Below are 144179 nucleotides of genomic sequence, written 5' to 3'. Positions count from 1 at the left end.
GTTACCCGAAATGGAGCTGCCGGCCGGCGTGCTGCAGCTTGTCGTTGAGTCTGCTGCTGCTGCTCGTTGCGCTGCGCTCCTCTGCCCGACTCGCCAAACACATCGTCGGGATGTGAATGCTCCAATGCTCCAACACCAAGATGAGAATTGTAAGGCTGGAGAAGGTTATAGAGCCTGGGAGGCAAAAAAGTCATGAAGGGAATTTAACAGTAGGATGAGAATTGTAGGGTTGGAGCAGGTTACAGATATAGGAAGGGGGCAAGAGCCATGGAGGGATTTGGGGACTAGGATGAGAATTTTTAAAAATCGAGGCATTGCTGGACCAGAAGCCAGCATAGGTCAGCGAGCTCAAGGGGTGAGGGGTGAATTGGACTTGGTGCGAGAGGTGTGGAACAGCCAGTTGCGTTATTACAAGAGTAATGAAAGCTACCGGCTCACCTGATGCCATCCATAGATGCTTTATGTACACTGTAGGTTTTCTGAAATGGGAAATGCATGTGTTGTGGGATCATGGATAGCTAAATGCAGGGGATGGTTTGATTATGGAGAGTCAGAAAATTTTGCTCACCCAGAACTATGATACTTCAAGCAAGTTATAGTATCATCAGGGGGGACTGTAAGATTCGCAAAATTGAATATTGTATTATTAGGGTCGAATGGCAGAAGAGGCCATGATTTTAAAGACTGTTTTAAAAGAAGCCCAGAAAAAGGGGCATTCAAAATGGCCACCAGACCCCGTGACCAACTTATTGGGACATTTTAAAATTGTTCCTGCAGTCCTCAGACAGCTTTGTGGATTCAACCCACAGTAAGTTCTGGAAGCCGTTTCTGAGAAAACGAAACCAGACATGAACACATATACATATAGATTGGATGCAGATCCAACCAGATCGGCCTGTAGATAAAGGCCATCTAAATGTTTACCCAGACAAAGGAAAATAGCTACACATACATGAGAAGAGCATCAAGGACCTGTTAAGGACATCAACAGGACATTAAAAACAATGAAGGTCATTCCAGACCAGAGATGGCCCTTTACCGGCCATCCCGAATGTACTTTAAATATAATAACTACCCCGTTGTGCAACCAGCCCGCCAAAATTAAAACAAAAGACTAACCTGATTTAGCGGGAGATAAGGTCTCGATTGAGAAGTATAACTGGGAGACACCCGGGGTAGAGAAGAAAAGAAAAGGGAAAAAGAAGACACGTAGCTTCTTGAACTTGACAGAGAGGTGCTGCTTTGAAGAGATCAGCGTGGCTCCATCATCGGAGAGGAAGAAGAAGAAAACAAGGCAGCCATCAAGAAGGTAGTCTGGATCCTGGCCCGGGGTAATCGTCGGGAGGTCATCGACCAACCCCGGACCGTTGAAGAGACAATAAAAACCTACAGAAGAAACCTTTTGAAATGGGGGCCAGCCCGAGGCTCCTCTAACCGGGGTCGAGCAGACGATCCCCGACCCCGCCGACATCCAGGCCAGCCGGCGTCCAGCCGTCTCCGACCTCCACCTCAGGAGAGAGGTGTGGCGCAGCTGGCTGGGGCTCCACGAACCACATGGAGACAGGACGCCTGAAAGGATCAAAACGCAAGACTTCAAAACTCTATACGTTTCCAATTGGGCTGGTGAGCATGTTTCTGGCCCTTCACAATCAGATCTAGATAGGATTAAGGGGGTGGGCATTTTTGGTATAATTAACATGAGTTGTTGTCCCTCGATGTTCCGTGTGTTTCCCTATTTCTTGATGACTCTTGTAAAGTATAATATGCCTGTATCCATTGTAGCTAGTACTGTATCGTTATGATTTGTTTTTCCCTCCCATGTACCCTCTTATTTGCTTGCATTTCATTTGTTTTTCCTTATGCAATAAAATTTCATTTCATTTTCATTAAACCTGGTCTATAAGAGTATTCTCTACATTGTAGTTCCTGCACCTAAGACCAGTGTCTAGAATCTAAGGGGTGCGTGGGTCGAACCACTCAGGGTTTTACTGTGCAAAAGTGAGAGAGAGAGAGAGAGAGAGGCCTCTGAGAGAGAGAAAAACCTCTGCGATCTGCGAATCTCTAGAGAGAAAAAACCCCGTACAAGTTGTGTTACAGATATGTTTGGAAAGTCTTTGTTCGGGGCAGATTTCTTATGGACTGACCATTATTGTCAAGGCCCAGACACAAATAATAGCCATTTGGGTGTGAAGTATTAGAGCTGTACCTGAAAAGGGTGGGGAATGGGAAAGGGAAGCGAGGATAAAGGGATGGAGAAGGGAGTAAAAAACATTATCAACACTTGAGCCTTTCCCTTGGCTGATATTGAAGTAGATTCCATTTTTCCCTTTCACGTAACGGGCTAGATTGTCGCCTGAACTCCTGGACGTTAAGTATCACCTGGGCTGAGGGACAGAAAGGAAATCTGGTCGGAGGTGGTGGGGGGAGGTGGATTTCAATAGAAGGAAATGGCTCAGGTTCTGTTACTGATGTGTGATCCTCCGCTCCAGGTTTTGCTCATCTGTGCTCCTCCCAGTTGATGCTGAACACTCAGGTGGTGGAGGTGAAAATCTGCCCCAATATTACTGGACCACAAACACGTTTGAACCTTACAGATATTGTGCTCTGGTCGATGTGTTCTACCTCCTCCCTCACACCTCCATCCATTGTCCTTGCCAAACCCCTTTGGCCCCTCCAGCTCCACAGAACTGACTTTAAGGTTTATTTCTTCACCTTGAAAGCCCTCCCTGGCCTCCACCCTTCCCACCTCTGCAATCTCCTCCCGTCTCATGTCCCTACATGCCGCTTCCAATCCTCCCACTCCAGCCTACATTTCCCCCTCCGCTGCCTCTGTACCACCACTGGTAGCCACTCCTTCAGTCTCTCATGTCCCAGCCCTCCGTAGCACTCTCCCTCAGCATGTCCACCTTCTCCCGTCCCTCCCTCCAGAAGGCTCCTGTAGCTCCTTCTGTCTGACTGTGTTATTTGCTCCACTTAAACTCTCTTCCAGCTCTCCCTCCTGCTCACTGCTCTGAGGCTTCTCTCTGTACATGGGGAGTGCTGTAGTAATGTACGCTGCTGTACACAGTCAAAGCATCTCATAGGAACAGGAGGAGGAGGCCATTCAGCCCCTTGGGCCTGTTCCACCATTAAATTAGACCATGGCTGGCCTTTATCTTAACTCCATCTACCCGTCTTCGTTCCATAACTCTTCATACCCTTGCCTAACAAAAATCTACCAATCTCAGTTTTTAAATATTCAGTTGACCCCTTGGCCTCAACAATGTTTTTGGGGAGAGGTTTCCAGATTTCCACAACCCTTTGTGTGAAGAAGTGCTTCCTGACAGCACCCCGGAACAGCCTGGCTCTAAATTCATGATTATGTCCCATTGTTCTGGACTCCCCCCACCAGAGGAAAGTTTCTCTCTATCTACCCTCTCAACTATCTGAATGACAGCACCCCTTAATTACTATACCTGAGGGAATACAAACCTCGTCTAAGCAACCTGTCCCTCATATTTTAACTCGTTCAGCCCCGGTATCAAACTACTTCACATAGTGAATGATGCTTCCTACATTACGCCAGTGACTACTCTTCAAAAGTACTTCATTGGCTGTGAAGCTTTGGGGCGTCCTGAGGTTGTGAAAGGCGCTGTATAATGTAAATCCTTTCCGAACCTTCTTGTGCTACTTCAGCAGAGTGACACGGAACTGGAAGCAGATTTGAGCTCTGCCCTCCGGACACTCCTTCACCTCACAGAAACACCATGGACTTTGGCACTGTCCAATGTGCTGCTCGGACCCAAGAATGACTTTTATTTCTGAGCAAACACTGCCCGTTTATTATAGTCTCTGAGTAAGTCAAGGCCGAAGTGAACTCTGTGTGTCCAATTATGGGGGAGAATTAGCTGCGACTCTTCAATACTTCAACTGGTGCCAGAGTCAAAAATACTGACTGTGTTGTTGATGTGACTGAATTAGCACCAAGCTGTGATGGGAGAATCACGGGTGAGGAATTTTCCAATGTGGGCTGCTGGTGTCCGCTCTGAGTGGAGGCAGAAAATCCTGGCCTCTGTAGTGTCCGTCAGTAATAAGACACAAAACTGCAGGAGAACGGTACAACAGGTTTTTACTCAACATGGCTCACTCTGGAACTGAACTGTACAGATTACTACTCAGTGCTATATACAGGTGTGGTCACTGCCGGTACTGCAGTATACATGAGCTGTAAAAAGTAGTTCCCCCCTTAAAGGTATATGCATTCTATATATACATTACAATTCCTCCCCTTTTAGATTAACAGTACCATAACACTCATTTAACAATTAAATTTCAAACTAATTAAAATTAACACTTTTAGCATACAACGTTATCTGAAAATAGTCCATTTATATATTCAGTCTTTGGGGAGGCTTCCTGATCCTTTCTGGATAACGCCTTTCCCGAGTGTCTCGCTCTTGGTGCGGAGGCTCATCAGCTTCCAATGCTACTGTTTCTGGGGTAGATGCTACCTGTATATCAGGTTCATCACCAGGTACGCGAGACCTGGGGTTGACTCGTTCCTGTGACTCTAGGATCTGGTCGACATGGTGTCTCACAATGTTCTCCCCAACATCCACTGTGTACATTAGTGGCCCCTGCCGTGTGCATATTGTTCCTGGTTGCCATTTCTCTGTTCGGTAGTCGCGGGCCAAGACTGGTTGCCCTACATTGAAGCTCCTTGTCGGCTTCTCATGGATGTGCTGGAATTGCTTACTCTCAACATCTCTTCGTACGTTTGGTCTGAGCAAATCCAGGCGAGATCTTAACCTTCGGTTAAAGAACATCATGGCCGGGACCTGATTGGTGACTGCATGTGTCGCATTCCGGTAGGCGAACAGGAAATTGTCCACCTAATGCTGCAGCGGAATGTTGTCATTGTACATAGCCTTCATTGCCTTCTTAAAGGTTTCTATGAACCTCTCAGCCAATCCATTTGTGGCTGGATGATACGGGGCGGATGTGTAATGCCTTACCCTATTTTTCTTCATAAACCTCTGGAATTCTTCGGACACAAACTGTGGTCCGTTATCGGAGCAAATCTGTTCTGGCAAGCCGTTCCTGGCAAAAATGGTCCGTAGGACTACCATAGTTTTCTCCGTGGTGGTGGAGGACATTTTGATGACCTCAGGCCATTTCGAGTGCGCATCCACGGCTATTAAAAACATTGAGTCCATGAATGGACCAGCAAAATCAATATGCACCCATTGCCATGGAGATGAGGGCCACTCCCATGGGTGTAGAGGGGCATGTGGTGGTGCATTTTGGACTTCCTGGCATCCTGAGCAGCTCTTGGTCAGGTCCTCGATTTGTTTATCGATTCCCGGCCACCACACATAAGCCCTGGCAAGGCTTTTCATTTTTACCCCTCCCAGATGACCCTCATGAAGATCATTGAGCACTCTATCCCTTAACTTGGGTGGAATTACCACTCAGGATCCACACATCAAGGTCCCCCGGCACACTGACAGCTGTTCTCTTCTTGACGAGAATGCTGGCAACAGTGAGTCGCCATGTGCTGGCCATCCCTTCACCGTCAAATCATGTACCCGAGACAGTGTCGGGTCATTTTGGGTCTCCTTTTCTATACGAGCGTTAGTTACCGGTAGGTATTCAACTATAGTCGAATGAAATATTTCGACAGGATATACTGCTGGTGCTTCCTCCGCAGTAGGCAGTGGCAGGCGTGATAGCCCATCAGCATTTCCATGCTGTTTCGTGCCCTTATATTCAATCTCATAGTGGTGCGCCCCTAGAAAGAGTGACCATCTTTGTAGTCGTTGCGCAGTCATCACCGGAACGCCCTTCTTCGGATTAAAAATGGAGACAAGGGGCTGGTGGTCAGTCAGCAAGGTGAACTTCTGCCCGTGCAGATAGCGATTGAACTTTTTCACTCCCCACACTAGGCTGAGGGCCTCCCTGTCAATCTGGGCGTAGTTACGCTCGGCTGAGGTTAGTGATCGTGACGCAAAGGCTATTGGCCTCTCTGAGCCGTCCGAGAATTTGTGCGACAGCACCGCTCCAATGCTGTAGGGTGACGCATCACACGCCAACCAAATTGGTAGTACCGGGTTGAAATGGGCCAATACCTCTTTCGATGTGATTAGTGTAAAATCTGTGTGTTATATTGCAAATTAGTACACAGACTACAAGAGTAAACTTTAACAGGACTTTACTATTCGAAGGTCAGGGCGAATCTGCCCAATCACTCATTACACAGCACTTATATACCGGTGTGGTCACCACCGGTATTACAGTATACCGCAGCCAAGATAAAGTAGTGCAACACCTAACATAGTTCTCTTAAAGGTGGACGGTTACATACAATAGTTCTCTTAAAGGTAGAACGGTTACATACACTACAATCCTCCCTTTTTAGCTTACAACATACTTATTCCCCATTAAACATAACATCATAACATATATCCAACTTCATGTAAAAACAGTTCACAGATGTAGTCTCTGCGGAAAACAGTTCACAGATTCAGTCTCTGCGGAAAACAGTTCACAGATTCAGTCTCTGTGGAAAACAGTTCACAGATTCAGTCTCTGTGGAGGCGCCTCCTGTGCTTCTTGACTCGGTCTGGACAACGCCTCGGTGGTGTAGCAGTTCCCTGTGGTGTAGTCGGTTCACTTTGCTGGGGTGACTCATCCAATAGTCCTTCACTGGACTTAACAGCTTGAACTTCCGTCACTTCTGAACCAGCATTGCTGACTTCTAAAAGCTTGAGTACCTTGGGAAGTTTTTCTACTTCCAAACTGAATTGGTTCCGTTCGGAGGGACCACGTGCGTGATCTGGTAGGGGTGATAATGGTTCAGATGGGTCATCTTCTTCTGTTTCGTCTTTTCCTTTCCTGCTTCTTGGAGACTCTCTGTGCTCCGCTGCCAGCCGCATGCACAGTTCCTCCTCCTCTTTCTCCTGTTGCCTTAGCAGCGCCACCATCTCCCGGTGTTTCTTAGACTTTTTGTGATTCTTCAGGGTTTTTGCACTTCGGAAGATTTCCCCACAAGCTGGGCAGAACAGGTCATCGTTATATTCGGTGTCGTTCAACAGGACATGGTAATAATCAGTGTCGTCCTGAGCTAGGCCAGCGAGAGGGTCTTTTATTCCCTCCATGCCCAGCTGGACGTTAGTCAGCTTTTGTTCCAATTCCAGACATCTCTCCTGAAGAGACTTCTTCATGTGTTCAGCTTCCTCCAGCTTTTTCTGGGCTTCCTGCAAGTCTTTTACTAATGACCTCATTCGTGATTTCAATACTTCAACTTCATTCGGAGATTGATTGATCGTATTATTCAATCCCTCTACTGGAGCAGTTGTTTCAGCATTCTGTTGTTCAACATTGACGTGAGTCAGCGTACTTTTGGCATCCAAGGGTTGCTCTGCTGTCATCTTCTCAGTCTGTGTTGCAACCTCAGCTATTTCAATAACTTTTGAGAGCTCCAAACCCCTCTCCTTTGAAGATTTAAGCTCATGTTCAAATTGTTCCCATTTCAGAGTCTTGTCCCTCAGCATATGAAGGAGTTGGCTGACCGTTAACTCTTCTGACATCATCCATTTCCCAGTAGCTGCAGGGATGTTTATAACCTTGCCCTGGGGCTCCTTTGCTGTTTCTACTTCGCCATCATCTGCAGCCTCCACCATTCGAATTTCCACAAATGAATCGTCCGGTGATGCTGCACCCAACTTCAGTAGGAGCTCGGAATTCATGGCGACCAAATTAGCCTTTTCTGCCTGCAACCTGCTAACAAGCGCCTTCAGTTGCTGAACATCTTGCTCCACCAGATTAGAGCACGCACCTTCAGAAACCGAATCAGCTTTGATTCGTTTGGCCTCCTCGCGCAGACGGTTTGTGTGCTCCTGCTCCCTTTTCTCCATCAGCTGCTTCTGTTGTCTTTCCAGATTCTCCCACTCTGTGTCAAAGAACTTTTTCATTGCTTTCATCTCTTGCTCAAGACGGCAACTCAATTGTTCTAATTGCTGTTGTAATTTGAAATGGAGTTGAGTTCGAGCCCGGTGTTCCTCAGAATTGTGCATGTCTGTAAACTGGGCAGACTCAGAATTCTCTGTCAAACTATGTTGTTGTTGTTCAGTGGAATTCTGTTCTGAAACTTTGTTCTCCTCTGAAGCATAAGCATTTATGCACTCCTTCGTTTTTCCAACCTTAGTCAGCAAGTCCATTTTAGACTTGTCTTTCGCACCTGGGCTGGACTTATCGTCATCAGTTTTAGAGTCTGAGCTGATTGTCTTCACCGAGTTCTCACTTGTTATTGCTTTTAGGTAGTGCCATTCCATGTTTATTTCCCTGATCCACTCCCGTCCCAGAAGTGGTGGACCTCCCACAGGTAGTACATATAAGTCCATTCCTTGGTGTTCTTTGCCCTTGTCTCTCACCTTGACTTTTATCTTTCCGATGGGGTATACTTTATGCCCCGTGTATGTCTGCAATACGATCTTGGTATCTCTCAAGGGTATATGTGAGAATAGCCGGTTGTAATCCCTTCGATTTATGACTGATAGGGCTGATCCTGTGTCCAATTCCATTTTTACTTGGACTCCGGCTATTTTTAGCATGACCCAGATAGTTTGTAGGTCAGCTTCCTTACTCACATTGTGAATTCTCAGACTACCCAGTTCCTGGCCGTTTGGGTCTGAATCCGAATTCTTCTCAGCCACCTTGTGTACCTTGCTGTACTTTTCCTGCGGTGACTTTTTTTTGTTGCTGGTCTTCTTTCCTGACCGGCATACTTTAGCTATGTGACCAAGCTTGCCACATTTTCTACATTCCTGGTTTTTAAACCAGCATTGGTTCTGGTCGTGTGTTGTCTTCCCACAACGATAACATTTCGTTGTACCCGAAGTCATTTGATCCACGCTGAATACCGCTGCCTTCAGCTGCATTTCTGCAGTGCCTCTCGCTGCGGCTTCGTGCGATGCTGCAATAAGGACAGCCTTATCAAGTGTAAGATCGTTCTCTTCTAGCAGTCGCTTTTGTGTTCCTTCCTTCGACAACCCGCACACGAACTTGTCTCTCAATGCCTCTGTCAGATTTTCCCCAAACTGACAGTATTTCGCTAATCTACGCAGTTCAACCAAGTATTCCGCGTTGCTTTCCTCTTTCCGTTGCGTCCTCGCATAAAATTTGAATCGTTCCGCCAACATCAGCGGTGTGGGGTTCAAATGATCCTTCAGGACAGCAACAATATTAGCGAAAGTCTGATCCGCCGGTTTAGCTGGTGATAGAAGATGCTTCAATAGCCCGTATGTCTTCGCCCCCATTGAGTTTAGTAAGGTTAGAACTTTATCATCATCTGCTATTTTATTGGCCTCACAATATATCTCGATGCGTTCTACATACGTGGCCCAATCTTCCACCTCGGAATTGAAGTTGTTGATGTTACCATGCTTAGGCATCTTCACTATCTTTCTGAGAAACAACAACGAATTTGTTCGTTACTTTTTTTTTCCAAAAATGGCGGTTTCCCGCGCTTGTCTTCTTCCCCGCCCACTTTCAAAATGGCGGTTTCCCGCTCCTGTCTTCTTCCCCGCCTACTGGCGGCTTCCCGCGTTTCTTCCCCTGGCAGGAGGGGTAAGCTTTGCTCTCGGGCGACGACCGCTGGCTTTCGGGGTTCGCAGCCTGCGCGCCGGCTTCAGTGCGTTCCTTGTTCCCTTTTCTCGGCAGGGCAACCGGCGCTGGGGACAACCCGTTGGCGGCGAACAGTTCCAGCCGCTGGGCGGAATCTCGCTCGGTCTCCCTCGCTCAGTCCCATTCCCCCTCGCTCGGGCTCTGTCTCTCCCGCTCACTCGGGCTCTGTCTCTCCCTCAGCGGCTTCCAATCGCACCTCCCAGCCCTCTCGCAGTCCGGTCCTTTCCTCCCCCGGCTGCGGCTGAGTTCTCCGCGGTTTTATTTATTTATTATTTTTATATTTCTTCCCGCGCCTTACGATCCCGGTCGCAGCGCCTCGCGGCCTCGGTAGCTGCCCGGCCTTTTTCGCCGGTCGCGGTCGAGCTGTCTCACAACGTTGTTGCGTCTCCCAGCCCGCTTGTAGCCCGGTCTCTCACACTGGCTGCGTTCCCGCTTGTAGCCCGGTCTCTCACACCGGCTGTGTTCCCGCTTGTACCGTTGCTTCCGTGCCCTACACTGCCCCAGTCTCAGCGTCTCTGGCCCCGACTTCTGTCCGGCTCCTTTCCCCCGACCGTGGTCGAGTTCACCGCCCTTATCCTCCGTTTCTTTTTATTTCCCCCCTACTCACAGTCAACGTGGCCGACTTGCTTCTCGTGGCTGATCGGCTCACTCACCACCGTGACAGAAGGGACGATCACTGCCTGTTGCTGATGGAAGGCTTCGTGTCTGAATTCTTCCTTCTTCCTTGCTCTGCAGGCTCGAGTCTTCTCTCAGCAGAACGACGAGGGCGGATGCCTCTTCTCGACACTCGTTAACTGCTTCGGATGTATCGCTGCCGCAGGGTAAGATCGAACTCGTCGCCACTGTAAAATCTGTGTGTTATATTGCAAATTAGTACACAGACTACAAGAGTAAACTTTAACAGGACTTTACTATTCGAAGGTCAGGGCGAATCTGCCCAATCACTCATTACACAGCACTTATATACCGGTGTGGTCACCACCGGTATTACAGTATACCGCAGCCAAGATAAAGTAGTGCAACACCTAAAATAGTTCTCTTAAAGGTGGACGGTTACATACAATAGTTCTCTTAAAGGTAGAACGGTTGCATACACTACAATTAGTGTTTTGCTCTTCTGGAAAGCTCGTTTACATTCGTCACTCCATTTCCATGGCACCCCAGTTTGCAGCAGGGTGTTCAGTGGGTGTAGTATTGTAGACAAATTTGGCAAGAACTTGTGGTAGTAGTTTGCCAGCCCGAGGAACGACCTCAGTTGTGACACGTTTTCCGGTGCTGGAGCCTTGACTACTGCCTCAATCTTTTCTGGGGACTTATGTAACACCTCTTTATCGATAACGTGGCCACAATACGAGATCTGTTTTTTAAAAAACTCGCATTTGTGGCGGTTAGCTCGGAGCCCATATTCCTTCAATCTAGTGAGCACCTGCTCCAGGTTGGCGAGGTGATCACTGTCATTTTCGCCCGTGACCAGGATGTCGTCCAAATAACACTGGGTCCCTGGGATCCCTTGCAGGACTTGTTCCATTCCCCTTTGCCAATAAGCCGGAGCTGATGCTACCCCGAATACCAGCCGGTTGTATTGGTAGAGACCTTTATGGGTGTTGATTGTGAGGTATTTTTTTGATGCTTCTTCCACCTCCATTTGCAGATACGCCTGGGCCAGATCAATCTTAGTGAAGCATTTCCCTCCTGATAGCGAGGCGAAAATATCTTCAATCCGCGGAAGTGGATATTGTACGGTGTGAAGGACTGGGTTCACTGTTACCTTAAAGTCCCCACAGATGCGAACCTTCCTTGGTTCCCCAGGCGTGCTGCTCAACGACTTTTTCATCACAGGGACGATGGGCGTAGCCCACTCGCCCCAGTCTACCTTGGACAGCACTCCTGAACGTTCCAAACTCTCCAGCTCTGCTTCGACGGCTGGGCGGATCGCATAAGGTACCGGTCTGGCCTTAAAACATTTTGGGCTTGCGTTTTCTTCAATTTTAATTGTTGCTGTCATGCCTTTTAGTGTTCCGAGTCCTTGCTGGAACACTTCTTGCGCGTCGGTTAGGATCTTTGACAGTCGCCCAGGTGTGATGTTGTCATCCTTTTTGGCAGCCACAGTCAGTGCTTGTATGGAATGCCAATCTAGCTGTATTTTCCGGATCCATTCACGTCCCAGTAATGGTGGTCCTCCATCTTGCAATACATACAGGTCTAGTTTTGGTGTTTCCTTACCGTTATATATAATGGTCACCCTTATTTTTCCTTTGGGGTAGACTTTGTGCCCCGTGTACATCTTCAAAATAATTTTTGTGTCTCTCAAGGGTATGTGTGAGAATAGCCGCTCGTAGTCCCATCGGTTTATGACTGTTAGGGCTGATCCTGTGTCCAATTCCATTTTTACCTGGACTCCTGCTATCTTGAGAGTGACCCAAATGGTTCGGTGATCCTCCGTTTTGATCACATTATGTAGTTTCAGACAACTCAGCTCCCTGCTTTCGGAGTCAGTATCACTCTTTTGTTCGTCTGAACTATTCTCCATCACCTTATGTACCTTCTTGTACTTTTCTTTTGGAGATTTCTTATTGCTGGTTTTCTTTCCCGACCTGCAGACTCGTGCTATGTGTCCTACTTTTCCACACTGTCTGCACACTTTGTCTTTGAACCAGCAATCATTGTGGTCATGTGTTGTTCTGCCGCAGCGATAGCACTTCTCTGTTCTGTATGACATTTCATTTGTGCCATATTCTTGCGGTCTCTGTTGTATCTCTGCAGCGCCCCATGCTGCTGCTTCATATGATACTGCAATGCTGAAAGCCTTGTCCAGCGTAAGGTCCTTTTCAGATAAAAGCCATTTCTGGGTTCCTTCACTTTGAAGCCCATACACAAACTTGTCCCTTAAGGTGTCTGCCAGTCCTGTTCCAAACTGGCAGTGTTTCGATAGTTTGCGCAGTTCTGTTAAATGCTCAGCATTGCTTTCATCCTTATGCTGGTTCCATTTGTGAAACTTGAATCTTTCTGCTATCAGCAGCGGTGTGGGGTTAAAATGTTCCTGTAGTATCGTCACTATGTCTCCAAAACTCTTTTCCACTGGCTTTGCTGGGGTTACTAGATTTTGTAATAAGCCATACGTCTTTGCACCCATTAAGTTTAACAATACCAGCGCTTTCTTGTCATCTGGCACCTCATTTGCCTTGCAGTACACCTCTATTCGTTCGACATATGTAGTCCAATCTTCGACTTCATTGTCAAATGCGGTGATACTGCCACTCTTCGGCATTTTGGGTGTGGTTTAAAATGGCTTAAAATGGTGTCTCCCACATTTTCCTTCCTCCCCCGCTGCTGCCAACGAGTTTTCCGTGGGCCTTCCTACGCTGCTGCCAACGCCGCTCTCGGCGGTCCTCGTGGCAATGGCGGTGCCTCGCGGGTTTCTGCGCGTCTCTCTCTCCTTGACACTGCTCAGCCCCTGAACACCAGCTGTGCCCTATGCGCTCTGCCCTCTCTCTCTCTCCCCCGTCGACGCTGCTCGGCCCTTTGCTGTGCCGCTCGGTCGGGCTCTAGCCTGCCGCTGTCCGGGAAGGGTCTGCGCACTACCTGTTGCCAGCCCGTTTCGCTGGACCACCGCGACTGGAAAGCCAAGCCTGGCTCTCAACAGCCTCCCCCGCAATTCTCGAGTCTCTGCTGCTCTGATGGATGACTGGGCGGTTGCCCGTGGTCGACGCCCGTGTCTTTGGCCTTGACCTCCAATCTTCTGGTCTCCAGGAACGAATCCCTGGGAGGTGATGCAGAGTTGCAGGTAGGATCGAATTTTTCTCGTCGCCTATGTTGTGTCCATCAGTAATAAGACACAAGACTGCAGGAGAACGGTACAACAGGTGTTTACTCAACATGGCTCACTCTGGAACTGAACTGTACAGATTACTACTCAGTGCTATATACAGGTATGGTCACTGCCGGTACTGCAGTATACATGAGCTGTAAAAAGTAGTTCCCCCCTTAAAGGTATATACATTCTATATATACATTACAGCCTCCATATCCCAACATCCTTCTCCATTATAATAACCGCTCCAAATCGCTCCCTTTGCTCTTGTGGTGATGATGTTAATTTATGCCCTCCGGTTGCTGACTCACCAAACAATGAGAAGCGTTGATTCTCTGTACTTTACCAAACCCCTGATAGTTTGGACCCCTCTATCAGATCCTCTCGGCCTTCTCTGTTCCAGTGAGAAGAATCCCGGTCTGTCCTCATAAAACAAGCCGCTCACACCCGGGAATTGTTGTGTCGGTACCTTTCTACCTAGACACAATTTAGGACTCAGAACTCAGAGATTCAAACATGAAGTGCTTTATTGGAAGGAAAGGAAGTTCTGGCAAGTTCCGAACAAAGAGAGCTAAACTCAACCGAGAGAATACCCAACCATTTATCTCCTGTGACAGCGCCACCACAGGTGGGAGGAGAACACACAATAGAACACACAATACATAACATTTCCTCCCCTCTTGAATGGAAGGTCCACATTATTCCTCAATAGGTAAGTTACTTTCAATACACTCAACTAACCTAGGGTAGAGGTAGACTGTCTCAAACCCTGACTTTACCCTGGGGTTTATTCTGCCCCAGTCTTGTGGGTAAGTCACTAAGCCTACAGATCCAAGCGTCTTGGAGGCCGCCGCTCTCTGACAGGATACCGGCGGTCATCGCTGGCTTCCACAGCAGTAGGCATTGACACAGGCCTGGATGGAGAAGGTGCCTGTGTCAGTTGAAAATCAGGAGTTTGCACAGGTGGAACAGTCTCTTTGACTTCCTGTGTTGGAGAAGAGCACTGTGGCAAAGGATGCTGGTTTGCGGTATCATTCGGAAACAGTTCAGGCCAACCAGCCGTTGGAGCCTCTGTGGCTGTCTCTGCTCCTAGAAACAGTTTATCTGTGTGTCTTCTCCAGACGACGTCCTCAGCAGTCTCAACCGTGTAAGACACAGGGCCCGTCTGCGCGATCACCGTAGCAGGAACCCATTTCGGTCCAGTGTTGTAGTTTCGAGCTAGGACGTGCTGTCCCGAATGAATCCATCTCTCCTTGGCTCTCTTCTCTCTCTTTTCAACTTGAGCTTGTTGTTGACGATGGACAACCTGCTCTGCCCTTGGAGGTTTGAGTAAGTCAAAACTTGTCCGCAACTGCCTCTTCATCATGAGCGAAGCGGGGGAAGTTTTGGTTGTGGCATGCGGCTCGTTCCTGTAGGACAACAGGAAGCTGTTCAGACGTTGGTGGGTTGAGCCCTGACCTTGCGATGCCTTCAAGGAGTGCTTCAAAGTTTGCACGAACCTTTCTGCCTGGCCGTTAGTAGAGGGATGATAGGGCGCAGACCTGATGTGTTGGACACCATTCACATGCAGGAAGGTTGCAAACTCCTGTGATACAAATTGTGGACCGTTGTCACTTACGAATTGTTCCGGTGAGCCATAACAGCTGAACATCTCACCAAGTTTCTCAATTGTTTTCTCTGCCGTGGTAGACCTCATCACAGCGACCTCCGGCCACTTGCTACGAGCGTCCACAACCACCATAAACATCTTCCCTTTGAAAGGACCGGCGAAGTCCACATGTACTCGCTGCCACACTTCTGCAGGCCAATCCCAGGGGTGTAGGGTTGCCAGCTGTGGAACATTCCGGACCCTTTGACATGGGGAACATGTTTTGGCTTTCTCCTCAATATTCCCATCGAGACCTGGCCACCAGAAGTAGCTTCTTGCCATTTCCTTCATCCGAACCATCCCACTGTGGCCTGTATGAAGTTGTTGCAGTATAGGTTCCCTCAGAGGTGGCGGAATGATGACACGGCGTCCCCAAAGAAGACAACCTGCCTGGACGGAGAGCTCATTTCTTTTTGAAACGTAAGGTTTCAAACTAGGAGAATCTCCTATCGCTCTCCCTCGAATGACATCGTCCATTACCTCAGACAGGACTGGATCGTTGCGGGTGTACCTTCGCACCTGAACTGCAGTGACAGGTGCTCCCTCCACTTGTCTAAAGCAGAAGATGTCTATCTGACGAGGCTCTGGGGGAGTAACAGGCAAGGGTAGCCTCGAGAGACCGTCTGCGTTGCCGTGCAAGTCTGATTTGCGATATTTGATGTCGTATGTGTGTCCTGACAACAGTAAAGCCCACCTTTGCATCCTGCTTGCAACGAGAGACGGAATTCCGGTGTGGGACCCGAAGATTGAAGTCAATGGATGGTGGTCTGTCAGGAGTGTGAGCCTTCTCCCAAACAGGTACTGATGAAATTTTTGAATTCCAAAAACGATTCCCAAGGCCTCGCGCTTGATCTGCGCTTAGTTACTCTCGGCCTTGTTCAAGGTGCGTGATGCAAAGGCGATAGGTTTCTCTTCACCCGAAGGCATGATGTGGGATATGACTGCTCCCACACCATATGGTGATGCATCACATGCTAGCTGCACGTGTAGCTTTGGGTCGAAGTGTGTCAGGACCTCCGAATTCAGCAATGCTTTCTTTGCTTGGGCGAAAGCTTCGTTGCACAGTTCAATCCATTTCCATGTTTTGCCTTGACATAGCAACTGATGTAACGGCTTCAGCAATGTTGCTAAGTCTGGAATAAACTTCCCATAGTAGTTAAGTAGCCCCAGAAATGAACGTAACTGGCTCACATTCTGGGGTGCTGGGGCCTCCACGATCACCTTGACCTTTGGCGGCGCCTTATGCAGGCCAGTAGCGTCAATCACATGCCCCAGGTACTCAACTGAAGACTGAAAGAATTCACATTTGTCTTTACAAACTCTAAGTCCGTACTCTTTCAGTTGTTGTAGTGTCGCATCCAAGTTCAGAAGATGATCCTCCTCATTTGTTCCAGTGACAAGGATGCCGTCCAGGTAGCACTGGACTCCTGGCAGTCCACTCAAAATCTGATCCATTGCCCTTTGGAATAGAGCAGGGGCCGACGTAATTCCAAACGGAAGGCGGCAGTACCTGTATAGCCCCTTGTGTGTCACAATTGTCAGCAGCTCCTCTGATTTGTCATCGACATGCATTTGTAGATAAGCCTGGCATAAGTCTATTTTGCTGAACTTTTGCCCTCCGCCCAGGCCCGTAAAAAGATCATCAATGAGGGGAAGAGGGTACTGTTCCACCGACAGCACCAGGTTAATAGTCACTTTAAAATCCCCGCAGATTCGAACAGATCCATCCTTTTTCAGGACAGGAACAATGGGTGTGGCCCATTCGCTCACGCTCACAGGCTCCAGGACTCCAGTCTCGACTAAGGCCTCCAAGTTAGCCTCAACTTTTGACCTAATTGCATAGGGTACAGGTCGGGCTTTGTGAAACTGCGGCTTGCTGTCAGGTTTAATGTCCAGTCTCACGCTGATCTTTTTCATGCTTTCAAGTTCCCCATTGAAGAGTTCTGCATGTTTGTTTAACACTGCAGTCAGACCTGACTCCCCTTTTGACATCATGCGGACTGCAGGCCAGTCCAGCGTGATTTTCTCTAGCCATGCACGTCCCCGTAGCGATGGGTAATTTCCCTTTACCACATATAGTGGCAGTTTTGCAGTCTGTCCGTTCAATTTAACTGTCACCTCAATGACGCCTCTCATGGCCACAGGTTCGCCGGTATACATCTTTAGCACAATGTTTGTTGGCTGAAGGGTAAGATGCTTTAGCATTTTGTTGTAGACAGTGTCTGAAACAAGGGACACAGCCACGCCTGTGTCCACCTCCATCCGCACTGATTGTCCCTCCACCAGTGGTGACACCCAGTAGCCATTTGAACCACCTGCAACCGTCAGTATATGCACCTCTTCCTCCTCAGAGCTGTCGCTCCCCTCTGTTTTGCTTGTTCCATCATACTGCACTGAATGAACACTCTTTTTCCTCTCTTGTCCAAATACAGAAATTTTGCTTCCATGCTTCCCAGCTCTGTCTGTTCTTTTTTTACCTCTACAGGCGCATTCAATGTGACTCTTTTTGCCACAATTTCGGCATTCCAGCTCCGTACACCAGCAGTCATTAGCGTGATGGCCCGTTTTCCCACAACGGTAACATGTGCCGTTCCGCACACCTTTAGGCTCAGACGTCACCTTGTAAACTCTCCCTGTTGAACTCAACTGGTGAGCCTCCTTTTCCGCCATCTCCATGGAGACACTAACTTCAATGGCCTTTTCAAGAGTAAGGTTGTCCTCAGTAAGAAGGCGCTTCAGTGTGGCTGCATTTTGCAGACCACACACAAGTCTGTCTCTAATGGTGTAATTTAGCACCTCCTTGAACTGGCAGTGTTCCGACAACCTTTTCAAAGCAGCAATAAACATCATCACTGATTCCCCCTCCTCTTGATTCCGTTTGTGAAATCTAAATCTGTCAGCAATAACCAGAGGTTTTGGTGAAAAATGTGCTCCAAGAATTTCCACTAGTTGCTTATATGTTTTAGTTCCTGGCTTTTCTGGCTGCACGAGGCTGTGAAGTAAATTGAAAGTCTTCGGCCCGATTACACTCAAAAAGGTAGGCACGACCTTTTCATTTGCCACCGCATTCGCCAATACAAAATAGTCAAAACATTCCGTATATGCACTCCATTGCTCCACATTTTCATCAAAATCACCGATGTTTCCTAATATAGTAGCCATCTCACGTTTCAAATTAAATTTTCTGTTTACTCACTGCACCCGTAATGTATGCAGATTCATCCGCTCCTCGTTGCCACTTGTTGCGTCGGTACCTTTCTACCTAGACACAATTTAGGACTCAGAACTCAGAGATTCAAACATGAAGTGCTTTATTGGAAGGAAAGGAAGTTCTGGCAAGTTCCGAACAAAGAGAGCTAAACTTAACCGAGAGAATACCCAACGATTTATCTCCTGTGACAGCGCCACTACAGGTGGGAGGAGAACACACAATAGAACACACAATACATAACAGGAATCAGCCGAGCAAATCTCTTCCACACCTTCTCCATGACGTTGACATCCCTCTTAACAAACGGTGTCCCTCATTGGACAGAATATTCTAACTGTGATCTTTGGAATTCTCTACTTCAGAGAGCTGTGGATGCTCAGTCGATGAGTATATTCAAGACTGAGATCGATAGGTTGTTGGGCGCTAAGGGAATCAAGGGTTAGGGCGGGAAAGTGGAGTTGAGGTAGAAGATCAGCTCTGATCTTATTGAATGGCGGAGCAGGCTCGAGGGGCCATATGGCCTACTCCTGCACTGTCGGAGGTGCCGTCTTTCGGATGAGACGTTAAACCTAGGTCCCGTCTGCCCTCTCAGGTGGACATAAAAGATCGCATGGCACTATTTCGAAGAAGAGCTTGGAGTTTTCCCCGGTGTCCTGGCCAATATTTATCCCTCAACCAACATCACTAAATCAGATAATCTGTTCATTATCACATTGCTCTTTGTGGGAGCTTGCTGTGTGCAAGTTGGCTACCACATTTCCATCATTACAACAGTGACTGCACTTAAAACAAAACTTAATTGCCTGTGAAGCATTTTGGGATGATCTGAGCTCAGGAATGGCACCATATAAATTCATTTCTTGGTTGATCCATTGACTGCAAAAATCAGTGCATTGAGAAGAGAATGGGAGGGGCGAAAGGGGGAGCTGAAAATATACCATTGAAATACAGAAGGTGTAAATAGGGGCGCAGGTTAAGTGTTAATCACGGGCTGGGCCCGGGTACGAGCCCCTGCTGTAAAAGGCGGACTGCAGACTCCACTCCCTGGTAACCAGTGACCAGAACAAGTCCTTTCAGTCTCACTGGATCTGGTGCTCGGATCTGCTGCACCTGAGCACCAATAAGCAGCTTCAGGCCAGAGTGGTGTTGAAAAGCACAAGAGATTAAGTTACTGTTCCAGCTGCTTCTCTCCTGGTTAATCAGTGCCCCGGGAGACTTTAGAACATGCTGCTTGTTGCTTTACTGAACGTTTACTGTGTGTCCACAGTCTCCTCTGGTAAGCAATTCAAACAGCTTATATCAGTGGGCAGTATTTGAGGGGACCCCGAGACTGATAGTATCACAAGAAAGTGTTGAGCTGTCCCTGGGCTTGGAGCATTTCAATGCCTTGGGTGTGTGAGCGAGTCAGAGGAAGGATGAGCCCTGTACTGGGGAGGGCACACTTGTAGTGTCCGCATATCAATAACACACGGACTGCAGGAGAATGGTAATAACAGGTGTTTACTGAACAGAGGGTATGCTGGAACTGAAAGTACAGAAGCCTGCTACGGCTTAATATACAGGTGTGGTCACTGCCGGTACTACAGTATAAAAGCAGTTCTCTCTTAAAGGTACATACACAACAATTCCTCCCCTTTTAGATAAACAGTACATAACATTCATTTAACAATTAAATAATAACTAATTACAATTACAATTTTCTTTGTACTATATACATCAGCTGAAAGTAATCATTTATAAATTCAGTCTTTGAGGAGGCTTCCTGATCCTGTCTGGATAGCGCCTTTCTCGAGTATCCTGTTCTTGCGGCGGAGTCGATTCTGGCTCATTGTCATTGGTTGGTTCGTCAGCTTCCAATACCACTGATTCTGAGGTAGATGCAATCTGTACTTCGGGTTCATCACCAGGTGCGCATGCTCGTGGTATGGGTTTGACTTGTTCCTGTGACTCTAGAATCTGGTCAGCATGGCGTCTCACGATGCTCTCGCCAACGTCCACTGTGTACATTAGTGGTCCCTGCCGTGTGCATATCATTCCTAGCTGCCATTTTTCTGTTCGGTAGTCGCGGGCCAAGACTTGTTGCCCTATCTTGAAGCTACTGGTTGGCTTCTCATTGATGCGCTGGAATTGCTTATTCTCAACATCTCGTCTTATGTTTGGTTTGAGCAAATCCAGGCGATGTGCAGGTTAGGTTGATTGGCTATGATAAATTGACCCTTAGTGTTAGGGGGATTAAATACGTGGGGTTATGGGGATAGGGTGGGATATGTGTTGGTGTAGGGGTTACGGGGATCGGGTGGGATATGTGTCGGTGCAGGCTCGATGGGCCGAAATGGCCTCTATCTGCACTGTGGGGTTTCTGTGATTCTGTGATTCTGTGACATCTTAACCTTCGGTTAAAGAACATCATGGCTGGAGCTTGGTTGGTGACTGCATGTGTCGCATTCCGGTAAGGAAACAAGAAATTATCCACCTTGTGTTGCAGTGGTATGCTGTCGTTATACATCGCCTGTAGTGTATGTACCCGTCTACCTTTAAGAGAACTATTGTATGTAACCGTTCACCTTTAAGAGAACTATTTTAGGTGTGGCACTACTTTGTTTGGCTTCTTTATACTGTAATACCGACGGTGACCACACCAGTATATAAGTTTTGTGCCAGGAGTTATTGGGCAGATTTGCCCTGACCTTCGAATAGTAAAGTCCTGTTTTAAGTTACTCTTGGAGTCTGTGTATTAATTAACTAAACAACCCACAGACTTTACAGTGGCGATGAGTCCGATCGTACCCTGCGGCAACAATCATTCCGAAGCAGTTAACGAGCGTCGAGAAGAGGCAACCGCCCTCGTCATTCTGCTGGGAGAAAACTCGAGTCTGCAGAGCTGGAAAGGAGGAAGAATTCAGAGACAAAGACTTCCATCAGCAACAGGCACTGACTGTCCCTTCTGCCACGGTGAGGAGTGAGCCGATCAGCACGAGAAGCAAGGTGGCCACGGGGACTGTGAGTAAGGGAAAAGTAAAAAGAATAACCGGAGGATAAGGGCGGTGCACTCGACCACGGTCGAGGGGGAAAGGAGCCGGACAGAAGTTGAGCCCAGAGGCGCTGAGACTGGGGCAGCGTGGAGCAAGGAAGCCGCGGTACGGACAGGCTGGGGACGCAACGGCGTCGTGAGACAGCTAGACCGCGACCGGCGAAAAAGGCCGGGCAGCGACCGAAGCCACGAAGCGCTGCGACCGGGAGCGTAGGCGCAGCAAGATATAAAAACTCAGCCGCAGCCGGGGAGGGAAGCACCGGACTGCGAGACGGCTGGGAGAGGCGTTTGGGAGCCGAGCGAGCGGGAGAGGCAGAGCCGACCAAGGGAGACTGCGCGAGAGCCAGTCCAGCGGCTGAAACTGTTCTCCGTCAACGGGGTGTACCCAGCGCCGGTAGAGCCGAGCGAGCGGGAGAGGCAGAGCCGACCAAGGGAGACTGCGCGAGAGCCAGTCCAGCGGCTGAAACTGTTCTCCGTCAACGGGGTGTACCCAGCGCCGGTAGAGCCGAGAGAGCGGGAGAGAGACCGAGCCCGAGCAAGGGGAACTGAGCGAGGGCCAGCCCAGCGGCTGAACCTGTTCCCCATCAACGGGGTGTACCCAGCGCCGGTTGCCTTGCCGAGAAAAGGAAAAGCACTGAAGCCGACGCGCAGGCTGTGAATCTGAAAGCCAGCGGCCGTCGCCTGTGAGGGAAAGTGTACCCCTCCCGCTAGGGAAGAAACGCGGGAAGCCGCCATTAGGCGGGGAAGAAGACAGAAGCGGGAAACCGCCATTGAAGTGGGCGGGGAGAGAAGATAAGCGCGGGAAACCACCATTTTTGCGGGAAAACCGCCATCTTAGAAAAAAAAAGTTAAAGAAATAATTCGGGGTGTTATCAGAAAGAGAGGAAGATGCCTAAGCATGGTAGCATCAACGATTTTAATGCCGAGGTAGAAGACTGGGCCACGTACGTGGAACGCATCGAGATCTATTGTGAGGCCAATAAAATAGAAGAAGATGACAAAGCTATAACCTTGCTAAACTCGATGGGCGCGAAGACATACGGGCTCTTGAAGCATCTACTATCACCAGCTAAACCGACGGATCAGACTTTCGATGCTTTTGTTGCTGTTCTGAAGGATCACTTGAACCCCACACCGTTGATGTTGGCGGAACGATTCAAATTCTATGCGAGAACGCAACGGAAAGACGAAAGCAACGCAGAATACTTGGTCGAACTGCGTAGACTAGCGAAATACTGCCAGTTTGGAGGGAATCTGACAGAGGCATTGCGAGACAAGTTCGTGTGCGGGTTGGCAAAGGAAGGAACGCAAAAGCGACTACTCGAAGAGAACGACCTTACACTTGACAGGGCTGTCCTTATTGCAGCATCGCACGAAGCCGCAGCGAAGGGAACTGCGGAAATGCAGCTAAAGACAGCAGCACTAAGTGTGGATTGTGGCGACATGCCACCACTGGACATAATCCGCTCACGGCGGCACAGACAGTCTAAGCAGAAGCCCCCAGCCGGTGGCCCTTTCCTCCAGCAACTTGTTTCCCGCAGGGACAGGCTGCCGGGAGCACTTCCTGTCTGGGAAGTATTTAAGTGGATGTGCGGGCTTTTCTAGTTCCTGTTTGCCATGTGGTCAGAATAAAGCAGTTGTGTTTTCAATAGCTCTGCCTCGACTCCCACGTTTGCCGCGGTATCTCAACACTGGTGACCCCGACGCTCAGGACGAATCCTAAGCTAGCATGGCGGATACAAACGTAGTCACGGTTAAATTACCTGACTTTTGGGAGAACCTCGCCGAAGCCTGGTTCGTTCAAGCTGAGTCCAGATTCCAGCTGAAAGGCATTACAGTCGACGCCACGAAGTACGACTACCTCGTCGCCTCGCTCACCTACGCTACAGTCCCCAAGGTTTGGGCAGCGCTGCAGAATCCACCAACGGAGGGCAAGTACGAGCATCTGAAGGCTGCGCTACTTAAAAAATTTCAAACGTCCTCTTACCAGTGCCACTGCCAACTCCTGGACCTCTCCGGCCTTGGTGACGCTTCACCATCAGACCTGCTTTCCCACATGCTGTCCCTCTCCGACGACAAAAATCCCGGCGCCCTTTTTCGCACGCTTTTCATTCGGCAGCTCCCCGCCAGCATCCGCCCGCTCCTTGTGGAGTCTGACTCCACGGACCTGAATGAGATAGCCGAAAAGGTCGACCGGCTGCTCTCTGCACAGGCCGCTCGCGACGTCGCGCCCGACCTCACGGCAACGACCACGTGGTCTTCCCAGGCCGCTAGGCCCGACCGCCCTACCACTCCGGGTCACTGCTACTACCACCCCCGTTTTGGCGCTAGGGCTCAACGCTGCACGCCACCGTGTTCCTTCAAACCCCCCCCCCGCACCGGCCCCCGCGATGGCCGCGGGGCAGAAGGAGCCCCTACTGTACGTCACTGACGACAGAACCAACCGCCGATTTCTGTGCGACACAGGGGCCCAGCACAGCATCACCCCCGCCTCCGCCCTCGAGATCCAACGCGGCACACGGGGTATCACACTGGCTGCAGCCAACGGCTCTGAAATCCGCACATATGGCACCCGCATGGTCACGCTCGACCTCGCGGGCCGCCGCTACCGCTGGGAGTTCCTGACAGCCAAGGTCCTCTGCCCACTCATTGGCGCCGACTTCCTACGCGCCCACGGCCTCCTTGTCGACATTCCGAGGCACCGCCTCGTCGACATCAACACTATGGCCCCCATCCCCGGCGCCTTTACCCCGGCCCGTTCGGCCGGCCCAACGACCTACTGCCTCGCCAGAGCCACGGACGACTACTCGGCACTCCTAGCTGAGTTTCCCGCCCCCACTAACCCGACCTTTTTGGCCAAAGCCGCCAAGCATGGTGTGGAACACTATATCCCCACCACCGGCCCCCCCAGTTTCTGCCCACGCCTGCAGACTCAACCCGGCCAAGCTGGAAATCGCGCGGGCCGTGTTTACCAACATGGAACAACTCGGCATCATCCGCCGCTCCAGCAGCCCTTGGGCCTCGCCCCTCCACATCGCCCCCAAGCCCGGCGGAGGCTGGCGCCCTTGCGGGGACTACCGCCGCCTCAACGACGCCACCACCCCCGATCGGTACCCGGTGCCACACATCCAGGACTTCTCGGCCCGACTGGCCGGATGAACCGTCTTTTCCAAAGTCGACCTGGTGCGCGGTTACCACCAAGTCCCCGTACACCCCGCGGACATCCCCAAAACGGCCGTCACCACCCCATTCGGCCTGTTCGAGTTCCTGAGGATGCCCTTTGGCCTCAAGAATGCAGCACAGGCTTTCCAGCGCCTTATGGACTCAGTCCTCCGGGACCTGAACTTCCTATTCGTCTATCTAGACGACATTCTCGTGGCCAGCTCCTCCAAACAGGAACACCTCGAACACCTTCGCATCCTGTTCGGGCGCCTAGCCCAACACGGGCTCATCCTCAGCCCGGCGAAGTGCCAATTCGGCCTAACCGAGATCGATTTTCTCGGTCACCACATCACCCCTGCTGGGGCCGGCCCCCTGCCCAACAAGGTGCAGGCCGTCCAGCAATTCCCCCGCCCCACAACCATCAAGGGCCTCCAGGAGTTCCTCGGGATGGTGAACTTCTACAACAGGTTCATCCCCAGAGCCGCAGCCCTTATGAAGCCCCTATATGACTCCCTCCGAGGAAAATCCGGCAAGATGGACGTAGCCTGGACCACTGACACGGCAGCCGCCTTCGACGCCACCAAAAACGCGCTCGCCGACGCCACTCTGCTCGCGCACCCAAGGGCCGATGCCCGGGTCGCGCTCACCACCGACGCCTCCGACCACGCGGTCGGGGCCGTGTTCGAGCAGTGGGTCAATGGCGCGTGGCAGCCACTTGCCTTCTACAGCCGCCAACTGCGCCCCCCGGAGGTCAAATACTCCACTTTCGACCGCGAGCTTCTCGCACTCCACCTGTCGGTCCGCCATTTCAGGTTCCTCCTGGAAGGCCGCCCCTTCACCGCGTATGTGGACCACAAGCCACTCACATACGCGATGGCCAAGCACATCGAACCCTGGTCCGCTAGGCAGCAACGCCAGCTCGCGGCCGTCTCCGAGTTTACTACGGACATTCAGCACATCTCCGGTAGAGACAACATGGTCGCCGACTGCCTTTCCCGTCCCGCCGTCTGTGCGAATCACCTCGCGCTCGACTACGCACAACTAGCAGCAGCCCAGCACACGGACCCAGACCTCCTCTCGGCGGCTACCAGCCTGCCAGGGCTACGCCTAGTCAAGGTCGTGCACGGGCCCGAAGCCACGGCAGTCACGTGCGACGTCTCACTCGGCCAACCCAGGCTGGTCGTCCCTGAGACCTGGCGCCGCCGCGTCTTCGACGCGCTCCACGGGCTCTCTCACCCGGGTTCCCGCGCATCCGTCAAACTCCTCTCCAACGGCTTCGTCTGGCACGGCCTTAGCAGAGATGTTCGGACTTGGGCCACCTCCTGCCTCGCCTGCCAATGGGCTAAGGTACAGCGGCACACCAAAGCACCCCTGGGAGACTTCAAGGTACCCAGCCGCCGCTTCGACCACGTACACATCGACATCGTCGGTCCCCTGCCGCCATCGCAAGGCCAAACTTATCTCCTCACGATGGTCGACCGCTACACACGCTGGCCTGAGGCAGTGCCGCTGACCTCCACCACCACAGCCGACATCGCCAGGGCGTTCGTTAACACCTGGGTTGCGAGGTTCGGCGTACCGGCCGACATAACCTCCGACAGAGGCGCCCAGTTCACCTCCGAACTCTGGACGGCCACAGCACGCAACCTCGGGGTGACGCTCCACCGCACCACGGCATACCACCCGCAGGCCAACGGACTTTGTGAACGCTTCCACAGGTCACTCAAGGCCTCACTCTGCGCCGGCCTGCAGGACAGTACCTGGACTGACCGCCTACCGTGGGTGCTACTCGGCCTACGCACCGCGGTCAAGGAAGACCTCCAGTCCTCGGCAGCGGAGTTAGTCTACGGACAACCGCTGCGCGTCCCAGGCGAATTCCTTCCGGAGCCTACCAAGTCTTGGTCGGCCGAACAGCAGCGGCTCAACTCTTTCTCTTCCGCTCAGCAGTTCGCCCCACTTCCGGTCAACCGACACGGCGAACTCGCACCTCACGTCCCGCCAAATTTACAGCAGGCGTGCGTCGTCTTCGTGCGACACGACGCGCACTGCGGGCCCCTGCGACCCCCGTACGACGGTCCATACGAGGTACTACAAACCGGGGACAAGGTATTCAAGCTGCGACTCGGCGACAGGGTCGAGACAGTCTCCATCGACCGGCTCAAACCAGCACACACAGAACCAGGGGAACAGGTCCCCGTGGCCCAGCCTCCAGCCAGAGGCCGTCCCCCCGGCAAGCCAGCACAGCCGGCGGCGAACCGCCCGACCCAACCAACCAGACCGGCGACCACTCAGAGCCGCTGCAGCAGAACCATTAGACCACCGTCACGACTCGTCCACTCCTCCTAAGCGGATTCTGGGGGGAGCTCTGTGGCAACACGCCACCACTGGACATAATCCGCTCACGGCGGCACAGACAGTCTAAGCAGAAGCCCCAAGCCGGGGGCCCTTTCCTCCAGCAACTTGTTTCCCGCAGGGACAGGCTGCCGGGAGCACTTCCTGTCTGGGAAGTATTTAAGTGGATGTGCGGGCTTTTCTAGTTCCTGTTTGCCATGTGGTCAGAATAAAGCAGTTGTGTTTTCAATAGCTCTGTCTCGACTCCCACGTTTGCTGCGGTATCTCAACAGGATCAAATTACCTCGACAACAACAAAATGCTATCGTTGTGGGAAGACAACACACGACCAGAACCAATGCTGGTTTAAGAACCAGGAATGTAGGAAATGTGGCAAACTGGGTCACATAGCTAAGGTATGCCGGTCAGGGAAGAAGACCAACAACCAAAGGACCAACAACCAAAGGAAGCCATCACAGGAAAAGTACAACAAGGTACACAAGGTGGCTGAGAAGAGTTCAGACGAACAGAATTCAGACTCAGACCCAAACGGCCAGGAGCTGGGTAGTCTGAGAATTCACAATATGAGTAAGGAAGCTGACCTACAAACTATCTGGGTCATGCTAAAAATAGCTGGAATCCAAGTGAAAATGGAGTTGGACACTGGATCAGCTCTATCAGTCATAAATCGAAGGGATTACCACCGGCTATTCTCACATATACACTTATGAGATACCAAGTTCGTATTGCAGACATACACGGGGCATAAAGTATACCCCATGGGAAAGATAAGAGTCAAAGTGAGAGATAGGGGTAAAGAACACCCAAGAATGAACTTATACGTACTACATGAGGGAGGACCACCACTTCTAGGATGGGAGTGGATCAAGAAAATAGACATGGAATGGCACTATCTAAAAGCCATAACGAGTGAGGACTCGGTGCAGACAATCAGCTCAGATTCTGAAACGGATGACGATAAGACCAACCCAAATATGAAAGACAAGGCTGAAATGGACTTGCCGACGAAGGTTGGAAAAACGAAGGCATGCATAAAGGCTTATGCTCCGGAGAAGAACAAAGTTTCAGAACAGAACTCCACCGAACAACGACAACCTAGTTTGACAGAAAATTCTGAGCCTGTTCAAGTTACGGACATATCCATGACGGAAGAACACCGAGCTCAGACTCAAACTTATTGCAAATTACGACAACAATTAGAACAATTGAGTTACCGTCTCGTACAAGAGATGAAAACAATGAAAAAGTTCTATGACACCGAATGGGAGAATCTGGAAAGACAACAGAAGCAGCTAGCTCAAGCAGAGAGCGACCATAGAGCCATCGTGACCAATTACCGATCACATCTCCCTTATGCTGTTCAGGAGTTAGAATATTTGCAGGAAGAAGCAAATGAAGAGGAATCTTCAGGAAGCCAGGATTTTATTCCAGTTCTTCTCTACGACTCCTTACAAGCAGAGTGTGAGAAGTTGAAAGAACAGTATGAACAGGCCCAGGCTACAATTCTGGAAGGGGTTAACTCGGCAACCTCCGAAAAGCTAGTTTCAGTGGAAGCATATGAGCAACTGAAGGTGGAACATGAGCAAGAAGTCCAAAGGCTGCAGGAAATTCTTGATGAGCTCAAGGCCAAGACAGACTCATCGGTAGAAGTTCCATCCATAGATGAGAAATTAGAGGTGAAAGACATGGCAGAACATGAAAGACAAGATGTACAAGAACTCATAAAAATATTAAAGGAAACCCAAGACAAATATGGGGCGGCAATGACCGAGATTCAACAACTTGAAGAACAGATTCAACTGGGAATCTGTTCAGTGGAAGAAAAGGGAACTGTAAGAAACACAGTGACTGTAAGAATGGCCTCTGAACATGAGCTAGAGAGCATCAAGGCGCAACTTCTCCGAGCGCTGGAAGCCAAAGTACAAGAGGAAAAGAAGGTGAAAGCATTGGAGGAAAAGGTGGATGAAATGGAGAAGACTCTGACCCACAGTGTTCCCGTGGAAGAGTTAATGGTCAGCCAACTCCTTCATATGCTGAAGGACAAGACTCTACAATGGGAACAATCTGAACACGAGCTTCAATCTTCAAAGGGAAGGAGTTCGGAGCTCTCAAAAGTTATGAAAATAGCTGAGGTTGCAACACAGATTTTACAGGGATGCCAAAAGTACGCTGAATCACATCAATGTGAACAGCAGAATGTTGAAACAGCTGCTCCAGTAGAAGGATTGAATAGCCTGATCAATCAATCCCCGAGGGAAGGGGAAGTATTGAAATCACAAACGAGGTCATTAGTGAAGGATTTGCAGGAAACCCAGGAAGAGCGGGATGAATATGAACGCATGAAGAAGTCTCTTCAGGAAAGATGTCTAGGGAGGGAACAACAGTCGGCTAACGTCCAGTTGGGTACGGAAGAAGTAGCAGGCCCTCTCGCTAGACTAGCTCAGGACGACACCGAATATTACCATGACCTGTTGAGTGACACGGAATATTACGATGACTTGGTCTGCCCAGCTTGTGATGAAAACTCCCAAAGTGCAGAAATCAGGATGAAGCACTTAAAGTCTAAGGAACATAGGGAGATGGTGGCGCTACAGCTGGCAGCGGATAAGGGAGCCCCGAGAGTCTCCAAGAAGCAGAAAAGAAAAAGACGAGAAGCAGAAGACGATAACCTTCTAAATCATTATCACTTCTACCAGATCATGCACGTGGGCCCCACGAAGGGGGCCAAATCAGTTGGAAAGAAGGAAAAATTACCAAGGCAGTCCAGCTGTTTGTAAAAGTCAGCACTGCTGGTTCAGCAGGATGGAAGTTCAAGCTGTTAAGCCAAGGGAAAGACTATTGGATGAGTCACGCTAGAAATGTGAACCGGCTACACCACAGAGATGTTGTTCGGACCGAGTCAAGACCAGAGACTGAATCTGTGAACTGTTCCCGCAGAGACTGAATCTGTGAACTGTTTCCCGCAGAGACTATATCTGTGAACTGTTTGACATGAAGCTGATTATATGTTATGTTTAATGGAGAATAAGTATGTTGTAAGCTAAAAAGGGAGGATTGTAGTGTATGTACCCGTCTACCTTTAAGAGAACTATTGTATGTAACCGTTCACCTTTAAGAGAACTATTTTAGGTGTGGCACTACTTTGTTTGGCTTCTGTATACGGTAATACCGATGGTGACCACACCAGTATATAAGTGTTGTGCCAGGAGTTATTGGGCAGATTCGCCCTGACCTTCGAATAGTAAAGTCCTGTTTTAAGTTACTCTTGGAGTCTGTGTATTAATTAACTAAACAACCCACAGACTTTACATCGCCTTTATTGCTTTTTTAAAGGTTTGAACAAACCTCTCAGCCAATCCATTTGTGGCTGGATGATATGGGGCGGATGTGTAATGCTTTACCCCATTATTCCTCAAAAACCTCCGGAATTCCTCGGACACAAACTGTGATCCATTGTCAGAGCAAATCTGTTCGGGCTAGCCATTCCTGGCGAAGATGGTCCGTAGGACTGCAATAGTTTTCTCTGTGGTGTTGGAGGACATTTTGATGACCTCTGGCCATTTCGAATGTGCATCCACGGCGATTAAAAACATTGAGTCCATAAATGGACCAGCAAAATCAATGTGTACCCGTTGCCATGGAGATGAGGGCCACTCCCATGGGTGTAGCGGGGCCTGTGGTGGAGCGTTTTGGACTTCCTGGCATCCTGTGCATCTCTTGGTCATTTCCTCGATTTCTTTATCGATTTCCGGCCACCACACAAACGCCCTGGCTAGGCTCTTCATTTTTACCCCTCCCAGATGACCCTCATGAAGCTCATTGAGCACTCTATCTCTCAACTTGGGTGGAATTACCACTCAGGATCCACACATCAAGGTCCCCCGGCACACTGACAGCTGTTCTCTCCTTGGCGAGAATGCTGGCAACAGTGAGTCGCCATGTGCTGGCCATCCCTTCACCGTCAAATCATAGACCCGAGAGAGTGTCGGGTCATTTCGGGTTTCCTTCTCTATACTTGAGTTTGTAACAGGTAGACATTCGACTGTGGTCGAATGGAATATCTCAACAGGGTCCACTGCAGGTGCTTCCTCCACCATAGGCAGCGGCAGGCGTGACAGCCCATCAGCGTTTCCATGCTGTTTGGTGCCCTTATACTCTATGTCGTATTGATGTGCCCCTAGAAAAAGGGACCATCTTTGCAGCCGTTGCGCCATCATAACCGGAACGCCGTTCTTGGGGTTACAAATGGAGACAAGAGGCTGGTGATCAGTCAGTAAGGTGAATTTCTGCCCGTGCAGATAGTGATTGAACTTCTTCACCCCCCACACCAGGCTGAGGGCCTCCCTGTCAATCTGGGCATAGTTACGCTCGGCTGAGGTTAACGAGCGTGACGCAAAGGCTATTGGCCTCTCTGAACCATCAAGGAATTTGTGCGACAGCACCGCTCCGATGCCGTAGGGAGACGCATCACATGCCAACCGAATCGGTAGTGTTGGATTGCGGTGGGCCAATACTTCTTTTGAAGTGATTAGGCAATTACATTTCTGAAAGGCACGCTTACACTCATCACTCCATTTCCATGCTACTCCAGTTTGCAGCAGGGCGTTCAGTGGGTGCAGAATTGTAGACAAATTTGGCAAGAACTTATGGTAGTAGTTCACCAACCTGAGGAACGACCTCAGTTGTGACACATTTTCCGGTGCTGGAGCCTTGACTACTGCCTCAATCTTGTCTGGGGACTTATGTAACCACTCTTCATCAATCACGTGGCCACAATACGAGATTTGTTTCCTGAAAAACTCGCATTTGGGGCGGTTGGCTCATAGCCCATATTCTTGTAATCTAGTGAGCACCTGCTCCAGGTTGGCAAGGTGTTCACTGTCATTTTCGCCCGTAACCAGGATGTCATCCAAATAACACTGGGTCCCCGGGATCCCTTGCAGGACTTGTTCCATCTCCCTCTGCCAAGTAGCCGGAGCTGATGCTACCCTGAATACCAGTTGGTTGTACTGGTAAAGACCTTTGTGAGTGTTTATTGTGAGGTATTTTCTAGATGCTTCTTCTACCTCCATTTGTAGATACGATTGGGCCAGATCAATCTTCGTAAAGCGTTTCCCTCCAGATAGTGAGGCGAAAATATCTTCTGTCCGCGGAAGTGGATATTGTACTGTGTGAAGGATTGGGTTCACAGTTACCTTAAAGTCCCCACAGATGCGAACCTTCTTCGGTTCCCCAGGCGTGCTGCTCAAGTATTTCTTCATTACAGGAACGATGGGTGTGGCCCACTCGCTCCAGTCCACCTTGGACAGCACACCCGAATGCTCCAGACTCTCCAGCTCTGCTTCGATGGCTGGGCGGATCGGATACGGTAACGGTCTGGCCTTAAAAAATTTTGGGTTTGCGTTGTCTTCAATTTTTATCATTGCCGTTACGCCTTTTAGAGTCCCAAGTCCTTGCTGGAACACCTCTTTCACGTCAGTTAGAATTTTTGACAGTCGTCCAGGTGTGACGTTGTCATCCTTTTTGTCAGCCACAGTTGGCGCCTGAATGGAATGCCAATCCAATTGTATTTTTCAGATCCATTCACGTCCCAATATTGGTGGTCCTCCATCTTGTAGTATATATAGATACAGTTTCTGTGTTTCCTTGCCGTTGTATTTAACGGGCACCCTTATTTTTCCTCTGGGGTAGACTTTTTGCCCCGTATATGTCTTCAAGACAATGGACGTGTCCTTCAAGGGTATGTGTGAGAATAGCCGCTCGTAGTCTCGTCGATTGTCTGTCTGTGTGGAGTTTGCACATTCTCCCCGTGTTTGTGTGGGTTTCCTCCGGGTGCTCCGGTTTCCTCCCACAGTCCAAAGATGTGCGGGTTAGGTTGATTGGCTATGATAAATTGACCCTTAGTGTTAGGGGGATTAAATACGTGGGGTTACGGGGATAGGGTGGGATATGTGTTGGTGTAGGGGTTACGGGGATCGGATGGGATATGTGTCGGTGCAGGCTCGATGGGCTGAAATGGCCTCTATCTGCACTGTGGGGTTTCTGTGATTTCTGTGATTTCTGTGAGTCATGACTGTTAGAGCTGATCCTGTTTCCAATTCCATCCTTACTTGGGACCCTGCTATCATGAGGGTGACCCAAATGGTTCGGTGATCCTCCTTTGCGATCACGTTGTGTAACTTTAGACAACTTAGTCTCCTGCTCCCGGAGTCATTATCACTCTTCTGATCTTCTGAACTACTGTCCGTCATCTTTTGTACTTTCTTGTACTTTTCCTTAGTAGTTCTTTTAGTGTTGGTTTTCTTTCCCGACCTGCAGACTCGTGCTATGTGTCCCACTTTTCCACATTGCCTGCATACTTTGTCCTTAAACCAGCAATCCTTCTGGTCATGGGTTGTTCTGCCGCAGCGATAGCACATTTCTGCTCCATATGCCATTTCATTGGTGCTATATTCTTGCGGTTTCTGTTGTATTTCCGCAGATCCCCGTGCTGCTGCTTCATAGGATACTGCAACGCTGAAAGCCTTTTCTAGCGTAAGGTCCTTTTCCGAAAGTAGTCGTTTCTGGGTTCCTTCACTCTGGAGCCCACAGACAAACTTATCCCTTAAGGTATCTGCCAGTCCTGCTCCGAACTGGCAGTGTTTCGATAATTTGCATAGTTCCGTAAGATAGTCAGCATTACTCTCGTCTTTGTGCTGTTTTTTTTTATGGAACTTGAATCTTTCTGCTATCAGCAGCGGTGTAGGGTTTAGATGTTCCTGTAAGATATTGACAATCTCTTCAAAGCTTTTCTCCATTGGTTTAGCTGGGGTAATTAAATTCCACAATAGGCCGTATGTTCTCGCGCCCATCAAATTCAATAACACCGACGCCTTCTTTTCATCGGCCACCTCATTTGCTTTGCAGTACACTTCAATTCTTTCCACATACGTGGTCCAGTCTTCTTTTTCGTTGTCGAAAGCAGTGATGCTGCCACTCTTCGGCATCTTGGACGGTTTAAAATGGCACCTCCCGTGCTTTTCCTTCTTCCCCAATGGATTAAAATGGCGCCTCCCGCGCTTTTCCTTCTTCCCGCTGCTGCCAATGCTGCTCCTAGCGTTCTAACTAGTAATGGCGGTGCCCCGCGGCTTTCTGCGCGTCTCTCTTTTGTTAATTAATTTTCTTAGTTTTATTCTTCTTCGACGCTGTCCACTGCATGTCTCTTTTCCTTCCCCTTTTTTATTTTCTTTAACGATGCCCGACTCTTGAGCACCGGCCGCGCCCTGTGCGCTCCACCCTCTCTCTCTCTTTTTCTTCCCGACGACGCTGCTCGGCCCCCTTGCAGAGCTGCTTGATCGAGCTCTAGCCCGCCGCAGTCCGGGAAGGGTCAGCGCAGTACCTGCTACCAGGCCGATTTGCTGGGACACCTTGACTGGAGAACCAAGCCCAGCTCTCCACAGCTTCCCCTGCGATTCTCTGAACTCCGATGGATCACTGGGCGGTTGCCCACGGTCGACGCCCGTTGCTCTGGCTTTGACCTCCAAGAAGCTTCTTTTCAGGGATGGATCCCCGTGAGGTGATGCAGTACTGCAGGTGAGTTTGAACCTGCTCGTCGCCACTGTAGTGTCCGCGTATCAATAACACACGGACTGCAGGAGAACGGTAATAACAGGTGTTTACTGAACAGCGGTTATGCTGGAACTGAAAGTACAGAAGCCTGCTACGGCTTTATATACAGGTGTGGTCACTGCCGGTACTACAGTATAAAAGCAGTTCTCTCTTAAAGGTACATACACAACAATACTGTGAGAAGTTGTGTTACAGATATGTTTGGAAAGTCTTTGTTCGGGGCAGATTTCTTATAGCCACTCCTTCAGTCTCTCATGCCCCAGCCCTCCGTAGCACTCTCCCTCAGCATGTCCACCTTCTCCCGTCCCTCCCTCCAGAAGGCTCCTGTAGCTCCTTCTGGCTGACTGTGTTATTTGCTCCGCTTAAACTCTCTTCCGGCTCTCCCTCCTGATCACTGCTCTGAGGCATCTCTCTGTACATGGGGAGTGCTGTAGTAATGTACGCTGCTGTACACAGTCAAAGCATCTCATAGGAACAGGAGGAGGAGGCCATTCAGCCCCTTGGGCCTGTTCCACCATTAAATTAGACCATGGCTGGCCTTTATCTTAACTCCATCTACCCGTCTTCGTTCCATAACTCTTCATACCCTTGCCTAACAAAAATCTACCAACCTCAGTTTTTAAATGTTCAGTTGACCCCTTAGCCTCAACAATGTTTTTGGGGAGAGGTTTCCAGATTTCCACAACCCTTTGTGTGAAGAAGTGCTTCCTGACAGCACCCCGGAACAGCCTGGCTCTAAATTCAAGATTATGTCCCCTTGTTCTGGACTCCCCCCACCAGAGGAAAGTTTCTCTCTATCTACCCTCTCAACTACCTGAATGACAGCACCCCTTAATTACTATACTTGAGGGAATACAAACCTCGTCTAAGCAACCTGTCCTCATATTTTAACTCGTTCAGCCCCGGTATCAAACTACTTCACATCGTGAATGATGTTTCCTACATTACGCCAGTGACTACTCTTCAAAAATACTTCATTGGCTGTGAAGCTTTGGGGTGTCCTGAGGTTGTGAAAGGCGCTGTATAATGTAAATCCTTTCCGAACCTTCTTGTGCTACTTCAGCAGGGTGACACTGAATTGGAAGCAGATTCGAACTCTGCCCTCCGGTCCCACCTTCACCTCACAGAAACACCATGGACTTTGGCACTGTCCAATGTGCTGCTCGGACCCAAGAATGACTTTTATTTCTCAGCAAACACTGCCCGTTTATTATAGTCTCTGAGTGAGTCAAGGCCGACGTGAACTCTGTGTGTCTGATTATGGGGGAGAATTAGCTGCGACTCTTCAATACTTCAACTGGTGACAGAGGCAAAAATACTGACTGTGTTGTTGATGTGACTCAATTAGCACCAAGCTGTGGTGGGAGAATCACGGGTGAGGAATTTTCCAATGTGGGCTGCTGGTGTCCGCTCCGAGTGGAGGCAGAAAATCCCGGCCTCCATATCCCAACATCCCTCTCCATTATAATAACCGCTCCAAATCGCTCCCTTTGCTCTTGTGGTGATGGTGTTAATTTATGCCCTCCGGTTACTGACTCACCAAACAATGAGAAGCGTTGATTCTCTGTACTTTACCAAACCCCTGATAGTTTGGGCCCCTCTATCAGATCCCCTCAATCTTCTCTGTTCCAGTGAGAAGAATCCCGGTCTGTCCTCATAAAACAATCCGCTCACACCCGGTAATCAGCCGAGCAAATCTCTTCCGCACCTTCTCCATGACCTTGACATCCCTCTTAACAAACGGTGTCCCTCATTGGAAACAATATTCTAACTGTGATCTTTGGAATTCTCTACCCGAGAGAGCTGTGGATGCTCAGTCGATGAGTATATTCAAGACTGAGATCGATAGGTTGTTGGGCGCTAAGGGAATCAAGGGTTAGGGCGGGAAAGTGGAGTTGAGGTAGAAGACCAGCTCTGATCTTATTGAATAGCGGAGCAGGCTCGAGGGGCCGTATGGCCTACTCCTGCACTGTCGGAGGTGCCGTCTTTCGGATGAGACGTTAAACCTAGGTCCTGTCTGCCCTCTCAGGTGGACATAAAAGATCGCATGGCACTATTTCGAAGAACAGCTTGGAGTTTTCCCTGGTGTCCTGGCCAATATTTATCCCTCAACAAACATCACTAAACAGATAATCTGTTCATTATCACATTGCTCTTTGTTGGAACTTGCTGTGTGCAAGTTGGCTACCACATTTCCATCATTACAACAGTGACTGCACTTAAAACAAAACTTAATTGCCTGTGAAGCATTTTGGGATGACCTGAGCTCAGGAATGGCACCATATAAATTCATTTCTTGGTTGATCCATTGAATTCAAAAATCAGTGCATTGAGAAGAGAATGGGAGGGGCGAAAGCGGGAGCCGAAAATATACCATTGAAATACAGAAGGTGTAAATAGGGGCGAAGGTTAATTGTTAATAATGGGCTGGACCTGAGTACGAGCCCCTGCTGTAAAAGGCGGACTGCAGACTCCACTCCCTGGTAACCAGTGACCAGAACAAGTCCTTTCAGTCTCACTGGATCTGGTGCTCGGAGCTGCTGCACCTGAGCACCAATAAGCAGCTTCAGGCCAGAGTGGTGTTGAAAAGCACAAGAGATTAAGTTATTGTTCCAGCTGTTTCTCTCCTGGTTAATCAGTGCCCCGGGAGACTTTAGAACATGATGCTTGTTGCTTTACTGAACGTTTACTGTGTGCCCACCGTCTCCTCCGGTAAGCAATTCAAACAGCTTATATCAGTGGGCAGTATTTGAGGGAACCCTGAGACTGACAGCATCACAAGATAGTGTTGAGCTGTCCCTGGGCTTGGAGTATTGCAATGCCTTGGGTGTGTGAGCGATTCAGAGTAAGGATGATCCCTGTACTGGGGAGGGCACACTGTGAGAAGTTGTGTTACAGATATGTTTGGAAAGTCTTTGTTCGGGGCAGATTTCTTATGGACTGACCATTATTGTCAAGGCCCAGACACAAATAATAGCCATTTGGGTGTGAAGTCTTAGAGCTGTACCTGAAAAGGGAAGGGAAGGGACAGGGGAGGGGAGGGGGAGGAAGGGAAAGGAAAGGGTGGGGAATGGGAAAGGGTGGGGAATGGGAAAGGGTGGGGAATGGGAAAGGGAAGGGAAGACAAAGGGAAAGAGAAGGGAGTAAAAAACGTTACGAACACTTGAGCCTTTCCCTTGTCTGATATTGAAGTAAGATTCCATTTTTCCCTTTCACGTAACGGGCTAGATTGCCGTCTGAACTCCTGGACATTAAGTATCACCTGGGCTGAGGGACAGAAAGGAAATCTGGTCGGAGGTGGTGGGGGGAGGTGGATTTCAATAGAAGGAAATGGCTCAGGTTCTGTTACGGACATGTGATCCTCCTCTCCAGGTATTGCTCACCTGCGCTCCTGCCAGTTGATGCTGAACACTCAGGTGGTGGAGGTGAAAATCTGCCCCAATATTACTGGACCACAAACACGTTTGAACCTTACAGATATTGTGCTCTGGTCGATGTGTTCTACCTCCTCCCCCACACCCCCATCCATTATCCTTGCCAAACCCCTTCGGCTCCTCCAGCTCCACAGAACTGACTTTAAGGTTTATTTCTTCACCTTGAAAGCCCTCCCTGGCCTCCACCCTTCCCACCTCTGCAATCTCCTCCCGTCTCATGTCCCTACATGCCGCTTCCACTCCTCCCACTCCAGCCTACATTTCCCCCTCCGCTGACTCTGTACCACCACTGGTAGCCACTCCTTCAGTCTCTCATGCCCCAGCCCTCCGTAGCACTCTCCCTCAGCATGTCCACCTTCTCCCGTCCCTCCCTCCAGAAGGCTCCTGTAGCTCCTTCTGTCTGACTGTGTTATTTGCTCCGCTTAAACTCTCTTCCGGCTCTCCCTCCTGCTCACTGCTCTGAGGCATCTCACTGTACATGGGGAGTGCTGTAGTAATGTACGCTGCTGTACACAGTCAAAGCATCTCATAGGAACAGGAGGAGGAGGCCATTCAGCCCCTTGGGCCTGTTCCACCATTAAATTAGACCATGGCTGGCCTTTATCTTAACTCCATCGACCCGTCTTCGTTCCATAACTCTTCATACCCTTGCTTAACAAAAATCTACCAATCTCAGTTTTTAAATGTTCAGTTGACCCCTTGGCCTCAACAATGTTTTTGGGGAGAGGTTTCCAGATTTCCACAACCCTTTGTGTGAAGAAGTGCTTCCTGACAGCACCCCGGAACAGCCTGGCTCTAAATTCAAGATTATGTCCCCTTGTTCTGGACTCCCCCCACCAGAGGAAAGTTTCTCTCTATCTACCCTCTCAACTATCTGAATGACAGCACCCCTTAATTACTATACTTGAGGGAATACAAACCTCGTCTAAGCAACCTGTCCTCATATTTTAACTCGTTCAGCCCCGGTATCAAACTACTTCACATCGTGAATGATGTTTCCTACATTACGCCAGTGACTACTCTTCAAAAGTACTTCATTGGCTGTGAAGCTTTGGGGCGCCCTGAGGTTGTGAAAGGCGCTGTATAATGTAAATCCTTCCCGAACCTTCTTGTGCTACTTCAGCAGAGTGACACTGAAGTGGAAGCAGATTCGAACTCTGCCCTCCGGTCCCACCTTCACCTCACAGAAACACCATGGACTTTGGCACTGTCCAATGTGCTGCTCGGACCCAAGAATGACCTTTATTTCTCAGCAAACACTGCCCGTTTATTATAGACTCTTGAATGAGTCAAGGCCGACGTGAACTCTGTGGGGCCGATTTTTCTGGAGCCATCAGGCGGGCTTTCAGGCGTGTGGGGGGGGGAAATTGCAAAAATAGGGGTCGCGACCACCCCCCCGCGGCTGATTCCCCGCCCCGTCCGATTTTCACCCAAACGTTTCTGTCCAACCTGAATCAGTCCCGCACGCAGCAGACGGAAGTGGTCTTCAGGCACCTTAATCACCAATAATTGGCATATATATTGCCATTTTAAGGGGCCCTTGCTATTTTCAGCCTTTTCCCACGTGGGAACCCCGCTGATGAAACCTGGCGTTAACAATATCGGATTGCTGACTATCAGCTGCAGGTCAATCAGGAAAGAAGAGATTTAATCAGACATCATTTGTAGGTTGCAGGACCTTGTTGTTTCAGGCTTGGGGCAACTTGTTCCAGGCTTAGGCACAGCTGTGGAAGGTTGGAGCCTCACACACTTCTCCAGTGTGAGCTCCTGGGAAGCCCCTCTCGCCACCCTCACTCAGCGCTTCCTCAACTGAGGCACCTACCAGAAGCATGGGAGGCCTTTTTTTCCTTCCCCTCTTGGCATTAGAGCGCCTCCAGCCCCATTCGCGAAATGACACATGCCACAACTGAAGAAGTTGCCATCAGAAATTTTATCTACAATAACCAGCTGATGGCATTTTTCAAATAAACACAACATTTCACCCAAGTGACTACCCTTGTGACTATTAGTGCTTTATTTTCCACTTACGCGTACTCCTACGTAGTGCTTCCCCTGTGGCTTCAGCAGATGTGGAGGCCCCTTGCTCACTTTCCTGCTGCTCCTGTCTCGACACCTTTGGTGGGCGTCCTCTGGGATGGCGAGCCTGTGATGTTTCGCCAGCAGTCTGCTGCTCCTGCGGCTGTGCAGTGGTTGAGACCTCTATCTCCGTTGGGTGTGGACTCCGGCAGGGCTCTGACCGAGGGCTCTGCAGTGGCATGGAAGTGTGAGCACTTGGAGAGGAGCCCCCACTTCCTTGAGGTTTGCCACCAACCTCCCTCTCATGGGTCAGGTCCCCCTCAGTGCCTGCAAGTGGCTTGAGAGCAGCTTGCTGCACATCAGGTGGGTCATGGGGACCCGTTTCTACAATGGCAGTCCTACTCAGAGGGCCTGCCATGAAGGTCTGGTTTCTCTGTTCAATAGCTGACCATCGCTCCCCCAGAGATGTCAGTCTATTCTGAACACTCACCATGTTGTCAACACTCTGGCGACTTAGCTCCTCCATGGCCGTAGCCATCTTCTCCTCTACTGTAGCTATCCTTTTCACGGAAGTTGCCCTCCTTTCCATGGTGATGCGTTCATGCACCAATGACTCCACAAAGGCTCTGCTCATGTTCGCTATGGCATCCTCCATTCGCTCCACACTCGCAGCGACCCTGGAGACAAAACTTGCCAGAGACTCCTGCATCTGTGCATGGAGATCCATCACCTCTTCTCTTGCAGATGGACCCAGAGGCAGAGGGTCAACATGCAGCTGAGCTGAGCTGAACTGGCAGAGTCTTGCGCCCTCCGACGAGGACTCTCCGCTGCTGTCCCTGTCTCCACCATCTGCTGATGCTCACTTGTGAGCTGTGATACACCAGGTGACAACACTACTCTATCTCGCAAAGGTCCCACCGAGGTGTGAGTGTCCGCGCTGGTGCTGGGTGCGCTGAATTCTGCTGACGCTGTGCCCTCATAGGTTGGAGCTTCTTCTGAGGAGTCTGGCTGCTCAGCCTCTTCCTCCTCCGCAGTGGCGACGGGGGCTCTGGATGGTCCTGTGGGGGAGTAAAGGAAAGAGTTAGAGATGTGATGCCAAGGTTACATGCGCATTGGATTTTGCAGATGTTCATAAGTCCAAATGATGTAGCTTCAGAATCATAACAGCGACTCATGCTATGTCAATGAGAGAGATGGAAAACTATTCTGTCACCAGCTTGCGGGACTGCCCCTGTCTCTCCTTCCCCAGCTTCTGCAGCCACATCAACCCCGACAATTTCCAGCACTCCTTCCTCCCAGGGGGTCAGGGGGGCTAGTGGGCCTCCTCCAGTCCTGGCTCGCTCTCTGTTGTTGTGAGCTCTCTTTTCCTGCAATGAGGGAGACAAGTGGAGTTTGAGTGAGAATGAAGGAGTGAGTGTAGAGATTGCATAGCATAGATACTTAGAGGGAGACAAAGATGGTGTGAGGCTGCAAGAACAAGGGCCCTCCCTGTGTGTTGTCAGTTGTGTTCAAAGCATCAGAATGAGAGGGAGTGTGAGGGCTGCATGGTGGAATAGTTATGTGAATGTGAGCATAGAGAGAGAGGGAATGGGTAAGGGTGCATGGATGTGACTGTGAAGTGGGATGTGGAGGAAGAGAGTGCTAAAGCTGAGTGCTGGTGGGGAAAGGCAATGGGGATCAGGTTGAGGGTAATGGAAACTTCATACTTACTTTTCCTGTACGGTGAAGGTCATGGAATTGTTTCCGACACTGTATCCAGGTTCTTCTGGTGACTCCCAGCGAGTTGACATCTGCTGACACCTGCATTCATGCAGCCTTGGTCTCAGTGGGAGGCCTCTTCCTCCCTGACCTAGGGAAGAGGACCTCCCTGTGGGTCCTCACCCCATCCAATAATGCCTGCAGCTCGGGGTCTGGCACTGGCCACAGCTGCTGCAGGCTCCTCTGCCATCCTGTGTGGTTCGTTGGGAAGCCTGCAGAGGTTGCAATGCTTGCTGCGGACCTTAAAAGCACCACGAATGATGACATCATACTGTGCGACTTTCTGACTGGAAATAGTCAATTAGCAAGGGTTCCCACACGCTGGAAATGAATTGGCCAATTGAGGGAAAATTGCATCAATCTGGCAGACCCATTTACATTCGTGTGGGAACCCCGACATTCGGGGAACCCGACAATTCCCCACACCTGCAGGAAAATCGGCCCGTGTGTCCGATTATGGGGGAGAATTAGCTGCGACTCTTCAATACTTCAACTGGTGTCAGAGGCAAAAGTACTGACTGTGTTGTTGATGTGACTGATTTAGCACCAAGCTGTGGTGGGAGAATCACGGGTGAGGAATTTTCCAATGTGGGCTGCTGGTGTCCGCTCCGAGTGGAGGCAGAAAATCCCGGCCTCCATATCCCAACATCCCTCTCCATTATAATAACCGCTCCAAATCGCTCCCTTTGCTCTTGTGGTGATGATGTTAATTTATGCCCTCCGGTTACTGACTCACCAAACAATGAGAAGCGTTGATTCTCTGTACTTTACCAAACCCCTGATAGTTTGGGCCCCTCTATCAGATCCCCTTGACCTTCTCTGTTCCAGTGAGAAGAATCCCGGTCTGTCCTCATAAAACAAGCCGCTCACACCCGGGAATCGGCCGAGCAAATCTCTTCCACACCTTCTCCATGACCTTGACATCCCTCTTAACAAACGGTGTCCCTCATTGGACACAATATTCCAACTGTGATCTTTGGAATTCTCTACCCGAGAGAGCTGTGGATGCTCAGTCGATGAGTATATTCAAGACTGAGATCGATAGGTTGTTGGGCGGGAAAGTGGAGTTGAGGTAGAAGATCAGCCATGATCTTATTGAATGGTGGAGCAGGTTCGAGGGGCCGTTTGGCCTACTCCTGCTCTTATTTCTTATGTTTTTATGTTCTAACGAGGTTTAGCATTAACCGGTGTTATTTCCACATTGAGTTACTTTACAATCGCCAGCATATTTGAGACTGGTATCTGCTTGTGATCCAGCAGATTTTCACACTCTTGCATTTTACTACCTATTGAACCATGGCCTGGCCGAGCTGCCCGAGTACAGTTTGGTGGCGATGCTAGATGACTATCAGATAGCGTATTTCGACAGCACCCTGCCGCGGACTGTGCCCAGGCAGCAGTGGATGGCCGACTCCTTCCAGAGGGATCACTGGGACGCGATGACTATCACAATGGCCGGCTTCCATGGCCTCGTCAGAGGAAACGCTGAGATGTTTTACCGACAGCACCATGGTGCTTCAAGTAAGTGTCCTCACAGAGACCCTGTGACAGTAGGAAGGGATTAGTATCAGTACAGAGCTTTATGCTGTCTCTCAGAAACGGCCCGAACCACTTCACACCCAATAACTGACGAGGAATTTGCTGGTCATTGTCGCTTTCTAGGAGTAGCACGGCAGCCATTTGGTGCACAGCAGATAGCAATGAGTTGAGTGATTTGTTCAACTGCTGTTGTTGGTGTGCATTGAGGGAGAAATGTTGGCCATGAAACTGGGACCAATCGCTGGTGGGTTTTATTAGTGTTTAACTGAACAGACAGATGGGGCCTTGAATTAAGGCCGCATCTAAAAGACGGCATCTCCGACAGTGCAGCACTCCCTCAGTACTGCCCCTCCGACAGTGCAGCACTCCCTCAGCACTGCCACTCCTACAGTGCGGCACTCCCTCAGTAATGCCCCTCCAACAGTGCAGCGCTCCCTCAGCACTGTCCCTCCGACAGTGCAGCACTCCCTCAGTACTGCCCCTCGGACAGTGCAGCACTTCCTCAGTACTGCCCCTCCAACAGTGCAGCGCTCCCTCAGTACTGCCCCTCCAACAGAGCAGATCTCCTTCAGTACTGCCCCTCCGACAGAGCAGATCTCCTTCAGTACTACCCCTCCGACAGTGTAGAGCTCCTTCAGTACTGCCCCTCCAAAACTGCAGCACTCCCTCAGTACTGCCCCTCCAACAGTGCAGCACTCGCTCAGCACTGCCCCTCCGACAGTGCAGCACTCTCTCAATGCCACCCCTCCGACAGTGCAGCACTCCCTCAGCGCTGCCCCTCCGACAGTGCAGCATTCCCTCAGTACTGCCCCTCTGACAGTGCAGCACTCCCTCAGTACTGCCCCTCCGACAGTGCAGCACTTCCTCAGTACTGTCCCTCCAACAGTGCAGCGCTCCCTCAGTACTGCCCCTCCAACAGAGCAGATCTCCTTCAGTACTGCCCCTCCGACAGAGCAGGTCTCCTTCAGTACTACCCCTCCGACAATGTAGAGCTCCTTCAGTACTGCCCCTCCAAAACTGCAGCACTCCCTCAGTACTGCCCCTCCAACAGTGCAGCACTCGCTCAGCACTGCCCCTCCGACAGTGCAGCACTCTCTCAATGCCACCCCTCCGACAGTGCAGCACTCCCTCAGCACTGCCCCTCCGACAGTGCAGCATTCCCTCAGTACTGCCCCTCTGACAGTGCAGCACTCCCTCAGTACTGCCCCTCCGACAGTGCAGCACTCCCTCAGTACTGCCCCCCTGACAGTGCAGCACTCTCTCAATGCCACCCCTCCAACAGTGCAGCACTCCCTCAGTACTGCCCCTCCGACAGTGCAGCACTCCCTCAGTACTGCCCCCCTGACAGTGCAGCACTCTCTCAATGCCACCCCTCCAACAGTGCAGCATTCCCTCAGTACTGCCCCTCCGACAGTGCAGCACTCCCTCAGTACTGTCCCTCTGACAGTGCAGTCAATTTAGGAAAACAAAATCTCTGCAAAATTCCTCTGTGTCCCCCGCAGGGAACTGAGGAAGGTGCAGGAGACAACAGTGGGTGTCATCACTGGTGCCCGTTAACCCCACACACCCTCTATAACTCAAGATATCGGCCAGCTCCCTTTCCAACACTTGCAGCCAATCCACACTCACTGCACATCCTGGCAACTTATTCGCGAGATCCATGACTCTCTGTGAAAAGATGTTCCTCCTGGCACCTGACCTACTGCTAAGGTTAAAGTTCAGCAGAGCGGGTCATGAATGGAACCTCAACGTAACACAACTGGCTCACAACCCAGGAACTGGAGGAGGCCATTCAGCCCCTCGAGTCTGCTCCTCCATTCACCGAGATCATGGCTGATCTGTACCTCAACTCCATTTCCCCGCCTTTGCTCCATATCCTCGATACCCTCACTGAACACAAATCGATCTGTCTCAGCCTTGAAAGCTCCAATTGACCCCCAGCACCCACAGACTTTTGGAGAGAGAGAGTTCCAGATTTCTACCACCCTCGATGTGAAAAAGTGCTTCCTGATTTCACTCCTGGGTGGCCAAGCTCTAACTTTAAGATAATGCCACCCTGCTCTTGATACCCCCACCAGAGGATATTGTTTCTTTGAAACTCCCTCCCTAATCCTCTCCGCCTCGCCGCCTCTCTTTCCTCCTTTAAGATGCTCCTGAAAACCTACCTCTTTGACCAAGCTTTTGGTCACCTGCCCTAATATCTACTCATGTAGCTCAGTGTCAAATTATGTTTGATAATCGCTCCTGTGAAGCGCCTTGGGACAATTTACTGCGTTAAAGGCGCTGTATAAATACAAGTTATTGGACCTAGCTGATCGAATCCTTTTCACATTGTAAATTGATTTGAGTATTAATTTCCCCCCCAGGTGTTTTCTTTGTCCAGGGAATGTGTGGCTGTGAAGTGAACGGTGGTAATTCCACGGATGGGTTTATAAAGTTGGGATATGAGCGGGAGGATGCTTATGTTTTTGACAAGGACACAACGAGTTGGATGGCGCTGAACCCAGAGTTCCAGGCGTTAGCAGACCGGTGGAATGCCAACACCTTCATGAACAAGTACTTCAAGGCTCTGTTGGAGAAGGACTGCATCGAATGGCTGCTGATATACCTCGAGTGTGGGCGAGGAGCACTACTGAGGATAGGTGCGTTGTGGGAACGGCGACTGGAGGGCGGGGGGGAGCGCTCCCGATGGCTCGGGTGGTACAGACCAGGTTTTTATTCCCGGGTCTGTCCTGAGCCAGCTGTTCTTGGACAGGGTAGCAGTAAAGTGGCGCTGCAACTGGCTTCAGTACCCCTTGCTTCGGGGCAGGTGGGCGGGGCAGGGGCGGGGGTGGGGGTAGGAATTCAGGCAGGTGACCTAAATCCAATTACTTACCCTGTCACCTTGGCTGGAAAGTGCGTGCACGTTGACATCGGGCGATAGGATTAGAGTAAGCTGTAATACCCCATTGGTTGAATAGCTTCCTCACTGTGTAGGCTCACCCGTGAACACTGGGTACTTGTGTGCGGTACAAGAGTGTGGCTTTACATAGAATTACGTAGAATGTGCTATTCGGCTCAACTGGTCTACGCCAGAGATTATGCTTCACACAAGCCTCCTCCCACCCCAATTCCGCGTATCCTTCTATTTCTTTCTCCCTCATGTGTTTACCCAGCTTCCCCTTAAAAGTATCTCTGTTATTTGCCTCAACCACTCCCTGTGGCAGCGAGTTCCACACTCTCACCACTCTCTGAGTAAAGAAGTTTCTCCTGAATTCCCCATTGGATTTATTAGTGACTGTCTTATATTGACGGCCCCTAGTTCTGGTCTTGCCCACTGGTGGAAACATCTTCTCCACGTCGACCCTATCAAACCCCTTCCTAATTTTAATGCCCTCTATTAGGTCACCCCTCAGCCCTCTCTTTCCTTGTGCTGTATCTCAGCATCAGTCACCTGCCTTCAGCGGAGAAAGTTGATGGTGGGTGGGGAAAAAGATAAAAGAACAAATGGAGAGCTTCTCACGAATACAAAAGAAAAATACTGCTGATGCTGTAACTCTGAACTAAAAGGAGAAAAGGCTGGAAATACTCAGCAGCATCTGTGTAGAGAGAAAGAGATTTAACGTTTCAGGTCGCTGACCTTTCATCACAACTCGTCACTGATTTCAGTCTTTGTTTCACTCTCTCAGCCGCCCCTGAGGTGCTGATTGGGGATCGGAGTGACAGGGAGCGAGTGCTGAGGCTCTCCTGCCTTGTGACGGGCTTTTACCCATGGCCTATCGATGTGACGTGGCTGAGGAACGGCGAGGAGGTCCCCGACGTTGAATCCAGCGACGTGCTGCCCAACCAGGATGCGACGTTTCGGGTGATGAAAACGATTGAGCTAAGTGGAGACGACGGGGAGAGATACTCCTGTCGCATCGAGCACGCCAGCCTCCTGCAGGGGGTCGACGTACCCTGGGGTAAGTGGCAGGTGGAGAGGGCCGCGTGCTTCTTCCCCCCCCACCCCCTGTGCCTCGGGATGCTCACTCAGTCCGCCCACTTGGAGCAGGAATTCCCTGGGTCCGAGGTAGCTGGTCTCACCTGTCATGGTCACACATGCTGCCATTATTTTTTAAAAGGCGAGAGACTAGCAAATGTTGGTGTTCAGAAGGATTTGGGGGTCCTTGTACACAAATCACAGAAAGTTAGCATGCAGGTATAGCAAGCAATTAGGAAGGCAAATGGTATGTTGGAATTATTGCAAGGGGATTGGAGTATAAGAAACCTTGCTGCAATTATATAGGGCTTTGGTGAGACCACACCTGGAGTACTGTGCACAGTTTTGGTTTCCTTACCTGAGAAGGATATACTTGCCTGAGAGCGGGTGAAACAAAGGTTCTCTAGATTGATTCCTGGGATGAGAGGGCTGTCCTATGATGAGAGGTTGTGTAGAATGGGCCGATACTCTCTGGAGTTTAGAAGAATGAGAGGTGATCTCATTGAAACATACAAGATTCTGAGAGGGATTGACAGGGTCGATGCTGAGAGGTTGTTTCCCCTGGCTGGAGTGTCTAGAACTAGGGGGCATAGTCTCAGGATAAGGGGTGGGCCATTTAAGACCGAGATGAGGAGGAATTTCTTCACTCAGAGGGTTGTGAATCTTTGGAGTTCTCTGCCCCAGAGGGCTGTGGATGCTGAGTCTTCGAGTGTATTCAAGGCTGAGATCGATAGATTTTTGGGCACTAAGGGATTCAAGGGATACGGAGATCGGGCGGGAAAGTGGAGTTGATGTAAATGTTCAGCCATGATCTTATTGAATGGCGGAGCAGGCTCGAGGGGCCTACTCCTGCTGCGATTTCTTATGTTCTTATGATTTGCTTGGGTGCTACAATGTAGACCATGTCCAGCTGTTTCACCTGGTCCACAACAGCAGAACGAGAGGACATGGCCTGTGCTTGAAGAGGGAATAAATTCAAAAGAGTCCTGCGGAAACAATATTTGAGTGAGCGAGCGATCAGTCTGTGGAAGAGGCTCCCCAGGGAGATGGTGGAATCTGATAGTGTTGATTCCTTCAAATGCAAATTGGAGAGATTTCATTCAAAAAATAACATTTTTGGGATACAGTGTGTGACTAATTTGAGACATGAGATGTGGTGAGTGTAGCAGGCTTGGGAAGGACAAGTGGGAGAGAAATTCGGTATCGCCCCATTTGGGGTGCACTTATCGGCCGGGCGCAAAGTTTAGCGCCTGGCAATAATTATCGCCTCTGACTGCAAACTTGGCTTCTAACGCCCCTAGAGGTGATTGGAGCGCTAAATCAGGCGCTACACATCTCTCTTAAGGCGCTAACGCTGAGGAGCAAGGCGCTACCTCAGAGCGCTGGCGAAGCTCATGTGATGTCAGTCAGCAATGGAACACAGACACAATGGCGCCGGCCAGTTCTTAAAGGGGAGGGTCGATCTTGCTCTCCATCCACATCCTGCTCATTGCAGCCTTGAATCTCGGCCTGGAGAGACCTGTACATCAATTCTGCTGGAAAGAACAATGGAGAGGCCCAGGGAAAGAGCTCAGAGTGCAGCCCCCATAGTCTCTTCTAAATCGATGCAAGGGAGGTCAAATCAAAATGAACCTGCAAAGTGCTGCTCAGTACCCAAAACTCCTTCACACAGCGTTGAATCTCTCCAGAAGTCTCTCTCACTCTTTCTCTCTCTCTCAGAATGTGTGCTGCAAAAATGTCGCCGACAAAAAAAGGCAAGAAGCGGTCGCCTTTAAATAGCGCTCATTTAGTCCCTTCCCAACTGCAAAACGCTCCCCTCTACCTGCCGTTGCTAGCGGCAGGCGGAAAGACAGGGGGCGCCACTCAATATCCGGTCCAGGGCGCTACCGGGGCGTTGCATGCTCAACTGATGTCACGATCTGCGGGCGCAGGAGATCGTGGCGGTAGTGTTTAGAGCGCCGCCGCAAAATGTCTGGTCAATTTCACGAGCGGCGTAAACATCGCCGCGCCTGGGTGCTAGTTGCTTTGCGCCCCGTTAGTGCCCTAGGGAGCTAACGGGAGGTGCAAAGCAACCAAATTTTTCCCCCCACTGACTTTAAGACCTATGGTTCTCAAAGCTCTCCACCACAGGGATTTTCCTCACCTCATGTCTGGCTGTTAAAGAAAGAAATAAACAATTGCATTCATATATCGCCTTTCACAGTCTCAGGAGTTCACTTCTGAAGTGTAGTCACTGTTATAATGTAGGCAACACTGCAGCCAATTTAATGCATAGCAAGATGCCACAAACAGCAATGACATAATGATCAGATAATTTGTTTTAGTGATATTGGTTGAGGAATGAGTATTGGCCACGACATGGGGAGAACTCTCAAGCTCCTTTTAGAAATAGTGCCATGGGATATTTTATGTCCACCTGAGAGGGCAGACGGCCTCAGTTTAACGTCTCATCCGAAAGTTCTCATCACCGACAGTGCAGCGCACCCTCAATACTGCCTCTCCGACAGTGCAGCGCTCCCTCAGTACTGCCTCTCCGACAGTGCAGCGCTCCCTCAGTACTGCCTCTCTGACAGTGCAGCGCTCCCTCAGTACTGCACCTCCGATAGTGCAGCGCTCCCTCAGTACAGCCCCTCCAACAGTGCAGCGTTCCCTCAGTACTGCCTCTCTGACAGTGCAGCGCTCCCTCAGTACTGCCTCTCTGACAGTGCAGCACTCCCTCAGTACTGCCTCTCTGACAGTGCAGCGCTCCCTCAGTACTGCACCTCCGATAGTGCAGTGCTCCCTCAGTACAGCCCCTCCGACAGTTCAGCGCTCCCTCAGTACTACCCCTCGAACAGTGCAGCGCTCCCTCAGTACTGCCTCTCCGACAGTGCAGCACTCCCTCAGTACTGCCCCTCCAACAGTGCAGCGCTCCCCCAGTACTGCCTCTCCGACAGTGCAGCGTTCCCTCAGTACTGCACCTCCGACAGTGCAGCGCTCCCTCAGTACTGCCCCTCCGACAGTGCAGCGCTCCCTCAGTACTGCCTCTCCAACAGTGCAGTGCTCACTCAGTACTGCCCCTCCGACAGTGCAGCGTTCCCTCAGTACTGCACCTCCGACAGTGCAGCGCTCCTTCAATACTGCACCTCCGACAGTGCAGCCCTCCCTCAGTACTGCCCCTCCGAAAGTTCAGTACTCCCTCAGCACTGACCCTCCGAGAGTGCAGCCCTCCCTCAGTACCGCCCCTCCGACAGTGCAGCGCCCCCTCAGTACCGCCCCTCCGACAGTGCAGCGCCCCCTCAGTACTGCCCCTCCGACAGTGCAGCACCCCCTCAGTACCGCCCCTCCGACAGTGCAGCACCCCCTCAGTACCGCCCCTCCGACAGTGCAGCGCCCCCTCAGTACTGCCCCTCCGACAGTGCAGCGCCCCCTCAGTACAGCCCCTCCAACAGTGCAGCACCCCCTCAGTGCCGCCCCTCCGACAGTGCCGCACTCCCTCAGTACCGCCCATCTGACAGTGCAGCGCCCCCTCAGTACCGCCCCTCCGACAGTGCCGCACTCCCTCAGTACCGCCCCTCCGACAGTGCAGCGCCCCCTCAGTACCGCCCCTCCGACAGTGCCGCACTCCCTCAGTACCGCCCCTCCGACAGTGCAGCGCCCCCTCAGTACCACCCCTCCGACAGTGCCGCACTCCCTCAGTACTGCCCATCCGACAGTGCAGCATTGTAGGCCGCTTGGATAAGTCACTGGAGGGCGGCCAGCACCTTTGAATCACTTCACAACAGGGAGTCAGTGCCTTCAGATTATATTTGGCCAATCAGGTGACTGACACCAAACCTCGTCTCCAAAGTAAGTGACTGAGAAATCCACACGGGGTGAGTATCTGTGCCAAATATGGAGTCTGCACTCTTTCCCTGCAAGGACAGCTGTCACTTACCCAAGTCCAGAGAGATTTGGTGCTGGTTACATAGAATGACATAGAATGTACAGCACAGAAACAGGCCATTCGGCCCAACTGGTCTCTGCCGGTGTTTATGTTCCACACGAGCCTCCTCCCACTCTCAGCCTATCAACATATCCTTCTATTCCCTTCTCGCTCATGTGTTTATCCTACTTCCCCTTAAATGCATCTATGCGATTCGCCTCAACCGCTCCATGTGGTAGCGAGTTCCACATTCTCACCACTCTCTGGGTAAAGACGTTTCTCCTGAATTCCTTGTTGGATTTATTAGTGACTATCTTATATTCATGGCCTCAAGTTCTGGACACCCCACAAGTGGAAACATCTTATCTACTTCTACCCTATCAAAACCCTTCAAAATTTTAAAGACCTCTACCAGGTCACCCCTCAGTCTTCTCTTTCATAGATAAAAGAGCCCCAGCCTGTTCAGCCTTTCCTGATTGGTATAACCTCTCAGTTCTGATATCATTCTAGTAAATCTTTTTTTGCACCTTCTCCAGTGCCTCTATAATATATAGAAACATAGAAACATAGAAGATAGTAGCAGGAGTAGGCCATTCGGCCCCTCGAGCCTGCTCCGCCATTCAATGCGATCATGGCTGATCATCCAAATTCAGTACCGGGTCCCTGCTTTCTCCCCATATCCCTTGATCCCTTTAGCCTTAAGAAATATATCTAACTCCTTCTTGAATATATTTAATGAATTGGCATCTATTGCCTTCTGTGGTAGAGAATTCCACAGGTTCACAACTCTCTGGGTGAAGAAATTCCTCCTCATTTCTGTCCTAAATGGCCTACCCCTTATCCTTAGATTGTGACCCCTGGTTCTGGACTCACCGACCATTGGGAACATCCTTCCTGCATCTAGCCTGTCCAGTCCTGTCAGAATTTTATAAGTTTCAATGAGATCCCCTCTCATTCTTCTAAACTCCAGCGAGTAAAAGCCCAATCGACCCAACCTCCCCATATACGTCATTCCTGCCATCCCAGGTATCAGCCTGGTGAATCTTCGCTGAACTCCTTCCTTGGCAAGAACATCCTTCCTCAGATAAGGCGACCAAAACTGCACACAATACTCAAGATGTGGTCTCACCAAGGCCCTGTACAACTGCAGCAAGACATCTTTGTTCCTGTACTCAAACCCCCTCGCTACGAAGGCCAACATTTGCCTTCTTAACCGCCTGCTGCACCTGCATGCGTACCTTCAACGACTGGTGCACAAGGACGCCCAGGTCTCGTTGCACTTCCCCTTCTCCCAATCTATTGCCATTCAGATAATAATCTGCCTTCCTGTTTTTGCCACCTCACATTTATCCACGTTATATTGCATCTGCCATGCTTCTGCCCAATCACCCAACCTGTCCAAATCATCCTGGAGTTTCTCGGCATCCTCCTCACAGCACACATGCCCACCCAGCTTTGTGTCATCTGCAAGTTTGGAGATATTACATCTAGTTCCCTTGTCTAGATCATTAATATATATTGTGAATAGCTGGGGTTCAAGGACCGATCCCTGCGGTACCCCACTAGTCACTGCCTGCCACTCAGAAAAAGACCCGTTTATTCCAACTCTTTGCTTTCTGTCTGCCAACCAGTTCTCTATCCAAGTCAATACCTTGCCCCCAATCCCATGTGCCCTAACTCTACACGCTAATCTCTTATGCGGGACCTTATCGAAAGCCTCCTGAAAGTCCAAATACACCACATCCACTGGTTCTCCCTTATCTATTCTACCAGTTACATCCTCAAAAAATTCCAGTAGATTAGTCAAGCACGATTTACCTTTTGTAAATCCATGTTGACTTTGTCCGATCCTGTCACTGTTTTCCAAGTGCTCTGCTATTACATCTTTTATAATGGACTCTAGCATTTTCCCCACTACCGATGTCAGGCTTACCGGTCTATAATTCCCGTTTTCTCTCTACCACCTTTTTTGAATAGTGGGGTTACATTAGCTACCTTCCAATCCATGGGAACTGTTCCAGAGTCTATGGAATCTTGGAAGATGATCAGCAATGCATCTACTATTTCTAGGGCCACTTCCTTAAGTACCCTAGGATGTAGCTTATCAGGCCCTGGGGATTTATCTGCCTTCAATCCCATCAATTTCCCTAACACCATTTCCCTACAAATACTGATTTCTTTCAGTTCCTCCCTTTCATCAGACCCTATGTTCCCCGACATCTCTGGGAGGTTATTTGTGTCCTCCTTTGTGAAGACAGAACCAAAATATGTATTTAGTTTTTATAACATGAGAGCAGAACTGTGGTTGACAGAGCTAAGGCTTAGGGAGCCCCAGGTCTGTGCAGGAACACTGGTGAAGTTTAACCAGCTAAAGCCACACAGTCTACCAACATTGAGCACTGGTAAGCTTCCTATTGCTTGGCCAGCCAGGGCAATCTCACCAGTTAAGCTCTTGGTCTGATTGGGAAGAATGGCCACACCCCTGTGACAGGTCTACTCTTGGATCAGTGACCAGGATGGCTGGTCGATAACCAACAGAGCCTGGAGCGCGATGGACACCCTGGTTCAGTTATCGGGTTACCGAGTCTGCCACTTGGTAACCATCTTCCACCACTAGGAGCCACCTCGACCCAAAGAGGCTCCACAGACCGCAAACCGAGCCATAGTCACTCGCTGATGGTTAGACAACTGATTAACCTGGCCATGAGCTCTTGGGAGGTGAGGATTGAAGCAATTGGGTGAGCTGAACAGATGGATGTAAAAGACCCATGACACTATTCGAAGAAGAGCAGGGGAGCTCTCCCTGGTGTCCTGGGCCCATGTTTATCCCTCAGCCAATAGCACTAAAACAGATTATCTGCTCATTATTACATTGCTGTTTGTGCGATCTTGCTGTGCGCAAAATTAGCTGCTGTGTTTCCTACATTACAAGAGGGACTGCACTTCAAAAGTACTTCATTGATTGTAAAGTGCTTTGGGATGTCCTGAGGTCATGAAAGGCTCCATATAAATGCAAACCTTTCTTTCTCCTTTCCTTCTTTCAAAAGCTTATTCTTACCTCCCTTGTAAATGTTTCACTGTGTTACACTGAGGATAAACCCTATCAATTGCCCATTTCGCACAATTAGTAAATGGACTGCCCAATCTGGAACTAAGACATACAGACCAGAGGGTCCCAGGTTCAACCCCGGGCCTGCCCTGAGTCTGGGGTTTGAACTGGCCAGCCAGCCTTGTTCTTAAATAGAGAATATACAACAGGGCATGTTAGAATGGTGGCACAGAGAGGGTTACTCCACAGAAGGAGGCCATTTGGCCCATTGTGTCCGTGCTCCTTGTTCTGCATCAATCCCAAAATAATCCCACTGCCCCACTCTCTCCATAGCCCTGTATCAATCCCAAACTAACCCCACCGCCCTGCTTTCTCCCCATTGCCCTGTATCAATCCCACTGCCCCACTCTCTCTCCATAGCCCTGCATCAATCCCACACTAATCCCACTGCCCCACTCTCTCCTTAGCCCTGTATCAATCCCAAACTAATCCCACTGCCCTGCTTTCTCCCCATTGCCCTGTATCAATCCCACTGCCCCACTCTCTCCATAGCCCTGCATCAATCCCACACTAATCCCACTGCCCCACTCTCTCCATAGCCCTGTATCAATCCCAAACTAATCCCACTGCCCTGCTTTCTCCCCATTGCCCTGTATCAATCCCACTGCCCCACTCTCTCCATAGCCCTGCATCAATCCCACACTAATCCCACTGCCCCACTCTCTCCATAGCCCTGTATCAATCCCACACTAATCCCACTGCCCCACTGTCTCCCCATAGTCCTGTATCAAGCCCACACTAATCCCACTGCCCCGCTCTCTCTATTGCCCTGTATCAATCCCAAACTAATCCCACTGCCCCATTCTCCCCATAGTCCTGTATCAATTGCAAACTAATCCTACAGCTACATTCTCCCCATATTCCTGTATTAATCCCACTGCCTCGCTCTCTCCCCATAGTCCTGTATCAATCCCACACTAATCCCACTGCCCCACTCTTTCCATAGTCCTTCATCAATCCCACTGCCTCGCTCTCTCCATAGTCCTGTATCAATTGCAAACTAAGCCTACTACTACATTCTCCCCATAGTCCTGTATTAACATAGAAACATAGGAGCAGGAGTAGGCCATTCGGCCCCTCGAGCCTGCTCCGCCATTCAATGCGATCATGGCTGATCATCCAATTTCAGTACCCGGTCCCTGCTTTCTCCCCATATCCCTTGATCCCTTTAGCCTTAAGAAATATATCCAACTCCTTCTTAAATATATTTAATGAATTGGCCTCTACTGCCTTCTGTGGTAGAGAATTCCACAGGTTCACCACTCTCTGGGTGAAGAAATTCCTCCTCATCTCTGTCCTAAATGGCCTACCCCTTATCCTTAGACTGTCACCCCTGGTTCTGGACTCCCGACCATCGGGAACATCCTTCCTGCATCTAGTCTGTCCAGTCCTGTCAGAATTTTATAAGTTTCAATAAGGTCCCCTCTCATTCTTCTAAACTCCAGCGAGTACAAGCCCAATCGTCCCAATCTCTCCTCATACCTCATTCCTGCCATCCCAGGTATCAGCCTAGTGAATCTTTGCTGAATTCCTTCCATGGCAAGAACATCCTTCCTCAGATAAGGCGACCAAAACTGCACACAATACTCAAGATGTGGTTTCACCAAGGCCCTGTACAACTGCAGCAAGACATTCTTGTTCCTGTACTCAAACCCTCTCGCTACGAAGGCCAACATACCATTTGCCTTCTCAACCACCTGCTGCACCTGCATGCTTACCTTCAACGACTGGTGCACAAGGACACCCAGGTCTCGTTGCACTTCCCCTTCTCCCAATCTATTGCCATTCAGATAATAACCTGCCTTCCTGTTTTTGCCACCAAAGTGGATAACCTCACATTTATCCACGTTATATTGCATCTGCTATGCTTTTGCCCAATCACCCAACCTATCCAAATCATCCTGGAGTTTCTCGGCATCCTCCTCACAGCACACACGCCCACCCAGCTTTGTGTCTTCTGCAAATTTGGAGATATTACATCTAGTTCTCTTGTCTAGATCATTAATTAATATATATATACGGCCTCTGGAGGAAGAGGCAAAACGGCGAGACCGGTATTAATCCCACTGCCTTGCTCTCTCCCCATAGTCCCCATAGTCCTGTATCAATCCCACACTAATCCCACTGTCCCGCTCTCTCCATAGCCTTGTATCAATCCCACACTAATCCCACTGTCCCGCTCTCTCCATAGCCTTGTATCAAACCCACACTAATCCCATTGCCCCACTCTCTCCATAACCCTGTATCAATCCCAAGCTAAACTGAGTTTGTGAAAGGCGCTACATAACTCTAAGACTTTCTTTTTTTACTATCAGGCATGTACAGTGCTAGTTTGCATTTAATGAAATACATAATGAAATCATTAGGAAATTGTTATTGATCAGTATCATTTTAAACTACGTGTCAGCAGAGAGGGCGTCACAAGGAAGCACGAAGGTCGGGATTATGATTGGAGCAGCAGCCGTCTCATTCACTCTTCTCGGCATCATCACTGGAATTGGCCTCTGGAGGAAGAGGCAAAATGGCGAGACCAGCAATAACCAGCAGAGACCAGCAGAGACTGGCAAAGACCAGCAGAGACCAGCAAATAACAACAGAGATCCGCAGCAACCAAGAGAGACCAGCAGTGACCAACAAAGACCAGCAGGTTCCTAACTGCCGATTGACAACTTCCATTTTCAGTAGTTAATTCCGCGAATGATTTATTTTCTTCCATTCTCCTCACATATTCTCCTGAAGATCTGAACTATTAATTGCGGTATGTGCCAGGACCCTCTAGAACAAACCACGTGCTCCTTTTTCAAATGTTTGATGGGACAGTATAGAGAGAGCATTACTCTGTATCTAACCCGTGCTGTACCTGCCCTGGGAGTGTTTGATGGGACAGTGTAGAGGCGGCTTTACTCTGTATCTAACCCATGCTGTACCTGCCCTGGGAGTGTTTGATGGGGCAGTGTAGAGGGAGCTTTACTCTGTATCTAACCCGTGCTGTACCTGCCCTGGGAGTGTTTGATGGGACAATGTAGAGGGGGCTTTACTCTGTATCTAACCCGTGCTGTACCTGCCCTGGGAGTGTTTGATGGGACAGTGTAGAGGGAGCTTTACTCTGTATCTAACCCGTGCTGTACCTGCCCTGGGAGTGTCTGATGGGCAGTGTAGAGGGAGACGTGCACTGTCTCTAATCAGTGCTGTACCTGCCCTGGGAGTTTTTGATGGGACAGTGTAGAGGGAGCTTTACTCTGTATCTAACCCGTGCTGTACCTGCCCTGGGAGTGTTTGATGGAACAGTGTAGAGGGAGCTTTACTCTGTATCTAACCCGTGCTGTACCTGCCCTGGGAGTGTTTGATGGGACAATGTAGAGGGAGCTTTACTCTGTATCTAACCCATGCTGTACCTGCCCTGGGAGTGTTTGATGGGACAGTGTAGAGGGAGCTTTACTCTGTATCTAACCCGTGCTGTACCTGCCTTGGGAGTGTTTGATGGGACAGTGTGGAGGGAGCTTTACTCTGTAACTAACACATGCTGTACCTGCCCTGGGAGTGTTTGATGGGACAGTGTAGAGGGAGCTTTACTCTGTATCTAACCCGTGCTGTATCTGCCCTGGGAGTGTTTGATGGAACAGTGCAGAGGGAGCTTTAATCTGTATCTAATCAGTGCTGTACATGCCCTGGGAGTGTTTGATGGGACAGTGTAGAGGGTGCTTTACTCTGTATCTAACCCGTGCTGTACCTGCCCTGGGAATGTTTGATGGAACAGTGTAGAGGGAGCTTTACTCTGTATCTAACCCGTGCTGTACCTGCCCTGGGAGTGTTTGATGGAACAGTGTAGAGGGAGCTTTACTCTGTATCTAACCCGTGCTGTACCTGGCCTGGGAGTGTTTGATGGAACAGTGTAGAGGGAGCTTTACTCTGTATCTAACCTGTGCCGTACCTGCCCTGGGAGTGTTTGATGGGACAGTGTAGAGGGAGCTTTACTCTGTATGTAACCCGTCCTGTACCTGACCTGGGAGTGTTTGATGGGACAGTGTAGAGGGAGCTTTACTCTGTATCTAACCCGTGCTGTACCTGACCTGGGAGAGTTTGATGGGACAGTGTAGAGGGAGCTTTACTCTGTATCTAACCTGTGCCGTACCTGCCCTGGGAGTGTTTGATGGGACAGTGTAGAGGGAGCTTTACTCTGTATCTAACCCATGCTGTACCTGCCCTGGGAGTGTTTGATGGGACAGTGTAGAGGGAGCTTTACTCTGTGTCTAACCCGTGCTGTACCTGACCTGGGAGTGTTTGATGGGACAGTGTAGAGGGAGCTTTACTCTGTATCTAACCCATGCTGTACCTGACCTGGGAGTGTTTGATGGGACAGTGTAGAGGGAGCTTTACTCTGTATGTAACCCGTCCTGTACCTGACCTGGGAGTGTTTGATGGGACAGTGTAGAGGGAGCTTTACTCTGTATCTAACCCGTACTGTACCTGACCTGGGAGTGTTTGATGGGACAGTGTAGAGGGAGCTTTACTCTGTATCTAACCCGTGCTGTACCTGACCTGGGAGTGTTTGATGGGACAGTGTAGAGGGAGCTTTACTCTGTATCTAACCCGTGCTGTCCCTGCCCTGGGAGTGTTTGATGGGACAGTGTAGAGGGAGCTTTACTCTGTATCTAACCCGTGCTGTACCTGACCTGGGAGTGTTTGATGGGACAGTGTAGAGGGAGCTTTACTCTGTATCTAACCCGTGCTGTACCTGACCTGGGAGTGTTTGATGGGACAGTGTAGAGGGAGCTTTACTCTGTATCTAACCCGTGCTGTACCTGCCCTGGGAGTGTTTGATGGGACAGTGTAGAAGGAGTAAACAGAAGTCAGGAGGAACTGAGCAGTGGGAGTGACATTGTTGGCATTCCATGTGTGGAAATGTCTACTGAGATCCATTCTCTGTGGGCAGCGTCTGTCTCTTTGACTCTGACTGTGCTTAGGGTGGGAAACCTGCTGCTTACAACATTTTCCAATCAGAGTTTTGCCCTTCTACTAGAATATCTTTCTTGAATTCTTGATCATCCGCTTAGTTATAATCTCCCAGTGCTCCAGCTGAACGTCTAGAGTGGAGTTCAATCCTCAGTAAGCTGAAGACCCAATTGGAGCTGTTTCACCATTACCCCTGGAGACTCCTGCCCTTAGCTCCCTCCTCTTCTTCATCTACGTGCTGACCCCCTTCGATGACATCACCCGCACTGGGTTAGTTTCCACGTGTATGCTGGGGACACCCAGCTCTATCTGCCCACCAGCTTGCTCAGCCCCATGACCACATGGTGCTTTCTGACTGCCCGTCTGACGCCAAGTCACCACACTTTAGGAAGGATGTGAAGGCCCTTGAGAGGGTGCAGAGGAGATTTACCAGAATGGTTCTGGGGATTGAGGGATCTTGCTACAAGGACAGGTTGGAGAAGCTGGATTTGTTTTCATTAGAGCAAAGGAGGTTGAGGGGTGATTTGATAGAGGCGTACAAGACAATGACGGGTTTGATTAGGCTAGACAGGGAAAGGCTGTTCCCACTAATTGATGGGAGAAGGACTAGGGGACACAGATTTAAGGTTTTGGGCAAGAGATACAGGGGAGAAGTGAGGAAAAACTTTTTTACACAGCGAGTGGTGATGACCTGGAACTCGCTGCCAACGGAAGTGGTGGAAGCGGAGACACTCAGGCCTAGAAAGTAGCGCCCCGGAAGACGTCGCGGCCGCCCACCGCAAATTCAGTTTGCGCACCCCAGAGGGAAGCACGGCACTACTCGAGGCGCCCCGCATCCCTCTTGGGGCACTGCAACTGAAGTTCGCAGCGCAATGTGCCGCAGTGCCACACGCTGCGGCACGGCGCGCTGCAGTACTGCAGGCCTTCCTCCCCTTCTTAAAGGGGAGGGGCCTGCTGCAGCACGCTCGAAGAGCGCGAGTGCCGGCAAAAGAGCCCGGCACCGAGGAGAAGTGCTGGGCTCTTGGGACACAGCCGGCACTCTGCGGGGTGGGTGGGGGGATGCTTAGGAGGCCAGAGACGGTGGCGCGGAGAGATGCTGGCAGGCGACCAGCAAAATAAATGGCTGTCCCGCACCTCAGCGCCTCTACCGCCGCAGGTAGGCCCCCCTCGACCGGCGTTAAAGCAGGGGCCGCTACCAAATTTCACGATCGGGGTGGTAGCGGGGCGCTGTGCACACTGATGACATCATCGGTAGCGGCGCAGCGCTAACAGCTAGCGCCGCCATTAGCGTCCCGTTAAATTTAGCGGGAGGCATGGCCAGTGGCGTAAAACCCACTAAGTGCCCTCTTTGGGCACTAACGGGTGGTGCAGCCCACTGAATTTCTAGGCCTCAATGTTTTCAAGGGGAGACTGGATAGGCACATGAGGGAAATAAACTTGCAGGGTTAAAGGGATAGAGCGGGGAATGGGACTGACTGGATTGCTCTACAGAGAGCCAGCACGGACTCGATGGGCAGAATGGCCTCCTTCTGTGCCGATATGACTCTATGAATCTAAGTCATGAGTAAGACAAAACTTCCTTCAACTTGGAGCTGGGGAAGTCCGAGACCATCGTTTTCACCAGATGCCATTTTCGGAGTGTGACCCTCGTACTGGAGACTGATGGTGCCAACAAAGAAGGGGGCCATGGGTTGATGGTGGGCGGCATGTTGATGGTTACGCAGGCTGATGCGTGATAGACATTGCCTACCACAAGCCTCACATAACTCCCATCTCCCGGGGAGAGTTCTCCTGTTGATCCTCTGATGTTGCCTCTCGTGTCTTGCCTCCACAGTGGCACGGCCTTGTAACTCAAAGCCCTTCAGCACTCCTCTCCACCCAGCACACCATTGTCATCTGTCGATGGCCAGGGTTCCCCAAGAGTCAATGGCCATGCTGTACTCTTCCAGTGAGTCATCAGTGTGTCCCTGTAGCGCCTTCGTTCCCGCCCCTTACTGACTTCCACCAGCACTCCATAAAGCATCTGGTTCGGTAACCGTCCATCGCCCGTCCGAACCACCTGTCCAGCCCCACAGAGCTGAGCATTGATTATCACAGCCTCAGTGCTGGTGCCGCACCCTTGAAATCAGCGGGAATGTAAATTGAGTGCTTTCAATAACGCCCGGGGTGGCAAGTTGGGAATCTGCCCGTGTTTCCGCATATCATTTCTTTCTTCCAGTTGAGCGAGTTCAGACTGTTGCTGCATGAGGTGGTTTGTGTCTTTTTAAACAGAAAATGGCTACTTAACAGACAAAGGGGTAGAGATTGCTCTTGCGCATCCCCGATTATAATCGCCCCACCATTGCCGGCTGTGCCTTCAGCTGCCAAGGTCCCAAGCTCTGGAATTCCCTCCCTCAACCCCTCCACTTCGTGACCTCTCTCTCCTCCTATAAGACGCTCCTTAAAACCTACCTCTTTGTTGAAGTTTTTGGTCGCCTGTCCTAATTTCTCCTGATGTGGCTCGGTGTCAAATTTCAGTTTGATAACGCTCCTGTGAAGCACTTTGGGATGTTTTACTGCGTTAAAGGCACTGTATAAATACAAGCTGTTGTTGTGACCTGGAGATTCCCCCTGGGATTTCAGGACCCTGATGTTCTGGGGCCAAATAGTGTCATGTGACACCAATCTTCTGACCCCCCTCCCTTGACAATACAGCTCCTTAATCCCCATGCATTTCACACCTTGTACAGTTCACCTGCAGCTGTTGTGCGGAAATTGTGTCTCCACCCAGTTTAACTCCTGAATGAGGTGGTTTTGCTGTTTGGCAAGTTGTGGCGTGCTTGGGGTTCAACCAGCTGCTAATCCACGGGATTGGGAGACTGGTGTCGAGCGATACCATTCTGATTGAGAACGTCAGCTACTGATGTACCAGATATTGGTTACTGATTACTCAGCACTTTGCTAAAACTTAACACCGAGCTGTCTCAACTGTCTAGGTGGCTTGATGAGCACTCCTGTGAAACGCCTTGGGACGTTTTATTACTTTAATGGCACCATATAAATACAAGTTGATGATGTTGTTGTACGATATCTTGTAAACTCACGCCACTCAATTTCAGATTTAACACTGACGAAAGCATCAATTTTGAGTTTGCCATTGACCATTGCGATGCTGTGCGTGTGATCCTGTATTCAACTCTCGCCATTGCTGCACGGGCGCATTTTCTGGTGAAGTTTATAAAATAGCTAATTAATGTAACATTCATCACTCCCGGTGAGAGTTTACTCTGCATATCTCCTATCTCCTACCTTGAGTGCGGGAAGCATTATGCTGAAGAGGTTCCGGAGATCATGCTGAAATACGCAGCTCTCCTGGTCAGTTTCACCACTGGTCAGTTTCACCTTCAATCAGCTTTACCTTCGGCCAGTTTCACCTTCGGTCAGGTTCCCCCCTGGTCAGTTTCACCTTCGATCAATTTCACCTTTGGTCAGGTTCACCTCTTGTCAGGTTCACCTCTTGTCAGGTTCACCTCTTGTCAGGTTCACCTCTGGTCAGGTTCACCTTTGGTCAGTTTTTCCACTGGTCAGTTTCACCTTCGATCACTGTTGATCAGCTGGCTGATGTCTTCACCGCCATCTTCAATCTGTCATTGGCCCAGGCAGTAGTCCCTACATGCTTCAAGACCGCTACCATTATTCCTGTGCCAAAACAAATGGCTGTGACGTGCCTGAACGGCTATCGACCTGTCGCACTCACACCCATCATAATGAAGTGTTTCGAGAGACTGGTCTTAGCCCACATCAAAGCCAGTGTTCCTGCCTCCCTTGACCAACACCAGTTTGCCTATCGTGCAAACAGATCAACGGAGGATGCAATCACAACTGCTCTACACTCGGCCCTGAATCACCTAGATGGTGAGACCTACATCAGAATGCTGTTTATAGACTACAGCTCAGCATTCAACACTATCGTCCCCAACAAGCTGGCCACCAAACTCCAAACTCTTGGCCTGAACACTTCCCTCTGCAACTGGACCCTGGACTTCCTAACAAACAGACCCCAGTCTGTCAAATTAGGTAACCACACCTCCCCCCCCCCGACCCTGAACACGGGGGCCCCACAAGGTTGTGTGCTGAGCCCCCTCCTCTACTCCCTCTTCACCCACGACTGTGTGGCTGTTCATGGTTCCAACACCATCATCAAGTTTGCGGATGACACCACGGTAGTAGGCCAGATCACCAACAACGATGAGTCAGCCTACAGGGAGGAGGTCCAGCATCTCGTGAAGTGGTGCGCCGATAACAGCCTGGCCCTTAACACCAAGAAAACAAAAGAAATCATTGTGGACTTCAGGAAGTCCAAAGGCGGTAGTCACACCCCCATCCACATCAATGGGGCTGTGGTGGAAAGGGTGGACAGCTTTAAGTTCCTCGGAGCCCACATCACGGAAGACCTCTCCTGGTCCCTCAACACCTCCTCTCTGGTGAAGAAGGCCCAGCAGCGCCTATATTTCTTAAGGAGGCTGAAGGGATGTAATCTGTCACCCCTGATCCTCTCTAACTTTACCGCTGCACTATAGAGAGCATCCTGACAAAATGTATCACAGTATGGTATGGCAGCTGTAGCTACTATGACCGGAAAGCCCTGCAGCGGGTAGTCACAACTGCCCAACGCATTACCGGCACCCGGCTACTGACCATAGAGCACATATACCAGAAACGCTGTCTACGGAGGTCACGGTCCATCATCAAAGACCCTACCCACCCCAGCCACAGTCTGTTCGCCCTCCTACCATCTGGGAGACGCTACAGATGCATTCGCACCCGTACGACCAGATTTAGGAACAGCTTCTTTCCCAGGGCTGTCACCCTACTGAACTCCACAAATAAACTCTAAAGCCTGCACATCTGCCAATGCACTTTATTATGGTCATATTTATGTTAATATACTACAAGCCAAATGTATGTTGAATGTTTAAATGTCTTAATCCAAATGTACACTCTCGGGAGCTGCAAGCCTACATTTCGTTGTACTGCACTTGTGCACTAACAATGACAATAAAAGTTGATTTGATTTGATTTTGATTTTGAATTTCACCTTCGGCCAGTTTCACCTTCGGTCAGGTTCACTACTGGTCAGTTTCATCTTTGGTCAGGTTCACCTTCGGTCAGTTTCACCTTCGGTCAGTTTCACCTTCGATCAATTTCACCTCTGGTCAGGTTCACCTTCGGTCAGGTTCACCTCTGGTCAGTTTCACCTTCGGTCAGTTTCACCACCGATCAATTTCACCTTCGGCCAGTTTCACCTTCGGCCAATTTCACCTTCGGTCAGGTACACCTTCGGTCAGGTTCACCACTGGTCAGTTTCACCTTCGATCAATTTCACCTTCGATCAATTTCACCTTCGGTCAGTTTCATCTTCGGTCAGGTTCACCTTCGGTCAGGTTCACCTCTGGTCAGTTTGACCTTTGGCCATTTTCACCTTTGGCCAGTTTTAACTCTGGCCAGTTTTAACTCTGGCCAGTTTTAACTCTGGCCAGTTTTACCTTCGGCCAGTTTCACCTCTACAGCAGGTAAATGTTTGTGAACAGCAATCACAGGAGTTCTGAAGGTCACGGGGCGGGGGCAGGAGGGGGTAAGGTGGGGTGACTAAAGGCGAAAGGGCTGCCTAAAAAGGAGATTGACAGGTAATCGCAGAGGTGAGAACAGCTGCTTGAACTGCCCGAAAGAGCTGGCCCACTTAATACGGTTTAAGCGGCGCTTTTGCAATCGACGCCTATGGCAATGGGAAATGGTCAGCACTATTTGCCCGACATAGGCGGATACGCGGAGCTGGTGCGAGGGGTGGGGACTGTACCTGTGGAATCACATCACAAGTGCGGGGGAGAGGAGAAATCTGGGCAAAAATGACCACCACAATTTGCATTGAAATAGCACCTATAATATAGAAAACAGACATCTCCTGGCACTTTACGGAGCAAGAAAGGAATGACACTGAGCCTTTGACGCAAGGCGAGGTGATGAACACATCGGTTGCAGAGATGTGTTTTGAAAAGGCTTAACAATAACTCGGTATTGGATATTGACTCGTGTGCAGTTAACAGGTTACAGGAGGCGATTGAATGAAACACAGCAGTTTGGTGTTTATCAGTGTTTATTGCATATTAAAATGTTTATTCACGGTAATGCTTATTTCATGGTATTCTATGTTTTACTGAATCTAAATAGTTCTATAAGGCATGCTGATGTTTGTACAGATATAGAATGTCGAGGGGCTGCTGTAATGGACCAAATCTTGCTGGAGTGCGCCGTTAGTTAGACTTTTTCCAGCACACTTCAGCTCGAGTATAATTTGCACCATAACTTGCTGGAAGTGCGAGCAGGTAATGGCGCGGGGAGGGCAACAGGGCATCTGGGATTTTAGTGAACGATGTCTTATCTCCTGAACCAATGAGATTTAAGGATTGAGAAAGAAACAGAGGAACGACAGAGAAGGAAATGGGGTGAATTAGAGTCAAATCAAGTACAGAGAGAGAAATAAAAAAGAGAGGGAAAGAAAGATTGGATTAAGAGAGAGAAAAAGAGACAGAAAGGAAAAGTAGGATAAACATTTAAAAATTAAAAACATTTTTAATTTTAAAAATCTCTAGGAAGAATTTACTACATGCAGGAATGAGACTCAACAGTTTCAATAGTTTCCTTTCTGGGCCGGAGAGCTTGATCGGCATTTGTGCATTAACAATTATCACGTGGTTAAAAAGGTACTTATGTTGTTAAATTCCAGCCCTAACTTTCTGCGGTGCGCTTAACGGGCAATTAATGTTCAAATCCAGCAAGTCATTAAAAAATAACGAGGAGGCTAAGGGCGAGATACCGTTTGTGTGAAGCAAACTGCGGGGCGGAGTAAATCGACCCGCAAATTCTGGAGATCCGCAACTGACGGCGTATCTCTTAATCCCCTGGACTTGCTGGTTGATTTGCACATTAGTAACGGCATGTGTCATGAACTCGCCTGTTATATCAATTAATTGGACCTTACTACTCGGATATAAGTGAGACTTCAGGAACTCAAAACTTTACTTTTAATTTACACAGAATAAGGAGAGAACAGAGCTCTTACAAGCTACAGGCATGCACTTCTAATTCTACTGCACGATGCATCCAAGATGGATGATCCTATGAGTCATTCCCACAATGCAACATTACCTTAAAACACTGGTAAATGAACCCTTAACATTTGCCTCCCTCTGGTGGATAACTTAAGCATTACATCTGAGATTACTATATCCCCCCCCCTCTTAAGTTACAACAATTCTTAACAACATTCTTAAAAAGTCCATAAGGAAACTCCTTTAACGAGAGTCCATCCTGAACAATCTAGCAGGTTGTGATCAATCGCTCTGGCAGCTTGTGAGACCTTGTTGAACATCTTACAGTCAAGTCCCTGCTTGGTTGTGGTAAAGCCACCTGCTGCTCCTGAGCAGCACTCAAAGTATCTGACTCTGCTACGATGGTTTCCTCTTGATTAAGGGGTCCAGGTGTAACTGTCTCTGTTTGTGGGGCTGGTACCACCAGTGCATTTGGATAACTGGGGACCAATTTGTCCTCCAACCTTTCCTCTGGAACCTCCAGTTCGATCTCCCGTTGTCTGGTCAGTATCTGATCCACATGTCTGCATACTACCTGACCAGTTCCCAACAACAAAACTCTGTCCTTTGGAGCTGCACGGATAGGTGTACCTGGTAGTGGAAGACGGCTCAAGGCATTTGCGTTCCCATGGTACTTGCCCACTTTGTAAATGATGACATACGTATATGCCCTCAACGTCACTGCCCATCTCTGGATTCGGGGTGACACCATCTGTGGTACTGCTTTCATCTCATTAAAAAGAGGTAGAAGAGGTTTATGATCTGTACATATGGTGAATTTCCTGCCATATATGTACTTATGAAACCTCTGTAACCCAAACATTACTGCTAATCCCTCTTTATCTAACTGGGAATAGTTTTTTCCCGCTGGGGTCAGAGTTCAAGACATAAACCCTATCGGTCTTTCAGTTCCATCTTCCATACAGTGTGAAAGAACTGCCCCCACCCCGTAAGGTGAAGCATCACAAGAGAGAATGATGTCTTTCTCTGCATTGTAGTGAACCAGCACATCCGAGGACAGCATCAGTTTCTTGGATTGTTCAAATGAAACCCTCTGTTCCTCTTCCCACTGCCACTGTGTCTCCTTGCGCAGTAGTTTGTGAAGAGGTGCTAACACTGTTGACAAGTTTGGCAAAAACCTGTTATAATAGTTTAGCAGTCCCAGGTAAGCTTTTAACTCAGTCACATTTGTAGGATCTGGGGCCTCCTGCAGTGCTTTTACCTTCTCCTTGATTGGATGGAGCCCAGTGGCATTCACTCTGTGTCCCAGGAACACGGCCTCATTCCCCATGAGAGTACACTTACTCCTCTTGAGCCGTAACCCAGCCTTATCCAATCTTAGTAGTACCTCTGAGTGCTCAGATGCTCCTGGTCAGTTCTTCCCGTCACCAGAATATCATCCAGATAGATGGAAACATGTGGAATCCCTTGCAGTACACCCTCGATTGTTCTCTGGAAGATAGCTGGACTAGATGAGACACCAAATGGCAAGCGGTTATAGGTAAACAAACCCTTGTGTGTATTTATGGTTACATACTTCTTGGATTCCTCATCTAGTGTAATCTGCAAGTAAGCATGACTCATATCCAGCTTCGTGAATTTCTTCCCTCCCGCCAGGTTTGCAAAAAGATCCTCAGTTTTAGGAATAGGATACTGTTCAAGTTTAGACACCCTATTTACAGTCAATTTATAATCTCCACAGATTCGTACCGAATTGTCCGGTTTTAAAACAGGTACAATGGGAGCTGCCCATTCTGAACATTTCATGGGTTCCAGAATGTTCTCCCTCAAAAGACGATCAAGCTCAGCCTCTACCTTCAGTTTCATGGCATAAGGCACAGGTCGTTGTTTAAAAAATCTTGGCAGTGCCTCCTTGTCGACATAAATCTTAGCTGGGGGGCCATTAAATGTTCCAAGTTCTTCCTTGAACACATTCTCATGTTCAATCAACACGTCTTGCAAAGACAACTGTTTGCCTCTCTCCAATTGATTTATTGCTCCCCAATCTAATTTAAGTTCTCGTATCCAGCCCCGACCTAACAAGTTCAGTCCAGAACCCGATACTACAACTACAGGTAGCTGTTCCACAGTGTCGCTGTGTTTCACAGTTACAATAGCTGTACCCCAGGTTGCCACTCGTTCACCAGTATAGGTTTTAAGCTTCATAGAGCAAGACTTTAACTCTGGAACTTTTGCACGGTTCCACAATTTTGAATATTCCTCCCTGTTCATTATGGTAACGCCACATCCAGTATCCACCTCAAAGTTGACCTTAGTGTCATTTACTATCAGTTGCAAAGTGATAGGATCCACTTTTGGAATGTCCTCTACCATACTATGCATTATGAACACGTTGTCTTCTTCCTCAGCTTCTCCACTGATGTGATGTGCTCCCTGTTTTTTCACTTCTCTTCCAAGGTTTTGCTTTTCTCCCCCTTTAGGTTTGTATACCTCCCGGGTAGCTTTTGCTCTACATGCACGTTTTATATGTCCTTTTTTCCCACACTTATGGCACTTTTCCTCCAGAAACCTGCATTCCCTTGCCAGGTGATCTCCATTGCATCTATAACATGCCTTTACCTGCTCACGTTGTGATTTCAGACTCATTTAACTTGTGCACCAGCGAACCTGCAACTTGCATTGTAGCAGACCAGTCTGAACCTTGTATTTCTTGTACATCACGCTTAGCTGTCTCTATTAATTGAACAAGTTCCAACGCTTTTTCATATGTAAGCCCAGTCTCGGACAATAATCTCCTCTGCATTCGAGCATCCATTATCCCGCAAACCAGCCTATCTCTCAGCATGTCTTTCAAGCTGTTCCCGTAATTGCAATCATGTGCCAGTTTTCTCAACACTGCTACATAATCCAACACAGTTTCTCCCGGTATCCTGTTCCGTGAATTAAATTTGAAACGCTGTACAATCTCACTCGGTCTTGGATTGAAATGTTCCTTTAGCAAGTCCACTAATTCAGTAAATTATTTATCTCCAGGCTTTACAGGACTGCATAAGTTTCTCAATAAACTATACGTCAGACTTCCCACCAAAGTTAGCAAAATAGCTCTCCTTTTTCCAACATCGACAATATCATTTTCTACAAAGAAATGCTCCAATAACTCACAGTACTCGATCCAAGTTTATTCTTGAACATCAAAAGCAGAAATCCCTCCTACTTGAGTAGCCATGATTCAGATGCAGTGTTCTTGTATTTTCCCTTCTTCAAGTTGAAACTGTTAATCCTCGTCGCCAAATGTTATATCCGAGTAGTAAGGTCCAATTAATTGATATAAGTGAGACTTCAGGAACTCAAAACTTTACTTTTAATTTACACAGAATAAGGAGAGAACAGAGCTCTTACAAGCTACAGGCATGCACTTCTAATTCTACTGCACGATGCATCCAAGATGGATGATCCTATGAGTCATTCCCACAATGCAACATTACCTTAAAACACTGGTAAATGAACCCTTAACATTTGTCTCCCTCTGGTGGATAACGTAAGCATTACATCTGAGATTACTATATCACCATTATTCTTTGAGCAAGATTTGGCCCAATTAACTCATCACAGTTTTAAATGGCACAGTTTGAGAGGTTCCACGTTTCTCTTACTTTTGTTTATCCAGGGGTTAAAGAAAGGGAACAGTTTGCCTTTGAAGGTGTCGGTGAAAGTGTAGAGATGGGACATGTCATCTGAGTTGTAAAATGACACCTGTCCTCCCTCGTAGTCCAGGTAGACTCCAATCTTCCTGGGCTTGGCGGTTAGCTTGAGGACAGTGGAGGGGGAAGTCAGGGCCCCATAGGTGTGCTCGTACCTCTGACATATGGTCCAGTACCCAATCGAGGGCATCAGCGTGATCTGCCCCTTCCTACTGGCTGTCTCCTGGGCCAGCCCCAAGTCCCAGTCGGTCTTGTTGGCCACCACCACCTCCCAGTAGTGTTTCCCTGAGGTGAATCCCTGGCTGCTCAGGACACAGGTGCAGGGCTCGAACCTCTCTCGGCCGTTCGGCAGATTTCTCCTCCGGTCACCGATGTGCACCGCGGTCAGGTCCTCGGACAGTACGAGCCTGGGCTGCGCGGTTCTGGGATCCAGGGTGAGCGAGGCCGGCACTTTTAACAACAAACAGGGAGAACATTATAAGCATGCAATGAATATAAGATAGTCACCAAGAAATCCAATAGGAGATTCAGAGGAAACTTCTTTACCCAGAGAGTGGTGAGAATATGGAACTCGCTACCACAGGGAGTGGTTGAAGCGAATAGTATAGATGCATTTAATGGGAGGCTGGACAAGCATATGAGGGAGAAGGGAATAGAGGGTTATGCTGATAGAGTTAGATGAGGAAAGACGGGACGAGGCTTGAGTGGAGCATAAATGTCGGCATGTACTAGTTGGGCCGAATGGCCTGTTTTTGTGCTGTATATTCTAAGTAATATAACTGGAGCATGAAAATACTGAAATCCATGGCGATATATCAAGAAGGTGTTAAAGGCTTTGCATACAATAAGCACATCCTTCTTGTGACACATTTCACCTCACATTTTGTTGCTGACACCCCTCTTGTTACAAAATGACTCACCCTCCACAATGTCGCAGGGGCATTTTAAGTTTTTTATCAATATTTTCTCTTCTCCCGATACAAGGGTATTGATTCCCTTCTCCGTTCTGGTTCCATGGAGCCCTAGTGCCTTCAGTATCATTCCCACATGGCCGACCTTCATATATCAGCCTGCACAGGGAGTGTTGGCAAGCTATTATTTGACTGCAGGAGGTGTCACAGCTCAGCCTTGAAGTGGGCCTCACCTGGTGTCCACACTGGTGAGTGATCAGGACCAGGAACCGAGGCTCAATGTCTGTCTCTCCCCAGCCTGAGACTGATTCGAGCTGAGACCAGACACAGACCGCAGAGTGGTTATACATGCCGCAGCACAGAGGGGGTCCAGGAAGCAAATCAAATGAATTGGGGCATATTTTCCTCTGTGTGTAAAGATACAGAAAGATTCTTCTATTAATAACTGGGGAGGCTTCTAAGGAAATTTGTCTTTCAAATACCGGACCCGAGTTCAAAACAATGCAGGGGTATTCGATATTCAGGAAAGATAGGCAAAAAGGAAAGGGAGGTGGGGTAGTATTGCTGGTTAAAGAAGGGATTAACACAATTGTAATGAAGGATATTAGCTCTGATGATGTGGAATCTGTATGGGTAGAATTGAGAAATACCAAGGGGAAAAAAACATTAGTGGGAGTGGTATATAGACCTCCAAACAGTAAGGCGGAGGTTGGGGATGGCATTAAAAGGGAAATTAAAGAAGTGTGCAATAAGGGCACAGCAGTCATCATGGGTGACTTTAATCTACATATAGATTGGGCCAACCAAATTAGTAACAATACTGTGGAGGAGGAATTCCTGGAGTGTTTACGGGATGGTTTCCTGGACCAATATGTTGAGGAACCAACCAGAGATCAGGCCATCTTAGACTGGGTATTATGTAACGAGAAAGGATTAATTAGCAATCTTGTTTTACGAGGCCCCTTGGGTCGGAGCGATCATAATATGATCGAATTCTTCATTAACATGGAGAATGAAGTAGTTGACTCAGAGACTAGGGTCCTCAATTTAAATAAAGGAAACTACGATGGTCTGAGGAGTGAGTTGGGTAGGATTGATTGGGGAATGGCACTCAAAGGGTTGACGGTGGATAGGCAATGGCAAACATTCAAAGACCGAATGGATGAGCTACAGAATTTGTTCATCCCAGTTTGGCATAAAAATAAAACAAAAAATGTGACTCAACCGTGGCTAACAAGGGAAATTAGGGATAGCATAAGATCCAAGGAGAGGACATATAAATTGGCCAGAAAAAGCAATAATTCTGAGGATTGGGAGCAGTTTAGGATTCAACAAAGGAGGACAAAGGGATGAATTAAGAAAGGGAAAATAGAATATGACAGTAAGCTTGCAGGGAACATAAAAACAGACTGTAAAAGCTTTTATAGATATGTGAAGAGAAAAAGATTGGTGAAGTCAAGCGTAGGTCCCTTGCAGTCAGAATCAGGGGCATTTATAATGGGGAACAAAGAAATGGCAGACCAACTAAATACATATTTTGGTTCTGTCTTCACAAAGGAGGACACAAATAACCTCCCAGAGATGCTGGGGAACATAGGGTCTGATGAAAGGGTGGAACTGAAAGAAATCAGTATTGTAGGGAAATGGTGTTAGGAAAATTGATGGGAGCGAAGGCCGATAAATCCCCAGGGCCTGATAATCTACATCCCATGGTACTTAAGGAAGTGGCCCTAGAAATAATAGATGCATTGCTGGTCATCTTTCAGAACTCGATAGACTCTGGAACAGTACCCATGGATTGGAGGGTAGCTAATGTTACTGCACTATTCAAAAAAGGTGGTAGAGAAAAAGCGGGGAATTATAGACCAGTAAGCCTGACATCGGTAGTGGGGAAAATGCTAGAGTCCATTATAAAAGATGTCATAGCAGAGCACTTGGAAAGCAGTGACAGGATCGGAGAGAGTCAACATGGATTTACAAAAGGTAAATCATGCTTGACTAATCTACTGGAATTTTTTGAGGATGTAACTGGTAAAATAGATAGGGGAGAACCAGTGGATGTGGTGTATTTGGACTTTCAGAAGGCTTTCGATAAGGTCCCACATAAGAGATTAGCATGCAAAATTAAGGCACATGGGATTGGGGGCAAGGTATTGACTTGGATAGAGAACTGGTTGGCGGACAGAAAGCAAAGAGTTGGAATAAACGGGTCATTTTCCGAGTGGCAGGCAGTGACTAGTGGGGTACCGCAAGGATCGGTCCTAGGACCCCAGCTGTTCACAATATATATTAATGATCTGAACGAGGGAATTGGATGTAATATCTCCAAATTTGCAGACGACACAAAGCTGGGTGGGAGGGTATGCTGTGAGGAGGATGTCGTGAAACTCCAGTACGATTTGGACAGGTTGGGTGATTGGGCAGAAACATGGCAAATGCACTATAATGTGGATAAATGTGAGGTTATCCACTTTGGTGGCAAAAACAGGAAGGCAGATTATTATTTGAATGGCAATAGATTGGGAGAAGGGGAAGTGCAAAGAGACCTGGGTGTTCTTGTGCACCAGTCACTGAATATAAGCATGCAGGTGCAGCAGGCGGTTAAGAAGGCAAATGGTATGTTGGCCTTCGTAGCAAGAGGGTTCGAGTACAGGAACAAGGATGTCTTGCTACAGTTGTCCAGGGCCTTGGTGAGACCGCACCTTGAGTACTGTGTGCAGTTTTGGTCGCCTTACCTGAGGAAGGACGTTCTTGCCATGGAAGGAGTGCAGCGAAGATTCACCAGGCTGATACCTGGGATGGCAGGAATGACGTATGAGGAGAGATTGTGTTGATTTGGCTTATACTCACTGGAGGTTAGAAGATTGAGAGGGGATCTCATCGAAACCTATAACATTCTGTCAGGCCTGGACAGACTAGATGCAGGAAGGATGTTTCTGATGGCCGGGGAGTCCAGAACCGTGGATTGGCGGTTAGGATCAGGTCAGCCATGATCTTATTGAATGGCGGAGCAGGCTCGAGGGGCCGATTGGCCTACTCCTGCTCCTATTTCTTATGTTCTTATGTTCTTATGTTCTTAACCAGGGGTCATTGTCTAAGGATAAGGGGTAAGCCATTTAGGACTGAAATGAGGCAGAATTTCTTCACCCAGAGAGTGGTGAACCTGTGGAATTCTCTGCCACAGAGGGCGGTGGAGGCCAGTTCATTAAATATATTCAAGAAAGAGTTGGATATATTTCTTAAGGCTAAAGGGATCAAGGGATATGGGGAGAAGGCAGGGACAGGATACTGAATTTGAATGATCAGCCATGATCTCATTGAATGGCGGAGCAGGCTCGAAGGGCTGAATGGCCTACTCCTGCTCCTATCTTTGATGTTTCTTATGTGTCTATGAATGGTCTGTAAAGGTTTGACATCAGGTGAGTTCAGGGCCGTCTCAATGCAGTCGTTGCTAAATGTGGGCCCACAGCACAAAAATTGCTCTGAAATTGAATAGGGAATAGGAATTCATTGGGGATTGGGAATCGGTAGGGTCTGAATGGGGAATGGGAATCGGTAGGGTCTGAATGGGGAATGGGATTCAGTATCGGGATTGAGCTTTGATGCTGGTGTGTGTGATTGAGCTTTGATGCTGGTGTGTGTGATTGAGCTTTGATCCTGGTGTGTGATTGAGCTTTGATGCTGGTGTGTGTGATTGAGCTTTGATCCAGGGCTGTGTGATTGAGCTTTGATGCTGGTGTGTGTGATTGAGCTTTGATGCTGGTGTGTGTGATTGAGCTTTGATCCTGGTGTGTGTGATTGAGCTTTGATCCTGGTGTGTGATTGAGCTTTGATGCTGGTGTGTGTGATTGAGGTTTGATGCTGGTGTGTGTGATTGAGCTTTGATCCTGGTGTGTGTGATTGAGCTTTGATCCTGGTGTGTGTGATTGAGCTTTGATCCTGGTGTGTGTAATTGAGCTTTGATGCTGGTGTGTGTGATTGAGCTTTGATGCTGGTGTGTGTGATTGAGCTTTGATGCTGGTGTGTGTGATTGAGCTTTGATCCTGGTGTGTGATTGAGCTTTGATCCTGGTGTGTGATTGAGCTTTGATCCTGGTGTGTGTGATTGAGCTTTGATCCTGGTGTGTGATTGAGCTTTGATCCTGGTGTGTGCATTTCTAGATGGTTTGTGGCATTGAAAAGGGGAGTGGAATGTTCAGAGTCCCTGCTCCACTGACGAGCCTCATCGGCAGTGGCAGATTATCAGAAAATGTCTGGTCCACTGCTCGCCCTTGTCCATTCATTAATGTCAATGGAGCAAGAGTTGTGGGCAGTGCACCCTACCTCGTTCCCATTAACTGCACGCTGCGTGCAAGGCCATGCCAATGGCTGAGGGCTTCGAAAAACTGAGCTCAACAGGTCTGTGTTCCTTCTGAGCTTCAGGTCTCTCAGCTGTTTGAGACTGGACCAAGGGTTCGGAATTCCTGGGTTTGAATCCCAACAGTGTCCTCTCAACATTTCAACTGTCTGAGGTGTGTGAAGTGAATATCACATCGCAGGGCGTAGGGAGAAATCTGGAGACTGCTCACAGTACTTCCCATTGCCACTGTAGCTGCGCCAGACACTCCCGGCTCCTCTATGAATACTGAAACAATAGATATTTGTGTCTAATGGACATTGTGGCTGATTCAAACAGATCAAGGATGGAACATGAAACTTTCCTGGTCTGTGGGGCACGACTTCCTATTTATTAAAGTCACGGCACCATCAGGGCAGCTACAGACAGCACCGGTAACATCATGGTGAACCTGTGGAATTCTCTACCACAGAAGGCGGTGGAGGCCAATTCATTAAATATATTCAAGAAGGAGTTGGATATATTTCTTAAGGCTAAAGGGATCAAGGGTAATGGGGAGAAGGCAGGGATGGGGTACTGAGTTTGGATGATCAGCCATGATCTCATTAAATGGCGGAGCAGGCTCGAGGAGCCGAATGGCCTACTCCTGCTCCTATCTTCTATGTTTCTATAAAAAGCTCACATGGTCAATCTATCGCTGTTTACCATGAGAGAGGATTACGGTAAATCTATCGGTGCTCACCGGGAGAGAGGATTACAGTAAATCTATCGGAGCACACCAGGAGAGAGGATTACGATAAATCTATCAGTGCTTACCGGGAGAGAGGATTACGGTATATCTATCAGTGCTCACTGGGAGAGAGGATTACAGTAAATCTATCGATGTTTACCGGGAGAGAGGATTACGGTATATCTATCAGTGCTCACTGGGAGAGAGGATTACAGTAAATCTATCGATGTTTACCGGGAGAGAGGATTACAGTAAATCTATCGGTGCTCACCAGGAGTGAGGATTATGGTAAATCTATCGTAGCACACCGGGAGACATGATGATGATAAATCTATCGGCGCTCACCAGGAGAGATGATTACAGTAAATCTATCAGAGCACACCAGGATAGAGGATTATGGTAAATCTATCGGTGCTCACCGGAAGAGATGATTACGGTAAATCTATCAGAGCACACCAGGATAGAGGATTACGGTAAATCTATCGGTGCTCACCAGGAGAGATGATTACGGTAAATCTATCAGAGCACACCAGGATAGAGGATTACGGTAAATCTATCGGTGCTCACCGGAAGAGATGATTACGGTAAATCAATCAGAGCACACCGGGATAGAGGATTATGGTAAATCTATTGGTGTTTACCGGGATAGAGGATTACGGTAAATCTATTGGTGCTCACCAGGAGTGAGGATTACGGTAAATCTATCGTATCGGAGAGATGACTATGGTAAATCTATCGGTGCTCACCGGAAGAGATGATTACGGTAAATCAATCAGAGCACACCGGGATAGAGGATTATGGTAAATCTATTGGTGTTTACCGGGATAGAGGATTACGGTAAATCTATTGGTGCTCACCAGGAGTGAGGATTACGGTAAATCTATCGTATCGGAGAGATGACTATGGTAAATCTATCGGTGCTCACCGGAAGAGATGATTACGGTAAATCAATCAGAGCACACCGGGATAGAGGATTATGGTAAATCTATCGGTGTTTACCGGGATAGAGGATTACAGTAAATCTATTGGTGCTCACCGGGAGAGATGATTACGGTAAATCTATCAGAGCGCACCATGACAGATGATTATGGTAAATCTATTGGAGCGCACCAGGAGTGAGGATTACGGTAAATCTATCTGTGCTCACTGGGAGAGAGGATTACAGTAAATCTATCGATGTTTACCGGGAGAGAGGATTACAGTAAATCTATCAGTGCTCACCAGGGGTGAGGATTACGGTAAATCTATCGTAGCGCACCGGGAGAGATGATTACTGTAAATCTATCAGAGCGCACCGGGAGAGATGATTACTGTAAATCTATCAGAGCACACCGGGAGTGATGATTACGGTAAATCTATCAGAGCGCACCGGGAGAGATGATTACGGTAAATCTATCAGAGTGCACCGGGAGAGAGGATTATGGTAAATCTATCGGTATTTACCGGGATAGAGGATTACGGTAAATCTATCGATGTTTATCGGGAGAGAGGATTACAGTAAATCTATTGATGTTTACCAGGAGAGAGGATTACAGTAAATCTATCGGTGCTCACCAGGAGTGAGGATTACGGTAAATCTATCGTAGCGCACCGGGAGAGATGATTATGATAAATCTATCGGTGCTCACCAGGAGAGATGATTACGGTAAATCTATCAGAGCACACCAGGATAGAGGATTACGGTAAATCTATTGGTGTTTACCGGGATAGAGGATTACGGTAAATCTATCGGTGCTCACCGGGAGAGATGATTACGGTAAATCTATCAGAGCGCACCGGGAGAGATGATTATGGTAAATCTATCAGAGCGCACCGGGAGAGATGATTACGGTAAATCTATCAGAGCGCACCGGGAGAGATGATTATGGTAAATCTATCAGAGCGCACCGGGAGAGATGATTACGGTAAATCTATCGGAGCGCACCCTGACAGATGATTACAGTAAATCTATCGGTGCTCACTGGGAGAGATGATTATGGTAAATCTATCAGAGTGCACCGGGAGAGATGATTACGGTATATCTATCGGTGCTCACTAGGAGAGAGGATTACGGTAAATCTATTGATGCTCATCGGGAGAGAGGATTACAGTAAATCTATCGGAGTGCACCAGGAGAGAGGATTATGGTAAATCTATCGGAGCTCACCGGGAGAGATGATTACGGTAAGTCTATCGGTGCTCACCGGGAGAGATGATTATGATAAATCTATCGGTGATCACTGGGAGAGGGGATTATGGTAAATCTATCGATGTTTACCGGGAGAGAGGATTACATTAAATCTATCGGTGCTCACCAGGAGTGAGGATTACGGTAAATCTATCGGTGCTCACTGGGAGAGGTGATTATGGTAAATCTATCAGTGCTCACCGGGAGAGAGGATTATGGTAAATCCATCGGTGCTCACCAGAAGAGAGGATTATGGTAAATCTATCAGTGATCACCGGGAGAGATGATTATGGTAAATCTATTGGTGCTCACCGGGGGAGAGGATTACAGTAAAGCTATCGGTGCTCACCAGGAGCGAGGATTATGGTAAATCTATCAGTGCTCACTGGGAGAGTGGATTGTGGTAAATCTATCGATGCTCACCAGGAGAGAGGATTATGGTAAATCTATCAGTGCTCACTGGGAGAGAGGATTGTGGTAACTCTATCGATGCTCACCAGGAGAGAGGATTATGGTAAATCTATCGCTGCTCACTGGGAGAGAGGATTGTGGTAAACCTATTGGTGCTCACCGGGAGAGAGGATTACGATAAATCTATCGATGTTTACCGAGAGAGAGGATTACGGGAAATCTATCGGTGTTTACCGGGAGGGAGGATTGTGGTAAATGTATCGGTGCTCCCTGGGAGAGAGGATTATGGTAAATCTATCGGTGTTTACCAGGAGAGATGATTACGGTAAAACTATCGGAGCTCACTGGGAGAGAGGATTGCGGTAAGTCTATCGGTGTTTACTGGGAGAGAGGATTACAGTAAATCTATCGGTGTTTACTGGGAGAAAGTATTATGGTAAAATTATCAGTGCTCACCGGGATAGAGGGTTATGGTAAAACTATCGGTGCTCACCGGGAGAGAGTATTACGGTAAATCTATTGGTGCTCACCAGGATAGAGGATTATGGTAAAACTATCGGTGCTCACCGGGAGAGAGTATTAGGGTAAATCTATTGGTGTTTACCGGGAGAGAGGATTACAGTAAATCTTTTGGTACTTACCGGGAGAGAGGATTTGTTGCATTTCTTTCCAGGCTGTGTATTGTAAGGGTCCCCTAAACACACCCAACTCCAGACTGCTGCTCACCACACAATCTCTGTCGTTTACACTCTTTTCCTGGAACCTGTGGAAGTGGTTCATTAACAGGTTTGTCTGAATCATTAAATGGAGGGTTTAAAAATAAATAGACTGTGTATGAATGTGCAAGACATGGTTTAAAATGCACACTCACCTCTGCTTCAGTCCATTCAGCTCCTGCGTACAATCAATAAAACAACAGTTAACAATTAGTGAACCATTTTACCACACACAATCTGCCTTTTGCATTGAAGTGAAAAATCACATCTCCCCGATGGCCAATAGTTCCAGGCATCGCCCGGTGTTGTACACAGCCACAATGACCCAGAGAGCTCATCACCCTGCTCAGTCAGCTGATCTCCGCTGAGGGAGCAATGGGGCTCAGTGCCCTGGGCTGCAGAGAGGTTGATTAAAGGATGAGGCTCAGCTGTGATAGCTTCCCGATTCTCACATACGAAAAGTGGCCACCTGCGCAATGTACTGGCGGGCTGCCTATACTATGAGGGAGGGGGAAGATGAAGCCAATTATGCACATAGACATGTTTGTTCTATTGTAGAAAGGGCGGTATTGCACCGGCTGCCTGTTATATGCTCCGCCCAATATTCAGTTGTCTTGCAGTCAATGGAATGGAGTATCAGGCGGGAAGTAGAAAAGGCGGCAGATCTGATAGCGGCCATTTTGTGCTAAGGCCCCAAGACCCATTTCGACCCCACAGAATGATCACAAGAGAGACTTGGTTTAACTGCCTCCACCTCTGTAGCGACTTCAAATCAGCTGCTCATGTGATAAACAGACTGACCTGTATCAAAAATAACCGGCACTTACCTACCACTTTGTAATGATCAGTAACATGTCATTCTAGAATGGTGCACTAGGTGGAGCTGTATGTTTAGTAAGGGGCTACCCACAAGGCAGTAGTCAAGATGGATGCCTGTACACTAGTCCACATGGCTGAATAAATGACTAGCTCAAGCTAGCTGTTCATAATGAAAACGTCTATTTATTTATGAACATAACATGGTACCAGGATTGGTAATATCTGCTGAATATTGTGAAACGCGACATGGAGAATTTGAAGCCACCGGAGGGTTTGAAACTCACGGGGAATGTCGACTGCAATTGGCGGACTTTCAAACAACAATTCAAACTCTACATTGCTGCCATCGGGTTCGGTATGAAGCCAGATGCAAGGAAAATAGCGTTACTGCTCACGGTTGCAGGCCCGCAGGCGATAGAGGTATTTAGTACGTTTGTATTTGATCAAGAGGAGGACAGAGAAAAAATGGACGATGTGCTAAAGAAGTTTGATACACATTGTTCTCCCAAAAAGAACGAGACCTATGAGAGGTACGTGTTCCGTTCACGGACACAGCAGCAAAATGAGACTTTTGATAGCTTTGTGACCGATCTGAAACTGAAAGCACAGACATGTAATTTCTCTGAACTGAAATCATCCATGATTCATGACCAGATTGTGTTTGGTATTCATGATAAAAAAAAGGTCAGGAAACGTTTGTTGAGAGAAACCGAACTAACATTGGAGGATGCTGTGAAAATATGCCATGCCAATGAGCTAGCTCAGCAGCACGCAAAGACTTTCAGTGAAATTAATAATGATGCGACTGTAATGAGTGACTGTGCTGCTGTCGGTGCCGTGTCCTACAAGGGGAAGAAACGTGGGCAGAACAGAAATGCAAAGCAATCGGAGGATGGAACTTTTAATTGTAAATGCTGTGGTTACCAGCACCAGTCAAGACAATGCCCAGCGTTTGGGAAAATGTGCACAAAATGTAATGGAAAGAATCACTTTGCCAAACAATGCTTTTCAAAAGTAAAAACAAAGAAAGGGCAAAAAGTCAATGTGATTGAGGACACTGATTTAAGCGAGACATTTTTTGTAGGAATGGTGTCATGTGACAATATAGAAAAGGATACACCTGCGTGACTGGCTCAAGAAAGAACTGGACAGAATGACCACACTAGGAGTCATCAGGAAAGTTGAAGAGCCAACAGACTGGGTTAACTCCATGATATGTGTAAAGAAAAAGAACAATGATCTAAGAGTATGCATGGATCCAAAGGACTTCAATGCAAACATAAAACGTGAACACTACCAGATTCCCAAGCGAGAAGAAATCACCAGTGAAATGTCAGGTGCCAGATACTTCACAAAGCTCGATGCCTCACAAGGATTTTGGCAACTAAAACTGGATGAAGAGAGCACCAAATACTGTACCTTCAACACGCCATTTGGCAGGTATTGTTTCCTCAGAATGCCTTTCAGGATAATATCTGCATCTGAAATCTTTCATAGACCAATGGAACACATAATTGAAGGTCTGGAAGGAGTTCGGGTCTATGTTGATGACATCATCATCTGGGGCTCCACACTGAAAGAACACAATGAGAGACTGACTAAAGTGCTACAGAGCATACGCCGGAATGGACTGAAGCTCAACAAAGCCAAGTGTCAGTTTGGCGTCCAGGAAGTCACTTTCCTAGGAGATAATCTATCTGGTAAAGGAATAGAGCCAGATATGGAAAAAGTAAACGCCATACTTAAAATGCCCCGACCCACTGACAAAAAAGGAGTGCTACGCATCAGGGGGATGATAAACTTCATTGGAAAGTTCATTCCTAACTTGTCAGCCAAGACAGCCTGTCTGCAAGACCTGCTACATAAAACAAATGAGTTCGCATGGACAGAAAGACATGAACAAGAGTGGATGAACCTCAAATAGTGCTGACAACCACACCTGTACTCACCTTCTTTGAACCAACAAAGAGAATCAAAGTGTCAATGGATGCATGAAAAGATGGCCTTGGCGTGGTCTTGCTACAAGCAGAGGGTGAAGATTGGAAGCCTGTTGCCTATGCCTCCAGGTCTATGACTGATTCTGAGTGTCGATACGCCCAGATTGAAAAGGAATGTCTAGGCTTGGTAGTTGGACTAGAAAAGTTCCATGGCTACATATATGGACTTCCCACCTTCACAGTTGAGACAGACCACTGCCCACTGGTTGCCATCATAAAAAAAAAATCTGAATGAGATGTCTCCAAGGATTCAACGACTCATGCTGAAGCTGCAAAGATATGACTTTGAACTGATCTACACACCAGGCAAACACATAGGGCTAGATTTTCAGTTGCTTGCGCCAGCAGTTAGTGCCTTAAGAGAAGTGATTTTCGGGCGCTATGCGTGTAGCGCCCAGGCGCAGCGCAGTTTGCACCCCGCCCCAAATTAAGTTGCCCGTTAGCGCCGGCGCAAAGTTTAGCGGCCTCCCGGATGCGCGCGCAGAAAATGACGTCACATCCTCGTGCAACGCCCTTTGGCCGCCCCGAATCCAAACTTCAGTCGGACCGCCCCATTGTGCGGCTGGCATCCAGAGCGTTTGTAAAATGGAACGCAACACACCCTGGGGAGCGCAAATTAAAGGGCACCCCTCCTGCACTATAAAAGGCAGTCTGCATGTGTTGTGTGGAAGGATCCAGTGTGTTGTTGTGAACGGTGTATTTATATTTCCGGCCACCACCACCACCACCACCACCTCCTCCTCCTCCTCCTCCTCCTCCTCCTCCTGCCTTTGAAAAAAACACATGCACCCTTCCCCTTTAAGAGCTCACTGGCACCAGAGTGTCTGCCGTGCGCTGCGCCCGAGCTTGGGTGTTGCGCTCTGCACCGCCGGCTTAGCGCCTAAAGATAGTAGTGGAACGCCTCTTTTAGCATTCCACCAACCTCTTAGGGCGAAGCCACTGAATTTCCGGCAACGGGGCACTACTTTGGGGTGGACGCTAACTTCGGGCGGGCGCTAAGGTTAGCGCCCCAAAACTGTCTATACTGAAAATCTAGCCCACAGTGTTTTAAAAGCAACTTTTTTTTTAAGTCGCAGAAAACGAGAAAAAGAAATGAAAAGTTTGGAATCAAGATGGCGGCGACTCACCTCGGTTCAGAACGATAAGGCCCGCCCACACACGCACCAATTGGACGACCGTCGGGTCGCTCGACCGTACGATTGGTCGACCTCGATGTCACTCAATGCTAATGAGCAGATAATGAGCGGAATTTTGAGCGTTTTTCAGATACCGCGGGCACAATTTTTGTCTCACCGAAACGTAAATATGCTTACGACCGTTCTGGAATCGTAAGCTTTCTTTGGATGTAACACACGTGTAGGTACGCTCTATACCTTTCGATTGTATAGCCGGACAGAGAGACAGAAAGACAGACAGAGAGACATACCGTTTTATATATATAGATAGATAAATAGATGAACTGGCCTCCACCGCCCTCTGTGGCAGAGAATTCCACAGGTTCACCACTCTCTGGGTGAAGAAATTCCTCCTCATTTCAGTCCTAAATGGCTTACCCCTTATCCTTAGACTATGACCCCTGGTTCGGGACTCCCCGGCCATCATAAACATCCTTCCTGCATCTAGTCTGTCCAGGCCTGACAGAATTTTATAGGTTTCGATGAGATCCCCTCTCAATCTTCTAAACTCCAGTGAGTATAAGCCCAATCGACACAATCTCTCCTCATACATCATTCCTGCCATCCCAGGTATCAGCCTGGTGAATCTTCACTGCACTCCTTCCATGGCAAGAACGTCCTTCCTCAGGTAAGGCGACCAAAACTGCACACAATACTCAAGGTGCGGTCTCACCAAGGCCCTGTACAACTGTAGCAAGACATCCTTGTTCCTGTACTCGAACCCTCTTGCTACGAAGGCCAACATAGCATTTGCCTTCTTAACTGCCTGCTGCACCTGCATGCTTACCTTCAGCGACTGGTGTACAAGAACACCCAGGTCTCTCTGCACTTCCCCTTCTCCCAATCTATTGCCATTCAAATAATAATCTGCCTTCCTCTTTTTGCCACCAAAGTGGATAACCTCACATTTATCCACATTATAGTGCATTTGCCATGTTTCTGCCCAATCACCCAATCTGTCCAAATCGTACTGGAGTTTCTCGACATCCTCCTCACAGCTTACCCTCCCACCCAGCTTTGTGTCATCTGCAAATTTGGAGATATTACATCCAATTCCCTCGTCCAGATCATTAATATATATTGTGAACAGCTGGGGTCCTAGGACCGATCCTTGCGGTACCCCACTAGTCACTGCCTGCCACTCGGAAAATGACCCATTTATTCCAACTCTCTGCCTTCTGTCCGCCAACCAGTTCTCTAGCCAAGTCAATACCTTGCCCCCAATCCCATGTGCCTTAATTTTGCACGCTAATCTCTTATGTGGGACCTTATCGAAAGCCTTCTGAAAGTCCAAATACACCACATCCACTGGTTCTCCCTTATCTATTTTACCAGTTACATCCTCAAAAAATTCCAGTAGATTAGTCAAGCATGATTTACCTTTTGTAAATCCATGTTGACTTTGTCCGATCCTGTCACTGCTTACCAAGTGCTCTGCTATTATATCTTTTATAATAGATTCTAGCATTTTCCCTACTACCGATATAATTCCCCGCTTTTTCTCTACCACGTTTTTTGAATAGTGGGGTAACATTAGCTACCCTCCAATCCATGGGTACTGTTCCAGAGTCTATCGAGTTCTGGAAGATGACCAGCAATGCATCTACTATTTCTAGGGCCACTTCCTTAAGTACCCTGGGATGTAGATTATCAGGCCCTGGGGATTTATCGGCCTTCAGTCCCATCAATTTTCCTAACACCATTTCCCTACAAATACTGATTTCTTTCAGTTCCACCTTTTCATCAGGCCCTATGTTCCCCGGCATCTCTGGGAGGTTATTTGTGTCCTCCTTTTTGAAGACAGAGCCAAAGTATGAATTTAGTTGGGGATGCCATTTCTTTGTTTCCCATTATAAATTCCCCTGATTCTAACTGCAAGGAACCTACGCTTGACTTCACCAATCTTTTTCTCTTCACATATCTATAAAAGCTTTTACAGTCAGTTTTTATGTTCCCTGATAGCTTACTCTCATATTCTATTTTCCCTTTCTTAATTAATCCCTTTGTCCTCCTTTGTTGAATCCTAAACTGCTCCCAATCCTCAGGATTATTGCTTTTTCTGGCCAATTTATATGTCGTCTCCTTGGATCTTATGCTATCCCTAATTTCCCTTGTTAGCCACGGTTGAGTCACCTTTTTTGTTTTATGTTTATGCCAAACTGGGATGAACAAATTCTGTAGCTCATCCTTTCAGTCTTTGAATGTTTGCCATTGCCTATCCACCGTCAACCCTTTGAGTGCCATTCCCCAATCAATCCTACCCAACTCGCTCCTCAGACCATCGTAGTTTCCTTTATTTAAATTGAGGACCCTAGTCTCTGAGTCAACTACTTCATTCTCCATCTTAATGAAGAATTCGATCGTATTATGATCGCTCAGACCCAAGGGGCCTCGTACAGCAAGATTGCTAATTAATCCTTTCTCGTTACATAATACCCAGTCTAAGATGGCCTGATCTCTGGTTGGTTCCTCGACATATTGGTCCAGGAAGCCATCCCGTAAACACTCCAGGAATTCCTCCTCCACAGTATTGTTACTAATTTGGTTGGCCCAATCTATATGTAGATTAAAGTCACCCATGATGACTGCTGTGCCCTTATTGCATGCTTCTTTAATTTCCCTTTTTATGCCATCCCCAACCTCCGCCTTACTGTTGGGAGGTCTATATACCACTCCCACTAATGTTCTTTTCCCCTTAGTATTTCTCAATTCTACCCATACAGATTTCACATCATCAGAGCTAATATCCTTCATTACAATTGTATTAATCCCTTCTTTAACCAGTAATGCTACCCCACCTCCCTTTCCTTTTTGCCTATCTTTCCTGAATATCGAATACCCCTGGATGTTGAGTTCCCAGTCTTGGCCAACCTTGAGCCACATTTCCGTAATCCCAACCAAATCATATTCGTTTACCTCTATTTGTGCAGCCAATTTGTCCACCTTATTACAAATGCTCCTCGCATTAAGACACAAAGCCTTCAGGCTTGTTTTTTTAACGCTCTTAGACCTATTCGAATTATTATTTACTGTGGCCACGTTTGATTTAAACCGTTGATTTCTCTGACTGCCACTTTTGTTTTTCTCCTTCCTATCTTTTGCTTTTATCCCTGTTTCCCTTTCCTCTGTCTCCCTGCTCAGGTTCCCAGCCCCCTGCCATTTTAGTTTAAACCCCCCCGAACAGTGCTAGCAAACCTCCCCGCAAGGATATTTGTCCCGCTCTGGTTCAGGTGCAACCCGTCCGCCTTGTACAAGTCCCACCTTCCCCAGAAGCAGGCCCAGTGATCCAGGAAACTAAAGCCCTCCCTCCTGCACCAACTCTTTAGCCGCGCATTCATCTGCTCTATCCTTCTATTCCTATACTAACTAGCACGTGGCACCGGGAGTATTCCAGAGATTACAACCTTTGAGGTCCTGCTCTTTAATCTGCTACCTAGCTCCCTAAATTCTTGCTGCAGGACCTCATCTCTCTTCCTACCCATGTCATTGGTCCCAATGTGAACCACGACCTCTGACTGTTCACCCTCCCCCTTCAGAATGCCCTGCAGCCGTTCAGTGACATCCTTGACCCTGGCACCAGGGAGGCAACAAACCATCCTCGAGTCACGTCTACGGCCACAGAAACGCCTATCTGTTCCCCTTACGATAGAATCCCCTACCACTATTGCTCTCCCACACTTTTTCCTCCCTTCCTGAGCAGCAGAAGCACCCCTGGTGCTGGGAAGTTGGCGGCTGCTGCTGCCTTCCTCTGGTAAGTCATCCCCCTCAACAGTATCCAAATCGGTATACCTGTTTGAGAGGGGGATGGCCACAGGGGTCCCCTGCACTACCTGCCTGCCTCTACTGCTCTGCCTGATGGTCACCCATTTCCCTTCTGCCTGTGCCGCCCTTACCTGCGGTGTGACCTCCTCATCAAACATGTTATCCACGACCCTCTCAGCATTGTGAATGCTCCAATGCAGCGAGTGTCTCACCTCCTGACTCCCCAAAGCCTTTCCACCATCTACAAGTCACAAGTAAGGAGTGTGATGGAATACTCTCCACCTGCCTGGATGAGTGCAGCTCCAACAACACTCAAGAAGCTCGACACCATCCAGGACAAAGCAGCCCGTTTGTTTGGCACCCCATCCACCACCTTAAACATTCACTCCCTCCACCACCGGTGTACCGTGGCTACAGTGGGAACCATCTACAAGATGCACTGCAGCAACTCGCCAAGGCTTCTTCGGCAGCACCTCCCAAACCCGCGACCTCTTCCACCTAGAAGGACAAGGGCAGCAGGCGCATGGGAACACCACCACCTCCAAGTTCCCCTCCAAGTCACACACCATCCTGACTTGGAAATATATCGCCATTCCTTCATCGTCGCTGTCAAAATCCTGGAACTCCCTCCCTAACAGCACTGTGGGAGTACCTTCGCCACACGGACTGCAGCAGTTCAAGAAGGTGGCTCACCACCACCTTCTCAAGGGCAATTAGGGATGGGCAATAAATGCTGGGCTTGCCAGCAGCGCCCACATCCCGCGAACGAATGAAAAAAGTCTCATTTACAATGAGCAATGGCGCGGGAGATCTGCCAATTTATATAAAACGTTGGACAGCATCTGTCACACCGATGTCACAAAGAAACGTAAAATGAGAGAGAATCCTGTAATTTTTCTGAATCTGAGACAAGTCTCAGAGGTTGTGGCGGGCCTCTGTCAATCTAGAAAAACTTGCTACAACAACCATTATTTCATATTTATCTCACGACATCTTGCCGGAAAAATATAAATGATTGAAGGCAAGTTTAATTAACGGAAATTCGGCCCCAGCAGGCTGAAGGAAAATAGGGCTATTATGTGACACCTTGGTAAAGACCACACAGAGAAGAATGGATCGCCATAGCAACTTGCCACACAACCTGGCTCCAGATCGGTTGGTGGCTTATTTAATTTGGCTGCAGGAAAGACACTGAAAGAAGACAAATGGAGTGTCAATCATTCCTGGGTTTGTACTTGAAGAAGCAACCACAGCTGGCAAGAAACCCCCTCTCAGAGGTGTAGTTCAAAATAAGAACATAAATAGGAGCAGGAGTAGGACATTCGGCCCCTCGAGCCTGCTCCGCCATTCAATAAGATCATGGCTGATCTTCTGCCTCATCTCCACTTTCCTGCACTATCCCCATATCCCTTGATTCCCTTAATATTCAAAAATCTATCGATCTCTGTCTTGAATATACTCAACCACTGAGCCTCTGGTGTAGAGAATTCCAAAGATTCACCACCCTCTGAGTGAAGACATTTCTCCTCATCTCAGTCCTAAATGGCAGTCCCCTTATTCTGAGACTATAACTCCTGGTTCTAGACTCCCAGCCAGGGGAAACATCCTCCCTGCATCTACCCTGTCAAGCCCTGTTAGAATTTTGTATGTTTCAATGAGATTACCTCGAATTCTTCTAAACTCGAGAGAATATAGGCCTAGAATACTCAATCTCTCCTCATAGAACAATCCCCCCATCCCAGGAACCAGTCTGGTGAACCTTCGTTGCACTCCCCCTATGGCAAGTATATCCTTCCTTAGGTAAGGAGACCAAAACTGTACACAATACTCCAGGTGTGGTCTCACCAGGGCCCGATATAATTGCAGTACGACGTCTTTACTTTATACTCAAATCCTCTTGTAATACAGGCCAATATACCATTTGCTTTCCTAGTTGCTTGCTGTACCTGCATGTTAACTTTCAATGATTCGTGTACAAGGACACCCAGGTCCCTCTGAACACCAACATTTCCCAATCTCTCACCATTTAAAAAATACTCTGCTTTTCTATTTTTGCTACCAAAGTGGATAACTTCACATTTCTCCACATTATATTCCATTTGCCATGTTCTTGCCCATTCACTTAGCCTGTCTATATCCCCTTGAAGCCTCTTTGCATCCTCCTCACAACTTGAATGGGAAAAGACGACAAACCCAACCATGTAAAGGAAGGGTTCGCTTCCTTGCTGCTCCGAGCTACCTCACTGCATTCTGCATGGATGCAGCCTTACAGATTACGTCTGGGACGGCCAACGTGACTACAAGAGAAAACCGTGTGGTGAATCACGACTCAACAACACCAGCAGCTTTCACTTATATAGCACCTTTACGTAGTAAAACATCCCAAGGTGCTTACCAGGAGCGTAATCAGGCAATATTTGACACCGAGCCACATAAGCAGATATTAGGACAGATGACCAAAAGCTTGGTCAAAGGGGTAGGTTTTTAGGATCGTCTTAAATGAGAAGAGCGAGGTAGAGAGGCGGCGTTTAGGGAGCGAATTCCAGAGTATACCTCAGGCAGCAGAAAGCCAATGGTGGAGCGATTAAGACAGGGGATGTGCAAGAGGCCAGAAATGGAGGAGTGCAGAGTTCTTGCAGGGTTGTAGGGCTGGAGGAGATTACAGAGATAGGGAGGGGCGAGGCCTTGGAGGGATTTGAAAACAAGGATGGGAATTTTAGAATCGAGGCTTTGCTGAACTGAGAGCCAATGTTAGGTCAGCGAGCACAGGGGTTGAGGGGCGAATGGGACTTGGTGCGAGTTAGGACAAGGGCAGCAGAGTTTTGGATGAGCTCAAGTTTATGGAGGGTGGAACGTGGGAGGCCGGCTAGAAGAGCATCGGAGTAGTCGAGTCTAGAGGTAACAAAGGCATGGATGAGGGTTTCAGTAACAGGTGTGCTGAGGAACGGGCGGAGTTGGGCGATGTTACTGAGGTGGAAATGGGCGGTCTTAGTGATGGCACAGATATGTGGTTGGAAGCTCACCTCGGGGTCAAATAGGACACCAAGATTGCAAACGGTCTGGTTCAGCATCAGACATTTGCCAGGGAGAGGGATGGAGTCGATGTCAAGCAAGATATCTAGAGGGTCTCGACAAGTCTGAGAAAAACCGTAAGTGCATATAAAATGTCGTTTAGGCATTTGTCTAAGATAGACTTTTGTTTTCCAAAAGGGTATGCATTTTGGGAAGTCAGAAGGTGCATTTTTAAAATCGGTATTAAAGCAATTCTAAATCGTGCATGAAACAAAGATGTTGTTTGATTCTAGTGTTGATTTTCCAGTATTTAATAAGTGATTGTACTCATTACAAAGTCATTGTTTGTGCCTGAAGTTTCATTAGGGTAAAGAGCTCGTTAAGTTCAATACATAATTAAAATGTTTGGCGATAAGAAGGCATTTCCCCAAATTAAAGAATAACACATTGTACCTTTTGGGGGAAAAATTCGGTTGCTTTGTGCCTCCCGTTAGCACCCTAAGAGGGCAGTAATGGGGCGCAAAGCAACTAGCGCCCAGGGGGAACGATGTTTGCGCCGCTCGCGATATTGACCAGACATTTTGCGGCGGCGCTAAACACTACCGCCACGATCTCCTGCGCCCGCAGATTGTGCCTTCAGTCGAGCGTGCAACGCCCTGGTAGCGCCCCGGACCGGATATTGAGTGGTGCCCCCTGCCTTACCGCCTGCCACTAGCAACGACAGGTTGAGGGGAGCGTTTTGTAGTCGGGAAGGGACTGGGGGAGCGCAATTTAAAGGCAACCACTTCCTGCCTTTTTTTGTTGCTGACATTTATGCACCACGCATTCTGAGACAGAGAGAGAGAGAGAGGCTTCTGGAGAGATTCAACGCTGTGTGAAGGAGTTTTGGGTACTGAGCAGCACTTTGTAGGTTCATTTTGATTTGACCTTCCTTGCATCGATTTAAAAGAGACTATGGGGGCTGCACTCTGAGCTCTTTCCCTGGGCCTCTCCATTGTTCTTTCCAGCAGATTTGATGAACAGGTCTCTCCAGGCCGAGATTCAAGGCTGCAATGAGCAGGATGTGGATGGAGAGCAAGATCGACCCTCCCCTTTAAGAACTGGCCGGCGCCAGTGTGTCTGTGTTCCATTGCTGACTGACATCACATGAGCTTCGCCAGCGCTCTGAGGTAGCGCCTCACTCCTCGGTGTTAGCGCCTTAAGAGAGGTGTGTAGCGCCTGATTTAGTGCGCCAATCACTTCCAGGGGCGATAGAAGCCAAGTTCACAGTCGGTGGCGATAATTAGCGCCAGGCGCTAAACTTTGCGCCTGGCCAATAATTGCACCCCAAACGGGGTGATACCGAATTTCTCCCCCTAAAACCTTCGGATCACTCTCTCACAGGAGTCACCCGAGAAACCTTCTCAAAGGCACAGAGTCAGGTTGGTAACGAAACATTGCTGGTGTCACGCTGTACACAAAAGTGATAGCACTGGGTTCAATTGTTTACATCTACACCACCCAGAAATCTTCATTAGTGACAAGTGTGTGACACAAGTCTCACACGTGTTATATACACAGATTACATACATTTTATTATAGTTAGTGGGAAATGTGCAGGTAGTGTGATGATTTGAAGAATTATATTCAAGTCCTTTTCAGTTCTGTACAGTTCGTAGTAAGAGGGGACGTTTTAATTGTGAAATAGGTTTATGTTTCACGAAAAAGGCATCTCAGTGACTTCTACAAGAGGTTTAATCTCATTTTTCTTTTATGAATGAGTGCAGAAAAGAAATTCAGCCTGAGATCTGGAATCGTAGTTTGATCCCGTTTGTCACACAGAAAATATAACAAACTGGGTTCTGGCATCGTAGCCTGTTATCACAGAGAATTCGCTGTTTGCAATTTGTGTAACAATTTATGGTGTTATTGATTATTTATGTATATAAATACAGACATAGGAACGTCAGCGTATGAAGTTTCATCTGTCAAAAATTACTGACAGATGAATTGTCATCATTTGACAGCTCTGTGAAGCTGTCAAACACTGACATTCTCTGTAGTTTGATGAGTTATTGTATTCAAGACCTCATCAAACCTCTTTCTTTTGCAGAAATTAGATGGTTGCTGCATTGGAGAATGCGAGACTCTCCGCATCCCCACCGATTGAAGCCTGCAGGGAGAGACTAAGGTAAGTAAACTTTTTCGAACACTTTCCACTTACCTCACCTACTCACCTCTCCACACTTGCACCCATCACCTACCTCCACAGCGCTCTTTTTCACCCCGCAGACCCACTACTTGTCTCGGTGACCCTGGCAAGTTTCGGAGCCTTCGGGAAGCCCGCACTTGTGTAGGTAAAATGGGGATAGTCCTATTTTCTGCCTGTTAACTACCTGTTAACAGGCAGTTCAGTGGCTGTAATCCCTTCCCACCTCCAAGGAGATGGGACTCGGCCCGGGACGGCTACCCGCCTCCCGGCAAGATGGCACGGAGGCGGGTTGGGCACCTGCCCCAGGATTCTGCCATTTTCCCGGCAGTCCCGCCTCCACACCCGCCTCCGCAGGGCTGGCAAAATCCAGCCCTAAGTTTCTAAAATATTGAAATGGTTCACTGGACCTGATGTCAATGATAAGGAAAATCAGACGGAATTTATAATAGGCGGTAGAGCCACTATCGCCCGTTCTGTGCCCCACTCGGAGTTGAATTTTACCCTGTGTCTCTGGGGGTAATTTTCACTTTAAGCGATGGTGTGAAACTGGCGATAGCGAGTCTGCAGCCCGTTTTATCTCTCTCCCGATTTTTAATTTCCATTCACATCATCGTCACCTCTGTGACAAACATACAAACACAATGCTTGGATAAACACATATGATTGAGACTTACCACTTGTTGCTCTTGATCAGGATCTTGCTGAAAGGCAGGCAGGGAATGCATCAGTGCTATGGTAACAAAGGCTGTCATGGAAATGTCGCTTTCTAGTTCACCAATTCCACCCTAAAATAAATAAATCAAAAGACCAACAGTGAGGTAATTAGTTTGGGCAAGACGTCGCTCTCACTATTCGATAAAAAAAAAAATTTGCGTCACCAGTGCGCTACTGTTACATAGAAACATAGAAGATAGGAGCAGGAGTAGGCCATTCGGTGCCTCAAGCCTGCTCCGCCATTTGATGAGATCATGGCTGATCATCCAAACTCAGTACCCTGTCCCTGCTTTCTCCCCATATCCCTTGATACCTTTAGCTCTAAGAAATATATCGAACTCCTTCTTGAATATATTTAAAGACTTGGCCTCAACCGCCTTCTGTGGTAGAGAATTCCATAGGTTCACCACTCTCTGGGTGAAGAAATTCTTCATCTCTGTCCTAAATGGTTTACCCCTTATCCTTAGACTATGACCCCTGGTTCTGGACTCTCCTTCCATCAGGAACATTCTACCTGCACCTAGTTTGTCCAGACCTGTCAGAATTTTATAAGTTTCAATGAGATCCCATCTCATTCTTCTAAACTCCAGCGAGTATAAGCCCAATCGACCCAATCTCTCCTCATACGTCATTCCTGCCATCCCAGGGATCAGCCTTGTGAATCTTCGCAGAATTCCTTCCATGGCAGTTGTTCTTCTGGCAAATGAATTGCACACTGGGTTGGCAGCGCACATTTTTCCACTGCGGAGAAATGAATTTTCTCCTTTCGTGGCCAATGTGATGTTTCGCTTCAGGGCAACTCATGTGCTCAGTGCCTGGGAAACGTCAATGAAGTGGACATGTTAGCATCCCAGCCATGATCACATTTATTCTTGTGATATCTGAGTGGTAAGGTGAGAAACTGAGAGAAGCGAGATATTAGGAACAAAACCCAACTGTTTATTTACATGGTGTAGCAGAGAGACATAGCTCTTACCAGCTGGATGCAAGGCACATAATTCTTACTGCATGAGCCAAGATGGAGGATCCACCTCTGAGTCATACCCATAATGCAATGCCACATTACCATATTAACTGGTGTACCAGGACATTGAATACATGACCCATTACCTTAAATACTGGTGAATGTGAACCGTTAATATTTGGCTCCATCTGGTGGATAACTTAAACATTACATCCCAGATTACTATATCCCTCCCCTCTTAAGTTGAACATTAATTTCTAAGCAACATCCTTAAAAAGTCCCATAAGGAAACTCCTTTAATGATAGTCCATACTGAACGAATCTAGCAGGTCGTTATCAATCTCTCTGGTGGCTTGTGAGCCCTTGGTGAATGTCTTACAGTCAAGTCCCTGCTTGGTTGTGGTAGAGCCACCTGCTGCTCCTGAGCAGTACTCAGAGTATCTGACTCTGCTACGATGGTTTCCTCTTGACGAAGGAGTCCAGGTGTAAATGGCTCTGTTCGTAGTGGTGGTACCACCGAAGCATTTGGATAACTGGGGGCCAACTTGTCCTCCGACATCTCCTCTGGAACCTCCATTTTGATTTCCCCTTGCCTGGTCAGTATCTGATCTACATGTCTGCGTACTACCTGACCAGTTCCCACCATGACCGTATATGATACTGGACCGGTCATGGAGTCTATGATGCCAGGAATCCATTTTGGACAATAACTGAAATTCCTGGTAAGGACCACATCTCCTTCTCCAAAACTGCAGCTCTTTGTCCTTCTGTCATGGCTCTCCTTTTGTTTGATTTGTCGGTTTTCCGCCTTCCTTTTTAGATCTGGGTGAACCAGGTCAAGAGTGGAGTGTAGTCGACGTCCTAACAACAGCTCAGCAGGAGAGAGTCCTGTGGTAGATTGAGGTGTTATTCTGTAGCTGAACAGAACTTGTGACACCTTGGCTGCCAAACTCCCTTCCGCACTTTTTTTCATCATCTCCTTAAATGTTTGTACGGCTCTCTCCGCAAGTCCTTTTGAAGATGGATGATATGGAGCTGAGGTCATGTGCACTATGCTATTGTTTCTCATGAACTCTTTTGTCTCTCTACTCACAAAACACGTGGCATTGTCACTTACTACGATCTCCGGTAGCCCTTGATTACTAAAACTCCTACACAGGCAGTCTATAGTAATAGCAGATGAAGCAGAATTTACAGGATAAACATCCATCCATTTGGAATGGGCATCAATGATTATGAGGAACATCTTTCCCATGAATGGACCCGCATAATCTGCATGTAATCTTCTCCATGGTTTATCCGGCCACTCCCAGGGGTGGAGAGGAGCCGCTGCTGGTGCCTTCCTGTGTACTTGACAAGTGCTGCATGTCTTGACTAGATTTTCTATCTCCACATCTAGCTTTGGCCACCACAAGTAACTCCTTGCCAAGGCTTTCATATGCGAAACTCCAGGATGGCACTGATGTAGTTGCCCTAGGATAGACTGTCGTGCTGGCTGTGGAATAATCACTCGTGCTCCCCACAACACGCAACCATCCTGCACACCCAGCTCCGTCTTCCTGACACTGTAAGGTGTGAAATCAGTCCCTTCCGGATGCTGTGGCCAACCCCTCATCACATATTCTCGGACTCTAGACAGTATGGATCTTTACAGGTCCATGTCCTTACTTGTTCTGCGGTCACAATTGCCGTGTCCGTGTCCTCCAACATCAAAACTCTGTCCTCTGGAGCTGCACGGATAGGTGTACCTGGCAATGGAAGACGGCTCAAGGCATTTGCGTTCCCATGATACTTGCCCGCCTTGTAAACAATGACATTGTGGCGGTACCACTGGTTGTCCCTTACATTGAGACACATAATTCCCTTTAACTTACCTTAATGTATGTTTAACTTACCTTTTAACACAACCAGCAGGCTGAAGGGCTGGTGCGTCGTCGGCGGAGAAGGAGTCGTCGGTGTTCACGAGGGATGGGTCCTCGTGCGCGAGGAGTGCGTCCTCGTGTTTTGCGGGGGTGAGTCCTCGTGGTATCCCCGCGGGGCGTGCTCCGATTTTGTGGGCCCGAACATGCTGTACCCCGCGCTTGGAGAGATGTATACTTGCTGTCGCTGTGGATGTAGAGGCGGACGATCCGTGTGGCGGTAGAAGAGTCGAATACGGAGACCGTGAGCACGTGCGTGGTCTGTGCCGCATCGATGTTCTCGGCGAACAGGGCTTCTTCCTTCATAAAGCACGAGGGAGACCGTGGCTCCCTAGATTGCGGTAGCGACAGCAGAACAGCTGATGCTTCCATAGCGTGCTTCGTTTGTGAAAGACGTTCACAAACCCACCAATTGTAGCGCTGGTGGATGACGGTTGCCGTTGGTCATGCTCTACCTCTGTGAAATCATTCGTGAAAAATGGGCTCACCTCCAAGCTGTGCTTCCATTGCGAAGACGTTCGCAAAGACGGGGTCGCTTGTGGTGGAATCGGTGTTAGGCGGTTGCTGTTCCGTGGTTGTTCGTCGGTTGCGCGTTGGTCGTCTTGTGGGAAGACGAGGGTCAGGCTGCGCGTTGCTACCATGACAATCGTTCACGGATACGGGTTCACCAATTGTAGCGTTGGAATTGATGAACTCCTGTACTCACGTCGTTGGGTCATCAATGTAGCGGTTCATGTAGATCGCCACTAAATAAGAGAGTTTGACTTCGGCGAACTATAAATAAGTTGTTTATTTACAGGAACAGGCTAATTACAGCAGGTAAGATAGTAGGTAAGATGGCTGACTGTAGGAGCACCGTGGTGTAGGTCTTGTCCCAGCGGGGACTCCACGAGGACTGAGTTCACAGTCCTGTGGGGAGCGTGATGACGGCATCGCATTTGTGTTGTGGCATCATCACGTTGTTCGCATTTCCCGCGCTTAGGACGTCACGTGACGTGCGTCGTTGCATCGCTGGCCATTGAGGCCGAAGTCGGGAGGCCGGGCTGTGCCGGTGCTTGCCGCGGGAGCGGAAGATCGCGTCACTCCCGTCGGCTGGCCATTGAGGCCGAAGATGCTAGGCCGGGCTATGCCGGTGCTTGCCGCGGGAGCGGAAGATCGCGTCGCTCCCGTCGGCTGGCCGTTGAGGCCGAAGACGCTAGTCCGGGCTGTGCTGGCGCACGCACATCACGTTGTACGTGACGTCAGCGCACTAGTGCGCGTCTTAAAGGGGCAATGGCCCCAACAGGTAAGTTAAAAGGGCAACGGCCCCAAAAGGAAAGTTAAACATACATTAAGGTAAGTTAAAGGGAATTATGTGTCTCAATGTAAGGGACAACCAGTGGTACCACCACAACATACTCATATGCCCTCAACGTCACTGCCCACCTCTGGATCCGGGGTGACACCATTTGTGGCACTGCTTTCATTTCATTAAAAAGAGATAGAAGAGGTTTATGATCGGTGCATATGGTGAATTTCCTGCCATATATGTACTTGTGAAACCTCTGTAACCCAAACATTACTGCTAACCCCTCTTTATCTAACTGGGAATAGTTTTTTTCTGCTGGTGTCAGAATTCGAGACATAAACCCTATTGGTCTTTCTGTGCCATCTTCCAAGCTGTGTGAAAGAACCGCCCCCACCCCGTAAGGTGAAGCATCACAAGAGAGAATTATGTTTTTCTCTGCATTGTAGTGAACCAGCACATCCGAGGACAGCATCAGTTTCTTGGACTGTTCAAATGAATCCCTCTGTTCCACTTCCCACTGCCACTGTGTCTCCTTGTGTAGAAGTTTGAACATAAGAACATAAGAAATAGGAGCAGGAGTAGGCCAATCGGCCCCTCGAGCCTGCTCCGCCATTCAATAAGATCATGGTTGATCTGATCCTAAACGCCAATCTCTATCACAGAGCTATCTCCTGAAACTAACAGAATTAGACACACGAACTAGGAGCAGGATCAGGCTACATGGCCCCTGGGCCCACTCCGCTACCCACAGGGCCATGACCGATCCAAACCTAAACTCATGTCCAAATTCCTGCCCGCTCCCCGTAACCCTTAATTCCCTTTACTTCTAGGAAACTGTCTATTTCTGTTTTAAATTTATGTAATGATGTAGCTACTACAGCCTTTTGGGGCAGCATATTCCATGGACCTACCACCCTCTGAGTGAAGTAGTTCCTCCTCATCTCAGTTTTGAAAAAGCAGCCCCTTATTCTATGCCCCCTAGTTCTAGCTTCATCCATCATCAGGAACATCCTCCCCGCATCCACCCGATCCAACCCCTTCACAATCTTATATGTTTCAATAAGATCGCCTCTCATTCTTCTGAACTCCAATGAGTAGAGTCCCAATCTACTCAACCTCTCCTCATATGTCCATCCCCTCATCCCCGGGATTAACCGAGTGAACCTTCTTTGTACTGACTCGAGAGCAAGTATGTCTTTTCTTAAATATGGACACCAAAACTGTATGCAGTATTCCAGGTGCAGTCTCACCTTGTACAACTGAAGCAATACCTCCCTGTATTTATATTCTATCCCCCTAGCAATGAAAGCCAACATTCCATTGGCCTTCTTAATCACTTGCTGCACCTGCATACTAACCTTTTGAGTTTCGTGCACCAGGACCCCCAGATCCCTTTGTACTTCAGTACTTTCCAGTTTCTTGCCATTAAGATAATAACTTGCTCTACGATTTTTCCTGCCCAAGTGCATAACCTCACACTTTCCAGTATTGTATTCCATCTGCCAAATCTCTGCCCACTTGCTTAGCCTGTCTATGTCCCCTTGCAGGTTTTTTATGTCCTGCTCACTCACTACTTTCCCTCCCATCTTAGTATCATCTGCAAACTTTGATATGTTACACTCGGTCCCCTACTCCAAATCGTTAATATAGATTGTCAAGAGTTGGGGACCCAGCACGGACCCCTGCGGAACACCACTAGTTACTGATTGCCAGTCTGAGAATGAACCACTTATCCCAACTCTCTGCCTTCTGTTAGATAGCCAATTCTCTATCCATGCCAGAATATTACCCCCAATCCCGTGATTTTTTATCTTAAGCAATAATATTTTGTGTGGCGCCTTGTCAAATGCCTTTTGGAAGTCTAAATACACTACGTCCACTGGTTCCCCTTTATCCACCCTATATGTTACTTCCTCAAAGAACTCCAGCAAATTTGTCAAGCATGATTTCCCCTTCATAAAACCATGCTGACTTTGTCCTATTAAATTATGATTATCCAAATGTCCTGTTACTGTCTCCTTAATAATGGACTCCAAAATTTTACCTACCACAGATGTTAGGCTAACCGGTCTATAGTTTCCAGCCTTCTGTCTACTGCCCTTTTTAAATAAGGGTGTTACATTAGCAGTTTTCCAGTCTGCCGGGACCTTTGCTGAATCCAGGGAGTTTTGGAAAATTATTACCAATGCATCCACAATCCCGACCGCCACTTCCCTCAAGACCCTAGGATGTAAGCCATCAGGTCCAGGTGATTTATCCGCCTTGAGTCCCATTATTTTACCGAGTACCACTTCCTTAGTGATTTTGATCGTGTTTAGCTCCTCCCCCCCCATAGCCCCCTGTTTGTCCAGTGTTGGGATATTCTTAGTGTCCTCTATTGTAAAGACTGATACAAAATATTCATTAAGTGTTTTTGCCATCTCCATATTTCCCACCATTAATTTCACGGTCCCATCCTCTAAGGGACCAACATAAACTTTAGCCACCCTTTTTCTTTTTATATAACTATAAAAACTCTTACTATCTGTTTTTATATTTTTTGCTAATTTACTTTCATAATCTTCCCTTTCTTAATCAATCTTTTTGTTATTTGTTGCTGTCTTTTAAAGTTTTCCCAATCCTCTATCCTCCCACTAGATTTGGCTACCTTATATGCCCTTGTTTTTAGTTGAACACTATCCTTAATGTCTTTACTTAGCCACGGATGGCTGTCTTTTCTTTTACACCCTTTTCTTCTCAGTGGAATATATATTTTTTGGAAGTTGTAAAATAACTCCTTAAATGTACACCACTGATCATGTATCGTCTTACCCTTTAATCTATTTTCCCAATCCACTCTACTCAATTCCACTCTCATACCTTCATAGTCTCCTTTATTCAAGCTTAGCATGCTTGTTTGAGATCCAACCTTCTCACCCTCAAATTGAATATGGAATTCAATCATGTTATGGTCACTCATTCCAAGGGGATCCTTTACTAGGACATTTTTAATTAATCCTGTCTCGTTACACAGGACCAGATCTAAGGTTGCTTTCCCCCTGGTCGGTTCAGTTACATACTGCTCAAGAAACCCATCCCTAATACACTCAATGAACTCATCCTCAAGGCAGCCCTGCCCAATTTGATTTGTCCAATTAATATGATAGTTAAAATCCCCCATAATTATAGATGTTCCCTTATTACAAGCCTCAACTATTTCCTGATTGATACTCCATCCAACAGAGTTGCAACTGTTCGGAGGCCTGTAGACTACGCCCACTAATGTTTTTTTCCCCTTATTATTCCTTACCTCCACCCAAACTGTTTCATTATCCTGATCTTTTGACCCAATATCATTTCTCTGTATTACAGTGATTCCTTCCTTTATTAACATAGCCACCCCTCCTCCCCTTCCTTCCTGCCTGTCCTTCCTGATCGTTAAATAACCTGGTATGTTTAATTCCCAGGCATTGTCACCCTGCAGCCATGTTTCTGTAATGGCCACAAGATCATACCCATATGTAGTTATTTGTGCCATTAACTCGTCTATTTTGTTATGAATGCTACGTGCATTCAGATAGGGAACTTTCAAATATGTTTTGTGACACTTAGTTCCTGCTTTTGCCCTTTTTATTACTTTACCTTTTACTCCATACCTTCTGCCCCTTCCTGACATGCTCTGGTTTTTAATTTCCCCACTGCTACCTAAGTCTATGACCTTCTCTGTTGTCATTTTTATTATTTGCTCTATAGGAACCTCCCCCCCACTATTTAGTTTAAAGCCCTCTCTACAGCCCTAGTTATATGATCCACCAGGACTCTAGTCCCAGCACTGGCCAAGTGAAGCCCGTCCAAATGGAACAGCTCCCTCCTGCCCCAGTACTGGTGCCAGTGTCCCAGGAAGCAAAACCCATTTCTCCCAAACCAGTCTTTGAGCCACGCATTTAACTCTCTAATTTTATTTGTCCTAGCCAAATTCGCTCATGGCTCAGGTAATAATGAGATTATTACCCTTGAGGTGCTAACACTGTTGCAAAGTTTGGTAAAAATCTGTTATAATAGTTTAGCAGTCCCAGGTAAGCTTTTAACTCAGTCACATTGGTAGGAGCTGGGGCCTCCTGCAGTGCTTGTACCTTCTCCTTGATTGGATGGAGCCCGGTGGTGTCCACTCTGTGTCCCAGGAACACGGCCTCATTCCCCAGGAAAGTGCACTTACTCCTCTTGAGCCGGAACCCAGCCTTATCCAATCTTTGTAGTACCTCTCTCAGAGTGCTCAGATGCTCCTGGTCGGTTCTTCCCGTTACCAGAATGTCATCCAGATAGATTGAAACATGTGGGATCCCTTGCAGTACACCCTCGATAGTCCTCTGGAAAATAGCTGGACTAGATGAGACACCGAATGGTAAGCGGTTATAGGTAAACAAACCCTTGTGTGTATTTATGGTTACATACTTCTTGGATTCCTCATCTAGTGTAATCTGCAAGTATGCATGACTCATATCCAGCTTTGTGAATTTCTTCCATCCAGCCAGGTTTGCAAAGAGATCCTCTATTTTGGGAATAGGATACTGTTCTAGTTTAGACACCCTATTGACTGTCAATTTATAATCTCCACAGAGTCTTACCGAAGTGTCCGGTTTTAAAACAGGTAAAATGGGAGCTGCCCATTCTGAACATTTCATGGGTTCCAGTATATTCTCTCTCAAAAGACGATCAAGCTCAACCTCTACCTTTGGTTTCATGGCATACGGCACAGGTCGTTGTTTAAAAAACCTTGGCAGTGCCTCCTTGTCTACATAAATCTTAGCTGGGGGTCCATTAAATGTGCCAAGTTCTTCCTTGAACACGTTCTCATGTTCAATCAACACTTCTTGCAACGACAACTGTTTGCCTCCCTCTATTTGATTTATTGCTCCCCAATCTAATTTAACTTCTTATATCCAGCCCCGACCTAACAGGTTTGGTCCGGAACCCAATACTACAACTACAGGTAGCTGTTCCACGGTGTCCCTGTGTTGCACAGTTACAGTAGCTGTACCCAATGTCACCACTCGTTCACCGGTATATGTTTTAAGCTGTATAGAGCAAGACTTTAACTCTGGAACTTTTGCACGGTTCCACAATTTTGAGTACTCCTCCCTGTTCATTATGGTCACACCGCATCCTGTATCCACTTCAAAGTTGACCTTAGAGTCATTTACTGTCAGCTGCAAAGTGATAGGATCCACTTTTGGAATGTTCTCTACCATGCTATGCATTATGAGCACGTCGTCTTCTTTCTCAGCTTCTCCGCTGATGTGATGTGCTCCCTGTTTTTTCACTTCTCTGCCTAGGTTTTGCTTTCCTCCTCCTTTTGGTTTGTATTCCTCCACAGTTGTTTTTGCCCTGCATGCGCGTTTTATATGTCCTTTTTTCCCACACTTGTGGCACTTTTCCTCCAGGAACCTGCATTCCCTCACCAGGTGATCACCATTGCATCTATAACATGCCTTCACATGCTCACGTTGTGGTTTCTGACGCATGTTTAACTTGTGCACAATAACCTGACCTCCAACTTGCTTTGTAGTTGCCCAGCCTGAACCTTGTAGTTCTTTTACATCTCGGTTCGCTGTCTCTATGACTTGAGCAAGTTCCAACGCTTTTTCATATGTAAGCCCAGTCTCGGACAATAATCTCCGCTGCATTCGAGCATCCATTATCCCACAAACTAGCCTATCTCTCAGCATGTCTTTCAGGTTGTTGCCGTAATTGCAATCGTGTGCCAATTTTCTCAACACCGCTACATAATCCAATACAGTCTCTCCCGGTTTTCTGTTCCATGAATTAAATTTGAAACGCTGTACAATCTCACTCGGTCTGGGATTGAAATGGTCCTTTAACAAGGCCACTAAGTCAGCAAATGCTCTGTCTCCAGGCTTTGCAGGACTGCATAAGTTTCTCATTAAACTATACGCCTGACTTCCCATGGAAGTGAGCAAAATAGCTCACCTTTTTCTGACATCATCTATATCATTTGCCTCAAAGAAATGCATCAACACCTCGCAGTATTCATCCCAGGTCTGCGTCTGAACATCAAAAGGAGAGATCTTTCCTACCGTAGCAGCCATGATCCGGTATTCAGTGCTCTTTTTTTTTTTCTCCGTCAAGATGTGATCTGTTGATCCTCATCGCCAATATGTGATATCCGAGTGGTAAGGTCAGAAACTGAGAGAAGCGAGATTTTAGAAACAAAACCCAACTGTTTATTTACACGGTGTAGCAGAGACATATAGCTCTTACCAGCTGGATGCAAGGCACATAATTCTTACTGCACGAGCCAAGATGGAGGATCCACCTCTGAGTCATACCCATAATGCAATGCCACATTACCGTATTAACTGGTGTACCAGGACATTGAATACATGACCCATTATCTTAAATACTGGTGAATGTGAACCCTTAATATTTGGCTCCATCTGGTGGATAACTTAAACATTACATCCCAGATTACTATATCCTGCTTCTCTTTCTGAGTCAGAGTTTGAGTTGGATTTGTGCAGATATTCTGCGAGAGCGATGCAGGCAGCAAGTTAGATTCGTGAACCGAATTTTGATTCAGGCCAGCAAAAAGGGTGGGAGGGGCGGCAGCCAGAATGAAGATGATTGAAGCGGTGAGATTGAAGCAGCAAGTAATTAGGAAAGCTAACAGAATGTTATCGTTTATTGCGAGGGTATTGAATACAAAGGTAAGGAGGTTATGCTTCAGTTATACAGGGCATTGGTGAGACCACATCTGGAGTACTGTGTACAGTATTGGTCTCCTTATTTAAGGAAGGATGTAAATGCATTGGAAGCAGTTCAGAGAAGGTTTACTAGACTAATACTTGGAATGGGCAGGTTGTCTTATGAGGAAAGGTTGGGCAGGCTAGGCTTGTATCCACTGGAGATTAGAAGAGTAAGAGGTGACTTGATTGAAACATATAAGATCCTGAGGGGTCTGGACAGGGTGGATGTGGAGAGGATGTTTCCTCTTGTGGGAGAATCTAGAACTAGGGGTCACTGTTTAAAAATAAGGGATCGCCCATTTAAGACAGAGATGAGGAGAAATTTTTTCTCCCAGAGGGTCGTGAGTCTTTGGAACTCTCTTCCTCAGAGGGAGGTGGAAGCAGAGTCTTTGAATATTTTTAAGGCAGAGGTAGATAGATTCTTGATCAGCAAGGGGGTGAAAAGTTATCGGGGGTAGGCGGGAATGTGGAGCAATCAGATCAGCCATGATCTTATTGAATGGCGGAGCAGGCTCGAGGTGCCGAGTGGCCGACTCCTGCTCCTAATTCATATGTTCGTATGTTTGGTGCAGAAATAAGGAAACGTTGACCACCTAGAACGCATAGAATTTGGACAGCGAAATGACAAGTGGCACCAAACGGCCGCCATACTCCTCTGGGGTTCATGACCTGGAAGCTTTAGAAGAACATTTGGGGGCAATTTCAAGCTCACCCACCGCTCAGTAAATTGACGGGATTGCGTGCAGCACTCGCTTTACAATTTTACTCTCTATTGAAGTCAAGGGATAGGAGCAGTATTGCGTGAGGGGTGTAAAACTGTCGTTCCGCCTGGAGAGCTGGGTTGCAATTATGCTTCAACATCTGACTCATTTCGAAAACACAGCGTCAGTTTCCACATGTACGCTGACGACACCCAGCTCTACCTCACTACCTCTTCTCTCGACCCCTCCACGGTCTCTAAACTGTCGGACTGCCTTGTCCGGCATCCAGTTCTGGATGAGCAGAAATTTTCTCCGATTGAATAGTGGGAAGGCCGAAGCCATTGTTTTCGGTCCCCGCCACAAACTCCGTTCCCTAGCCACCGACTCCATCCCTCTCCTTAAGTTCTGTCTGAGGCTGAACCACACTGTTCACAACCTTGGTGTCATATTTTTGACCCTGAAATGAGCTTCCAACCACATATCCGCAGCATAACAAAGACCGCCTATTCCCACCTCCGTAACATCGCCCGACTCCGCCCTTGCCTCAGTACATCCGCTGCTGAAACCCTCATCCATGCCTTTGTTACCTCTAGACTTGACTATTCCAACGCACTCCTGGCTGGCCTCCCACATTCCACCCTACGTAAACTTGAGGTCATCCAAAACTCAGCTGCCCGTGTCCTAACTCGCACCAATCCCGTTCGCCCATCACCCCCTGTGCTCGCTGACCTACATTGGCTCCTGGTTAAGCAGCGCATTGATTTCAAAATTCTCATCCTTGTTTTCAATTCCCTCCATGGCCTCACCCCTCCCTATCTCTGTAATCTCCTCCAACCCCAGAACCCCCTGAGATATCTGCACTCCTCTAATTCTGCCCTCTTGAGCACCCCTGATTATAATCGCTCAACCATTGGTGGCCGTGCCATCAGCTGCCAAGGCCCTAAGCTCTGGAATTCCCTCCCTAAACCTCTTCGCCTCTCTACCTCTCTTTCCTCCTTTTAAGACACTCCTTAAAACCTACCTCTTTGACCAAGCTTCGGGTCACCTGCCCTAATTTCTCCTTATGTGGCTCGGTATCAAACTTTTTATCTTATAACACTCCTGTGCAGCGCCTTGGGACGTTTTACTACGTTAAAGGTGCTATATAAATACAAGTTGTTGTTGTTGATCGAAGCTAAACTATGGGCGCGAAATTAGGTTACGCCCCATTTGGGGGCGGTAACCAAGTTAAGGCCAGATATTTAGTGCCTGGCGCAGAAGTACCACACCTGCCGCTAAATTCGGCTTACCGCCCCGCACAGGAAGTGGAGCACAATCTCGGGCGCTCCACTTCCTGGTGGGGCGGTAACCGAGACTCCACGGAGCGCTGCCACGTGTCAGCGCCCCTCCCCTTCAGCTAACACGGAGGGCCGCTGCGCACTCTGCAGGCTCTCCGATGGCTCCACACTAGGCCACCAGGGCGGCGCAGTGCCGGGCTGCGCGATGGCGACCAGGACTACGCCACGGCCCACCTGGAGGTCGGCCAAAAAAAGAGAATGGTAGCATAGGTCGCGGCTGCACCTCCCTTTAAATACCACCCTGTGAGTGGAGGTCGGCCCGGTTCGCGACCCGCGAGGCTGGCACTGACATCGCCTGCAGCAGCCTCGCAGGGTGCAGTCAAATTTCTGCCACCAGTCGGTAAAGGGCCACGACAGGGCACTAAGGGCTTGTGGCGCACAGCGATGGACTTTCTATATTTAGCCTGATTCCCTGGTGTATTCTCGACCTGACATCTGTCATACGCGCTCTTTTTCTGCTTCATCTTACTCTCTATCTCTTTCGTCATCCAGGGAGCTCTGACTTCTGTTGTCCTCACTTTTCCCCTAGTGGGAATGTACCTCGGCTGTTCCTGAACTATTTCCTCTTTAAAGGCAGCCCATTGTTCCATTACAGTTTTGCATGCCAGATCCGTTTTCAACCCCCTGAAATTGGCCTTCCTCCAATTATATATTCTTACTCTAGATTGCTCCCTGTCCTTTTTCGTAGCTAATCAAAACCTTATGATACTATGATCACTGGTCCCTAAATGTTCACCTACTGACACTTGCTCTACTTGACCTACCTCATTCCCAGAACCAGATCCAGCAATGCCTCCTTCCTCGTTGGGCCGAAAACGTACTGATCAAGAACGTTCCCCTGAACACACCTCAGAAATTCTTCCCCCTCTCTGCCCTTAACACTATTACTATCCCAGTCTATACTAGGAGAGTTGAAGTTCCCCATTATCACTACTCTATAGTTCTTGCATCTCTCTGTAATTTTTCTGCAAATTTGCTCCTCCATATTTTTCCCACTAGTTGGTGGCCTGTAGAATACACCCAGTAGTATAATGGCCCCTCTATTATTTCTTAACTCTAGCCATATAGATTCTGTCCTTGACCCTTCCAGGACATCCTCTCTCTCCAGCACTGTACAATTCTCCTTAACCAATACTGCCACACCACCTCTTATCTTTCCTTCCTTATCTTTCCTGAACACTTTATATCCAGGAACATTTAATACCCAATCCTGCCCTTTTGTAAGCCAGGTCTCCGTCATTGCCACAACATCATAAGGCAAGTATATCCTTCCTTAGATAAGGAGACCAAAACTGTGCACCGTGCTCCAGGTGTGGTCTCACCAAGGCCCTGTACAATTGTAGCAAGACTTCCTTACTCTGATACTCCAACCCCCCTGCAATAAAGGCCAACATGCCATTTGCCTTCCTAATTGCTTGCTGTACCTAAATGCTAACTCTCTGTGTTTCCTGTACGAGGACACCTAAATCTCTCTGAACACCAACATTTAATAGTTCCTCAACATTTAAAATATATTCTGCTTTCTATTCTTCCTACCAAAGTGAATAACCTCCCATTTCTCTACATTTCCCACATTACAACAGTGACTACGCTCCAAAGGTACTTCATTGGCTGTAAAGTGCTTTGACACGTCCTGTGGCCGTGAAAGGTGCTATAGAAATGCAAGTCTTTCTTTTTCTTTTATTATGCTCCATCTGCTACCTTATTGCCCACAAGCTTAGCCTGTCTAATTCCTGTGCTACCGCCCAAGTTAACAGGGCGATCACCTCAACAAGGAGGGAAACGCATGCAAAGAGGCCGGGAGATGTTGATTAATGCAAACGTTTACATAACCTGCATTTTTCTGTCAATCACAGGATGAGGATCATAAAAGTCTCCAGTTGCCAGCTGACCATTCACCAAATACAAGGCGGATTGCTGAATGTGCTCTTCTGTAACCTGGATTTGACTCCGGACTATTGAGAGTATCTTCACAATAAATGCGGTTAACCTGAAATGTGAAGCAATAAATGCATCCTAAAGATAGATCGGTAATGAGCATGCACCCTGCCTTGTTCAAGTATTGTCATTTACAGTTAAACCCAAACCCACAATTTTCATTATTTAAATGGTGATCGATTAGGAAACGTTGATGTAGAAAGGGACCTGGGTGTCCTTGTACACCAGTCACTGAAAGCAAACATGCAGGTGCAGCAAGCAGTTAGGAAGGCAAATGGTATGTTGACCGTCATTGCAAGAGGATTTGAGTACAGGAGCAAGGATAGCTTATGCAGTTTTGGTCTCCTTACCTAAGAAAGGATATACTTGCCATAGAGGGAGTGCAGCGAAGGTTCACCAGACTGATTCCTGGGATGGCAGGACTGTCGTATGAGGAGAGATTGGGTTGACTAGGCCTGTATTCACTAGAGTTTAGAAGAATGAGAGGGGATCTCATTGAAACGTATAAAATTCTGACAGGGCTAGAGAGACTGGATGCAGGTAGGATGTTTCCCCTGGCTGGGGGGTCTAGAACCAGGGGTCACAGTCTCAGGATACGGGGTAGGACATTGAGCTGAGGAGAAATGTCTTCACTCAGTGAGTGGTGAACCTGTGGAATTCTCTACCACAGAAGACTGTGGAGGCCAAGTCACTGAATATATTTAAGAAGGAGATAGATAGATTTCTAGACACAGAAGGAATCAAGGGATATGAGGAAACATTGAAACATAGAAAAATAGGAGCAGGAGTAGGCCATTTGGCCCTTCGAGCCTGCTCTGCCATTCAATATGATCATGGCTGATCCTCTATCTCAATACCATATTCCCTCTCTTTCCCCATACCCCTTGATGCCTTTTGTGTCTAGAGAGAGCGGGAATATGGTATTGAGATAGAGGATCATGTTGAATGGCGGAGCAGGCTTGAAGGGCCGAATGGCCTACTCCTGCTCCTATTTTTCTATGTTTCTAACTCTGCTAAATTGCTCTACGCAAACAATCCCAGCGGGCAGTGGATTTATATTTTTTGAAAACGATTTTTAATGCGATTAATCTGCGGGCAAGTTCGCTCAGATGACAATCATCATAAACAAAGCTTGCGATAATATAATGCATTTGAACAGCAATGCTAATTAGCTTTAGTTGAAACATACACAAACCAGTGTAAATCAGTGATAATACCATTTGCGTTCCCCTTTCATCATATATATAAATCAATTCCAGCAGATGCTCTACTGTATTCAGCTAGTGTCTACCCTATGTTTCCCTCGGTGGCATATGAAATTTTTACCTTACTTAAGGATAAACAGGAGCACACTACGACCATATTATAGAATCATAGAATGGTTACAGCATGGAAGGAGGCCATTCGGCCCATTGAGCCCATGCCAGCTCTCTGCAGGAGCACTTCAGCTAGTCTCACCCCCCCGCCCTTTCCCCGTAGTCCTGCCATTTTTTTCCATCAGATAATTATCCAACTCCCTTTTGAAAGCCACGATTGAATCTGCATCCACCACCCTCTCAGGCAGTGAATTCCAGATCCTAACCACTCGCTGAGTAAAAAAGTTTTTCCTCATGTCGCCTTTGGTTCTTCTGCCAATCACCTTAAATCTGTGTCCTCTGGTTCTCAACCCTTCCACCAATGGGAACAGTCTCTCTCTATCTACTCTGTCCAGACCTCTCATGATTTTGAACACCTCTATCAGATCTCCTTGCAACCTTCTCTGCTCCAAGGAGAACAACCCCAGCTTTTCCAGTCTATCCAAGTAACTGAAGTCCCTCATCCCTGGAACCATTCTTGTAAATCTTTTCTGCACCCTCTCCAAGGCCTTGTGGTGAACCACAAATGAATGGGGAAACGCACAAAAGAGAAATTGTATGGGGAAGCATGATAAAAGCAAACCAGTTCAAACTGACCATGTGCTGCTGGGGCGATGTAAATATATTCCGTAAGATCCGTCCGGCTTTTTATACTCCAGTATCGTTTTGTACCCTGCAAATAAAATGGCAGGTTTGATGCGTGCGCTCAGTGTACAAGAGTGACATTAATTTTTTTCATTTTCCTATAAAAAGAAAGACTTGCATTTATATAGCGCCTTTCGCGACCACTGGACGTCTCAATGCGCTTTACAGCCAATGAACGTTTTTTGAAGTGTCATCACTGTTGTAATGTGGGAAATGCGGCAGCCAATTTGCGCACAGCAAGATCCCACAAACAACAATGTGAAAATGAGCAGATAATCTGTTTTTGTTATGTTGGTTGAGGGATAAACATAGAAACATAGAAAAATAGGAGCAGGAAAAGGCCATTCGGCCCTTCGAGCCTGCTCCGCCGTTCAATATGATCATGGCTGATCCTCTATCTCAATACCATATTCCCGCTCTCTCCCCATACCCATTGATCCCTTTAGCCTTAAGAAATATATCTAACTCCTTCTTGAATATATTTAATAAGTTGGCCTCAACTGCCTTCTGTGGTAGAGAATTCCACAAGTTCACCACTCTCTGGATGAAGAAATTCCTCCTCATCTCAGTCCTAAATTTCTTACCCCTTATCCTTAGACTGTGACTCCTGGTTCTGGATTCCCCGCCATTGGGAACATCCTTCCTGCATCTAGTCTGTCTAGTCCTATTAGAATTTTATAAGTTTCAATTAGATCCCCTCTCATTCTTCTAAACTCTAGCGAAGATAAGCCTAATCGACTCAATCTCTCCTCATACGTCATTCCTGCCATCCCAGGTATCAGTCTGGTGAATCTTCGCTGCACTCCCTCCATGGCAAGCACATCCTTCCTCAGATAAGGCGACCAAAACTGCACACAATACTCAAGGTGTGGTCTCACCAAGGCCCTGTACAACTGCAGCAAGACATCCTTGTTCCTGTACTCAAACCCTCTCACTATGAATGCCAACATGCCATTTGCCTTCTTAACTGCCTGCTGCACCTGCATGCTTACCTTCAGCGACTGGTGCACAAGGACACCTAGGTCTCGTTGCACTTCCCCTTCTCCCAGTCTATTGCCATTCAGATAATAATCTGCCTTCCTGTTTTTGCCACCAAAGTGGATAACCTCGCATTTATCCACATTATACTGCATCTGCCATGCATCTGCCCAATCACCCAACCTGTCCAAATCATACTGGAGTTTCTCTGCATCCTCTTCACAGCACACACGCCCACCCAGCTTTGTGTCATCTGCAAACTTGGAGATATTACATCTAGTTCCCTTGTCTAGATCATTAATATACATTGTGAATAGCTGGGGTCCTAGCACTGATCCTTGCGGTACCCCACTAGTCACTGCCTGCCACTCGGAAAAAGACCCGTTTATTCCAACTCTTTGCTTCCTGTCTGCCAACCAGTTCTCTATCCAAGACAGTACCTTACCTCCAATCCCATGTGCTTTAACGTTGCACACCAATCTCTTATGCGGGGCCTTATCGAAAGCCTTCTGAAAGTCCAAATACACCACATCCACTGGTTCTCCCTTATCTATTCTACCAGTTACATCCTCAAATAATTCCAGTAGATTAGTCAAGCATGATTTACCTTTTGTAAATCCATGTTGACTTTGTCCAATCCTGTCACTATTTTCCAAGTGCTCTGCTATTACATCTTTTATAATGGACTCTAGCATTTCCGCCACTACCGATGTCAGGCTTACCGGTCTATAATTCCCCGTTTTCTCTCTACCACCTTTTTTAAATAGTGGGGTTACATTAGCTACCCTCCAATCCATGGGAACTGTTCCAGAGTCTATAGAATTTTGAAATTATCACATGGTTTGTCACATGATTGATTATGGGCATGCTCAGTTAGCTCTGGCCTAGTAAAGCCAGCACATGGGCGAGAAATTCATCCTGTCTCTGTCCTTCATTTGTTCCACCCACAGGTGTTACATTTTTGGCGACGAGGATGGGATTGTAAAGCCATTTTTAGGGACGATGGAAGGACGCAGTGTTCAACCTGCGAGTGGGAAAGGTACACAGGTAGTGTGCTGAGTCACTGTTCGACGGGATCGGGACAATCATGGCCGCGCCTACGGGATTCAGCGGAAGCCTCGGCGTGCTTGACCGAGCTCGCGAATCATCCCATTCTTACACTGAGCGGATGGAGATTTTTTATTTTTTAAGGCCAGTAACGTCATTGAGACTGAAGACGCAGATGAGAGTGTTCAAGCTCAAAATAGAGTAATTCGCGAACGGAAAAAAAGCTATTTTTCTAACGGAGGTTGGGCCAGATGTCTATGGAATGTTGATAAACCTACTCGCGCCAGGGAAAGCAAAGGATGCGTCGTTTGAAGGCATTGTCGAGAAACTCGAGGACCATTTCGACCCAAAGCCATTAGAAATAGCAGAGAGCGAAAAGTTTAGTACCAGAAACCAAAAACAAAGTAAAACCATCAGTGAGTACATTGTAGCTCTTAAAAACCTGTCTTTGCATTGTGACTTCGGCACATTTTTGGATTGTGTGCTGCGAGATAAGTTTGTGTGTGGACTGATGGATGAGCGCACACAGTCCAAGTTACTGAACTCTCTGAACTTCTAACATTTGACATAGCATGCAAAATTGCCCTATCTATGGAGATGGTGTCTAAGAATGCTGGGGAGCTCCGTCCAACTCAAGTGACTAGTGCAGCTGAGATCTAGAGTCACAAAGCCACCGCTGTAATGATCATGTCATTCTAGAATAGTACACTAGGTGGAGCTATAGAGCTGTATTGCTGTGTATATAGTTGAATGTGTTTAAGACTACACTACCCACGATGCACTAGGCTACCCAGAAAGCAGTAGTCAAGATGGCTGCCTCTACAAGTCCACATGGCATGAATAAATGTCTAGCTCTAAGTTAGCTATTCATAATAAGAATGTCTAGTTATTAATGAACATAACAACCGCCAAATCTAAAGTTGTGTGACCGGGTCAAAGGCATGTCGGTGAGAGCAGTTCAGTGAATTGTTAGCGCTGCAATGGAAATCACTCACCACAGTCCTGTCAATACAGAAATGCGAAGTGTTTTCACTGCCAGAAGCAAGGCCATATTTCAACAGCTTGCAGAGCTAGATCGAAAGCAGGAAGTAAGAACCATTCTAGTGGCAAAGCAAAGCAGTGACAACAAAGGGAGGAGTTCACAATATTGAAGTGAACCCACCTGATATTGAAGAACTAGGCACCTACAGTATCTATGCCACTAGCGACAATGCTAGCAGTCGTGAGAAAGAATTCCGTACAAAACTTTTGATCAATGACCAATATGTGTATCATGAGTAAGGGCACATGAGAGTAAGTTTAATCAAATACTGCTTACAAAGAGTACCATAGAGTTAAAAAGCTACTCTGGAGAAATCCTAGAGAAATGTGAACAAATGGGCAGTCAGTAAAGCTGCCTATTATTGTAGTGAGCTCCAACAGGCTAACCTTCATGGGCAAAGACTGGTTGAGAAAGTTAAAACTAGACCGGAAATATATCTTCAGTGTAGATGCTTCAAAGAAGCGACTCGATGCAATGCTGAACAAGTCTAAAAGCATGTTCTCAGACAGTTATGAGAGTATCACTCGGTATGACGTGCATATCCGCATCAAGTCCAACGCGAAGCCTGTCTATTGGAAGGCAAGGCCGGTCCCCTATGCGTTGAAAAGTCAGGTGGAGGAAGAGCTAGTGAAGCTGAGAGAGAATGGAGTGCTAGTGTAAAGTGACAAAAGTGAATGGGCTACCCCGATTGTGGTAGTGCCCAAAGCAGACAAAACTGTACGCTTGTGCGGTGACTACAAAGTTACTATCAACCAAGCAGTTGACGATGAACAGTACCCGTTACCTACATCGCAAGATTTGTATGCAGCACTCTCAGGGTCAAAGGTGTTCTCCAAGTTTGACCTGTCACACGTTTACGCTTAGCTGAATGTTGACAAAGAGAGTCAACAGTATCTCACCATCAACACACACAAGGGACTGTATTCACACACCAAGCTGTCATATGGTGTAAAGTCCTCCCCCAAAATCTTCCGGGCTACGATGGATAAGATTTTGCAAGGAGTTCCAAATTGCTTATGCAATCAAGGCGATGTGCTGATCGCAACAAACAGCGAGGAAGAAAATCTAGAAGTGTTAGATTTAGTGCTTCAAAGGTTGAATGCACACAATGTCAAATTGAAAAGGAGCAAATGCGCTTTTGTGCTACCCAAGGTTGTGTACATTGGTGTGAAAGTTGATGCAAATGGCTTGCAACCAGTGAAGGAAAAGGTTAATCAATGCTCCAAAGCCACAGAACATGTCTGAGTTAAGGTCTTTCCTTGGAATGGTCCAGTACTACGCACGTTTCTTACCCGAGTTAGCGACCATGTTAGCTCCATTGCATGAGCTCCTCAAGCAGGATGTCCAGTGGAAGTGGATGAAAGCACAACAGGAAGCTTACAACGCTTGTAAGAGAAGTCTCTCTAGCGATGCTCTACTTGTGCACTATGACACAGAGCGTGAGCTTACGTTATCGTGTGATGCTTCCAGCTACGGTGTGGGAGCTGTCATAAGCCACGCAATAGTTGATGGCCAAGAGAAATCAATCGTGTTCATATGACAAACCCTCACAAAGAGCGAAAGAATACGCGCAAATTGAAAAGGAAGCACTCGCCAAAATGTTTGGAATCAAGAAATTCCAACAGTTCCTGATCGGCAGAAAGTTTACCCTGACAATCGATCACAAACCGCTCCTAGCAATATTGGGACCCAAATCTGCCATCCCTGCAATAGCCGCATCAAGAATGCATTGTTGGGCAGTGTTGTTGTCACAATATGACTACACGACTGAATATCGCACTTCAAAGCAAAACGCAATCGCAGATGCCTTGTCTAGGTTGCCACATGAGGACTCATGTGTTGGGAGTGAAGGTGAGATTTTCACGCTAGGTGCAGTTGACAAAGACTTTCCCGTGAATGCAAATGAGATTGCAGATGAGACTCAAAAGGACTCAGTACAGAAAAGAGTGTATGAAAACACCTTGAATGGATCAACTGATCAGTGTGTGGACACAGAGTTGAAGCCATTCCATAACCATCGTACTGAATTGTCTGGTGAGCAAGGTTGTATCAAGTGGGGAAATAGAGTGGTGGTACCTCCTTCTGTAAGGAGATCAGGAAGGCTCCGCAAACCTGTTATTAAACTGGATTTGTAGTTCATTTGTAGGATTTGTAGTTCATTTAAAAGAAACAAAAAGCCAGGAGTTTTTGTTATGTGGTACATGTAATGCTGGGAAAGGTGGGACCATAGTTTTACATAGAAACATAGAAGATAGGAGCAGGAGTAGACCATTCGGCCCTTCGAGCCTGCTCCGCCATTCAACGAGATCATGGCTGATCATCCAAATTCAGTACCCTGTCCCTGCCTTCTCCCCATATCCCTTGATCCCTTTAGCCTCAAGAAATATATCCAACTCTTTCTTGAATATATTTAATGAACTGGACTCCACCGCCCTCTGTGGCAGAGAATTCCACAGGTTCACCACTCTCTGGGTGAAGAAATTCCTCCTCATTTCAGTCCTAAATGGCTTACCCCTTATCCTTAGACGATGACCCCTGGTTCTGGACTCCCCGGCCATCAGAAACATCCTTTCTGCATCTAGTCTGTCCAGAACTGACAGAATTTTATAGGTTTCGATGAGATCCCTTCACAATCTTCTAAACTTCATTCCTGCCATCCCAGGTATCAGCCTGGTGAATCTTCGCTGCACTCCCTCCATGGCAAGAACGTCCTTCCTCAGGTAAGGTGACCAAAACTGCACACAATACTCAAGGTGCGGTCTCACCAAGGCCCTGTACAACTGCAGCAAGACATCCTTGTTCTTGTACTCGAACCCTCTTGCTACGAAGGCCAACATACCATTTGCCTTCTTAACCGCCTGCTGCACCTGCATGCTTACCTTCAGTGACTGGTGCACAAGAACACCCAGGTCTCTTTGCACTTCCCCTTCTCCCAATCTATTGCCATTCAAATAATAATCTGCCTTCCTGTTTTTGCCACCAAAGTGGATAACCTCACATTTATCCACATTATAGTGCATTTGTCATGTTTCTGCCCAATCACCCAACCTGTCCAAATCGTACTGGAGTTTCACGACATCCTCCTCACAGCATACCCTCCCACACAGCTTTGTGTCGTCTGCAAATTTGGAGATATTACATCCAATTCCCTCATCCAGATCATTAATATATATTGTGAACAGCTGGGGTCCTAGGACCGATCCTTGCGGTACCCCACTAGTCACTGCCTGCCACTCGGAAAACGACCCGTTTATTCCAACTCTGCTTTCTGTCCGCCAACCAGTTCTCTATCCAAGTCAATACCTTGCCCCCAATCCCATGTGCCTTAATTTTGCACACTAACCTCTTATGCGGGACCTTATCGAAAGCCTTCTGAAAGTCCAAATACACCACATCCACTGGTTCTCCCTTATCTATTTTACCAGTTACATCCTCAAAAAATTCCAGTAGATTAGTCAAGCATGATTTACCTTTTGTAAATCCATGTTAACTTTGTCCAATCCTGTCACTGCTTTCCAAGTGCTCTGCTATTACATCTTTTATAATGGACTCTAGCATTTTCCCCACTACCGATGTCAGGCTTACCGGTCTATAATTCCCCGCTTTTTCTCTGCCACCTTTTTTGAATAGTGGGGTAACATTAGCTACCCTCCAATCCATGGGTACTGTTCCAGAGTCTATTGAGTTCTGGAAGATGACCAGCAATGCATCTACTATTTCTAGGGCCACTTCCTTAAGTACCCTGGGATGCAGATTATCAGGCCCTGGGGATTTATCGGCCTTCAGTCCCATCAATTTTCCTAACACCATTTCCCTACAAATACTGATTTCTTTAAGTTCCACCCTTTCATCAGACCCTATGTTCCGTGGTATTTCTGGGAGGTTATTTGTGTCCTCCGTTGTGAAGACAGAACCAAAATATGCATTTAGTTGGTCGGCCATTTCTTTGTTCCCCATTATAAATTCCCCCGATTCTGACTGCAAGGGACCTACGCTTGACTTCACCAATCTTTTTCTCTTTACATATCTATAAAAGCTTTTACAGTCAGTTTTTATGTTCCCTGCAAGCTTACTCTCATATTCTATTTTCCCTTTCTTAATTAATCCCTTTGTCCTCCTTTGTTGAATCCTAAACTGCTCCCAATCCTCAGGATTATTGCTTTTTCTGGCCAATTTGTATGTCCTCCCCTTGGAACTTATGCTATCCCTAATTTCCCTTGTTAGCCACGGTTGAGTCACCTTTTTTGTTTTATTTTTATGCCAAACTGGGATGAACAACTTCTGTAGTTCATCCATTCGGTCATTGAATGTTTGCCATTGCCTAGCCACCGTCAACCCTTTGAGTGCCATTCCCCAATCAATCCTACCCAACTCACACCTCAGACCATCGTAGTTTCCTTTATTTAAATTGAGGACCCTAGTCTCTGAGTCAACTACTTCATTCTCCATCCTAATGAAGAATTCGATCATATTATGATCGCTCCGACCCAAGGGGCCTCGTACAACAAGATTGCTAATTAATCCTTTCTCGTTACATAATACCCAGTCTAAGATGGCCTGATCTCTTGTTGGTTCCTTGACATATTGGTCCAGGAAACCATCCCGTAAACACTCTAGGAATTCCTCCTACACAGTTTTGTTGTATTTGAGAGGGGAATACATACATTGGGCTGGATTTTATGAATGGAGATGTGCTGGAGGCGGGACTGCTGCTTGTCAGGTCTCTGCCCTGCCTCCATCATGTTCTGGCCAACCAGCGGGATTTTCCCCTGATTGACCTTGCGGGCTCAGCAGGCCAATTAGGGGGAAGTCACTGACAGAGCACCTCAACGTCTGACGTGCCATCTGTCAAGACTTCTTGAAAGAAGAAATGTCAGCATTTGACAGCTCTTTGAAGCTGTCAAACACTGCCATTCTGTGTAGTTTGATGAGACCTTGTGTTCAGGACTCATCAAACCTTTCAACTTTGCAGAAATCACCTGGCTGTTGTTTCGGAGGATCCACAGCCAGTCTGTGAAATCTACAATGGAGATGTCGGGGACTCCGGAGCCTCAGCGGCTGAAGGCTGTAGGGAGAAACAAAGGTAAGTGAACATTTTCTAACACTTAACACTCACCTCACATACTTACCACTCCACACTTGCACCAATCATTCACCTCTACATCTCACCTTCAGGCCCCTCCGACCCATGCAGACCTCCTACTCAACTCCTCCAAGCCGGCAGGGTTCTCCGAGGTTGGGAAGCCTTCACCTGAAAAGGTAAAATGGGACTAATCCTTTTTTCTGCCTGTTACTAATTGTTAACAGGCAGTTAAAAGGATTTAATCCCTTTCCCGCCTCCAGGAGATGGGACCCGGGGCAGGACGGCTTCCCGCCTCCTGGCAAAAGGGCACGGAGGCGGGATGGGGGTGGGTTTGCCATCGGCCCCCACTTTCTGCAACTTTACCAGCAGTCCCGCCTCCATACCCGCCTACTCGGGGCTGACAAAATCCAGCCCTCTGTCTTTCAAAGGGAAAGCAGTGTAATGTAATATCACATGGTTTGTCACATGGTTTAGTATGAGCATGCTCAGTTCGCTCCAGCCAAGTAAAGCCAGCACATGGACGAGCAACTCATCCTGTCTCTGTCTTTCATTTGTTCTACCCTCGTGTATTAAAAGGGGGGTTTAAGGCAAATGTATCGCCACAGATAAGGAGGGTGATGGAATGTGCGACCATGTCTGTGATGCCTGGAATATGTCAGCCTGGTTACTTGTGTTTATAGGGAATGAGATTGAGCACAAGAGCGCAACGTACCCATGGCCTGGCCTGCTGAGTATTTCCAGCATTTCCTGTTGTTATTTCATGGGAACAAGATGATTGGATGAGATTAAAAACGACTAAGTGCATTTTTTTCTGGGTCCGTGTTTGCGATTCTGCTCTTACTTGTATATATTCATGGAATGTAGTGATCTAAAAGTAAAAATGGGATAGAAGTGCGAGTGAATCACTGTATAGTACTCATACGGGAATCGGGAGTGATGTGTCTCAATAAAGATCCGCTCCTGCATTGTTGCAACGATGTGTGTGGGCATAATCTGTTGTTTATGGCAACGCGATGAATTCCAAGGAGAAAGCAGTCCAACACTAATCAGTATAGCAACTGCGAGATGACATGCATAGCAGCAAAGATGGTTAGAAGGGAGGTGTAATGTATGTACCTTTAAGGGGGGAACTACTTTCTACAGCTCATGTATACTGTAGTACTGGCAGTGACCACATCTGTCTATAACGCTGAGTAGTAATCTGTTGTTTCAGTTGCAGTTTGAACCACGTTGAGTAAACACCTGTTGTACCGTTCTCTGCAGTCCTATTCTTTTATTACACGGACGTAACAGTGGTGACGAGCAAGTTCGAACCTACCTGCAACTCTGCATCACCTCCCAGGGATTCGCTCCTGGAGAACAGTGGAAGAAGGTCGAGTCCAGAAGCACGGGCGTCAACCACGGGCAACCGACCAGTCATCCAGCGGAGATTTGAGCATCGCAGGGGAGGCTGTCGAGAGCCAGGCTTGGCTTTCCAGTCATGGTGGTCCAGCGAAATGGGCTGGCAACAGGTACTGCGCAGACCCTTCCCGGACAGCGACGGGCTAGAGCCCGACCGAGCGGCACAGAAAACGGCCGAGCAGCGTTGATGGGGGAGAGAGAGAGGGCAGAGCGCACAGGTCACAGCTGGTGTTCAGGACCGAGCGGCGTCAATGGGGGAGAGAGGCGAGAGAGAGCAGAGCACAGCCGGTGTTCAAGGGCCGAGCAGCGTCAACGGGGGAGAGAGGCGTGCAGGAAAACGCGAGGCGCTGCCATTGCCACGAGGACCGCAGAGAGCGGCGTTGGCAGCAGCGCAGGAGCAGCGCACAAAACCCACAGGGCGTCGCCATTTGCCACGAGGACCGCCGAGAGCGGCGTTGGCAGCAGCGCAGGAGACGCCATTTTAAGCTGCAGCGGGGAAGAAAGGAAAGCGCGGGAGACGCCATTTTAAGCCAGTCGAACCACACCCAAAAATGCCGAAGAGTGGCAGTATCACAGCGTTCGACAATGAGGTCGAAGATTGGGCGACATATGTCGAACGCATAGAGGTATATTGCAAGGTGAATGAAGTGCCAGATGACAAGAAAGTGCTGGTATTGTTGAATTCAATGGGTGCAAAAACATATGGCTTACTATGAAACCTAGTAACCCCAGAGAAGCCAGTAGAAAAGGATTTTGAAAACATAGTGTCAATCCTACAGGACCACTTAAACCCCACACCGCTGCTGGTAGCAGAAAGATTTAAGTTTCACAAAAGGAACCAGCATAAAGATGAAAGTAATGCTGAGTATTTAACGGAACTGCACAAGCTATCGAAACACTGCCAGTTTGGAACGGGACTAGCAGATGCTTTAAGTGACAAGTTTGTGTGTGGGCTTCAAAGTGAAGGAACCCAGAAACGGCTTCTATCAGAAAAGGATCTTACGCTGGACAAAGCTTTCAGCATTGCAGTATCACACGAAGCAGCAGCACGGGGCGCTGCAGAGATACAATGGAGACCACAAGAATATGGCACAAATGAAATGTCATACGGAACAGTGAAGCGCTATTGCTGCGGCAGAACAACACACGACCAGAATGATTGCTGGTTCAAGGACAAAGTGTGCAGACAGTGTGGAAAAGTAGGACACATAGCACGAGTCTGCAGGTCGGGAAAGAAAACCAGCAATAAGAAACCGACCAAAGGGAAGTACAAGAAGGTACGTAAGATAACGGAGAATAGTTCAGACGAACAAAAGAGTGATAACGACTCCGAAAGCAGGGAACTGAGTTGTCTGAAACTACATAATGTGATCACAATGGAGGATCACCGAACCATTTGGGGCACTCTCAAAATAGCAGGAGTCCAGGTAAAGATGGAATTGGACACAGGATCAGCTCTAACAGTCATAAACCGACGGGACTACGAGCGGCTATTCTCACACATACACTTGAGAGACAAAAAAATTATTTTGAAGATGTACACGGGTCAAAAAGTCTACCCCAAAGGAAAAATAAGGGTGACCGTTATATATAACGGTAAGGAAACACCAAAACTAGACCTGTATGTATTGCAAGATGGAGGACCACCATTACTGGGACGTGAATGGATCCGGAAAATACAACTGGATTGGCATTCCATACAGGCACTGATTGTGGCTGACAAAAAGGATGATGACGTCACACCTGGGCGACTGTCAAAGATCCTAACTGACGCGAAAGAAGTGTTCCAGCAAGGACTCGGAACACTAAAAGGCATGACAGCGACGCTTAAAATTGAAGAAAACGCAAGCCCAAAATTTTTTAAGGCCAGACCGGTACCTTATGCGATCCGCCCAGCCATCGAAGCAGAGCTGGAGAATCTGGAACGTTCAGGTGTACTGTCCAAGGTAGACTGGAGCGAGTGGGCTACACCCATCGTCCCTGTGATGAAAAAGTCGTTGAGCAGCACGTCTGGGGAACCAAGGAAGGTTCGCATCTGTGGCGACTTTAAGGTAACAGTGAACCCGATCCTTCACACCGTACAATATCCACTTCCGCGGATTGAAGATATTTTCGCCTCGCTATCTGGAGGGAAATGCTTCACTAAGATTGACCTGGCCCAGGCGTATCTGCAAATGGAGGTAGAAGAAGCATCAAAAAAATACCTCACAATCAACACCCATAAAGGTCTCTACCAATACAACCGGCTGGTATTCGGGGTAGCATCAGCTCCGGCTATTTGGCAGAGGGCAATGGAACAAGTCCTGCAAGGGATCCCAGGGACCCAGTGTTATTTGGACGACATCCTGGTCACGGGCGAAAATGACAGTGATCACCTTGCCAACCTGGAGCAGGTGCTCACTAGATTGCAGGAATATGGGCTCCAAGCTAACCGCCCCAAATGCGAGTTTTTTAGAAAACAGATCTCGTATTGTGGCCACGTTATTGATAAAGAGGGGTTACATAAGTCCCCAGAGAAGATTGAGGCAGTAGTCAAGGCTCCAGCACCGGAAAATGTGTCACAACTGAGGTCGTTCCTCGGGCTGGTAAACTACTACCATAAGTTCTTGCCAAATTTGTCTACAATACTACACTCACAGAACACCCTACTGCAAACTGGGGTGCCATGGAAGTGGAATGATGAATGTAGACGAGCTTTCCAGAAGAGCAAAACACTAATCACATCGAAAGAGGTATTGGCCCATTACAACCCAGCGTTACCAATTCGGTTGGCTTGTGATGCATCACCCTACGGCATTGGAGCGGTGCTGTCGCACAAATTCTCGGACGGCTCAGAGAGGCCAATAGCCTTTGCATCACGATCACTAACCTCAGCCGAGCGTAACTATGCCCAGATTGACAGGGAGGCACTCAGCCTAGTGCGGGGAGTGAAAAAGTTCAATCACTATCTGCACGGGCAGAAATTCACCTTGCTGACTGATCACCAGCCTCTTGTCTCCATTTTTAATCCGAAGAAGGGCGTTCCGGTGATGACTGCGCAACGACTACAAAGATGGTCACTTTTTCTAGGGGCGCACCACTATGAAATTGAATATAAGGGCACGAAACAGCATGGAAATGCTGATGGGCTATCACGCCTGCCACTGCATACTGCGGAGGAAGCACCAGCAGTGGACCCTGTCGAAATATTCCATTCGACTATAGTTGAATACCTACCGGTAACTAATGCTTGTTTCGAAAAGGAAACCCGAAATGACCCAACACTGTCTTGGGTATATGATTTGACGGTGAAGGGATGGCCAGCATATGGTGACTCACTGTTGCCAGCATTCTCGACAAGGAGAGAACAACTGTCAGTGTGCCGGGGGACCTTGATGTGTGGATCCCGAGTGGTAATTCCACCCAAGTTAAGGGAGAGAGTGCTCAATGAGCTTCATGAGGGTCATCTGGGAGGGGTAAAAATGAAAAGCCTAGCCAGGGCTTATGTGTGGTGGCCGGGAATCGATAAACAAATCAAGGACCCGACCAAGAGCTGCTCAGGATGCCAGAAAGTCCAAAATGCACCACCACAGGCCCCTCTACACCCATTGGAGTGGCCCTCATCTTCATGGCAACGGGTGCATATTGATTTTGCTGGTCCATTCATGGACTCAATGTTTTTAATAGCCGTGGATGCGCACTCGAAATGGCCTGAGGTCATCAAAATGTCCTCCACCACCACGGAGAAAACTATTGCAGTCCTACGGACCATTTTTGCCAGGAATGGCTTGCCAGAACAGATTTGCTCCGACAACCGACCACAGTTTGTGTCCGAAGAGTTCCGGAGGTTCTTGAAAAAGAATGGGGTACGGCATTGCACATCCGCCCCGTATCATCCAGCCACAAATGGATTGGCTGAGAGGTTCGTACAAACCTTTAAGAAGGCAATAAAAGCTATGTACAATGACAACATTCCGCTGCAGCACAAGGAGGACAATTTCCTGTTCGCCTACCGGAATGCGACACATGCAGTCACCAACCAGGCCCCAGCCATGATGTTCTTTAACCAAAAGTTAAGGTCTCGCCTGGATTTGCTCAGATCAAACGTACGAAGAGATGTTGAGAGTAAGCAATTCCAGCACATCCATGAGAAGCCAACAAGGAGCTTCAATGTAGGGCAACCAGTCTTGGCCCGCGACTACGGAACAGAAAAATGGCAGCCAGGAACGATATGCACACGGCAGGGCCCACTAATGTACACAGTGGACGTTGGGGAGAGCATCGTGAGATGCCATGCTGACCAGATCCTAGAGTCACAAGAACAAGTCAACCCCATGCCTCGCCCATACGTACCTGGTGATGAACCCGACGTACAGGTCGCATCTACCCCAGAAACAGTAGCATCGGAAGCCGATGAACCAACCGACGACAGGGGGCCAGAATCGCCTCCGCACCAAGAGCAAGACACTCGGGAAAGGCGCTATCCAGAAAGGATCAGGAAGCCTCCCCAAAGACTGAATTTATAAATAGACTATTTTCAGCTAATGTTGCATGTTAAAAGTGTTAATTGTAATTAGTTTGATATTTAATTGTTAAATGAGTGTTATGGTACTGTTAATCTAAAAGGGGAGGAATTGTGATGTATGTACCTTTAAGGGGGAAACTACTTTCTACAGCTCATGTATACTGTAGTACCAGCAGTGACCACACCTGTATATAACGCTGAGTAGTAATCTGTTGTTTCAGTTGCAGTTTGAACCACGTTGAGTAAACACCTGTTGTACCGTTCTCTGCAGTCCTTTTCTTATTATTACACGGACGTAACAGGAGGTGCTCTGGCCCCTGGGGAATTTGGGATGAGATCTGGGACAGCGGTGGCCTGTCCAGGGTGGGCAGGCTTCGACTTAATAAGGGTGGAGCCAAGGTTCTCCATGGGACACTACTTAGCACAGTGGTGTAGGCTTTAAACTAACCTGGCAGAGGACAGAATAACAGATGAAGAAACAGAAAGAGACAGTAAAAATAAAAGCAAGAAATGAAAAATAGATAAAGAAAGCATTTCTACAGCGCCTTTCACGACCACTGGAGGTCCCAAAGCACTTTACAGCCAATGAAGTACTTTTTGAAGTGTAGTCACTGTTGTAATGTGGGAAACAGGGCAACCAATTTGCACACAGCAAGCTCCCACACACAGCAATATGATAATGACCGGATAATCTGTTTTTGTGATGTTGATGATTGAGGGATAATTATTGTCCAGGGCACCGGGAATAACTCCCCTGCTCTTCTTCAAAATAGTGCTGTGGGATCTTTTACGTCCACCTGAGAGAGCAGACGGGGCCTCGGTTTAACGCCTCATCCGAAAGATGGCACCTCCGACCGTGCAGCGCTCCCTCAGCACTGCACTGGAGTGTCAGCCTACATTTTTGTGCTCAAGTCTCTGGAGTGGGACTAGAACCAACAAACTTCTGAATCAGGAGCGAGAGTGCTACTCACTGAGCCACAGCTGACACAGGAACATAAACAGGAACGTAATTTTAAAAAGATAAACAAGGAGGAGGAAGTAAAGAGAGTAATGTTGTCATAAACTGGAGTCAGGATTGAATGGTGTGTACGAGAATGCACTGAGCACTCCAAACAAACCTGGAGAGTTAGAAGCATTATTAACTCTGGAGGGGTATGACATACTGGGGCAAAAATTCGCTCGCAACCGCGTTGGGCCGCTGACATCGCCTGGGCTCTAAATTTAGCACCCAGCGAAAAATAGCGCCGGCGAGCGCGAACTTCAGGTGTAGCGCCCCAAGAGGGAGGTGGAGCGCTAAAGCAAGAGCGGTAACCCCGAATATCGGAGCGGTGCGTTCTGCAGCGCTACGCACTGGGCCACGTAGCGCTGCCGCATGGAAGGGCTCCTCCCCTCATTAAAGGGGAGGGCCCAAGCCCACAACTCTGCGGGGCCCTACTTGGCCCACCGGGGAGCGGGTAGCCGTGCCAGCAGCCCGGCACACAAGAGGAGCGCCGTGCTGCCAGATCGCGGTACGGACCCTGCGTTCAACGATGCAACAGGCCGCGACCCGTAAGTCGGCCGATTTTTTTTCTCCCCTGTGCCCGTGACCTTTCCTTTACTTAGCGCCCCCGTGAGCCTCCTGCCACTCCGATCCCGCCCCCTGAATTGGTTGCTGTCATCGCCCGGCGCAGATTTAGGGGCCGCGGGCCAGTTTTTGCAGGCGGAGCGAAAACGGGGAGCTGCGCACGGTGATGACATCGTCATCGCCTGAGCAGCGGAGCGGGGCGCTACCGGTTACCGCCGGCGCTAAACCCCTGCTGGATTTAGCGGCAGTCGTTAGCAGCGCTGCGCCTGGGTGAAACATTGTTTGCACCCTGTTAGCACCCCCCCGGTGGCGCAAATGCACCAAATTTTTAGCCCAGTACTAACTCTAAAATCAATGCGGCTTACTTTTGGAGAGGATTGACAAACTCGTATTCCAGGTTCTAATATTGTCCGGTGAGATCAAGAGGAGAAAAGGATTGGCATCGCAGTCTCAAGGAAGGACTCTAACAAGCTGATCGAGTATAAGGATGTCGTAGGGGAATATGTAAGCCGAAAATGGCAACCTTTATCGGAAGATTCAACTGAGGTTGCTTGATTGCGGCTTTCCGCGTCTGTCCTAGCCATTCATTTTAAGATGTGGAAAGGTGCTGGTTGACAAGCCCGAGTGGATAACCCTGCCCATGTAATTCCTGAAGGCACTACGAAGGCACGGACAAAATGCAAACAGACTTTCCGTCTGATTCATTGACGCGAAGGATAAATGTAGAGATACTTTTACAGGTCGGTGGCACGGATACGCATACCTCTCATTTCCACTTTTATTGGCTTAACACCCCAAGTCAATTGCCAGAAAAATGGTTCATGCTAGTTAGTCCCCAGCTGGGGTAATGTGGCCAGTTCTGGGCACCGCACTTTAGTAAGGATGTCAAGACCTTGGAGAGGGTGCAGATGAGATTTGTTAGAATGGGACCAAGGATGAAAGACTGGAGAGAGTAGAGAAACTGGGATTGTTCTCCTTAGTGCAGAGAAGGTTAAAGGGAGATATTATAGAGGGGTTCAAAATCACAATGGGTTTTGATAGAGGAAATAAGGAGAAACTGTTACCAGTGGCAGGAGGGTCGTTAACCAGAGGACACAGATTTAATTAAATTGGTAAAAGAACCAGAGGTGCCATAAGAACATAAGAAATAGGGGCAGGAGTAGGCCATTCGGCCCCTCGAGCCTGCTCCACCATTCAATGAGACCATGGCTGATCTTCTGCCTCAACTCCACTTTCCTGCCCGCTCCCCACAACCCTTGAGCCCCCTGTAGCTCAAATGTCTGTCAATCTCGGCCTTGAATATATTCAATGACTCCACCTCCACAGCTCTCTGGGGCAGAGAATTCCAAAGATTCATGACCCTCAGAGAAGAAATACCTCCTCATCTTCATCTTAAATGGGTGGCCCCTTATCCTGAAACTATGCCCCCCTTGTTCCAGATTCCCCCACGAGGGGAAACATCCTCTCAGCATCCGCCCTGTCGAGCTCCCTCAGAATCTGATATGATTCAGTGAGATCACCTCTCATTCTTCTAAACTCCAATGAGGAGCGGCCCGACCTGCTCAACCTTTCCTCATAAGATAAGACCCTCATCTCAGGAATCAACCGAGTCAACCGTCTCTGAACTGCAATTATGGCCCTCCTTAAATAAGGTGACCAAAAATATGCAGCGAGTTTTTATGGTCTGGAATGCACAGCCTGAAAGGGCGGTGGAAGCAGATTCAATAATAACTTTCAAAAGGGAATTGGACAAATACTTGGAGTGGAGAATATTATCGGGCAATAGGGAAAGAGCAGGGGGCTGGGACCAATCCTCTAGCTCTTTCAATGGGCTGGCACAAGCAGGATGGGCCGAATGACCCCCTTCTGTGCTGTGACTCTGTGATTATATATAATTGCCACCAAAAAATAAGGGTGACCCTTGTGCCGATTCTTATTAAAATGAAAAATAAATGTTTCATTGCATCTGAATGATAAATATGCATACTCCACCTGTTGCAATATGTTGGATCGCTTCATCTTTTCGTTCAGCTTTCAGACAAAGCCATTGGTCGCTTTTGTCTAGATACTTAACAGCAAACACGGTCGGTGCCATTAGAACTGATGTTTGCTCGGCGCACCGTCTTGGCAATTGAATGAGCCGGTCAATTCCTTCCAGCGTTAGGCAGTTCTGCACCGTTTCTCCCATCACTTCACCTAAAAAAAGGCACCGATAAAGAGTCAAAGAATGGAATCCACTAGGCACAAGTCAGTAGTGCGATGGAATACTCTCCACTTGCCTGGATGAGTGCAGCTCCGACAAGACTCAAGGAGCTCGACACCATTCAGGACAAAGCAGCCTGCTTGATTGGCACCCCATTCACCACATTAAACATTCACTCCCTCCACCACCGGCGCACCGTGGCTGCAGTGTGTACCATCTACAAGATGCACTGCAGCAACTCGTCAAGGCTCCTTCGGCAGCACCTCCCAAACCCGCGACCTCTTCCACCTAGAAGGACAAGGGCAGCAGGCGCATGGGAACACCACCACCTGCAAGTTCCCCTCCAAGTCACACACCATTCGGACGTGGAATTATATCGCCGATCCTTCATCGTCGCTGGGTCAAAATCCTGGAACTCCCTCCCTAACAGCACTCTGCGAGTACCTTCACCACACGGACTGCAGTGGTTCAAGGCGGCTCACCTCCACCTTCTCAAGGGCAACTGGGGATGGGCACTAATTGCCTGCCTTTCCAGTGACGCCCACATCCCATGAATGAATAAAAATATATAAATATATATTTTTTACGCCAGTGAAATACATTTTTATTTTAAATTATGCCCGACAACTAGGAATTGTTTGAAGAACGGATTCGGCAAGTGTTCGAAATTTGTCACAATTGTAGTTTTCAACAACTGCAGCCAGAGCATAGAAACATAGAAACATAGAAGATAGGAGCAGGAGTAGGCCATTCGGCCCTTCGAGCCTGCTCTGCCGTTCAATGAGATCATGGCTGATCATCCAAATTCAGTACCCTGTCCCTGCCTTCTCCCCATATCCCTTGATCCCTTTAGCCTTAAGAAATATATCCAACTCTTTCTTGAATATATTTAATGAACTGGCCTCCACCGCCCTCTGTGGCAGAGAATTCCACAGGTTCACCACTCTCTGGGTGAAGAAATTCCTCCTCATTTCAGTCCTAAATGGCTTACCCCTTATCCTTAGGCTATGACCCCTGGTTCGGGACTCCCCGGCCATCATAAACATCCTTCCTGCATCTAGTCTGTCCAGGCCTGACAGAATTTTATAGGTTTCGATGAGATCCCCTCTCAATCTTCTAAACTCCAGTGAGTATAAGCCCAATCGACACAATCTCTCCTCATACGTCATTCCTGCCATCCCAGGTATCAGCCTGGTGAATTTTCGTGGCACTCCTTCCATGGCAAGAACGTCCTTCCTCAGGTAAGGCGACCAAAACTGCACACAATACTCAAGGTGCGGTCTCACCAAGGCCCTGTACAACTGAAGCAAGACATCCTTGTTCCTGTACTCGAACCCTCTTGCTACGAAGGCCAACATACCATTTGCCTTCTTAACCGCCTGCTGCACCTGCATGCTTACCTTCAGTGACTGGTGCACAAGAACACCCAGGTCTCTTTGCACTCCCCCTTGTCCCAATCTATTGCCATTCAAATAATAATCTGCCTTCCTGTTTTTGCCACCAAAGTGGATACCCTCAAATTTATCCACATTATAGTGCATTTGCCATGTTTCTGCCCAATCACCCAACCTGTCCAAATCGTACTGGAGTTTCACAACACCCTCCTCACAGCATACCCTCCGACCCAGCTTTGTGTCATCTGCAAATTTGGAGATATTACATCCAATTCCCTCGTCCAGATCATTAATATATATTGTGAACAGCTGGGGTCCTAGGACCTATCCTTGTGGTACCCCACTAGTCACTGCCTGCTAGTCGGAAAACGACCCGTTTATTCCAACTCTTTGCTTTCTGTCTGCCAACCAGTTCTCTATCCAAGTCAATACCTTGCCCCCAATCCCATGTGCCTTAATTTTGCACGCTAATCTCTTATGTGGGACCTTATCGAAAGCCTTCTGAAAGTCCAAATACACCACATCCACTGGTTCTCCCTTATCTATTTTACCAGTTACATTCTCAAAAAATTCCAGTAGATTAGTCAAGCATGATTTACCTTTTGTAAATCCATGTTGACTTTGTCCGATCCTGTCACTGCTTTCCAAGTGCTCTGCTATTACATCTTTTATAATGGACTCCAGCATTTTCCCCACTACCGATGTCAGGCTTACCGGTCTATAATTCCCCACTTTTTCTCTACCACCTTTTTTGAATAGTGGGGTAACATTAGCTACCCTCCAATCCATGGGTACTGTTCCAGAGTCTATCGAGTTCTGGAAGATGACCAGCAATGCATCTACTATTTCTAGGGCCACTTCCTTAAGCACCCTGGGATGTAGATTATCAGGCCCTGGGGATTTATCGGCCTTCAGTCCCATCAATTTTCCTAACACCATCTCCCTACAAATACTGATTTCTTTCAGTTCCACCCTTTCATCAGACCCTATGTTCTGTGTTATTTCTGGGAGGTTATTTGTGTCCTCCTTTGTGAAGACAGAACCAAAATATGTATTTAGTTGGTCTGCCATTTCTTTGTTCCCCATTATAAATTCCCCTGATTCTGACTGCAAGGGACCTACGCTTGACTTCACCAATCTTTTTCTCTTCACATATCTATAAAAGCTTTTACAGTCAGTTTTTATGTTCCGTGCAAGCTTACTCTCATATTCTATTTTCCCTTTCTTAATTAATCCCTTTGTCCTCCTTTGTTGAATCCTAAACTGCTCCCAATCCTCAGGATTATTGCTTTTTCTGGCATCGAGATATTGGCCCGGATTTCCCAGGGCCTATGGCCACGTACGAGGTGCGTACGTGGCCGTAAGTGCCCCGCAAGTTCCGGGTTTACGCATGCGATGTGCATGCCCGAATAACCCAGAAATTGTGATCTGTCAAGAATCTTCTTGACAGATCCTCTGCATCCCTGGGAAAAGGACATTCGCGGGCGGAGAGTTGGGCTATTTGCCCAGCGAATGCCCGTGATACTCTTACATATGGTAAAAGCAGGCGTAATAGTTTAAATAAATATTAAAATAATTTTTTTTAATTATTTAAACACCGTTAACATTAGTTATGGGTTATTTTTAGCTTCTTTAAAACGTTAACATTTATTTTTCATAAAATTACATTTTTGTTTCAAATGTTTAATGAAATTGTATTTTAATTCATTTTAAACATGTAATTTTTTTTATTTCAAGGTTGTGTGCATGTATTTTTGGGCGATTCCTATTCATGCTCATAGAGATTCCATTTGTAAATGGCATCCCCATAAGCATAATGGAATCCCCCTTTCTGATTGGTTGGGCCAGCCCACATGATCCCAGGGGTGCTTGCGAACCACGTGCGTCCCTGGGATAGGTGGGTCTCTGCACAGGCCTACGTGTAGAGGCCCAGGAGCGCGAGTCTCCGTGGATCCAGGCCCATCAGGTAGGTGTGTAGTTTTCTTGTGGTTCGGAGTACATTGATATACTTGCAGAATGGGCATATAATTGGCAAATTAAGTTCAACACAGATAAATGTGAGGTATTACATTTTGAGAGGAAGAATAGGGAGGTCACTTATCACTTGGAGGGTGCGAGTCTAGGTGGAATAGAGGAACAAAGGGATCTCGGAGTACAAATACACAAATCACTAAAAGTTGCGACACACGTTAGCAAGGCCATGAAAAAAGCAAACCGAGCACTAGGGTTTATTTCTAGAGGGTTGGAATTGCAAAGTAGGGAAGTTATGCTAAACCTGTATCGAACCTTGGTTAGACCACACTTGGAGTACTGTGTACAGTTCTGGTCACCATATTATAAAAAGGATATAGAGGCACTGGAGAGGGTGCAGAGAAGATTTACAAGGATGATACCAGAAATGCGAGGTTATACATATCAGGAAAGAATGAGTAGGCTGGGTCTCTTTTCTCTTGAAAAAAGAAGGCTGCGGGGTGACCAAATAGAGGTCTTTAAAATTATGAAAGGTTTTGATAGAGTGGATACAGAGAGAGTGTTTCCACTTGTGGGGAAGAGTATAACTAAAGCCCATCAATATAAGATAGTCACCAAGAAATCCAATCGGGAATTCAGAAGAAACTTCTTTACCCAGAGAGTGGTGAGAATGTGGAACTTGCTGCCACAGGGAGTGGTTGAAGCGAATAGTATCGATGCATTTAAGGGAAGGCTGGACAAGCATATGAGGGAGAAGGGAATAGAGGATTATGCTGATAGATTTAGATGAGGAAACACGGGAGGAGGCTCGAGTGGAGCATAAACGCTGGCATGGACTGGATGGGCCGAACGGCCTGTTTCTTTGCCATATATATCCAATGTAATGTAATCCTATGAAATACGTCTCGGGCGGTTGCGCTAAACAGGCAGTATCGGATCACCCGCCCATTATACGCAGCGCCTGATATTTATTCAGTTATTTCCAATTGAACTGAGTAACGGGAAGCTGATCCGATACCACCTGTTTTGCACCACCAGCCGAGACTCGTTTCTAGGCTTTGAAATGTCTGTGGTCTTTTGATGGTCATCCATCTAAACTAATATAAGAACAGCAACTTGACTGAGGTTTTCTATTTTGGCCGGTCTGGAGATCATTTCCAACCTGGTGAAACTACGCACCATAAAGGCATTCCACTGTGGACTCTCTTGCAGTCTGGGAGTTATTAAAATATTTTCAGGAAGCTCCCCAGCCTCTACCGGGGACTCCTCCCACCCTGAGTTGGTGGGGGCGGAGTTTTGCTTTTAAACTACTGGCCCACACTGAGGAGTTAAAATTCTACTGACACATTCCACTGGTGGAGATGTGGGGAGAGTGAAGCCCGAGTCTGCTGACTCCGAGGGGCACCACCCTATTTCAAATTGCTCGAAAGGTGCCAATAACGTGGCGGCGGAAGGGTGGGGGAATGGTACCTGGTGAGGTTCCACCAGTGGCACCCATCCTCACGGAGGACTGGGATGTTAGGGAGGCTCCTTCCCACTCCGATAGGGCAGAGGAAGACAGGAAGGGGCTCAGGGGAATAGCATGGCAGAGCCGTTCAGCCTTGTAGCTTCTGCAAAGTAATCCAGCCCCTCGGGAATGGACTAACTTCCCTTCGTGTTTCTCAGCAGGCCTAGTATCCAATTGGCCGATCAGGCTGGGGGAAGCTCGGAAACTCCCAGTAGCCACGAAGAAAATCCACCCTCTTCGCTCCCTCCACCACCCCACCCCTCCACACCGAAATCTCCCAATTTCATCTCGGTAGTGGAATAACCACGGGCGATTCTGGTTGAAGTTAATAATGATGCATGTGCTCAGTATTTATGGGACGTAGAAAGAGTTTGATATCTGAGGTGGCAAGTTTATTTTCCTTCAACTGCAGCAATTCTTCACGCCGATCGGAACAAAATGGGTTGCGCTTCGGTTTGAAATTCCTAATGCTACAGCCTATTTAATATAGCAAAATTATTAACATTAATAGATAAACAAAACTGATGGAAAGATTCAGATTTAGGAGAGATTGGGCTGGATTTTGCCAATGGGGAGCTTTTGGAGGCGGGACTCCCACTTGTCGGGTTTCAGTCCCGCCCCCATCAAATTCTGGTCAACCCACCCTATTTTCCCTTGATTGACATTGTTCAGCCCGCCCAGCGGGTTTAGCAGGCCAGTTAAGGGGAAGCCGGTTACAGAGAATGTCAGCCTATGACGTTTCATCTAACTTTTTCTAACACTTTGCACATACCTCAGATACTCACCTCTCCACACTTGCACCCATCACTTACCTTCACACCATACTTTTGCACCCCTCCGACCCCTGCAGACCCAGAACTCGCCTCGGTGACCCTGGCGGGGTTCGGAGCTTTCGGGAAGCCCGCACTTGTGAGGGCAAAATAGGGATAATCCTCTTATCTACCTGTTACCTACCTGTTAACAGGCAGTTAAGTGGCTGTAATCCCTTCCCGGCTCCAAGGAGACGGGACCCGGCACGGGACGGCTACCCGCCTCCTGGCAAGATGGCACGGAGGTGGGTTGGGGGAGGGATGGGCACCCATCCCCAGATTCTGCCATTTTCCCGGCAGACCCGCCCTCCCCAGGGCTGTCAAAATCCAGCCCAATGTCTCTGTGCGTAGATGTACCAAAAACTTTTCCACGTTCATTGCAAATATTTTATCGTTCTGTTACAGCAAGCACAGAGAATGAATCTTCCCCACGTGGAACTTGTGGCCCCGACTTTAACTCCAGGTGGATTCCCCGCTCAGGCCCGAGTTAAAATTACAGTCGGGTCTCAATGATGGCATCAGGTCGCAACATGCATATGTAAAGAAGGACCCTGTTGGCTCCGGGCGCCTGTCCTTGCTGCCTGCTCAGGAGAGCAGGTTAAAATTGCGGGATATTGGAATCATGGCAGCTTTTGGACAGGTAAGAGCCAGGGCGATCTTAATTGCCCACCCGCCCGGTTTCTGCTGAGTGAGTAGGGTTGAAATCGTCCCTTTATTTGACTCTAGGGGGAGTTTCTGCGGCTCATTCTATCTCTAGATAGGAAGAAAGAAAGGAAAACCTGCGATCGCCAATTGTTGAGCCAACAACTGATGATCAGATATCACTCGCAGCACAACGGCAAATTATGATGATTTTTTTGGGACATTAGAATTACAACTAGGAACTAAAGTTAAAGGAAAACGGATCAAACTTTCATTGAGAATCATCGGAGCACCTCACAAATGATAACTGATGTCACATTTCCTCCTCCAACAGAAAGGTATTGGTTACCTCTTGCCCGAACGTAAAGGTAGGAGTCGGTGTCTGGCACCATGTTCGAAGGTATTTCTTCAAAAATCTGATAGGAGCTCCTCGCTAATAAAAACAAAACAGACAACTTCACGAAGAGGAAAACAATGCATCTTACTACACATGATGCATGCCTAATATCTGTTCAATGGCAATCAGTTGTTTAAGCTTCTATTTTAAGATCATAAGAACATAAGAAATAGGAGCAGGAGCAGGCCATTTGGCCCTTTGAGCCTGCTCCGCCATTCAATGAGGTCATGGCTGAGCTTCTGCCTCAACTCCATTCACCGGCCCCATCGCTATATCCCTTGATGCCCTTACTAGTCAGAAATCTATCAACTTCTGTTTTGAATATACCCAATGACTGAACCTCCACCACCCTCTGGGGTAGAGAATTCCAAAGATTCACCAGCCTCTGTGTGAAGACATTTCTTCTCATCTCAGTCCTGAATGGCCGACCCTTTATCCTGAGGCTGTGGCCCCTGGTTCGAGACTATATTACAGAGCCAATCATGCCAGCGACAGGGTAGATTTCTGCGAGTGTGTGACATAAACTTCGTCGGCCCTGATTTTAACTCCAGGTGGCTTCCCCGCTCAGGCCCAAGTTAAAATTACAGTCGGGTCTCAATGATGTCACCGGGGCCGCAACAGGCGTATGTAAAGAAGGGCCCTGTTGGCTCCGGCCGCCTGTCCTTGCTGCTTATTCAGGAGAGCAGGGTAAAATTGCGGGATTTTGGGATCATGGCGGCTTTCGGACAGATAAGAGCCAGGGTGATCTTAACTGCTCGCACGCCCGGTTTCTGCTGATCGGGAAGGGTTAAAATCGCCTGTCCCAACGTTTCTAAATACACCCTAATACTCACCATGTGGATTAATGGAAATGCTGTTGGCTTCGGTCTTCAGGATGTCTTCTCCCTACATGAGCAAGTCAAGAGGCACACAGGTAAAATGTGAGAAACGATTTACGGCGAATAAAATAACGAGTTGGCCACTCTTCACCATCAATCGTACTGCAGACTTTGGGAGAGGGGGAATAGTGAGAAATTGCACGCTCATTTTTCACACCAATGGTTTCTCGCTCTTTATCCTTACTGTATTTTTAGACGGATGATCACCTATTCTTCAGCATATCAGAGGTGAAATTGGACATGGTCGGGGCAGCAAGACAGACAGTATCGCATCAGTCACCCGTTATAAGCTTCACCTGATAGTCAACGGTTGACTTCGACGGAACTAAATATCAGGCGTGTGATTTAAAGGGAAAAAAGCATCCCCAACCGTGTCCAACTTCACCTCATCAACTTATTTTTGAATCGAATGCTACATCCAATTTTCTAACATATACTTTGAGAACTAGAAAACTGTAACATATGGGCTGGATTTTGCCAATGGGGAGCTTTTGGAGGCGGGACTCCCACTTGTCGGGTTTTAGTCCCGCCCCCATCAACTTCCGGCCAACCCACGCTATTTTCCCTTGATTGACCTTGTCAAGCCCGCCCAGCGGCCTTAGCAGGCCAATTAAGGGAAAGTCAGTTACAGAGAACGTCAGTGTATGATGTTTCATCTGTCAAAAATTTTTGACAGATGAATTGCCATCGTTTGACAGCTCTGTGAAGCTGTCAAACACTGACATTCTCTGTAGCTTGATAAATTCTTGAATTCAAGACCTCATCAAACCTTTCTTTTGCAGAAATTAGATGGTTGTTGCATTGGAGAATGCAGTAGCCATCTGTCATCTCTACCGTGGAGGTGCGAGACTCTCCACATTCCCAACGATTGAAGCCTGCAGGAAGAAACAAAGGTAAGTACACTTTTTTTAAGACTTTCCACTTACCACAGATACTCACCTCTCCACACTTGCACCCATCACTTACCTTCACAGCACACTTTTGCACCCTACCGATCCCCGCAGACCCAAAGCTCACCTCGGTGACCCTGGCGGGTTTCGGAGCCATCGGGAAGCCCGCACTTGAGGGCAAAATGGGGATAATCCTCTTATCTGCCTGTTAACTACCTGGCACTAATCCCCTTCCCGCCTCCAAGGAGATGGGACCCAGCGCGAGTCAGCTACCTGCCTCCTGGCAAGATGGCATGGAGGCGGGATGGGCACCCGCCCCCAGATTCTGCTATTTTCCCGGCAGTCCCACCTCCCCAGGGCTGGCAAGATCGTGCCCATACATTCTGTAAGAATTGCTAAATTAATTAAATATATTTACTTTCAAATTGTGCTGTTATCTGCAGTAAAAAAGCATTTTTTTAAAACAAACTACCATTGAGAGAACATGCATGCACCGTAGGGCAACAACATTTAGATGCTATCGTTTTGTTAATTAAGATCAAGTAAGTTGTTTGGTGTCCAACAAATTGGAGGTGAACTACATAGTGGCTCAAAATTTCATTTCTCTTGGTTCTCAATAGAGTCTTTAGATAGAGGACTGTGTAAGTACCTTGTGAGTCAATGGGAGCAGAGTTGGGGTAAATTTAGCCTCACATAGCTAGAAAACAGCCAGGGCAGTGACATAGGACACGGGCTTGTCTTTTTTGGGTGTGACTTTAATCTAACTTGGCAGGGAATCCAGGGAACCCAGGGGATCGGGTGTAATGCTAGATTCACACCCCGCCCAATATTCGGGTGGGCTATTAAAATCGGGTGGGCTATTAAACCCGCATTGCGCTGGATGGTGTCAGGTCACCTGCTCTGCAATTTTGTTGAAAATTGACCTGAAACCCACTCCGCAAAGTAGCCCAGTGACTAGAGCCTGCAACGACATTATGCGAAGAGGCATGGCAAAGTCTAATGGGAAAAGGTCATGGCCCCTGAATTTCCGATTGGAGGCTTCCTGCGGATGGATGCCTCCAATCAGCGAAAACATCTACGACCCTACCTGCTGGTCCCGGAGATACAGAGGCTTCCGATCCGGGGCCTCGCCTCTTGGAAGTGCGCAGAGGCCCACGTATCCCAGGGGAGCAGGCGGTTCGCAAGCGCCCCTGGGATCACGTGGGCCAGCTCAACCAATGGAAGAAGGGAATTCCACCTTCATACTTTTGTCAGTTCCGTACGCACTTAACTGTCCAAAGTATGAATGGGGATGACTACATAAATGCACCAACACACTGAAATAAATAAATAAAAACCATTACATATATAAAATTAATTAACATGGAAATTAATTAAATATGTTAAAAAAAATTAAATTTTTTGAATTTTTTTTTGTATCTTTTAACGGGGTTTAATATAAACTTACCTTATTGGACAGGGTTTTTGATTTATAAGTGAGTGATAAAATCTTATTTTTCTATTTTTTTAAACTCTTATGCTGGTAGAAGCAGGCCATACGCCTGCCTTTATCAGGGGTAAGAATTCTACGGCCTTTCAGCAGGTGGAAGGTGAGCAAATAGCTCAACTCTCCACCCACAGAGGCACTGTTCTTGGGCATGCGTTGGATCTGTCAAGAGGATTCTTTACCGATCGCAAGTTCCGGGTTTTCAGCGTGTGCGCTCCGCATGCCTAAACCCGGAATTTGCGCAGCCCCTACGGGCGCGTACGCACCTCGTTCGCACCTGTGGGGGTCGCAAAAATATGGGCCGATATAGCAACTTACAATAGTAAATGTTGTCAGAAAAGTGTGATCAAAAACCCCAGACGACAGAACATAACATACTTAGACAGGAATCGTGTGCCCTACAGAGGAGTCTCAGTGATTAATAGATATACGCCAGAGGAAAGTAATATACATTTAATAATATCCACTTACCAGCACTTTAAGGTTTCTTGTAATGGCATCACCTATTGGATCAGTCTTGCTAATCGCAACCACAGTGATGGGAATATTCCCAATGATTAGTGGGACCACAGAGAAGTATATGGGATAGGCCGAGTTTGCTCTAACCGTCACAGTTCTTGCGTGTTTCTCGCCTGTAGCAGGACTGCAAAGGACATCGACCGGCTTCATATATATTTGAACCTGGATGGAATATAAATGGTTGTACGATTAATACGGATGACAGGTGAAGCGAAATCAATTAATGCATTTTCTAAGCTAGCAGATATATGGCAGCAATTACACTGTTGCCAAGGAACTGAGAACCAATCGCTCCCCAGGCCACTTGGGCTTGGAAAGCCCTTTCAGACTGAGAATTCCAGCACCCAATGTTGCTTCCCGGGTTTAAATCCAAGTTAAGACTCTCAAGTTTACAGCTCACGTTTAATTCAATGTCAATGCAAATCATCAGCTGCCTTTTCTGTTAATACTGCCAACCGATTGGCTAATGATGTTTCCTTAAATTTGCAATTGTACCCGCTTTGCTGGCAAAACTCTAGCGTTGCCTTTGACCCTATTACACTTTGCTAGATCCTGCAAATCCATTGGCAGGATAGCTGCACCAACGTCAGTGTTCTCGCTCAGGCCAACATCCCCAGCATCGAAGCTTTGACCACGCTCGATCAGCTCCGATGGACGGGTCACGTTGTCTGCATGCCCGATACGAGACTCCCAAAACAAGCGCTCTACTCGGAGCTCTGACACGGCAAGAGAGCCCCAGGTGGGCAGAGGAAACGCTTCAAGGACACCCTCAAAGCCTCCTTGAAAAAGTGCAACATCCCCACCGACACCTGGGAATCCCTGGCCCAAGACTGCACAATGTGGAGGAGAAGCATCTGGGAAGGCGGCGAACACCTCGAGTCTCTTCGCCGGGAGCAAGCGGAAGCCAAGCGCAGGCAGCGCAAGGAGTGCACATCAACCCAAGCACCCCACCCACCCACCCCTTCAACCACCGTCTGCCCCTGTGACAGAGACTGTAGGTCCCGCATTGGACTCATCAGTCACCTGAGAACTCATTTTTAGTGTGGAAGCAAGTCATCCTCTGTTCCGAGGGACTGCCTAAGAAGGAGATTACACTTTGAAACCTTTGAAAAGGTTGAATTTACACTATTATCCGGGATCTACATTACGGGCCTGAAACCGCCAGCTAAAGAAAAGAAAGACTTGCATTTGTATAGTGCCTTTCACGGCCTCAAGACATCCCAAAGTGCTTTACACCCAATGAAGTACTTTTGGAGTGCAGTCACTGTTGTTGTGGCAGAACCACTGAATGACTCTGGCTAACTGTATATAATTCTCTTTAACGATGTTCTAACACCAGTCTAAACCTGTACCATTGTGTTAGGCATTACTGTGTCTTGTATATAGCGTTTGCATGTACGGGGCTTGGCCCCTTTAAGTACGTGGGAAAACGCGGGCAAACGCGATGACGTCACGTCGCAAACCACGGGACTGCCCAGGATTCCTCGTGGCATCTCTGTTGAGTAAAGACCTGTTTGATTGTTCTCTTGTGTCGATCTCCGTTATTCATAGGAATTCGTTAATTCCTACATTGGTGACCCCTGTTTTTGTGAACGTTTTCACAAAAGAAGAGCACAGCATGGAAGCAAACGCCGTTTCGCTGAAGCTACCGCAGTTCTGGGAGCAGCAAGTGGTTTATTGAGGTTGAGGCCCAGTTCGCCTGAGGAACATCGATGCGGATCAAACCAAGTACCTTTATGTGGTCTCCGCACTCGACAGCTCTACCGCCTCTCGGATCGTCAGCCTCCTCGAAAACCCCCCAACGGAGCGCAAGTATGAAACCCTCAAAGCGCGGTTACTGCAGGTTTTCGGGCTCACGAAATCAGAGCGCGCCCGTCGATTACTCGCTATGCCCGGGCACGGGGACTCCAAGCCTTCAGAGTTGATGAGCCAAATGCTCGCACTCCTGGGCTCAGAACGGGAATGTTTCCTATTCCGCGAGATTTTCCTCAGCCAACTGCCTGAACAGGTACAAGCTGCCCTGGCCAGATCTGAAATTGAAGACTGCGCAACACTTGCTGCGGAGGCTGACAAAATTTTCGCCGTAACTCGACAGTACTGTGCCGCCGCGAGGCACCCATCCCCCGCAGGCGCCGCCCCAGCTCGTCAGCCTGCTGGACTGTGTTTCTACCACGTGCAGTTCGGCACGAAAGCGACGCGTTGCCACCCTCCCTGCAGTTTTCCTCAAGAAAAACTACAACTGACACTGCGACCACCAAGGAACGGGTCTAACGGGCACCGCGCGGCCGCGATGGCGATCGGCAACACGGGAAAATTGCTGTTCATCACCGATACTCTCTCCGGTCGTCGTTTTCTGTGCGACACCGGAGCGCAGTGCAGCATTTTACCCGCGTCCGCCCTCGATTTGCAGACGGGGAATCACGGCCCCACCCTTGAGGCGGCCAATGGCGGAGCAATTCGGACCTTCGGCAGACGGCGAGTGGAGGTGTGCCTCGGGGGGCATCGTTTTCACTGGGATTTTTTTACGGCCAAAGTTTCCCAGCCCCTCCTCGGCGCGGATTTCCTGTGCGCCAACAGCCTCCTGGTCAACGTCAGGAACCGGCGGCTGATCAACGCAGCAACTTTTAATTCTCTTCCGTGTTACCGCAGTAACACTACGTCACACACCGTCTCCTGTGCGTTCTCGACTCCTGATGAGTTCGCTCGCCTGCTCGGCGAGTTCCCTGACCTGACAAGACCCACGTTCTCCTCCGAAGCCATGAAACATGGTGTAACACCACATCACCACCAATGCCCCCCGGTCTACGCGCGGGCTCGGTGCCTGGAACCTGGCAAGCTGGCGGTCGCAAAGGCGGAGTTCGCAACCATGGAATGGTTAGGGATTATTCGCCGGTCGAATAGTCCCTGGTCTTCAGCCCTCCATATCGTCCCAAAGCCTGGCGGCGGATGGCGGCCATGCGGCGACTATCGACGCATAAACGATGCCACCACTCCCAATCGGTACCTGATCCCCCATATCCAGGATTTCTCTGCCCATTTGACAGGGAACACCGTGTTCTCTAAAGTCGACCTCGTCCGGGGCTACCACTAGGTCCCAGTTCATCCACAAGACGTCCAGAAAACCGCAGTCATCACCCCATTCGGCCTCTTCGAGTTTTTATGAATGCCGTTTGGGTTAAAGAACGCCGCCCAGGCTTTCCAACGACTGATGGACTCTGTGCTGCGGGACCTCAAGTTCCTCTTCATCTACCTGGACGATATTCTAATTGCCAGTCCTACTAAGGAAGAACATATCTGTCCCCTACACACCCTTTTTCGATGCCTCAGCCAACACGGCCTGATTATCAACCTAGCCAAGTGTCAGTTTGGCCTGCACCAAATTGACTTCCTGGGGCATCGCATCACCTCAGAGGGAGCGGTTCCTTTACCTTCGAAGGTAGAGGCGGTGACATCCTTTCCACGCCCGCAGAACATAAAGGCCCTGCAGGAATTCCTAGGCATGGTAAACTTTTACCACCGTTTCGTGCCTAAGGCAGCACTACTCTTGCAGCCCCTGTACGAGGCCCTCAAGGGCAAGAATGGCAAGAACCCGGTAGACTGGACGGATGACATGGCCCGAGCGTTCGCCGACACCAAAAGCGCCTTAGCCAACGCGACTATGCTGGCGGAGCCACCATCGCCCTCACCACCGACGCGTCGGACTATGCAGTCGGTGCCGTGCAACAGCAGTGGGTGAACGGGACGTGGCAGCCATTGGCATTCTTCAGCCATCAGCTACGGAAGAACGAGAGAGCATAGAGCACGTTCGACTGGGAGTTGCTCACCCTTTTTCTGGCCATCTGCCATTTTCGGTTCCTTCTGGAAGGACGTCCTTTCACCGCCTTTGTGGACCATAAGCCGCTGACCTTTGGAATGTCCAAGACAGCCGAACCGTGGTCAGCCCGACAGCAGCGTCAACTGACCTACATATCCGAATTCACCACGGATATACGGCACGTGGCCAGTAAGGACAACCTGGTGGCAGACTGCCTCTCCCGCGCGTTCGTCAATACGGTTCATTTGGGCATTGACTACGCCCTCATGGCAGCGGACCAAGCCTCAGACCCGGAAGTCCAAGCTTACAGAACGGCCATCACTGGCCTCCAGTTGGCCGACGTCAAGTTCCATTCGGCAGGTACCACGCTGTTGTGTGACGTCTCCGTACAGGATCCTCGCCCTGTCGTGCCGGTCGTCTGGCGCCGCAATGTGTTCGACGCCATACATGGGTTGTCACACCCTGGAATGAAGGCCTCTCAGAAACTGATGTCAGCGAAATTTGTATGGCATGGCATGCATAAAGATGTCCGCGACTGGGCCAACACCTGCGTGGTCTGCCAAAAGGCCAAGATACAGCGCCACATCAAAGCTCCGCTGGTCGCCTTCACAGTTCCGGAGCGACGTTTTGACCATGTCAACATGGACCTGGTAGGACCACTCCCACCCTCCCATGGTTTTTCACACATCCTGACCATGGTTGACCGCACCACCAGATGGCCGGAGGCGGCCCCTCTCTCATCCACTACTTCGGCGGACGTGGCCAGGGCGTTCATTTCCTCCTGGATTGCCCGTTTCGGAGTGCCCGCAGATATTTCGTCGGACAGGGGACTGCAGTTTTCCTCCAAACTCAGGAATGCAGTGGCCCAAGGACTCGGTGTCAAATTACACCACACCACAGCCTACCACCCACAGGCGAATGGCCTCCGCGAACACTTCCACCGCTCAATGAAGGCCACCCTGAGGGCCAGCCTCCAGGATGCTGGATGGGCAGACAAGCTACCGTGGGTCCTGTTGGTCTTCGCACGGCCCCCAAAGAAGACCTTCACTCTTCATCAGCGGAGCTTGTGTATGGTCAGCCACTGCGAGTCCCAGGGGACTTCCTACCAACATTGATGGAGCCATGGTCCACGTCTGCCCAGCTTGCTCGTCACCAAGAGGCGGCCAGATGTTTTGCACCGGTGCCCACTTCGCACCACGGGCTGCAGAGGTCACACGTTCCCATGGAGCTTCACAAGGCTGAATACGTTTTTATTCGCCATGACGCACATAGGGATCTGCTCAGGGCCCCATATACCGGTCCCTTCCGTGTGTTGGAAGCAGGGGACAAAACCTTCACGGTAGATGTCGGTGGTAAACCGGACCACATTTCGGTCGACCGCTTAAAGCCAGCACATTTGGACCTCGACCGCCCCGTCGAGACAGCACAACTGCCGAGACGGGGTCGGCCATCCATCGTCATTACGGCAGACCAAGTGCGACCGCCCGCCAGACCGCCAGCCGCTCTGCAGCCTCCGCCTCGAGAGTACAGGAGTCGTTCTGACAAGCTCGTCAGACCCCCTCACTGTTTGACTTTGTCCGTTAAAGCGAATTCTGGGGGGGCGCATGTGGCAGAACCACTGAATGACTCTGGCTAACTGTATATAATTCTCTTTAATGATGTTCTAACACCTGTCTAAACCTGCACCATTGTGTTAGGTATTACTGTGTCTTGTATATAGAGTTTGTATGTACAGGGCCGTGGCCTCTTTAAGAGCGCGGGAAAACGCGGGCAAACGCGATGACATCACGTCGCAAACCACGGGACTGCCCAGGAGTCCGCGTGGCATCTCCGTTGAGTAAAGACCTGTTTGATTGTGCTCTTGTGTCGATCTCCATTATTCGTAGGAATTCGTTAATTCCTACATTGTAGTGTAGCAAACCAGCAGTCAATTTGCGCACAGCAAAGTCCCACAAACAGCAATGAGACAATAACCATCTATTTTAGTGATGTTGGCTGAGGGATAAGAACATAAGAACATAAGAAACTGGAGCAGGAGTAGGCCAATTGACCCCTCGAGCCTGCTCCGTCATTTAATAAGATCATGGCTGATCCAATCTTGGCCTCAAAGTCATTTTCCCGCTCTCTCCCCATACCCCTTGACTCCCCTGTAGTTCGAATATCTGTCTATCTCCACCTTAAATATATTCAATGACCCAGCCTCCACAGCTCTCTGGGGTAGAGTATTCCAAAGATTCACAACACTCAGAGAAGAAATTCCTCGTCATCTCCGTC

General features: G+C 48.2%; 2 protein-coding genes and 1 long non-coding RNA gene across 4 annotated transcripts; 1 reads left to right on the top strand and 2 right to left on the bottom strand.

Moving 5' to 3' along the window:
- Positions 1-37146: 37146 nt before the first annotated feature.
- LOC147096618 (major histocompatibility complex class I-related protein 1-like) lies at positions 37147-56859 on the top strand. Its single transcript, XM_085973852.1, has 5 exons — positions 37147-37198; positions 42955-43215; positions 45600-45875; positions 46902-47174; positions 56615-56859. Exons 1-5 carry the CDS (start codon positions 37147-37149, stop codon positions 56857-56859), a joined length of 1107 nt encoding a protein of 368 aa, XP_085829978.1.
- Positions 56860-69588: 12729 nt separating this feature from the next.
- LOC147096617 (zinc-binding protein A33-like) lies at positions 69589-79518 on the bottom strand. Of its 2 annotated transcripts, XM_085975396.1 has the most exons (3): positions 79372-79518; positions 79142-79263; positions 69589-70396 (listed from the first exon to the last, which is right to left on the bottom strand). In XM_085975396.1, the coding sequence occupies exons 2-3, from the start codon at positions 79161-79163 to the stop codon at positions 69852-69854; spliced, it is 567 nt and encodes a 188-aa protein (XP_085831522.1). In that variant the 5' UTR covers positions 79164-79263; positions 79372-79518; the 3' UTR covers positions 69589-69851. The 2 variants fall into 2 exon arrangements, with proteins under 2 accessions (XP_085831522.1, XP_085831521.1); XM_085975395.1 differs by lacking the exon at positions 79372-79518 and having other exon boundaries at positions 79142-79331.
- A 13334-nt stretch (positions 79519-92852) lies between these two features.
- LOC147096616 (uncharacterized) lies at positions 92853-109807 on the bottom strand. Its single transcript, XR_015074665.1, has 3 exons — positions 109729-109807; positions 107672-107828; positions 92853-92957 (listed from the first exon to the last, which is right to left on the bottom strand). It is a non-coding gene; the product is annotated as an uncharacterized LOC147096616 (long non-coding RNA).
- Between the last annotated feature and the right edge of the window lie 34372 nt (positions 109808-144179).

Source organism: Somniosus microcephalus, unplaced genomic scaffold, assembly GCF_052327205.1.
Source record: "Somniosus microcephalus isolate GS21.2 unplaced genomic scaffold, FLI_Smic_1.0 unresolved_chr1, whole genome shotgun sequence".
Classification (NCBI taxonomy): Eukaryota; Metazoa; Chordata; class Chondrichthyes; order Squaliformes; family Somniosidae; genus Somniosus; species Somniosus microcephalus.
Note: the sequence above shows the minus strand (reverse complement) of the source record. Positions and strands in the feature narration are given on the sequence as shown.

Bases quoted from the DNA above. Each gene is read 5' to 3' on its own strand.
- LOC147096618 (XM_085973852.1), top strand. From the start codon at position 37,147: ATGATGCTTGTTGCTTTACTGAACGTTTACTGTGTGCCCACCGTCTCC. The intron at 37,199-42,954 runs GTAAGCAATTCA...GTGATCCAGCAG, and splicing joins TGTGCCCACCGTCTCCTCCG to ATTTTCACACTCTTGCATTT. The intron at 45,876-46,901 runs GTGCGTTGTGGG...TCACTCTCTCAG, and splicing joins AGGAGCACTACTGAGGATAG to CCGCCCCTGAGGTGCTGATT.
- LOC147096617 (XM_085975395.1), bottom strand. From the start codon at position 79,301: ATGATTCAGACAAACCTGTTAATGAACCACTTCCACAGGTTCCAGGAA. The intron at 70,397-79,141 runs GTAAGTACCAAA...TGTTGTTAAAAG, and splicing joins GCAACAAATCCTCTCTCCCG to TGCCGGCCTCGCTCACCCTG.